The sequence below is a fragment of the Ambystoma mexicanum genome, chromosome 10 (genome assembly GCF_040938575.1).
Source record: "Ambystoma mexicanum isolate Mex_15411 chromosome 10, UKY_AmexF1_1, whole genome shotgun sequence".
NCBI lineage: Eukaryota > Metazoa > Chordata > Amphibia > Caudata > Ambystomatidae > Ambystoma > Ambystoma mexicanum.
Genome location: NC_090932.1, coordinates 212,931,504 through 213,075,682, shown reverse-complemented (window position 1 = coordinate 213,075,682; position 144,179 = coordinate 212,931,504).

Below are 144,179 nucleotides of genomic sequence, written 5' to 3'. Positions count from 1 at the left end.
TGAAACTTCCTGCGCACCCCTGAAATACACGTACCCAGGCCAATTGCGTGTAAAACTTCCCGCGCACCCCTGAAATACACGTACCCTGCTGAAATCATGTGTAAAAACTTCCTGTGCACCCCTGAAATACATGTACCCTGCTGAAATCGCGTGTGAAACTTCCCGCGCACCCCTGAAATACACGTACCCAGGCCAATCGCATGTAAAACTTCCCGCACACCCCTGAAATACACGTGCCCTGCTGAAATCATGTGTGAAACTTCCCGCGCACCCCAGAAATACACGTACCCTGCTGAAATTGCGTGTGAAACTTCCCACGCACCCCTGAAATACACGTACCCAGGCCAATCGCGTGTAAAACTTCCCGCGCACCCCTGAAATACACGTACCCTGCTGAAATCACATGTGAAACTTCCCGCGCACCCCTGAAATACACGTACCCTGCTGAAATCGCATGTGAAACTTCCCACGCGCCCCTGAAATACACGTACCCATGCCAATCGCGTGTAAAACTTCCCGCACACCCCTGAAATACACATACCCTGCTGAAATCGCGAGTGAAACTTCCCGCGCACCCCTGAAATATACGTAACCAGGCCAATCGTGTGTGAAACTTCCCGCGCACCCCTGAAATACACCTACCCTACTGAAATCACGTGTGAAACTTCCCGCGCACCCCTGAAATACATGTACCCCACTCGCACAGGGCCTATCGCATGTGAAACCTCCCGCGCACCCCCGAAATACACGTACCCTGCTGAAATAGCATGTGAAACTTCATGCGAACCCCAGTAATACACGTACCCCACTCGCACAGGGCCAATCACGTGTGAAACTTCCTGCAAACCCCAGTAATACACATACCCCACTTGCCGTGCTGGTACAGGGTTAGCGCAGCCCTTTGCGCTGGATTGGGGATTTTGATGGCTTTTACCTGCGTGAGGGGCGTACTTGGGGGCATAACTGGCACTGCTGCAGGGTCGCTGCGCCACTGTGCGCCACGGCTGGTTTTGGTAGCTGAAATCCATGAATACGCTGTGCACGGAAATGGATTTTAGTGCACGCGGCTGGCGCGGAGATTCGCACGCACACACTGTGTGCCAGCTGCATGCGCCACTTGTGCGCTAAATTCTATGAATTACCCCCTTACTGTTCTTAATAAATGCCCCAGAATTACCATTTTGGGCCTGGACAACAGATGTATACCCTCCTTTATTTTTGGAATTGGGGACCTGGGAAGCTGTAGTGAAGCAGATGGACATTCTATCACAAACTCCAAAACTGCACTTTTCACAATTGAGAAAAAAAATCAAGGGATAGTAAAAGGTTAACCAATGTCTCTGTGAATGTGCCTAAAGAGCCCCAGTGTCATTTGCCATGTCTAGAATATCATGTGTGTAAACCACAAGCCTGATTCCTTTTTCCCTTGAAACCCCTATCACTGGCTGACAGAGTCAGCACGATAAGACTGAAGAAAGGCTTAAGGCCAATGACAGGACTGAAGAAATCTGGCATTGCCACAGACAAGTCAAGAAGTGGCTCTGTTCCTGATTGATCGGGATAGGTGTCTATAAGGTCCACTCAAATGATCCAATTGTCTGGCCTGAACATGTCTCACAGCAATGCAATGCAATTGTCTCTCTTTTGACATTTTATGTATTTTACATGATGGTTGAATTACTTCAGATTTAAAAGCGAGTTGCTTTCATGTATGATAATTTTCTCAATTATTGATGTATTAGAGTGATAATGGTGCCGGTGAATTTGTGAAACTCTGCGGGCAGGTTGCTTTTCCACCCGCCATGTCAAACCCGCCAGCAGAGTCGTACTGTGCCGGTCCAGTAACAACCGTTACTATCGGACCGGCATGGTTGTAATGAGGCCCAATGTCATAAATTCTGTTTGGAATGCTTGCACTGTGTCCAGGACCCACGTGTCTCTTTAAACCTGCAACTAATTTTGAGCGAAGAGTTTCAAAGGGGTGAGAGGTTTTTGGTGTCGGGACAGCCGGTCCTCTGCGCACTTCCTCTTTAATGGTTATCTGTTAGCCTGCCGCCTGGTAAATGGTTTGTCTGGGTACCAACTCCTGGGTCCCCAGTTGATTTGATATTTGGTGGGGTGACAAACCTTTGTAAGTTGTAGGCGTTGGCTGGATTTTATAGTCCAATTGTCGCGAGATCCGACAGTAAAGTAATAGTCCAGTCCTGGGGTCATGTGTGTGGTAGTTTATTGGTGTTACAACAACATCATAGATAATAACCTTTGGTGGCAATTTAGTGGAACAAAAAGCTGATGCGTGTTTCAAACGAAGTCTTTATCAAGGCAAAAATTAGGTGGCAGTAGACTCGTGGTAGAGCTGGTGGCCCAGGTAGGGTGCCAGGTAGAGGCTGGTCAGCCTATCTGTCGCCGTAGTGGCACTGCGTGTCTTCCGTGTACGGTCCGCCAGAATCTGCGACTAATTTTGAGAGAATTCACGTTTGAAAACTGCTGCTTAAATTGACTTAGTGGGAACAATCATGTACTTACCTTCAAATTGAGGTGTTGTATTCCCACTTCTAGGGCCCTCGCCCCTTTGTGATTGACCCCTCTTTGGGAAGAAGAAATACTTGGCCCTGGGGAGGAGTACTGTGTTTGTAGTTAATTGCTTTAGGGACCTTCATTACTGGTATTAGTATTGATGGGCTCAGCTATTCAGACACCCCTGGAGAGTTCTTTCCAGAGTTTGGAAAGCCTAATTTAAGAAAGATCGAGTGTTATCCAACACTAATAATGTAGCTACAAACTTGTTTATTTCCTTGATCATGATGTCACCAAATATTGATTTACTCAAAATATCATTGCAGTGAGTGTCAGATGAGCTGATTGATTCAGGGTTGATGTTAATCACCAGGTTAATTTATTGTCCTTTCCTGATTTAGTGTCAGTGCTTTAAATGGCAAAAAAGAAGTGCAGTTTGTTTGTTTGTTTGTTTGTTTGTTTGTTTGTTTGTAATGCGCGCCAGACCCAAGGGTAACCGGGCGCAGCAGAAAGAATATGCAAAACTTACAAAGTTACAGGGAGTTACTGTGTTACATAAATTACAATGATAGGAGTTAAAGGATGGTACATACTTAACAATAATGCAGATCGTTTATGGCACTAGTATCAGATGAATTATATACAGTGTTAACATGGTTATTTACATGTATAGTATAAATCTAATGATACATGTACACAATCCAGATATACTAGCATACCTGAGGTATCTAACGGTGCCTTACGCATTGTTGCCATTGATGTGTTTAATAAGATTCTTTCTGAAGTATGAAAAGGGTTGGTCTGACCTCAGGTTATGTGGCAAGGCATTCCACCATTTAGCCGCTAGCACTGGGAAACTAGTACCGCCAATTTTGGCAAGTTTAAATCTGGGTACTAACAGGCAGTTGGAGTTGAAGGTTCTTGTCGGTCTACTAGAGGTTTTTCTTTTTATTTTATCCATCAAGTAGCTGGGAGCAGCATTATTGAGAGCTTTATGTGTCAGGGAGATCATTTTTAAGTGGATTTTATTGTCAGTAGAGAGCCATTTATATTGATGTCTAATGGCGGAGATATGTTCCCTTTTATTTATGCCAAGAGCAGCTCTTAGGGCATTATTTTGTAAGATTTGTATCCTTTTGGTGATAGCTATGTTGGCAGTACTGTAGAGGGCGTTGCAGTAGTCCAGTCGGGATAATATTAGGGCTCTTGCCAGGATCATACAGCTATCATTGGATAGGAAGGGCTTGCCTGCTCTTATTAATTTACAGGTGTATGCCGTGGTGGAAGCTAGAGAGTTAACCTGTTTGGTGAAAGACATGGTAGAATCAAGATAAAAACCTAGTGTTTTTACTTCCCTGGAGCCCTTAAAACTATTACCGTCTATGTTGAACATGGAATAGTTTGTGCCTAACTTGTTGATATGGCCTGCGAACCCAGCATAATCAACTCTGTCTTATCATCATTCAGGCAGAGGCCATGGGATGCCATCCATGCCTGAATAATGAGATACACCCTATTCACCAACTCCCTGTCCTCGCTGTGATCCCCAGAAAGTGGGAGGAGAATCTGTGTATCATCTGCATAATTAGTGTAGGTGATACCTAGAAGGTCCAGATCATCGAAGAGTGGTTTGGTGAATATGTTGTACAAAGTTGGTGAGACGCAAGAGCCTTGAGGGACTCCACATGTAATTGGAGTGGGGTCCGCTGCTGCTGAAGGGGAGAAAACTCTCATTGTTCTCTCACTCAAGAATGATTCAATCCATTTGATGGCATGGGTGGAAAAGTGGGCTGCAGAGTCCAAGTGTCTACAGAGGACCTTGTGGTCCGGGAGATCGAAGGCAGCTGAGAGATCAAGTAGAAGGAGGAGTGCTGTCTTACCTTGATCTCTCAATTCGTCTATTTGGGTCTTAAGATCAATGAGGGCAGTTTCAGTTCCATGAAGTGGGCGGAAGCCGGATTGTTTAGCTCCCAGTAGTTTGTGTAATTCAAGGTGTCTTTGAATTTGTGTATAAGCAACTTTGTCTAGTATCTTCAGTAAGAAAGGTACCGTAGTAATGGGCCGGTAGTTGGTGGGGATGAGGGGGTCTAAGGTCTGCTTATTGAGAAGTGGGAGCACCCATGATTGTTTTAGATTGGCCGGGATGTTACCTGTAGCGAAGGAGGCATTAATAAGTTTGGAGATGAAGGGTGATAAGTCTCTGGCTGCGTCTTTGATTATTTGAGCTGGGCAGATATCACCTTTGCAATTAGAAGGTTTGAGAGAGAGGATAATTTTCTCTACCTCTATAGTAGTGGTTTTTGTGAAGCAGAATTTATTGGTGGGTTAGTTGGTGGTGTCATTAGGCAGCTGCTTGTTTGGGAGGTTTAAAGATTCTTTTCTTAGTTGGATTTTGTTTTGCAGCGTGGTTATTTTATTTGCTAAGGCATTTTGGATATCTGCGCACCAGGTCTGATCCTTATTACAGGTATCTGGTTTGGCAATGGGGGACTCAAGTTCTTTCAGGTTAGTGAAGAGTTCCTTCATATTTGAGTTAGAGTTGGCGATACTATCATTGTAGGAATTACGCTTTGCCAGGCAGATTTCGTTTTTACAGTTCCGAGAAATATTGGTTAGATTAGCCTTGTTCTCCTCAGTTGGACATAATTTCCAATCCAATTCACATTTTCTTTTTGTTAGGCGTAAGGCTTTGAGTTCTGGCGTGAACCATTTGTTTAAATGTGCCTTGGGTTTACTTGTTCGCATTTTGAGTGGAGCGACTTTGTCCATAGTGGCACGCATGATACTGTTGTATTCATGAACTAGTGCACTAGGGTCAAGGTTGTCTGGCAGTGCATTTAAGGTTGGAAGGATGGCAGAAATGATATTATCCACTGTCATATTCTTTTTATTTCTGGTTGGGCAGGATGGAGCCGTATGTAGGGCTGGCGCGAATGGTCTGGTGGTTAGTAAGTTAAAGGACACCAGTGAATGGTGAGTCCAAGATAGAGGCGTAATAGAGGAGCTTGTGACTGTGCAGTTAGAGTCAGCAATCCAGTCAAGTATTCTACCTTCACATGGGTAGGGGTACTTTTTGGGATAGTCCTAAAGTGTTAAGGGTGTTGGCAATAGTTGATGCATGAGCATCTGCTTGGTCATTGAAGCCAAGATTAAAGTCCCCTAGTACCAGCAGTTGTGATGTGGTTTTGACATTGTTGGTCAGTAGGTTGTGCAGATCCTCCTCAAAGGTTCCAAGTGAACCCGGAGGTCTGTAGATTAGGTGAATGGTTAAAGATTGGGTATTGTTTATGGGGATTTTCGAAAGTGAGGGCTTCACAGGATTGCATATTTGTGGCGGGGCTAGTCTTAGCGATAGGTTAGTTTTGGATATAATGGCGATCCCTCCTCCACGGGCGCCTTCTCAGTCTTGCCTAGATATGGTATAACCGTCGGGTATGGCCAACATAAGTGATGGTCCTGCCGCATTGTGTAACCAAGTCTCGGTTATGGCAATTAAATCTAAATTAGCTTCTGTGATTAAGTCAGCTAGATCGGTGGCTTGTGCCACTAAATATCTTACATTAAGGAGTGCTCCCTTAAAGGAATGTCCTTCAGAATCCGTTTTAATTTGGACGGTGTTTGATGATGTGTTGACAATTGTCTTAGAGTTACAACTTTGGGAGTTTATAATGATTGGTAGGACATGAGGGGGATTGGGCACCTTACATATCCTGGTATGATGGCCTTTCGTTGTGCGCTTTATAGCGGGAAGGAGTCTTCTAGGCGGCTCGTATAGTTTATTGAGTCTGGCTCGTAGTTTAAGGTTTCTGTTGTGAGTTGTGTTAGGCCGAGAGGTGTAGGCTGGTGGGTCAGGTATGAGCATAGGGCTAATGTGTCCAGAGTAGTCAAGTACCATTGGTGAGATGGGTGTGAGAAGGGGAGCAAGAGCTAGTTTGCATGGGGGCAATTCAAAGTGGCAATTCTGAGTACTGGAGACATAGATTGTGGACATCACTATTGTAAAATAGATACTAAGTAGTCTTGACATAGTGCAAGGCTAGCACTAGCGATTAATACTAGCAACTAACAGTACCACTTAGGGATGTGATAGGCTGAGATTTCAGGCAATCTAGATGCAGTTTACTAGTAATAGTCCCAATGTGGTGAGGGCTTAGTCAATCTAGATGTGGTTGTGGTGTAGAAGTGGTAAAAGTGGTTAGGAAACTAGATGCAGTATGCTAGATAGCTAGAGTAGTCCTGGTAGACAGATTGTTTAGTCATTCATTCAAAATACGAATTGGCTGATACTGCAGAGATAGTTAGGTTCACCACAATTGAAATGCAATTTGCCTACATAGTCTAGCAAGTTTGGTCAGGTACGTAGCAGTCTGAGAACACTGTACTACCTTGGTCCATGTGCTCTAAGTGTAAGATAGCTATGTGGCAAAAGCGAGCATGTTAAACAAGCATGAAAAATAGTCTACGTACATTTTAGCAAGTGTGTTGTATGCTAATCAGTCCAGATACTGTTTACTCAGCAAAGACAAGTGTATACGAGTAAACTAAGAACATTTACCAAGTGTGTCATATACTGTTCAGTCTAGGTATCATTTACTAGAGTGACCGCAATCTAAAAAATGCAGAAGCAAGCATGTTAAACAAGCATGTAAAGTAATCTGAGTGCATTTTGGCAAGTGTGTCATATGCTAATCAATCCAGATACCATTTACTCAGAAAAGACACGTGTATTTCAAATAAACTAAGAACATTTTACCAAAAGTGTCATATGCTATTCAGTCAAGGTATCATTTGCTAATAGTGACCGACATCTAAATGGCAAAAACAAGCAAGTTAGACAAGCAAGTAATATAGTCTAGGTACATTTAGCAGGTGTGACATATACTAATGAGTCTAGATATCATTTGTTAGTGTAACCGAATTGAAGGCAATGATTTACAGTCATTGTGCATGCGCAGAGACTACTATACATTAGAAGTATAGTGGGGACATGTGCCATCTAATGTTGCCTTTAGTATTGTCACGCATGGCTGAACACGTGAGCAGACGGTGTTCGGTATGATAAGCTTTGAGCAAAGCAGGAGCAAACAATAGGTCAGTGTGAACGCTATACGTCCAACTCCATACAGTACAATGGATGATTGACGGGGAGTCACGTACAGAGGCAAGGATCAACTTCCTAGCCAGAGGATAATCAGAGGGCTATATCACATGACACACTTGCCAAATAGCTTACTCACCAAGCTACAAAGCTGGACATTCTGGCATAGTGCTGCCGTTTTGACGCAGCACCTTGGGCACAGGTTCCTTTTATGCACACCCTGTTTGCAGGCAATTTCCAGAGAGATTAAATTATGAACCAAGGGGCACACACTTTGGTAAGACAGTGGGGGTCATTACGAGCTAGGAGATAACCATGCCGCTATTTGCGGCATGGCTACCCCCTTACCAGGTACCGGGTCCGGGTTCCTTGAATGAGGAATTACCAGGCCATTCCGACCTTGGAGGCACTGGTAATTCCTCATTCAAGGAACCCAGACCCTGAACATCCCCATTCACATTCAAGCCTCTATAGGGCTCAATGGGAATGGGGAGCATGCTAACAACGGGCCGTTGTTAGCATGCTGGGCTGCTCGTAATGGTGCAGTAAGGGGTTGACAGCTCTGGCATCTTTACCGGCAAAGTTAACCCCTTACCACCAGGGTCAGAATGACCCCCAGTGTATCTGGCACCCTTTCACACAAACAACCAGTTGGTTGTTATGCATTGTGCTAAGAAAGCCTGAATATCAATATTAAATGAGTCTTTCTCTTTTGTGTATCAAACTAGCAGCTACCATAGCTGTAAGCTAAGCTTTAGAAGATTAATTGTATTATTGCTCGCTTTCATTGCTTAATAGCAAATTTGGTAGGTAACTGGAGCTGTGTGCGAGTTTTCTGTTGAAAACATTCCATCAAAAGTCCAATTACTTAAACAATTACATATTAGAATAGGCAATGCTAAGAACAAAGAACCATCTTTAAAAAGTAATTTCCAAGGCTTTCCAAATAAATCCCTGCACAATCAAAGGACACAAATGTTAACAGGTGAATACCACTTAGTGAAACAGTGTTTTGCGCCTGCTGTGCAGAGAGCACAGTAGATGCAGGGTTGTCCCGCCCTTTGTTCTGCAGGGTGGGCCCTGAAGGAGAAATTATTTGCGCTGCGGGGGCGGTGAGAGGAGGAGGGAGAGGGCACTGCTTTCCCCAGAAAAGGCTACAGAAGCTTAGTCCATTAGGTTGCAATAAAGTGAAATGAAAAGCTTGCATTTTCACCTCACAACATGCTCGAGTACGGTACTCTCTTTCAGGTGTTGAGAAGTGCAGTAACTCAAATGCTCACAAACAAGAAGTGCAGGTACTGAGGGCTGGGTAGGATCAGCCCATTTAAATCACTGTGTAGTGTAGCGGATGAAGTATAACGCCCTTTGTGTTCAACCACTAACGATATTGGGATCTGGAGGCTACCTCATTGGTCCTGGCTTTTTCTGCCAAATCAAGTCTCATCAGGAGTGGCCCAATTGTATATACATGGTATGCAGGCGTGACCCTGCTGATTTATTTATTTATTTAGAACATTTGAGAACAACCAGACTCAGGGCTATCACGGCGCATAGTTCAGAGATCAGGTGAAACTTCAGTACAGGAATGTAGTGGTAACAGTAGTTATTCATTCTTTTCCCAATAACCTGACTATGAAGTAGACTGAATCACTCCAATGACTTGCAGCACACTAGATTAATGTGGTTAAGCATTGGCTCCCCATGTAATAAACCCTACCAGATGTGCTGGGCATGGCATAAATAATATCAGCTGATCACTTTCCAACAATTATGAGAGGAGTGGTGCAAATTATCCCCTGGCAATGTGATCAAGTCCTTATCTTATTTTATCTAATCTTAATGAAATTTGTACAGCGCAACATAAGCCTGGAAGCATCTTGGGGCTAACTAGAGGGAGACTGTACAATCCACAGGGATTTAAAACAAAAAAGTCTTTCATGCTCGACGAAACAGTAAATGAGACTAAGTGCTGCGCACAGGGAGAGGGATTTGGTTCCAGGCTATTGCTGCAGCCACTGAGAAGGCATGGCCACCATTGTGCGCAACCCTGACCCTCGGCTGCTGTAAGGTCCTCAGATCCTGTGAATGCAGAGGCCTGGATGCAATATACAAACCAAATTTGTTCTGAAGAAATTCTGCACCCAGTCCATAAACGGCTTTGTGCACAATGCACAGTGCTTTGAACCTAACACGTTGCTCAACAGGGAGCCAATGGGGATGCCATTACAACAGGGTCATGTGGACACCTCAGTGAGGGCTAAGAGCAGCCCTGGCTGCCACATTTTGCAGCAGCTGAAGACGCCACAAAAGATGTTTAGGGAGGGCCAAATAAAGAGCATTACAATATTCAATGTTTCTAATGACTAATGAGGAAACAACAGGGGCATGAAACTTAGCCGGAATACAAGGTAAAACGTTCCAGAGAGTCTGTAATTTGAAACACACTTTTTGGCATGCAGGATAGACCTTGTTGGCCATGGAAAGAGAGGCCAAGATTTTAACACCAAGGTCTCTCAGCGACGAGACCAGCTGAGGGAAAAGACCAAGACTCTCTGCCAAAACTCTGGGGTCCAAAACAAAGAGGAAGTAGCAGAACCCACCACCAATACCTCTGTTTTTTTTTACCATTGAGCTTAAGCCAGTTTCGCAACATCTATTCACCAATGGCTAGCAGGCAGTTTTTCAGTTGGCTAGCCGATTCAGATTTAGTAAGATCCAGCCGCACAATAATTTAGGTATCATTGGCATAGGAATAGCATAGCAGGCCAACAGCATGAATTATAGCCAAGAGAGGTTGAATATATAGATTAAATAGAGTAGGAGACAGGGAAGAACCCTGAGGAACACCACATAGAAGAGGGATCACCCAAGAACAGAATGGTGGGAGTGAGACCGACTAGGTACATCCTGACAAAAAAGAGGAAAACCAGGCCAGTACTTGCCGGAGAGACTGGTGGTGTAGATCCGGGAGATCAGGGTAGGGTGGTTGATGGTATCAAAAGCTGCTGATAGATGAGGCAGAATCAGAGCACCCACCCCACCCTGATCAACCTGGCATGTCAGGTCATTCACAACAGAAACCAAGACCGACTCAGTGTCACTGCCGGGACAAAACCCAGATTGAAATGGATCAAAGAAGTTGGACAATTCCAGAAAACTGCTAAGAAGCAGAGACACCAATGATTCTAAATGATTCATCAAACCAGGAAGTAAAGAAATAGGATGAAAATTGGACAGCACCGCCGAATCAAGACCAGGCTTCTTCAGCAGTGCAAGGACAAAGGCATGATTTAGATTGTCTGGAATGATCCCAGAAGTAAAGGAATAATTTCCAGCCTCAGTAAGTTGTGTCACAATATCCCAAGAGATAATTTTAAGTAGAGATAATGGGACAGAGTCCTGAGGAGATGCAGAATTAAGGCCATTAAGCACAGCCAGCACTTCCTCCTCTGTAAACACTGGAAATGAAGACCACTGCGAACCCGATTTGGCAGCAGCCATAGAGCCCAAGGTAAAAAGGGGATTTTGCAAATCAGAGGGGTGGGATACCACAATGCTTTCTCGAATGCTAACTATCGTCTCTTCAAAACAAAAGAGAGAGTGAGTTGCACATTCCTGAGATGCAGGAATACCAGGCTGGGACTTTGCCAGCACAGCATGAGACTGAACAACGGCAAAGGTTAATAGCTTGTTCAATTCTGCTACTAAAGTAGAGTTGTTTTGCCACCCTAAAAGCTTTTTAATATTCAAGGGTGGCAAGACGAAAAAGAAGGCAAGGCTCAGACAAATATGCATATCTCCATGTCCTTTCAGCCTGTCTCCGCAAAGTTTGAGAATTATTAACTCAGCAGTGAACCACGTCTCAGATCGACAAGTTCTTATAGGGCAGCACTTGCATGGAGCCAGGCTATCAGCAGCAGAAGTGAGAGTCTGCAAGATGGTTGCCAAAGTGCAATTAGTGACCTTAGTAAGATCTTCAAGAATTATGGATGTGAAATTTAAGAGAGACATTTTATGCCAGCCTCGCTTAAAAGCAAACTGTTGTGGGCCAGGCATAAGGCGAGATATTGTTGGCAAAGAAAAAGGGACCACAAAATGATCGGACCCAATAACAGGCAATGCCAGGGCAGCCAACAGAATTTCGGGCAAAGCAAAAATAAAATCAAGAGTGTTCCTCAGCCGATGCATAGGAGAGTTGATCAGCTGGGGAAAACAAAAATCAACCATATAAAACAGGAATTGCTTTGCCAACAAACAACAAGTTTCATTTATTGGAATGTTAAAATGTTAAGTCCTGCTGTACCCTAGCCCTTATGACTGGGTAATGTGCTCTTTTCCTTTGTCACGGGAGATCGGTGGTGAACCTGAGCCACCTGCTAAGCATGTGCCCAATAATATAGCAGCTTTGTGACATCTGGACTTGTTATTCCTGGTCATGCCATTTAGGTTGTCAATTAAATGTCTTTTTTCAGTGTAGACTTTGTACATTTTGTGTACATTGTACATTGATGGAGTCATCCCACATCCTGAGTCATCTACATTCTGAGCTCTTGGTTAAATCATTGGTTGGTGCCTCAGAGACTGAATTTTCTAATCTCACAGAAAGAATTGTCATGATTTAAGCGGTGGCATTCTGAACCGCGGGTCCCATTGTAGAGGTTACAGCCTGAGGTACAGTTTTCCTAATAAATGTGGATACCTTATGCTCCCATGGCACACACCCCCCTTTGCATTCCCATCATTTATCTGCATTGCTGGGTGAAATACTCCACTTGATCCTGGTCTGTTCCACTGCAGGAGCACAAATCGTCCAAGTAATACAATGAATTCTCTGCAGCTTCATGGTCTCCTGCCAGCATGTGGAGGGACCTTGCCTTGGAGGCCATGCAGACCAGAAACTATCTTGATGTATTATCCCAGAAAATGTGATACGTGCCAACTTGTATTGCATGTATTCAGGTCCAGCTGAAGATATGTTGGGGGCCCATTTCCACATGAGGGTGTGGGACCCTTTGCTTAGAATAAAAACAGTCTGAGGCACCTGTGGGGTGCATACACATGTTGGCAAAGATAAGGTTAATAGCTGCAAAATATCATGAGGCGGCCAGCCATCAGGGATCGTAAACACTAAATGCCAACTAAAGATCTATAAACCCTTCAACAAGTGACTGATGTGGAGGAACCAGTGTTAGAAGGCAATGAAATGAAAACACTTCTGTATATCCTATGGGAAGTGATGGTCAGAAGGGCTTCAGGAAACACAGCTTGTAATGTGAGTGCTGCAAAGAAAACAGAGAAAGGAATATATTGCTGTGTTACAAGACTGCTGACTGGCAGCATGGGGACAGTTGCTGCGGGTCCTCCTGAGGCTCGATACCCCTTTCATCAGACAAAGTTGAAAGTTCCTGAAGCCGTCTCTTTATGTATTTTAATATTTACATTATTAAAACGTGGTCCACTATAATGAGTGTGGGCAGAACTTCACCTTCACCTTGATCACTAGTTTTTGGCAGTATGCAAATGCTCTTTTACCTTTGTTGGGATAGAAATGAGTCCATCCCACGCTCATATGCGCTTTAAGGTGGGGGCGAATCTCATATGAAGATGTGTACTGTACAAGGGGGGAGAGGACAACGCTACGAAACTCGGCATGGATATAATATAGCACAAATGATAGATGCATAGATATGGTGTACGCATATAAAGAAACACCATTTTGTACTTATGGAGTATGCATAGTCTGGCAGGGCCACGCGACACAACTTTAGCTCCATGGAAGGACTTAAATAGGCCAATATCAATAAGACAGGATGAGTCCCCACAGCCAATTCTCATGGAAGATTCCCCCTTGTCCCTCCATTGTTGCAATTACTCAGTATCACTGGGAGGAATGCACCCTGCAGGGCCGTGAGAGAACACCGGGCTCCTTGCATTACCCATTCATCACAGCTGAACTGCCAGCAGAACTCTAACCCCCACCCAGCATAGCTAGAGCCATGGCCCAAACCACATTCCCGATCCCTACGCACCTGAATTCTATGATAGTGAATGACCCCAGCCCAAATCGTAAAAACCAACTGGCCATGACATATCTAAGCATGTGTGACTGCTTCACCTCTTCACATAAATACATACTTTGTAACATGAGGTATGTGGAGGGATAAATTATAGATCAAATCAGGATGGAAGCCTGGGTGCGAGAGGTGCGGTACCAAAACAAAGCACAGAATGTGTGGGTCAGCATGACTTTATTGCTTCCTCCCTTCCCCCTTGCATCAGTCCCCGAGCCTCCCAGGTGCTTGCCATACTGATGTAGTAGTAGGCTTAGTGTATCATAGCAGTTTTTGATAGTGTAACTTATGAAAGACCTGACCTTCACTCCACAGAGAGATGAGTCCAGCTGACCGACGTGTGGACTGACACACATTGGAGAAGCGAACCAATTGTAGCCTGGCATATCCCCTATGGAGCAGGCCTATGTATATGGTCTTACTAATCAGTGATGCCAGTTTTTACGCTATACAAATTATGTTTTCACTCCTTTTAAACCACATCTTGTACTAAGTGAGGCTAGAACGTTCTCGAGCAGCAGAGTACTTTGCTGATACCTTATTATTCTGTACAGTTAAACTTTGTTATCCTTGCAAGCTATCTCTTGGCCTCTTTCCCTAGAGGGTTGTATTCATTCTGGCATGAGTGTAAACAGGGACTTGCCTTCACCTTGTAAGTGCTGCACATGCTTTGGGGGGAAAAGCTTGGTATCAGACCCTGCTGCCAGAAGGGGCTCACCATGCCCCTGCTTTCTCTGAAGAATTATCACAAAAAACGAGGTTCAGCCAAAATGTATTCAAGGTGTGGGCTCTCTAGGAATCAAGAAGTAGCACAAAAAACGAGTCCCAGACAGCACCAATCACATAAGTAAAAACATCAAACATGTAAACAAATTTATCACAGAAATATATAGCAGTCATGGGCAAACAACAACTTAATATCAGGAAAAAAGGTTTAATAATGCTACTACCAAACTAGAAAAACAGAGAACAATGGTTCTTCACACCACAAACACCTAACCCACTAACACGCAACCAAATCCACAGGCATACATTTGCAATCAAATCCCAAATGAATCAACCACATTCACAGTCTGTCCTCACGCAAAAAGATAGTAAAATGACTTAAATATATGAACAGGAACGGCAGGATATCGGGTATTTGGGATATAATACTCACCATAATCATATTTCTGATGATAGTACCTGCTTTGATTCACATGCTGTGCATAGGCCGACATCTAGTGGAAGCTGCGGAGTATTAAAGTTGTTTTCAAAATTTGAAAAAGGGACATTGACAGGGCGTGCCAGTAATACTATCCCTATTGTGACGTCCACTGTACCCATGGTCCTTCACGCGTTGAGGTCCCTCGGATTGTTATTTTTCTGACATGAGGTACCATGAAGTGTAGCGTGAGTACAGTTGTATCCAAACAGATATGTATCAGACAAGCTCATAAGCATCCATGCGCCTTCTCTCCGAGGGGAGGAAGGGTGAGAACATGTGAATATAAGCAGATACAAACATCTAAAATACTATTACGGTGAGTAATGTATCCCTTCTGCGGCTTGTGGAATCTGCTTAGATCACATGCTGTGCATAGATTAGCGAGCAGCGTTAGGAGAAGGTGGTGGGATGTGAAAAGGTACATATGTCTTAGAAGTGCTTGTTCCACCTGTGTATCTGTCTTGGAATGAGTGTTAATGCAGTAATGCTGAGTGAAAGTGTGTATTGAGCTCCATGTAGCTGCTTTGCAAATGCTCTCTAGGGGGACATTTGCATTGAAAGCCAGAGTGGCTCCGATGCTCCTTGTGGGGTGACCTATAGGAGTGAAAGGCAGCGTACTGCTTGATAATGAATAGCACAATTGTATATATATGTCTACCATCCTGAGATGGCATTCTAGGAAATGCGGTCACCTTCTCTGACTGCTGCTATGGAGACAAACAGTTGGTCTGTTTTTCTTAGCAATCTGGTCTTGTTTACATAGTAAAGGACTGCCATCCTCACATCTAGCGTGTGGAGTTTTACCTCAAAGGAGCTGGTGGGGTTCTGAAAGGGGCCGGTAGCTCAAAAGACTAGTTTTACGTGAAATTTAGAGTTAACTTAGGTGAGAACCTAGGGTGAGTACTTACAACCAGCTTGTCTTTATGTACGATAAAGAAAGGATCCTGCTCTGACAAAGCCTATATTTCACTAACTCTTCTTATGGAAACCACTAAGAAGGCAATCTTGCAAGTCAGGTGTTTGAGACTTTACTTGTGCATAGGCTCAAAAGGGGGCCCCATGTGCTTAGCGAGTACAACATTGAGATCCCAACCTGGTGATGGTTTGAAATGGGAGGGTGGAGTCTTTTTACTCCCTCCATAAAAGTCTTGATGATAGGCACCTTCCACCATGAGACCTTATTGTGGGAGGTGGTGTATGCGACAAGGCTGCCAGGTGGACCTTTAAAGAGTTGAATACTAACCCCAAGTCTAGCAAGTGGAGAAAATAATTTAGAATGTGAGATGAAGAACATTCTATGAGGTTAATTTGTTTAGACTAGCACCAAATTACAAATCTTCTCCACTTGTCGAAATAACAGTGTCTAGTGTTTGTGCGCTTCTTTCAGGATATACATACACCTATGTGGCAGGTTAAGATGTCCGAACTCTATGAGTTCAGGAGCCATGCTGCCAAGTTCAGTGAGTGAGGTTGCGGGTGCACTGTTAATCCCCTGTGCTGTGTGAGCAGGTTGGTCAGGCACGGCAGCTTGATGGGATCACACTTTGCCAGTTTGCGCAAATGTGAATACCAAAGTTGTCTTGCCCAAATAGGAGCAATTAGGATGAGCATCACTTGTTCCTTGAGAATCTTGTACACCACTTTCTTCATGACAGCCATCGCGGGAAAAGCGTAAGCAAATGTCCCTGACCAGTTCATCCATAGGGCGTTCCCCTTGGAGCTTGGCTGGAGGAACCTGGATGCAAAGTCTGGGCATTGACTGTTTTTGCTTGCAGCAAACAAGTCTATCATGGGGAAACCCCACTGAGAGAAGAGGTGCTCTACGACCCCTGCATGTAGTACCCATTTGTGTTCTTCTGGTAGAGGATCTCTGCTCAGTGAATCTGCCAGAGAGTTGAGTTCCCCTGGACCGTGCTGTGATGATAGGAATATTATCCATTTGAGTGCGCATTTCAAATTTGTTGCGAAAGCCTGGACAGATTTGGAGAATGTGTGCCCCCCTGTTTGTTGATGTAAAACATTGTCGTAGTGCTGTCTGTGAGGACTTGCACTGATTGGTTCGCTAGGTGGAACTCGAATGCCTGCAGGGCGTTGAAGACCGCTAATAGTTCCAGCAGATTGATGTGGTTCTGTGCTGCTGCATGAGACCACAGACCCTGAGCTGTGTGATGAAGGTAATGATCCCCCAGCCGGCGAGTGAGGCATCTGTCGTGACGATCACTTGTACTTCTGGATCGTGGAAGGATTTCCCCTTCAACAGATTTTCTCTTGTCCACCACAAAGACTCTTTTCTAATGTTGGCGAAACGACCACTAGATCGTCCCACTGACCACTTACCTGAGACCACTGTTTCACAACCACTCCTGCATGGGTCACATGCGCAGTTGCACGTGAGGTACCAAGAAAATGCAAGATGCCATCATGCCTAGCAAACACTTGCATTCTCTTATCTGGCGTCTGGCTTGAGATTGCAGGATTTCCAGTAACTTGTTTTGGACTCTTTCCTCTGATGGAAAGACCAATCCCTCTTCTGCGTTTAAAACAGCTTCTAGGAACTGTTTGGTTGTGCTTGGCACTATGCTTGATTTTTTCTTGTTGATGGAGAAGCCCTATTCAAAGAGAAGGTTGATAGTTCTTTGAATGTTTTGCCTGAAAATTAGGGGAGACTCCCCTGTAATCAGCCAGTCGTCCAGGTAAGGGTACACTGGGATTGCCTCCCTGTTCAGGTGTGCTACCACCACCACCAGCACCTTCATGAATACACTTGGAGCAGAAGCTATTCCGAAGGGCAGCACCTTCAATTGGTAGTGCTGGTTCGCTATCTTGAAATGCAAAAATCTTCTATGTGCTGGGAACATTGAAATATGAAAATAGGCCTCTTTCATATCCAGTGTTGCCATGTAATCCCCTTTTTTAGTAGAGGGATTACCTCTTGTAGTGTAGTCATGCAGAAATTTTGTGGCTTGACATATTTGATTGCAGGGCGTAAATCCAATACTTGGCGCATTGTTAGATCTTTCTTTGGCACAAGGAAGTAAGTTGAATAAATATCCCTGTTTACCTAGTTGCCGGGATGATTTCTATGGTGTCCTTTTGGAGCAGCATGGTGATTTCCTCGAGGAGGATTCGCTGGTCTTCTTTGGAGTGGGTTTTCTGGCATGGGGGGTGATTCCGGGGTCACTCGAGGAGCTCTATCTAATATCCTCCCCTTATGATGGACAGCATGCATCTGTCTTAGGTGATTCCCTCCCATGCTTGGGTGAAGTTGGAAATTCACCCTCTTACTGGAGAGGCATGGGAGGGCACCTGAAGCGGGGATGTCACTACTTCTGAGGAGGGATACCACCTCTGGAGGAGGGACCCCTTCCCCGACTGTGTGATCTGCACGGTCCTCTCTGATAATTCTGAGAGGCCTGGCCTTGATTGTTCCCCCAGGCTTTTCCCTGATTTTCATTATGGCTGGAACCTCTTTGGGAAAATTGTCCACGTGTGCAATGAAAATTGCCACTTCCCCTCTGGCTAGGAGGTTTATTGGTCAACTGCCCCAATATTTTAAGTGTATCATATTCTCCCTTTGCTGTCATCAAGGCATCCTCGACGGCCATGTCAAAGAGTACATTGTTAATGAGAGTGTCCTGCGTCTCTTGTTTGAAACCGGATTGGTGTAACCAAGCGTGATGCATAATAATGGTTCCCTAAGCTTGATTCTGCTGGCATTGTCTGTGGCGAAAAGATTGGTCTTTAGCAAGCAGCTTGAAACTGCCCTTCCTTCTGCAGCCAACCATGCTAATTGAGCCTTCAGGGGTTCTGAGGCTGATGAGAGTGAGGTTGAGACCTCATCCCGTTTATGACAGTTGTAACTAACTAATAAAGTAGCACTATTAGCTATCCTGGTCTGGAATGCACCAGAAAAGGCCACCTTCATGCCCATTGTGTACTGCCTCTTACTTTCTTTGTCTGGAGGAGCCTCACTGGAGGCTAGGGGAGTACCTGCTATTTTCCTTTTTGTAGTAACACCGAGCGATTCAGGCTTTAGCTGCCCTCTAATGTACATCGGGTCTGATGGTGCAGTTCTGAAAAGTTTCTTTATGCGGGGGTTCACCGCCCGCGTCTGATTGGGTGTTTCTAGCGAAGGTTGTACCTTTCACTGGACAGACTTTAATAGAGGAATACACTGAGTTACAACCTTTTTATCTCCCAATATTTCGTCAACAAAATCCTTATCCTGTGGATCCTCTTGGGTAGATATTTGGAAATTCTCAGCCACTTTGATAAGTACCTGATTCAGAAGAGGTTGATTATCTATGGGTGAGTCTACAACAGGGTTTCCTTATCAAGTGGAGAGTCGATGTTGTACATGCCTGTATCTGGATCACCCTCATCATCCTCATTATCCCCATAATAAGGATCTGTGACTTCTTGATCATAGAGATCTTCATGATCAGTGTCTTGGTCATATAGGTCGATGATAGTGGGATCTTGCACTAGCTCCCTGGGACAAGACCTTTAAGCAAGGGGTTGAACATGGTTCTGAGACCCAGAGGCCGCTGTTGTGGGAGGGGTGGAGTGAACACTTATGAAGTAGTCAGGGTCTTTGTCATAAAAGTTTGCCATGAAGGCATTCTTTTCATGACCTTATCTATATCTTCATCTGACCATTGAGCAGAACTAGGAATGACCACTGGTTGAGGTGGGAGAGCTAAGTCCTCTGCAGTGGGTGGGACTACAGTTGAATGTGTAGCCTTTTTCTTCAATGCTAAAGACAGGGAATCATGTACCTGAGGTTCCTTATTCTTATGAGGGGTCTTCTGTGATTTATCTATATGAGGGGTTCTTAGAAGTGCTCTTCTTAGACTCCTTTGAATTTTCTGGGACGTACTGTTTAACTAAATGGGCTATTCCCGCCTGTATGGGATTTTTTACCGGTATCGACGCAGAACATCGAACCTCGGCTACGGTCAGATCCGAAGTCTCACCAGCCAACTCATGATCTTCTGCAACGTTTCTATCCACGGCATCTGTTCTGTATTTCAACATCCAGGGCCTGTCAAGTGGTGATCTCAATCTGGAGTGCCCAGAGGACAGCAATTCAACAGACCTCTCACTGGAAGTCATGCGTTGCCGTTTGCTCGACACGTGTGTTAAGTCTCGACTGTGGGTTGTGTGTTTGGTGGAGGGGTAGTGAAAGTGCTTCCACGGCCGGGTGTCGTCCCTGTAACAAGGCCGCTGGCCTGTCTGGTGGGGTTGGAGCCTGCACTTGGGAAACCGGAGTAACACTGTCACCTTTGCTGTTGGATAACGCAGTGTTGCTGCCGTCACTGAAGGTCTCCTCAACTTCCATGGCCACGTGCTGCTTGGCATGTTGGGCCCAGCGTTTAGTTAAGCAGTCCTTCAATGTCTTGGGTTTGAAGAGTCTACACGCTCAACAGGTACCCTCGATGTGGTCCCGAGGGAGACAAAGATTACACACAAGGTGTTTGTCAACCCACAGAAACGTTTTATTGCACTTAGGGCACAATTTAAAGGGGTTCCTACCCATAACGGAAAGACACGGCAGCTAGGCAAGTGTAGTGTACTCAAAGAGATATATAAATTCTAATATGTCCCCCCTCCCCTCTCTCCCTACTGTGTGGGCGAAGTCTGAAGCAGCCTTGCAAGGCTGGAACGGATCAGTCAAGGGGAGTCTTCAACCGATAGTAAGAAAAATGATCCATAATTGGTAATAATAAATGGCGATGAGCCTAAAGGAGAACTCAGAGAAATAGCGTCCATCTACGATGGCAGAAAAAAACAATCTGAGGGACCTCGACACATGGGTACAATGGACGTCACACTAGGGATAGTATTACTGGCACGCCCTGTCAACATCCCTTTTCGAATTTCGAAAACAACAATTGTAATACTCTGAGGTTCCACTAGATGTTGGCCTATACACAGCATGTGATCTAAGCAGATTCCAAAAGCCTCAGAAATTTATATACATTTTCTGTAACAATCTTTGTGCAATACAGAGATAACTCGCGGTTTCCTACAGAGGCCATATTTTTTTTTCACATTGAGGTTTAACGTAGGAGGTTAGCACAGCAAGGATGCACCGGTAAGGACTACGTATCATCATCAGGTCATCACTTTATTACGTGATGACATCACGATGTACATAGCGGGCATTTCTTTTACATCGACTTACCGCCGAGCAGAAAGAAGAGACACAGCGACACAGATCAGCTGGGTAAAACAGTGTTAGAAAACATTCTGGACAACTTGGGCACCCACTATGGGGGGGTTATAATACTTATCCACATGGGAGAGCCTAGAGCATACCATAACTTGTTTTTTTTTTGTTGTTTAAACTTGAGAAGGAGAGTGATTTGCAGAGACTACCACAATTGCATATCATTAACTAAAATCAAAAAAGGAATCAAAAGTTGATTGGATTACAATACAAAAAGGTATACAAGGGGACGGGAGTTTTCCACAAGTTTGTAGACACCTGCTGTCTTTTTAATTTGTACCATAACCTAGTGTCAGGGTTGTTTTTCTCCCCTACACCCTACTACTTTTTCCCTTAAGTAAATCTAATGTATGATACACACTAGGGTGTGCTCCCAGACAATAGTAATTTGCAGTTTGGACCACTGCAACAAGTATGTGAGTGTTTGGCTGTTAATGTAGATTACCCCTGCTATCTGCGCAGGGAGTATTAATTCTATTAAAGACTAGGAGGCGAGCATTATGCTTCATCTTCTTTTATTACTACTCCTCAGCAGTTCAACAACATATATATAAAACCATGGAAAATACCCAACAAACTTTTCCATTTTTTTTTTTTTTTTTTTTCTTTTTAACTACAACCCCCATGAGTCTCTGTAGTCCGTGCTCATTCCACCAGTCCTGATCTCCTTCCTGTACTTAGGCTCCTCCTCTGCTTTTACTCGCTCTGATATTCACTCCTGTCCATTAACTGATCCTCGTCAACGGTGCGAAGAATCTTCAGAACTCTAACTCAACTGCCGGTGCGCTCCCGGCCTCCTGATGGTCTTCTCTTCTTCAGTTATTCTTCTGCTCTTCCCCTATGAAGACACAATCATAAATCTTAGGGTGGTGCGCATGTACTGTACTCTCACATATAAATTTCTCAACATTTTATACAGTACATCCAATCGGGCGGGAATTTAATGCTCGCCTCCTAGTCTTTAATAGAATTAATACTCCCTGCGCAGATAGCAGGGGTAATCTACATTCTATGACAAGACAGGAGGCGAGCATTATGCTTGTTTAAAGCTTCCCCAAGACTGTACTAGCCAAACCCTCTGCTGGCTTAAAGTAAAATTCCTTAAATGTACGATCGCTCGCCCAATCTGCTGCTCTCATTATTTCATTCAAAGGCACTCCTGCTCTCGCGGCTGATGAAGCCATCGCCCCTCTCACTGAATGAGCTCCATATGTGTCCACATTCACTCCTGCTGCGCACATAATCTCTTTGACCCATCTGGCTATGGTGGCGGATGCCACAGCGTGATAAGGCTTCCTACGCGCTATTAACAACTGAGTAGTGCTAGCTGCTCTGTTCTCTGCTGTCCTGCTCTCGTATTCTTTAATGCATCGAGCTACGCACCATTTCGAGTTGTCCGGAAAATAAGGGTAATGGACTGCGAAGGTGCCTGTCTTAGTCCTCCTCACTATGGAGAACGTAACCCCCTCCGGTCCGAAGATTCGTCTATTAATCTCTAGCGCCTTGACGTCTGACACTCGTTTACATGAGATCAGACACAATAGCATAGCTAATTTACCCGATAGTTGTTTGAGAGAAAGGTATCTATCTGCTGGCCAGTCTGATAGTAATCGTAGCACTGTCGCCACGTCCCATGTAGTACTATACTTAGGCCCTGGAGGCGCTCTAAATCTCGCTCCTCTGATGAGTCTCACTACCGCTGGATGTTCCCCTGCCGGTACTCCCTCAATTGACATATGTCCCGCTGATATAGCCGACCTGTACACTCCTATCGTACGGAAAGCTTTCCCATTCTGCAATAGATGCGCTAGGAAATTTAGGATCTCCACTACAGGTGCTGAAACGGGATGAACACTTCTGTTCTTGCACCAACTCGTCCATTTTGCCCAAGCTGCGTCGTAGCTCCTCCTAGTGGAAGGAGCCCAGGATTCAGCGATAAGCTGCGCAGCCTGCTCCGAAATTCCTGGCAGAGCCCAGCGTCTCCTGATATCCTGCACGCGACTAATGGGAGTGTCCCTCTCACTCTCAGAGGATGACACGACCCAGCTGGGTCCGTGAGCAGTCGCTCTCCTTCGGGAAGGACTCTGGGAACGTCTGCTGCTAGCTCCATTAACGTTGGGAACCACACTTGAGACTTCCACAAGGGTGCTACTAATACTAGTTCTGCCTTCTCCCTCCGACACTTCGCTAGAACTCTGCTCAGCATCGCGAAGGGGGGAAAAGCGTAATGCGGACCTCCTGTCCACTCTTGCAGAAACGCATCCGTCCCTAGAGCTCCCGGATCCAGCCTCCAGCTGTAATATAAGCTCGTCTGAGCGTTGAGCCGGGAGGCGAAAAGGTCCGTATGCAATGGACCCCACTTCCTGTCTAGTCTCTGAAACACTACTGGATCCAGTCTCCAATCGCTGGAATCTGTCAGGTAACGGGAGTTCCAATCCGCTACTACATTCAGTGAACCCGGCAGGTACTCTGCAGTCACTGACGTTTCTGACTGAAGGCAAAAGTGCCATAAGTCCTTCGCTAACTCCGCCAGCATCTTGGACCTCGTGCCACCTAAGTGGTTTATGTACCTCACTGCCGAGATGTTGTCCATCTTCAGCAGCACACAAGACTTCACTCTCTCTCTCGTGAAGGCCTTGATCGCGAACGATCCCGCTAGGAGTTCCAGACAGTTTATGTGAAGCAGGAGCTCCTCTTCGCTCCACTTGCCTCCGGTCTGTAAACTCCCGCATCTGGCTCCCCAGCCCTGCCGGCTGGCGTCTGACTCTATGATCAGATCTGGCTTGTCTCCGAATATGGCACGTCCATTCCAGGCGTCCATATTCTTTAACCACCACTCCAGCTCTGTAATGGAGTCTTGATCTAGAGGTACTTGTTGGTGATATTTCAGACCCTGTTGAAGATGTTTTATCTTCAGCCTCTGCAGTGCTCGGTAGTGTAGAGGCCCAGGGAATATGGCCTGAATGGATGCTGCTAATAGTCCGACTATCCTCGCCAATGTCCTGAGGGATATAAGCCTTCTCTCTAGGCATACTCTGATCTCTCTCTTTATATCTCTCATCTTCCGCGCTGGTAGTTCCAGGGTCGCTTTCTTTGTGTCTAGCACAAACCCTAGGAAGTCTAATCTCTGTTCTGGAATGATATCCGATTTCTCTATGTTCACTAGGAACCCTAGCGATATCAGAAGGTCTTGTACCCATCTCGTTTGGTATAGCAGCACCTCTCGATTTTCCGCTAGCAGCAAAAGGTCGTCTAGATAGATGATCAACCTGACGCCTTTCTCTCTGATTGCTGCTGCTACGGGTTTCATTAGCTTTGTAAATGCCCAAGGAGCCGACGCCAACCCGAACGGCATCGTCTTGAATTGCCAGAACTGTCTGTGCCAGCGGAAAGCTAGGTAAGGTCTGTACTCCTCGAGTACCGGAACCGTGAGATAGGCATCCTTCAGATCTAAACGCGTCAGCCAGTCTCCTTCCCTTAGGGAGTCTCTGAGCTGATGTATGCCCTCCATCTTGAAGTGGCGGTATACGATCCATCCGTTCAGCTCCTTGAGATTTATAACTGGACGCACCTTCTCTTTCCTGTGCACTAGGAACATATTGCTTACGAATTTGGGCTCCCTCGCGCATCTCTCTATCGCCTGTTTGTGCTCTAGCTGCGCGATCTCGCTGTCTAGCCATGCTTGCTCCGCTTGCGCTAGTCTCTGGCCCCGTGGCCTGTGCTGCTGAATTGGGGTTTCTATAAAATCTAGCTGCAGTCCTCTGACGGTCTGCAATATCCAGGAATCGCTTGAAATCATGCGCCAATTTTCTAAAAACATGCGCGTCCTCCCACCAACTGGAGGATACTGAATCGCTCTCACCTGGCGTAAATCCTTGGCCTCGGCCTGATCCCCTGGATCTGCGACCTCTCGGGAATCTTCCTCTGGACGGGAAGAATGTATCCTGGCCCTTGTTCTCCCAGTATTGTGCTCTGGGATTATGGGGTCTTCTTCCTCCGTGACTGCGACCGGCTGCGCGACCCCGACCGCGGCCGGTCCCTCCAAAAACTCTACTCGGAAAGATTTTGCGGATCGATGCTTGGGCTTTCTCCAGGGATGCGTATGTTCCGACGAATCGGCCCATCTCCTTCCCAAAAGTCTCTCCGAATAGAAGGCCTTGCGCCCCTTCTCCCGCTTCATACGATGATAGATCGCTGAGCTTCGAATCAATCTTGAGTAGAAGCCCCTTTCTCCTCTCTGAGGCTATGGCGCAATTCGCATTCCCGAGCAGACAGACCGCTCTCTGCGCCCATCCGGCGAGAGCCTCCGGGTCCACTGCTTCACCAGTGTCCTTGGACCTCTCTGCGAGGTCCATTATCTTTGCCAGTGGTCCTGACAGGTCTAGGATCTTCTCCTGACAACTTTTCCAGGACCTATCGATACCTTTGCGGGGGTCCTTATTTGTCTTTGACACGAAGGTCAGCATTTTCGGGTCGAGCTCGGGGGCCTCTGCTACTTTGCCCGGGAGATCCGGTCGCGGACACTCTGCGCGCAGCCGTTGTCTCACTTCCTTGTCTAATGGCTTGCGCAGCCTAGCCGCCATGTACTGAGCTACTCGGGGGGATGGCTGCCACTCGGTGGACCTTGGATTCCTGATGCTGTCCGGGTCGAACATATCATCTTGGCCCCCAGTCAAGTGTTTCTCTTTCCGAGCTCTCTTGCCCCCACTGGGCTGGACCCAGTCTACCTCGCTCTCCTCGTCTCCTTGTGAGGTCTGATCCTCCCCTTGCTCCTCCTCCGAGCCTGGGTCATCTCCAGTATTGTCCTCCCCTGGAGAGGGGGTCATGAGGTCTGGCACTGCCTGTCGTCGTAGATAAGCTTCCTTCAGCTTTGCGAACGCATCAGGCACCTCTGGGGCCTCATCTTCTGCCCCGTCCCAAGAGCCCCGGGGGTCGACAGAGGCTTTCCTCTTAAGGGCTAACTTACTCCCCTTGTGTCCCTGTATCACGGGATCTGTGGGCGTGCGCTTGCGGTCTGTGGTGCTGTCCTCAGGCTGCGAAAGCATAGCTTCCAGCGTCTCTAGCCTTTCTTGAAGGGGCCTAACGCCCTCCGCCACTGCATCAATGAGGGAGCTCCCTAGCACTTTCTTGAAGCTGGCAGCGAGGTCATGTGATTGTTCCTCCTCGCTCCACTCAAATTCTGACATTTTTTATTTTTTTTTTTATTTTTTAAACAGTGCTGTGTGCCAAATTACCTGGATCAGGTGTCTTAGCACGCCCACTGCTCCCTCCTGATGGTCTAGAGATAGTAGGGTCCCCTACTTGTATTCTCTTATGTTTTTATTCTATTTTATTCCAGTGGCTGCACCTTGCTTGTCCACAGCTCAGTGGCTCTTGAGAGGTATTCTCTCTCCTCAGTAGCGCCGGTTATCTGCTAGGAGCAGTAGCGTTTTTTTTTTTTTTTTTTTTTATATACCCGTAAGCTGCCGTGTGATGTCTTTCTTAGGCACGGAGCTCCCGAGCGATCCGATCGCTACGGCCTGGCGCTTCCCTTGTATCAGGGGAAACTTGTCCGAACTAGCGGCGTTTAAAACTGAGCCGAAGTTCGAAGCCGACGCAGAATGTACTGCGCGGCACGTCTTTGATAGGCTCCTCCCACCCGCGGGTGGGGGCTGCTCTGAGAGCGTCGCTCTTCGCGCTCCTCACGCGGTAGCTCCGCCCACCCGCGGGTGGGGGCTACCTCTGTGAGAGCCGTCTGGCGGCTTCGTATGATTCGCGAGCGCCGGCTTCCCCTACCCGAGGGCGGGGGCCGGCTCGCGAGTGTCCCGCGGCCTCAGCCGCGTAGTTCGCGAGGCCTGACTGAGCCCCTGCGGTGCCGGGTATGCGACACGGGACCGTCCGCCTCGCGAACCGGCTTGTCTAAGGTGAATCCCTGAATCGGCTGCCCGCGTACGCGAGCTCCCTTCGAAGCAAACTCGCCTAAGCGTGCTATCAACAAACTACTATTTTATACTAAAACATTTTTTTTTTTTTTTTTTTTTCCATAAACTACTATCTCCTACACACTGTCTCAACTTATTTGTATAATCACCCACTCTCACACAGACATTTTACCCCAGTCGTACAGAGAGTGGAGAAAAGGTACTTATCTGCTTGAAGAGCAGTAAAAGAAGAGGAGGAGCCTAAGTACAGGAAGGAGATCAGGACTGGTGGAATGAGCACGGACTACAGAGACTCATGGGGGTTGTAGTTAAAAAGAAAAAAAAAAAAAAAAAAATGGAAAAGTTTGTTGGGTATTTTCCATGGTTTTATATATATGTTGTTGAACTGCTGAGGAGTAGTAATAAAAGAAGATGAAGCATAATGCTCGCCTCCTGTCTTGTCATAGAATGTATTCAGTATCCCATGCTGAATCTACTACACGTGTCTGCTTGTTGAAACGTGAGCTGCTAGCGCATGTGATATCGCAGCTTCAGGACAGATCATGCAAATTATTTTCTAGTTCTGATGCCGAGTTTTCACATGCACATGAAACCTGCGTATCAACAAGCAGACCGCTTCCAGTCTCCTGCTCGTGGAATAGCGGGTTGCCTGCACGTCGGTGTGATAATGAGGCTTCAGAGCACATTCGTGAGTGTTGTGGGTACGAGCCTGGGTCTAGGGACAGGGCAGCGCTCAGGCAAGACATGTCTTGCTGGATCGCCCTCTGTCTTTTTCCAGCCCATTCCTGCACTCGTTATGGTAGCAGCAAAAAAAGAGAATGGGGGCCTGATTCTGAGCATGTGCTAACTATAACAAGGAAAGCTGACATTCTCCCCTCCAGGTTCCAGTACCATCATTCTGAGATGGGTGGAAATATTGCAGGGGAAATGCGCTTTCCAGCAGCAAAAGCTGCTAAAATCTATCGCTGTGAGCATTTCTCAAAAGAATGCCACTTTTCGAATGTAAGCATATTTTATTAAAATTTCATTAAACTAGAACCGTGTTGCTGCAGTCTGAGAAATGCTATGTTGATAATTGAAAAAAGTGTTCTGTGGAGTTTAACGGCACTTCCCAGGGTACCATTAATGTATGCCTCTTTTGGCTGGTGCAGAAAGGGTGATCCCCACTCTGAATAAGGTCCTTGCCAGCCCCTTGAATGTGAGGCAGTTGGCAAGGCTGTTGCCATGCCTAAATCACGGCTTTGCAGGAGTGGCAAACTGTGTTTATTGCCGCCCCTCCCGTATTCCATCAGAATATATGGCTTCATGGATTAGTGTCTTTCCACTGAGACACAGCACTTTTCCATTATAACACGCACCTCAGAAACAGGCTCTGCATGTTTTAGAGCAGAGGTCTTCAAACTGTGGGGAATGCGCCAACAGGGGACGTGACTGCATCCCAGGGGGCGGATGGGGGGGCGCAAGAGCCCAGCATGAAATGTAAAAAAGAAAAAGAAATGTTATTTATTTTTTTTAGATTGGAGGAAATGGGTGGAGGCGGTTCACATGGTCGGACTGGGGCATGAAACTGTCTCAGGCACCAATGAAAAAGTGGACTGCAGTTACAAACGGATATTCATGCTTTTAGTCACTGTTTGAATAGTACCCAATGGGGTGTTTTTTTGTTAAAATGTAAGCAAATCGTGATATTTAAATAATATTTATTCAGCAAAAATTGTCAAAATTACTAGCTGCATAGTGAAGTAACTCAACAAACTGGCACACACTGACCAAAAAAGTGGCCCATTTTGACTGGCCCACACTAGCATTTTAGATTTTTGGTACGGGCATTGCCCTAAAGGCCATTCCGAGCCTGGAAGCTCATCCATAATGGGTGAGGGGGCATCCACCCAGTGCCCCCCTTACCCATTATGGTGGAGCCGAGGTGCTAGCCCAGTGAAACACTGAGCACTCGCTCAGCTACTTTTTCCAGCTGAGAGAGTGCGCATGGGCTGTCTGACCTGTCAAAGGGAAACACTGCTTCCTTTGACAGTTCAGGTCAGTTCCCCAGCCACACATGCTCACTGAGCCATGCAAGGCTGGGGGTGTTTTGCTACGCCAGCCTTGCATTGCTCATTGGAAATGCTGGCTGGGGCACTGCATCTCTGTATCTGCGAGGGGGAGCTCCTGCGGCTCCTCAGGCATACGGACAGAGCAGTTTGGAGCGGGGCGTTTCAGCACCTATGCGCAGGCCCCTGAAGAAGGTACCTTTGTGCTAATTCATTTTTTATTGAAATATATGTATGGATCCATGTATGCTTGTGTTATGAGTGAGTGTATGGTGATGGGTGCTTGTGTGAATGATAGAGTGATTGCTGTGAATGTGTGTGTGTTTGTTTTGGTCTCTTGAGCTGATTTTAGCAATTGGGTCAGAGGGTGAAAGGAGGGTTGTACAACAAAGGCATTTTAAAAATGCCTTTTGTTACACAATCCCTTTACCCATCTGACAAAATCAGCTCTCCTTTTGAGGTGCTGTGGAGCCCAGGGGACAGGGATGGTGTTTTCTTTACTGGATATATCATAAATGTCCAGTCAAAAACACCATGCTTTGCAACTTGGCATCCAGCGCCTTGTATACACACAATCATATTGATTGTGTTAGGCCCTCATGGCCCGGGGGACAGGGATGGTATCTTTTTACTGGACATCTATCATAGATGTCCAGTAAAGAAATGTCATGCTTTCCCCCTGTGCCCTCCAGCACCAATTATAAACTGTTTGACTTGTTACCCTTTTTTTACTTTTTAAGTATGCTCTACAATGCAACATTTTAACCCATTCATTTAAAACAATTCACAGGTGGGAAACCCTCAGACCCCTCTTAATTGGTTCAGGATCCCTCGCTGCGCTCAGTAAATGCCATTATTGGGTCAAATATTTATGCCCCTGCACTTAAAAAATTAACCATCCGCCACTGGTCCTCGGACTGAGTTGGGAATGGGCTGGGGGCAGCACAGGGACTGTGGTGGGAGCAGGATTTGCTGGAGCCATGGGATAGTGATGGGAGCAGGGTGGAGAGAGCCGAGGATCGGTGATGGGCTGGGGAGAGCCCAGGGACTGGGTTGGAGTGGGATGAGTGAGCCCAGCGACTGTGATGGGAGCAGGTGGGGGAGCCCAGGGACTATACTGGGAGTAAGGTGTGATGACGGCGCGCAATAGTTCATAGACATTTGTACATACTGTCCATTTGGCATTTTTCGGTGGGCGGCCTGCCAACATTTTGCTGAGGGGGGGCCAAGGCCAAAAATGTTTGAAGACGACTGTTTTAGAGGGAGAATACATTTGGGCAGACATTCAGGAAGCAGGGGTGGATTGGGAACCAAAAGAGGCCCTGGGAATAATGTTCAAAGGAGCCCCATATTACCCATGTTCAACAAGCTCAACCCTTTTCCTATGTGAAAATGTGGAAATTAAATTGGTTACCACATAAAAGAGGCCCAGGGTGCAGAGGTCTACCTGGAAATCTCCAGAGTTCCCTATAGGCCAGTCCAGCCTTGTCAGGAAGGGGGCAGAGTCAACAAAAAAGTGTTAAGGCTGTTGTAGATGTGTTCTTCCTTCTGCTGTATTAATATACAGGAGAGTAGAGAGGCTGATAGTCGTCTCTACGCCAAGCCGTAGTTTCCCGAGCATGTTTTTTTTTTCTTCATAACGGGGAACATTCTTCAGTACGGAACAACATCTTCCACACACGGGTAATTTTCGATTCTGCAGCACAGAACAAACCCATCAGCATATTGTCAGCGCAGCCGTATATAAGTCCCGTGTAAACTGCGTCACATGCACGTTCATCAGTAGTGCTTTTATGATTCACTCGATGTGACTTTATACAGTAAAGGCCAAATTAATGAGCACTTAAGCATACACCTGGTGGGTCTCTAAAATGTCCGGCTTTCGAAAACACAGGGGGCGAACGTGGCAATCGCGTTTCCGCTCTGAGATGCAAATGCGATTGCACAACACATGGCGAACGAGGCAGCCTCGTGCCTTCGTGTTCTCAGCTAGAGCCTTTTTTCTAGAGTATGTGCATATTGAAACAGAAAAAAATATTGAACTATTTCCCTGAATTCTCTTCCTCAATGACGTCACAGAAGTATTATAAGTTAAGTATTGTGCAACACTACCACTGTAAACATTACACATGGAAGACTTCGAATAACCAACACCGTGTGTGTTTAGTTTTCAAAAGCAAAGGCATCAGAAATGTTAAAGTTAAACGAGACTCCAATCACGCAAACCAGAAAAATGCTGAGACATTAGAACCCCTCTACACGAGAGAGAACCACCCGGAGGGGAAGGCATTATCCGCAAATTAAGACAGCCAGAGCAGGAGGCGACCACAAGCGCGGCCGGGCCGGAGGACGGCCATGGAATCCACTCCACAAGCAGGGTTTAGGACTCCCTGCAAACCGTTACCCCTGAGAAGTTAGAGGGCATGGAGCAAAGGCACAACGCCAGAGCAACCATAGGGCCCAGTGCCCTCCTCAGGGACAAAGTTGGGGGGGGGGGGGAGGTGGGAGAGGGAGAAAATAATAGGGAAAGTTCAAAGGGGAAGGGACCCCAAAACCGGTATCAACGAACGCAGTCGAGTCCCACGAGGTGGAAATATTACGAAACAACAAACCAACCAAAAAGAATGGGGCTAAAGTTATATCAGCTGCACGTTACAATGCATCTTTCTGCTGTTCTGGCTCTACACCTTTCAAGTTACATTCCATGTGTGATGATGTACTTTATCGACACGTGTCTGCATATGACAGTAATGAGTGCCAAGAAGATTGTGGGTGAAATGTGAAGAGTGTTATGTTATGTATCACATTATCTTGGCCAGCAAACTGTTGTCTTGAGCTCATCACCTGCGGACAGATGGCAAGATGCACCTGACTGCTGCCAGCCTCGGTCTGCACGCCTAGCGTGGGGAGGAGTGGGGCGGTGCAAGGGAGAGTCATCCCTTGGTGCCGGAGGGGAGGAGGACTGAGTGAGAGTCCTGACCCCCTGCTCTCAATGGACAATCCTTCCTCCCCTGGGGGAATCACATTATTCTTTACAAAAAATGCTTCTCTTTCCTACGTTTTTTCATATTTTTAGAGTTCATTAAGTGGTTCCATGTAATAATGTCCCCTCAAAAATATCGCCATGCAAAAATGTCTCCGGAAAATGGCCGTTTTTTGTGGGGAGATTATTGCATGGAAAAATGTTTTTTGCTGCCCCTGTCCTCAGATATATGGTCACCCAAATAATATCGCCACAACCTTTTCCCGGCAATATTATATACAGCGACCATATATATGGGGATAATATTACCTGATACCCATTAAGTGTGTCCTTGGTTGTTATTTTCTTTCCTAAACACCTTCTGCTGCCCTGGTGTCTCATAAGGGAAATTCCTAGCAGAAATTCTGACCATGGTGTGAGCAATGATTACAACATGTTTTTTGTTTTTGTTTTTGTGTTTAATTGTATTGTGGGCTTGGTGCTTCCACCAAAACCGTGTACGCTGTGTTATACAAATGATTGGACAGGCCTAATAATACATGCCTTAAAAAAAGATTTTTGCAGATATAAGTAGTTGGACCATAACCTGTTATTGATAGAGGATGCATGCCTATATGATATGATAGGTTATTTATAATGTGCTTAATACACTGGGGTATCTAAGTGCGGACCCGGTGATCGAACCTGTGTTGATCCACGTCGTCTTGCTTCCAAGGCGAGCACGCGGCCCCTGAGCTATCCTCCCAAGACATGGCCCGTTCCATTCAGGGTATGGTAATGTAATCTTGTTTTTGACTTTGCATTTTGAGATTTCTAGTCCTGGCTTTATATTGGAGAAATCTCTGACTCCCATAATGCCATGGTTAAACCAGGTCTACGACAACATGTCCTCGATGGAATGAGGTATGTTGCCATGCATGATAGAGGGGTAAACGGAAAATTGAGCATGGACGATAACATGTACAGGGATATAGTCAAACATCGTGGATGGAATGTTTACAAGTAACAATTAGGCGGCAGAAAGTAAGGCTGCATTCCAGTGGAGGGGGGTGGGCCTGTAATGTTTATAGAGAGGAATGGTTATCTTTCACAGAGATGGGGTGGAGCTAGAGGGCCGACTGGAATTATCAAATATTCCTAGTGTTTAATTGGGGAAAGGTTATTTGGGGAAAGGAGTACCAGTGGGGATGAACAGTGAGAGAGGAGTTGATGAGAGGGGTAAACAAAGCAAGCGAGGGATAGGCAGATTGAGAAAGCTGCTAAATGAAGGGTGTGAAATGCAAAGTAGTGGGAGATGGAGGCAAGAAGGAGAATGGGGGGGCATTGCTATGAATGGATTTTAAGACAAGAAGAAGGAACTTGTAAATAGGACTAGTTGTCAGCATGCTGGTTTACTTATTTATTTATTCAAATGCGTAGAGCGGAGGCATCGTGGCACTTATTACAGACAGAGCGCTTAGTTACAGGCAAAGGAACAGTGGACAAACAGAAAAGTTACATACATACAGTTTTGCATACAAACTTTTACAAGGGTAAAAAACGTGTAGAGTGTTAGATGAAAGGGGAAGTTTTTTATTTTTTCCGGCAGGCAGAGAGACAGTGTTCTGCTCTGATTCCTGGGGGTAGAGCGTTCCATAGCTTGGCGGCTATGTAGGGGAAGCCCAGCCCTCCAGATTTGGCTCTGTTGATGCGTGGAATGTATACTTGGTTAGCGTAGTAAGTCCTAGTGGGTCGTGTTGAGTTGAATTTGGTTATAGTCTCTGCAAGGTATGATGGTGCTGTGAGGTTGAGACATTTGTGGGTTAGAGTGAGGATTTTAAACGTAATACACTCTTGAACTGGGAGCCAGTGAGCTTCCTGTCTGGCACGGGAAATGTGTTCCCTTTTTGGAAGGCTCAATGCAGCTCTTAGGGCATTGTTTTGCGTGACTTGGAGTCGGTTAAGGTTTTTTGTGGATGTACCTGCTAGGAGGGCGTTGCAATAGTCTAGTTTGGCGCCAATGGTGGCTCTAGCTATTGAAAGCCAGTTTGGTTGGACAGGTATGGTTTAATTGCATTGATGAGTTTAGTGATGTGGGCTGAGGCAGAGGTGATGGCGCTGACCTGTCTAGTCATAAATAGTGTGGAATCTATGTAGACACCTAGAGTCTTTACAGATGAGGAGACAGGGATGGTCATATTGACAATGGTGAAGTTGGAGTACATTTTATCTAGTTTGGCTAGTGCAGTTTTTTGACCTAATATGATGATTTCGGTCTTCTCCCTATTGAGGCAGAGGTCATTGGTTGCCATTCATGCTTGAATGGAGGTGTATACAGTGAGGAGATTGGGTGTCCCTGTTGTAGGAGCTGGTGAGAGGTATGAGTACCTGAGAATCATCAGCGTAATTTTATACGTGATAACTAGGTCATCAAGCTTGTCGAAGAGGGGCTTCGTAAACAGATTGTATAATGTGGGCGCTGTGGATAGTGGTGGGGGCAGCGTTGACTATGTTGGAAAATACTTTCATTGCCCTGCTTTCCAGGAAGGAGGTGATTCAGAGAGCTGCGTCATTGGAGAAGTCGGCTGATTGGTTGAGGTGAGAGGTGAGTGTTTTATGATCAACCAAATCAAAAGCTGCTGAGAAGTCAAGGAGAAGTAGGTGGGCTGGCTTCTCTTTGTCCATGATTTGGGTGATCTGGTTTTTGAGGTCCACCAGGGCTGTTTCCGTGCCATGACCTTTGCGGATCCCTGATTGCCTAGTCCCGAGAATGGAGTGTGATTCTAGGAATTGTTGGATTTGGCACTGGGCTGCTTTATCTAAGATCTTGAGGAGGAACGGCACAGTGGTTATGGGACAATAGTTGTTGGGCTGTGAATGGTAAAGTGTGGGCTTTTTCAGAAGGGGGCGTAACCATGCTTCTTTCAGGCTAGCAGGAATGTTGCCTGTTCTGAAAGAAGCATTAATAAAGGCTGTCAGAAACGGGACAAGGAGGTCTGTGCAGTCCTTTATTAACTTGGGGGGACAGATATCCCCTTTGCACATGGAGGGTTCAAGGTTTTTGAGGAGGCTAATTACTTTGGGTTCAGTGATGTCTCTAAAAGAGAAGAGAGGTTTAGTATTGTTTGGTGAAGAGCAGGTGGGGTCAGATAGTGTAGGCCCAGCATGGTGAGGTAGGGCTTTGTAGTGGTCCTTGATTTTTTTTTGAAGGAGTTAAATTTTATTGAGCATGGCAGATTAAATACTAGCACACCATGCTTCATCTTTTTGACCTAATATGATGATTTCGGTCTTCTCCCCATTGAGGCAGAGGCCATTGGCTGCCATCCATGCTTGAATGGTGGTGAATATAGAGTGAAGAGCTTGGGTGTCCCTGTTGTAGGAGCCGGTGAGAGGTATGAGTACCTGAGTATCGTTGGTGTGATTGGTATACCTGATACCTAGGGCATCAAGCTTGTCGAAGAGGGGCTCCGTAAAGGTTGAGGTGAGAGGTGGGATGGTAGCAGGAAAGATTGTACCGGTTGAATGTGGATGGAGAAGTTTAGGATTTTGTTAAAGGGAGCAAATGAGTGGTGAGGGAGGTATAGGAGGAGGCCTTCCCAAAAGTCAAGGAGACTAAGGACTAGGGTGAAGAAGAGAGATTTAGTAGAATGGTAGAAGAGGAACTGGCAGATTTACTGGGTTTTAAGCAGATTGATTCATGTGTCAGTGGCTGTTGCAGTGTTGAAAAATAATTGAAGCTTGAGGTGGATGATGAAGAGAACCTTGAAGTGTAGTGTGTGAGAAGGTCACTGATAAAGGAAATTGGGGACAGAAGCAATTGATGGTGATTGAAGGCTGAGGGTAGGGGGGAGATGATCCACGATAAGAGGAGTTAAGTATAAGACCATAAGCAAAGTACCATCTAATGATGGGTGGCAGAGAGGCATTTGGAGATCCTGTGGGGGAGGTCAGGGATGAAGGAGGGGAAGAAGATGATTTGGGCATCATTCTCAAAAAGGAAGTAGTAGAGCCTAAAGGAGGAGATACTTTACAGAGAGAGAACCATTGGGGGAAGGAGTGAAGGTATGGTGGGGTAGTTCATAGTAGAAGGGGAAAGATTAAGGATGGGATGGATCTTAAATAATTTAGGAGAGTTTTCTGGGTAAGAGAGAAGATAAGATGAGAGAAGAAGTTGGATTTGGCAGTATCCAAACTGGAAGCGAGTCCACACAGGACCCTCATTCATACAGCAAGTAGCAGAGGGCTGTAGGATTTGCACCATCAGTGAAATGAATCTCCAAAGTAATCCTGAGCTGACAAACCTTGGGTGATCCAGGGTCTTGGGTGTGGATTATGGGTGTGCTGGGCAGGGGGACAAGAGTACAAGTGTCTCCAGGCTGCTAGGGCAGGTCACGATAGGGCTAGTGATCCTAAATGTGAATTTGTGGCAGTTTGTGGTACGAATATGTATTATGTTAATATCATGCAGGACAAGGGCATCACACTGGGACTAACAAACTGAAACAAGTAATTGAATCAGTAACAGTTTGGTACATGTTTAGACAATGGGCAGATTTGTGTATGCAGTGGAGCATGTGTACACTCTATAGGAGCACGCAGGCTGCCTTTGCTTGGTTCAGGGCCGAACCTACAATTACACTGTTACTGTTACACTGTTACTGTGTGGTTTAGCAGAAACAGAAGTGGAGATAGGTGTTTCAGTCTCACATCTTCAGTTCTGCTTGATTTGTCATGTTTAGGGGATTTGCTATGTCATGATCAGGAAACATGAGTTCCCTTCAAAGGCGCTTTATTTCTTCTTTATTCTCCTCCAATGGGTGGAGCAGTTTGTTCAAGCATAATATCACACAACAAAGCATTCCAAGGGTCTCTCTGTAGGGCATTATTTGTTAATTCACTGCTTCCTAGTTGTCTAATAATCAACAGCACAAGTAATGGCATGTTTATAGTGCATACATGCCAACACCCCTTCCCTGTCTCTGGAGGTAGTTATTCCTCACCTCTCTGGAGGCTCCATCTATGGACATTCTTAACTCTGCCACTGCTTGGCCTCCCTTGGATCTGGGCAGCATCTCTTTCGGTCTCTGGACACATCCATTCTCCTCTCTGAAGATAATGTCATTCCTATTTTTGGGCAGTCACTTGTACCAGGATGCTATCACATTGGCTTTTAGGTGCTTTCTCCACTGTCCCTCTCCTCCTATCTCTTAAGGTTCTAATCCCCCTGTCTCTGGATACACTCTCACAACCCTATGTGCATGTTCCCAGTCACTAGATACTTGTATCACTGGCTTGGTGGTGATGGTGCCATTCTTTCTCTGTGGTCCATGCACAAACCCAACCCTGAATATGCCAGTCCCTCTTCCCTACTCTGCACACTATTGTTCCCCTTTCTGTTGATGTTATCAGCCATTAACAAATACTCTCTTGTCCCTGGACCCTTTCCTCTGTCTCTGTAAGCTCCAACCTTGTTTATGGACAGTCTCTCCTTCAGTTTTGGGGAGGGATTCATTTTTTCCACTCTAGACACTCCATGACTCTGTCTATGAAGGTACTCATTTCTGCCCTATACCTTGTCTCAGGGCATTATCTTCACATATCTCTGGATGCATTTTCCAATGACTCTCCATCTGGAGTCTGATTGAGCTTTATCTTGTGCTTTATTCTTGTTTAACACCAATTGTATTCTTTCTCTACGCTCCAGGTACCAAAAAGTGTGCTATCAAACACATGAAGTTCTTGGGTAAGTCCCGATCCAAATGCAACAATTATTTCCAAAAAAAAACAAAAATTAATGCACGAGATATAAGAACACAATTAAACTGACTATGCAGGGAAACATGTAAAAAGAAATTCGATCAAATTCTGGAATAATTGATGTTTTTATAGTGTGTTACAGGAAGGAAAAGACAACAAATGTTACAAGTCACTTACATTTTCCAGGCTTCTGAATTGCCTGCATGATTTGCAGTACAAAGATTTCCATACATTTCCTAACGTTATTGGCTTAATCTAATGATGTATCCAACTTGGATTAGTAATAAGGTTCATTTATGTGCATTGAGGTCATCATCATTTGCATGATTTTTCATTGGATGTCTCACTTTTAAACAAGTATCAGCTAAACACTACTTGCAAATAGTTGCTTCATAAAATGTCTGAGGGAAGTGAATGATTACATACGTGTCGACCAATCCCTATGTGATGTGTTTACAGTGTGGCATTGAGACAGTAACATGACATCCTCTCCTGTTGACCTAAGCTGTTTAGCACCATCTTACCATTCTCATCATTGTGGAGCATTTATCCCTGGTACAGTTTGCAACTCATTGTTGGAAACATTACTGGCCAAGCTTCCGACTCTCATGATTTCAACTACCCTGTCTTTGGCCTTTCACGCTGTGGCTTCACTGCTTGGACGCCTCATTCTCTTACATTGACAAGGATATCTGTATATATTTACATGCTTATATGTGTGTGTATGCAAAAATGTGTGACTTCATGAAGGTGTCATTATTTGTATTGTGTACATGTGATAAGGGTTATATGTGTGCGTCTGGACCACAGATCAATTATTTCTGATCAACCTTATTTATGTGTAATGGCATTTTGCATGACTTCTACCTTAACAAATCGATCCTTATTGGTGTGTTTTATCCTGCAGAGGGCAGTGTTGGGCCTTATTTATTCTATCTTACCAGACATATCTTCCACTTATTATTGCTCTGCTCTTACAGGCTGATGGCCTTCATTATATTTCATTTTACCATGTTGTTCAGGAACACAATGTGTTATATGCTTGCCTGGAAACTCACCTAGACCCATATATTTTGCCCAATCAGTTTGCAGTGTTCTGTACTTCTAGCACTGGGGTTTGACATTTCTTTGATGATCTTCTTATGTCCTCACTGCAGCATCTCAAGCTTGAGAACTGGCTTGTCTCCGTAGTCTTAGCCCAACACTTTGCAGCATTTAACTATCTGCTTTTGGTAGTCAATAGTTCAGATGTATGAATGCTTCCTTGCAAATGTTTGGTTAAAATTTTCTGCTATGGGGGTGAGGATTTTCATTCTTGTGTGGTGGCTAACTAGAGTTCTCAGTTTAGTGTAAAAGGGCTAGTGTCACTCATTATTATTGTTAATACATTTATATTCCCCTAATTGGTGTTAACTGCAGCTGTGTTCACTACGGAATGGGGTTATGTTTGGCTATACAACAAATATACTATGGTTCACTAAAGCATGGCTGCTCATGCTTTGTTTGAGCCTGCATAAGGGAATCTCTTTTGGGCATGTGTGTGTGTGGTTGCAGACTTCCATGCTGTTTGCTCATCTGTATAGGGACTTTCACAGCTTGGATTTCCGTGCATGCTAAGGGCCTGAACTATCCAATGCTGTTGTAATCCCCCACATTCTCATACTCCCCAACATTCCCCCCCTTTCATCAATTGAGGAATGAGTCTTTCACTAAACTATCTCTCATAGTCTTCTTAATCATAGACACTCCTGGGTATACATATTTTATGCATATCTCTCAAATCCCCACCGCAAATTGCATAATCCCATGTGCCACATTTCAGGTGGCTGGTTGGCCAGTCTGATTTGGTATTTATATAACATTCAAGGTAATTGGTTGGATCAAGGGGTTGTGAGCAAAGGGCATCTTCTCAGCAACAGTGTCTATTTATTGGGTACTTATTTGTTTCTCCTTCCTGTGGTTGCTAATCTGTTTGGCAGCTTTCATCTTTCCAACGAGGAGTAGCATTGGCTGTCATAATAGTAAGAAGCTTATTTGTATTACTTCGGGACACACAACAAGTTACTATTATCTGATAAGTGCAATGCAATATTTTTAGAAGAACAAAGATAGGAAACAGTGCTCAGCAAAAATTAACTAGCCACTGAAACATCAATGATGATAGAAATGTTAACCAGTCATCATACTTGGACATTCCTCCTGCTTTCTCCATGTCCATTGTCAATTTGGTCATCTGTTTGATGGCAAGTGCTAGGAATCCATTATCAACATCATTGGGAGGCACCTAGGTATATTATGTGCTCACTATTTTGTGGCAAACTCCACCCTCAATTGCTATGAGCAGGTCGAGCGCCATCCTGTTCTGGAGTGCCATGAGCCAGAGTGCACAGAGTTCTTCACATATTGTGTTGAGTCCATTTTCAGTAACCCCATCAGATTTAAACAGGTTATCTGAAGCCTTTTGGAATTGGTAGCAGTCGGAATACCTGGTGCCAGTAATGAAGTGAAGAATACCCCAGCCTTTGAAAATTGACAATATTGAGTGGGCACCTTCTTCAATCCTTTGTTGGCTTGCTCTGAGGTTAAGGTCTGCTGGCTCTGCCTGCAGTGATGGAGATTCATTTTTCATAGTTGCTCTCACTCACTCACTCACTCACTCATCTGCCACCTCCAGGATTACAGTGACCCCTCAGCCAAGCCCTCATCTCCTGCCTATGGAGCCAGCTCTTCTTTCTCCCCAACCTGCAGACTCAAAGCTCAGCAAGCTGGCCAGCAACTGATCTGACCTCCTTAATTTTCATTGTTCACCTCTTTCTTCTCTCTCTATTTGTGCTCTTTGTGTGCCGAATCCCTTTCTCTCTCCTCCCCCACCTTTTAAGCTCTCCTGCATTCACCTCCCCTCTACCTACATTTTCATATGGATTCTTTATTGTTTCTCCACCCATTCTCAGATACCATCATGATGTCATGAATGATGCCTCTGGTCAATTGCCACCCCCTTTTAGCCAACAATCCCGGTAAATTTCGATCCTTTTCTGGTCTTTACTACAATGACCTTTACACAACAATCTTGCCCAATACACCACCAAAATGTGAAACAAAGTGTTCTTTCTGTTTCCTTGCTTGAACCAGCCTGAACAATGAAATTGTTATTTCCAGCACACACTCTACTGTCTGACTGTGCTCTGAATTGTAAGTGATTTTACTCCGGCACACATACAAGTCAACACCTAGCGTGTAATGCACAACTGAAATCCCCTTTCAACACAAGAGAAAACGGAGTTGACTGTAAAGCTGTCAGAATGGCTTTTAAATTTATCTTAGAATGGACTGGGTAAAACACTAAATATGGTCAAAATTGCTGGAATTGTTATATACTGTTATGGGACCTGCTTTGTATAGTTGCACACCAACACAAGCAATGATTTAATACCAAGAAACAATTTGAAATCTTAAGATTCAAGGCGGAAGCAATCAAAAGCAGTTTTAAACGTGTCAGAATTTCCCAAAAACGAAATTCGTGGCAAAGTTTTCACTGCGTGATAATCGCGATAACGGAAAAACCATATGGATTAGGAATGTGATTTGAAGCTGTGTATGTTAGCTACAGGCAGAAGTTGAGATTTTGTTTTTAGCACAAGAACTGAGGAAGTTATGGACGTTTTAGTGGAGGTTGTTTTTTCGAGATAGGCGCAAGAATGGGAAACAGGAATGCACTTTTAAAATGACAAATGGATGTCTTACACTAGAGGATGACTATGAATAAAACAAATACCCCACGGGAACACAGCCACTTGATCAGAATGACTGCCTGCAGAGGAAACTCGCCTTCTTCAGATGAGAAAAGATCAGCGCAAAGATAGTTTTAGCAACACTAGTACAGGAGGATAATAGGATGGTTTGGATCGAGAGTTCAGACAATTCACAAATACTCCTAACAATATGGGTTCTGAATACAAGATAGGATGGGTTTAAGATAGGGATTGACTATGCAAAGTACATATGCTAGTGACACAGTTCTTTCTATAGATACTCACTAGATATGTTTTTAAACGGAACTGTCGGGATACTGGTCCGTCAAGATTCTGGTCAGGGAATTGGATCTGGTTCTAGGACAGACAGCTGGGCACATCGGATTGGATCTGCAATCAGCAAGGCGCCTCTGGTCACAGCACAGCACAGGACTGGACTGGATCTGCAAGGCACTCTGATCAAAGCACGGCACAGGATTGGATTTGATCTGCCCTTTTTGGTTCTGATGATAATTATTGTCAGCAGGCAAGCAGTACAGCACAGCCCGGCTGTATTTTGATGCTTCCCCTTAGGTTTGTGGGGTTCTGGTTCTGAAATTTGAGGCCTAGCTGAAAATGGTTCAGCTATGCAATGGGTTTCTGCTTTGCCAAGTTTCTGAAGTCTGGAGCAAGGAAGATGTAGAGTTCAGCAGCAGGGTGCTCCGCCAGTATCAGGATAGTGAGTGAATCTGTCTGGTTTTTTTGAGTGGTGAGCTGTCTCTATCTGTGCTATGATAAAGGGGGGGTGTGGGCTGGTTTATCCTAAGCTCGCCCCTTTGGCAGGTGATTGAATCAGAGTCTCCTCTCTGCCTTGATAGGAGGAGAGAAACAGTGTGTCACCTTTATGGTATGATTTTATGAGGCAGATAATCCACCCCTAGCCCCTTGAACACAAAATCTACTTTTGGCACAATACATATTTACACATGTGCAACCACTATAACAATCCCATAGACAGATTACATATTTTATAAAGCAGCTATACCTCAAAAACTCATAGATGTGGGATCTTGTCTCGGCTTTTCACAGAATTTTGGCCTTTTCATCAGGAACACAATGGGCCTCATTACACGGATGGCGGAGAACCATGGCGCTATTAACGCCATGGTTCATGCCGGTAAAATACCGGCACCGCCTTGGCGGAAAGGGGAATTACCGCCCCATTCCAAGGGTGGCGGGGCGGTAATTCCCCCTTCCACCATTGCCCTTCCCCATTCCCATTTTTGCCCCATAGGGCATAATGGGAATGGGGAAGGCGTTAATTACGGTACCGCAAATTGCGGTACCGTAAATAGCTCCCTGGGTCCCTTTGCGGGTTGGTTTTTAACGCCTGCAAAAAGCAGCCGTTAAATTCCCCAACCCGCAAAGGGACCTCGTAGTAAGGCGGTAAGGATTTACCGGTACCGGTAAAATACCGGTACCGGTAAACCCTTACCGCCTACCGTGTAATGAGGCCCAATGTCCAATTTTTTAAGCAAATTTCTACAAGTGTGCACGTTTAACATGGGCATAAGTGTATAAAGTTTCATACTTCTAGCAGAAATACATTTTGTGTAAAATCACATTTTCTGCCATTTCTTTACAGAACATGTCATACGATTTTGTCGCCTCTTGAAACGTGCAGCCAACATTTAGATTCACATATCTGTTATTTTCATATTTTTCACAATTTTAAACAGTAAGTTATCCATCTTTTTAAAATGTGTTCTTTGTCCTTGTTAAGCAACAAATGGTTGTTTTAGCTCAACCCCTTCGTCTCTCTCTGGAAGCCCAGGAGCCATCCCCCATGTTTGCTCCTTGCAGAGGCCATTTATGACTGTCCTCACACCTCACATTTCCTTAGCAGCAGCTGTTCATTGTTCCCTTTTGCCTCTGTAGACCAGGTTCTTTCCAAACCCTATAATTACTGCTTTGGTGTGATTTCCTTCTGCAGGGAAAGGACTTCCTTCTGTGAGGAAACGTGATATTCCAGTTTGGTAGCTTTAGCCAGGCTTCATTTAATTGTTAATTCTGTTGCATTTTTCCTTAGCTTAAAACAAACTAATGATTTCAAAATAGCAGTGAGAATACTTATTCAACATTTTAAACCATGGGATCAAAACAATTACAAAATGGGTTACTATCAGCAACAGGCCTCTTAGTTTGCAAACATTTTGTTTCAGTTTATACATATTTAAAGTTTAATCAGGCAGGCTCTTGACAGCTGTCATCCCTGCAGACCTCTGCTGCACAGAGATTATTTACTTCCACAGACAGGCCACTTTTGCTGTGGAAATCCCTTTATGCTTTCAGCTTTTTAGGACCTTGCAAGTTCACAATGATTTCTTAGACTAAGTGAATTGTAGCACCCAGCAAGAATTTTGGATGTTTGAGGGTTTTTTGTACAGGCATTCTGCAGTTTCAGCAACAAAGAAAAAGGGATTTAAAGCAAGATTGTGGGGTTTAATTAGCACAACACTGCCTTTTCCTTCTGTGCTCCATTTTCACTTGTTGTGGAGCCCAGTGGCATATTCCAGGAGTGAGATCTCTGTTCCACCACTGACAACATGTATGGCAGATTGGGCATCCATCTTTTTGGGGGTTGCAAGCACGATTTTCAGAGGTTTTGGCACGCACAAGGGTTTTGCGGCCCTTTTTGATGTTTCTGGCACCATCATAACACCGTGCTGCAACATAGCAGAGCAGAAGTGGGTTAAAACATCCCACAGAGCCCCCCTAATGACTTGAGTTTGACCGCCCGTCAAGGGGAAGTCGGGAGATTGGGATGTTCTTTCCTTCTTTTGGTCGAGGTGGAGAAAGTAGTCTGCTTCTCCCATCAATGCTGGATAGACATGCTCTCCTCGCCGGTTCTGGATGGGAGTATGGAGCGATACTCCGGGTTCCATGGGTCTTTCCTCCCAGTCCCTGAGTGGTCCTCCTTGGTAATTAGAAATTCTTGGTTCCAATGCTATGAGACAGAACAGAACATGGTTATGGAAATTTCCCCACTACTACTCATGTAGTGGGCCAGAGGCATACATTGAAATACAATTTACAATATTCCCCACCTGTATTTAATAATGGATTTAATAGGTGGATTCTTCTAGGTTGCCGGATTGTCCCCCTCTGGGTTTCTGGTTGGCTCCTCTATTTGCCACAAAGTATGCCTGGGATTGTAACTCTTCAGCTGGTTTATGTGGACCCACTTATCTTCCCCTTCTGCCAAACTGCCCTTGGGGATGCGGATTTTGTAGGTGACTGGTGAGATTCTGTCCACAATTTCAAAAGGACCCCGCCAAGTTGGGAGGAATTTGCGCTGTTTGGCTTCATTCCATTGGAAGCTGTACAAGTAGACCCGGTCTCCTACTTGGTATTCTCTTTTATTTGTCTTAAGGTCATAGTGGGTCTTCATACTGTCTGCAGATCTTTCTAGATTCTGCTGATCATAGGCACAAGCATGTTGAAGGTGTTTTCTCAGATTCTCAACATACTCATGAGTTGTAGAGGCATTTATCAAGGTCTGCTATTGGGTTCTGTAGAGCAGATGCTGGGGTAGCACCATCCTTCGTCCAGTCATCAGCTCAAATGGAGACATTTTTGATACAGAAGAAGAGGTAGATCTGATGGCCATCAGGATAAGAGGTAATTGAATGTCCCAACTTGGCCCAGAATCTGTCACAAACTTTTTTAATATGCTCACAATAGTCTTGTTGTATCTCTCAACTCCACCACTAAAGGATACAGGTAGGCAATGTGTAGTTTCCTTTTTACCCCAAGTATCTCCCACACCTTTGTCATCACTTTGCTATTGAAGTGACTACCTCGGTCTGACTCAATCCTTTGGGGTATTCCAAAATGTGAGAAGATGTGATTGATCAACAGGGCAGCTGCTGTTTCTGCCTTGCAATTTGGGGCCGGGAGACATTCCACCCATTTAGTGAACAAGCATGTTATGGTCAACATGTACTTGTTCCCCCTAGAGGAGCGAATCACGGGCCCGATAAAATCGAATTGTAAATCTGACCAAGGCAGTGTCATCCCCCTCTTCCGGAGGGGAGCAAGGTGTGTGAGTGATTTTGGCTGAAATTGTGCAGACACAAGACTCCCCTTCAAGTATTGGTTGAGGGCCTGCCCCATGTGTGGCCAGTATGCAACCTCTCGTAAGATTTCTAATGTCGTATGAAACCCCCGATGACTGGCTGTGGCCACATCATGGGCGTGACTTAGCATCGGGCTTTGGAATGAGGTAGGGACCACCCACTGGATCTCCTTACCAGCAATCCCTCTTGGATTAGGAACATTTTTGGACATTTCAGTAACATTCTGAGGTCCTCTTTCCCTATGTAATCAGTACCCATCAGGGGAAAGTTCTCAGGGTCCTCAATGTGTTGATTACACTTACCAATATTTGGGTCCCCTTTTTGAGCCGTAATCAAATCAGCATCTCGGGTCTCCTTACTCCATTGTGCAGTTGAGAGTTCATTGTGAGCATTTGTCTGGGACCTAGTAATAGCAGTGACCTTGATTTCCCCCAACAGGGACTCGATCTCAAGTAGATCCCCTTTGATAGCTCCAGTTTTGACCAGCTGATCAGCTAGATCAATTCCAGTTTTTTCTGGTCCCTCTACTTTAGGATGACCCTTGATTTTTTTCCAGTAGATGGTCATCCCATTCAAGGTGACCAGATCATCAATATTTTGTATTCATTTTCCATGTTTTAATGGTTTATTATTAGCACATAGCATGCCTCTGGTTTTCCAAATAACCAGGTGCTCCACAAACCCGTTCCGTACATAATCTGAATCAGTGATTATGACCAGTTCGTGGAGTTGGTGTTGGACAGCAATGAGGATGACTAGATGCACAGCCATCTACTCTGACACTGGACTGCTTCAGGGACCAATTTTGTACCCAGCAGAGGGTTCTAGAGCATCATTCACCTATGATTTCCCCACACCGGCCACAAGTTCATTTTCCCCATTGTTGTCAACATAGTAGGAGCACTCATCCACATAGACAGTGGGCATTCCCTCACACTGGTCTTCTTCATAGACTTTGTGTGGGGAATTAAGGTAGGCCTCCATGTTGTCCTTGATTTTGAGACTTTCGTCCTCGAGACAGTTTTCTCTGGCACAATCATGCAAGTCAGCCAGACCATGCGCGAGGGGACTCTTCTTGTTTTGGCCATATCTGACCTCCAAAGGAAAGCCTTGCATTGACAGGATCCAGGAAGTAACTCGGGCATTACTCACATTTCTGGCCGGATTCTGTCACACTTTGAAGAAATTGCAAAGGTTGGTGTGGAGTCTCCACTATGATGTGTTCCCCTTGGATAAACGAGCGGTAAACCTTCAATGCCCACACCGTTGCCAGGAGTGCCTTCTCACAATCGTTGAGTTTTTCCTCCACAGAGGATACATTTTTACTTGCATAGGAGATGACTTTGTTGACCTTGTCATGCTTTTGATATAATACTGCAGTCAAGCATGTATTTGAGACCCCTGTCTCCAAGAAGAACTCCCTGTTTTTGACAGGGTAAGCTAGGCAAGCGCTTGTGAGAGGCTTCTTTTGAGTTGTCTTACTGCCTCGGCTTGTTCTGGACCCCACTCCCACTCCCACTTGACCCCCCTCAAAAGATGGATCAGGGGTCTTGTGATCTCTGCGTAATCCTCAAAGAAATTTCTGCTGTAATTAGTTAGTCCAAGGATGCTCCTTAGTTCCCACAGAGTTGTGGGGTCTTTTATTTTCTGGAGTGCTTCTACTTTCTTTTCCTGGGGACAGAGAACCCAAGACATTTACACAAGTTCTGCACCACTGTGCCTTTTGAAAGGAGAGTTTTGCTCCGCCAGCCCTCAACTGTTTCAGGACATAATGGATCTCCGCTATGTGTTCCTCCACAGTTGAGCTTTTAACTAGATCATCATATGCATAGGCCAGGTTCCCCTTTCACCCAAGTCAGGCATGGCCTTATTTAGAAAGATGTTAAATTCATTGCCGGAGTTGATGTATCTGAATTGAGTCCGGGTCCAAGTGTAATGATGCCCCCCGAAGGTAAAAGCCAGCTTGTATTGGTCCTCCCTACTGACAGGTACAGTCAGTACCCATTGGTCAGGTCAATGGCAGTGAATACCTTTGACCCCTGGATCTGGGCCAGCCCTTGGTCAATGTAGGGAAGAGGCCATCGGGAAGTATGAACCCGTTTGTTGAGCTCCCGTAGGTCAGTACAGAGTCTCCACTGGCCGTTTGGTTTCAAAATGACTGTGGTCGCACAGACATCCTCACAACAGCAAGTCCAACGCACCCTGGCATGACTACAGTGTTTGTGAAGCAATATCGCTTGCCTCTCGCATCAATAGAGTCCCTTACTGAAATAATTAAATTGAATTAAATAAAATCCCCAGCACCGGATTATTGAAGGTGCTGTGGACTGGACGAATTATCCCACGGGACTCAAGGTTCTTAATTATTTCAGTAAGGGACTCCATTGATGCGAGAGGCAAGCGATATTGCTTCACAAACACTGTAGTCATGCCAGGGTGCGTTGGAATTGTTGTTGTGTTGATGTCGGTGCGACCACAGTCATATGAGTCCACCACAAAGAGATCTTGAAAATCTAAGAAAACTTGTTTCAATTTTTGCTTTTGCTCCAGAGTCTCACAGGCATCAGCTAGGTTGACTCTCTCTTCAACCATCTGCCTGAATCCTGGAAAGACTTCTGGTTTGGCTATTTCAGTGGCCTCCTCCAGCTGGGTGGAGAGGTCCCTGGAAAAAGTGCTGGTTTGGACTGATGGCTTCAGGTGGGGAAGGCAGTCCTTGTGGACTTGAAAGATCACCTCATCCCTCCTGAAGTCACAGGTCACATCATCCTTACCATAAGGGCAGGAAGAGTACACCAGGAAATTCCCCCCATGCCGGTTGAAGATCCTGTCTGGTGTTGTGTCATTGTCGCTATCACTGTCAAAACATTCCTTTGGGATTGGTCCTAAAAGTTTGTTACCTGAATCTATGGAAAAATGTCGGTCATCAACCCCCATTCCAATAATGGTGCCTGCACCCAGAGTGATACTCTTTAGGTTGATGTTATCCACCTCTATTGGAATGGTATCATGTTTTATGTTGGCTAGTGGTGTTGGGTTTACCCCCAACCCTTGCTGTTGGAAATTAGCATTAAGATGGACATAGGAGTCAGGATTTTTCAGTTTCTGTCCTCTTTTCATTTTTACTTCCAGTGAGAATTGTCGGGTCCATTCTGGGATGGTGACTTCCTCTCTAATCTGAATTTCAACTGCATATGGCAGCAGTTGAGCTGACCAAAATACTTTCTCTGGGTCATCAAAGTCCATGGGATTACCCGCTAATCAGGACCAAGCTTTGAAGTTTATTAGGTCCAAACTAATGGTAAAGCGATTGATAATGTCACCGCCTAAATAAAATGCAGTAGGGACATCTCGCACGATCCAACAATTATGGACTATGCTCTTGTTGCCTATGGACATTTTTATCATACACCTGCTAGGCAGGAGATGTTCGGAATTGGGTGTTTCCAGGTCCATTTCGCATTTGTCTAACAGTTTAGAGGTGGGAAAGGCTGGATATTTTGGTAGTTTGCGGAACATGGCCTTGCAGATGAAGCTCTTACCGTTGTTCACACACACCCGGGCGAGAACATAGTCCTTCCCCTTATCTAACTGAATAGGGATGAACAACTGCCCTCCAATGTTCTGAATATCAGCCAAGCTTTGAGCTGATTTCTCATCTTTTTGGACTATAGGAATGGGATTTTCTGATTGTGAATTTGTATAGAATTTCAGAGTGTTTCCTTCCAGTGTGGAATGCCAACTTAGACTGGAAGGAAGGTTGATTTTGAGAAATAGAGAGGGCTCCCCATCACCAGTTTGTTGTCCTACTGCAATTACTGTCACGTCTGGGATTTCATTATTCTGGAAGTGGAACTCAATTTGGTCAGGTTTTTGTTCAACCATGTGGCATGTGCCATTTAAACTAACATGGTTGACACTCTATTTCAATTTCATTGGTCGGTTAGTCTGGGTCCAGAGGACCTTGTTTACACAATCTATGGGGGGAGACAATCTACGCAGGATGTCATTTCCTAGTAAACAAGGTGTGCCCTCTGGAGTCACAACTATGACCGGGTGCTTCACCTTGTGTCACCCAATTTTAATGTCTAAATCCGGAGTCCCCTCAACAGGAATTTCCTTCCCATCAAAGTTCTGAAGTTGTCCAGGAAGAGGGGTGAACAGAATTTGGTATTTCTCTTCCCTTCTCGAATTCAGCTGATCAAAGGCCCTTTTTGACAGAAGGATAGCTTGGGTACCAGTGTCCACCAGTGCCAAAATTGTACATTGCCCCTTTATTTGGACCTGGGCATACAATCTTCCCTCCTTTTCCTCAAGGGGGCAAAGATAATGCACATTTTTGGCCAACTGGTGGTTTCATTTCCTTGCTTTGGATACCGACAGAGATGTGATTTGGGCAGGATTCTGTTTGGGATCATGGGAACTTTTGAACTCTCCTGGTTCTGATTCTGGGTTGCCCCCCACCCCCATTTTTGGAGGCAGTCACCAGAATGGTTTTGAACAAGGGGATGTTTGTGCTGGTCATTCTGTTGTTTGATGATGGGCGGTTTTAACTCGGTCTCCACATCTACCCAGTCTGGATTTGGATCCTTTGGGACCCATTTTTCTTTGGGAGGAGTTCCCCCATCCCTGAAGGAGAAGATCCTTTTCCCAGGATCCTCTGAGGACCCCCCTCCTTCAAACTGGAAGATTTGCACCTCCTCCACAAATTGGGCCATTTTAGGCTCTTTATTTATCCTCCCCTCCCTATGCTCCTTGGATTGCAGACTTTCAGGGACAGGAGATTTTGGTTCCAGTTCCTGGGTTTCCAGGGGCTTTTCACAAGTGGGGAAGGGAGCTTCATCTAATGCCTTACACCCCCCTTCCCCCTGTGCCTCCTCCCTAGGAACCAGTGGGTTGTCTGGGTTCTTCCACGTCATTGTTCTGGAGCACCAGACCCTAGATTTGAGGAAATCTGAGCCGCCATGCTCATCTGAGGGTTCTGTTGAGCCCTCAGCATGCGACCCAGATCCTGTGCCATGTTCTGGACCTGGCGCTCTAGTTGGGACACCAGCTCTGGCTGGTACGGGGTCCTCAGGTCTCCCCTGGGTTCATCCCGGGAAGGGTAACTATCCCTTCTTGCATAATACCCCGGGTTAGGAAAGTTTGGGTACCCCTCCACCATTGGCGTCCCCACTCCTGGATGGGCTGTCTGGGCTCAGGAAAGTGGGGAAAGAAAGAAGGGTTGTTTTGGGGGTTGACGTTTGGCAGGTACCGGGAAAAGACATTTGGTCTGGCATTTGGGGGATTACTGCCCAACTGGGGAAAGTGAGGAGAGACGTTTCCTGGGTTTCCAAATGTCTGGTTGGATCCCCCCCTTGGGCAAGAGGAGTCCACATATAGCCCAGGATGGGTCCGTTGCCCTTGTAGCGTGGGCTAATGTCGCCAGGGGTGTTAGGGGTCCCATTTGTGGGGTTACCTCCCTGGCTCCCCATTTGGGATTGGGCCGGGAGCCTTCTGGGTTTGGGGTTGGTTGGATTCTGCGTGGGAGGGTTTTTAGGGCCCTTCATCTCCAGATCTAAAATGGGGGCAACCTTCACCTCCACCACCTTAGAAGCAGCAGGGGAGTTGGTTGGTTTGGGGCCATTGCTAATTTTTTATCTTTCCATCAGCTTCTGTACTTCATAGATGTGCGTTGCTTGTTCAATGGCCCAGTCTAGTGATCTTTTCTCATGAAAGCCCCTCACTAGCTGGGTCATAATGTACTTAGGGAGAGCATGAAAGAAGGTGATCACAAATTCCTTACTGTCAGTGCGCACCCTTCTAGTGGTCTGCGCAAAGGCGCGTTTCAATTCCTGAACAAATTCTTGTGGGGCCTGGTCTTCCCCACATTGGAAGTTGTAGGCTGCCTTGCGAGCCTCTTAAGGGACGTTTTAGTGGAGGTCGTTTTTTTGAGATAGGCGCAAGAATGGGAAACAGGAATGCACTTTTAAAATGACAAATTGATTTCTTACACTAGAGGATGACTATGAGCAAAACAAATACCCTGCAGGAACACAGCCACTTGATCAGAATGACTGCCTGCAGAGGAAACTCGCCTTCTTCAGATGAGAAGAGATCATCGCAAAGATAGTTTTAGCAATACTAGTACAGGAGGAAGATAGGATGGTTTGGATTGAGAGTTCAGACAATTCACAAATACTCCTAACAATACAGGCTCTGAATACAAGATAGGATGGGTTTAAAATAGGGATTGACTATGCAAGTTACATATGCTAGTGACACAGTTCTTTCTATAGATACTCACTAGATATGTTTTTAAACAGACCCGTCAGGATTCTGGTCCATCAAGATTCTGGTCAGGTTATTGGATCTGGTTCTAGGACAGACAGCTGGGCACATCGGATTGGATCTGCAATCAGCAAGGCGCTTTGGTCACAGCACGGCACAGGACTGGACTGGATCTGCAATGCACTCTGGTCACAGCACGGCACAGGACTGGATTGGATCTGCTCTTTTTGGTTCTGATAATAATTATTTTCAGCAGGCAAGCAGTACAGCGCAGCCCGGCTGTGTTTTGATGCTTCCCGTTAGGTTTGTGGGGTTCTGGTTCTGGAATTTGAGGCCTAGCTGAAAATGGTTCAGCTATGCAATGGGTTTCTGCTTTGCCAAGTTTCTGGAGTCTGGAGCAAGGAAGATGTAGAGTTCAGCAGCAGGGTGCTCCGCCAGTATCAGGATAGTGAGTGAACATGTCTGTTTTTTTGAGTGGTCAGCTGTCTCTATTTATGCTATGATAAGGGGGGGTGTGGTCTGGTTTATCCTAAGCTCGGCCCTTTGACAGTTGATTGGGTCAGATTCTCCTCTCTGCCTTGATAGGAGGAGAGAAACAGTGTGTCACCTTTATGGTGTGATTTTATGAGGCAGAGAATCCACCCCTAGCCCCTTGAACACAAAATCTACTTTTGGCACAAAACATATTTACACATGTGTAACCTCTATAACAATCCCATACACAGATTACATATGTTATATAGCAGCTATCCCTCAAAATCCTGTAGCTGTGGGATCTTGTCTCTGCGTTTCACAGAATTTTGCCCTTTTCATCAGGAACACAATGTCCAATTTTTATGAAAATGTCTACAAGTGTGCGCGTTTAACATGGGCATAAGTGTATAAAGTTTCATATTTCTAGCAGAAATACATTTTGTGTAAAATCACATTTTCTGCCATTTCTTTCCAGAACATGTCACACGATTTTGCCGGCTCTTGAAACGTGCAGCCAAAATTTAGATTCACAAATCTGTTATTTTCATATTTTTCACAATTTTAAACAGTAAGTTATCCATCTTTTTAAAATGTGTTCTTTGTCCTTGTTAAGCAACAAATTGTTGTTTTAGCTCCACCCCTTGGTCTCTCCCTGCAAGCACAGGAGCCATCCCCCATGTTTGCTCCTTGCAGAGGCCATTTACAACTGTCCTCACACCTCATATTTCCTTAGCAGCAGCTGTTCATTGTTCCCTTTTGCCTCTGTAGACCAGGTTCTTTCCAAACCCTATAATTACCGCTTTGGTGTGATTTTCTGCTGGAGGGAAAGGTCTTCATTCTGTGAGGAAACCTGATATTCCAGTTTGGTAGATTTAGCCAGGCTTGATTTAATTGTTAATTCTGTTGCATTTTTCCTTAGCTTAAAACAAATTTGTGATTTCAAAATAGCAGCTAGAATACTTATCAAATATTTTAAACCATGGGATCAAAACAATTATAAGATGGGTTACTATCGGCAACAGGCCTCTTAGTTTGCAAACATTTGGTTTCAGTTTATACATGTTTAAAGTTTAATCTGGCAGGCTCTTGACAGCTGTCATCCCTGCCGTCCTCTGCTGCACAGAGATTTTTGGCACAGAGATTTTTGACATCCACAGACAGGCCACTTTTGCTGTGGAAATCCTTTTATGATTTCAGCTTTTCAGGACCTTGCAAGTTCACAATGATATCTTAGACTAAGTGAATTGTAGCACCCAGCAAGAATTTTGGATGTTTGAGGGTGTTTTGTACCGGCATTCTGCAGTTTCAGCAACAAAGAAAAAGGTTTTTTTAGCAAGATTTTGGGGTTTCATTAGCACAACACTGCATTTTGCTTCTGTACTCAATTTTCACTTGTTATGGAAAACAGTGACATATTCCAGGAGTGAGATCTCTGTTCCACCACTGACAACATGAGTGGCAGATTGGGCAGCCATCTTTTTTGGCGTTGCAAAGCACAATTTTCAGAGGTTTTGGCTCACACAAAGGTTTTGCGGCCCTATTGATGTTTCTGGCACCATCATAACACAGTGCTGCAACATAGCAGAGCAGAAGTGGGTTAAAACATACCACAGAGTCCAGCATCATCCAAATGCACTTCTGTTCAACTTTTCCATTATGCATTTAAACTAACATTGCAGTGTGAATGATAATGCACCTACAGCCTGCAACACGTGCTATGGCCTAAGCAAACTCACTCTAATTGCTAATATCAGTAATATTACAATTAGTATTGTTAGCAGTGTTAGAAGTTAGTCATATTACGGTTGTTAACAACCAAATATATGCTACATAGCACTATGCTGTACATCTGATAGGTTTATCTGCTAGGTCTCTGTACGTAATCCTACAATGCCACGCATAGGACCAAGGTCAAGCTGGAGAAAAATAGATTATCCTGTGTATATATGTTCATCACTATCTTTATCCAAGGTTTACTGGAGTATTACCAAAAGATTTTACAAACACCACAAATAAATACTCAGTCAGTAATAGAGAAAGATAAACAATACTAGCAAGACACCCAGGAGATCTTTAGCCTTCTGCTAGCATCACTTGACTTTTAAAACGTGTTTTTCTACAACTTTTTTCAATGCACTACAGTTTCCTTCACCTCTTGCTGCATCCCATATCTAAACATTGACACCCTTGATCTTCATGAACTTTATCCGCCAAGCATGTTGCACTGTGGAAACGTGCTGGTTGTGGAGGCAGGACCATGCAGAGCAACAGAGGTTTGAATCCCAGATACACACTTAGAAATCAAACTCAGGTACTTATTAGGCTTGTTATAAAAAACAAATAAAAATAAACACATAACTATTGCAGGTTTACTGTCCTACACTGTGTGGCTCTTGTGGAAATGTGCTTCCTTCCTCTGTTTATGTAGTTAATCTCTGATTATAGTCCCCTTGCTTACTCCCAAATCTAGACAGTACTCTTCCTCCTGCTCTTGGATATAAATGCCAATGCCCTGCAGGCCATCCTTTTTTAATCATCTGCATATGGTCCATGTCCCATGATTTGCAGGATCCAAACCAAACCTAAGACCCAAGCAGACACCTTACTCTTTGTCATGAGTCCTGTGAGTCATAACTGTAATGGCCATTCTCTAACAGTGTGTCTTATTGACCCCATTCACATTGAACCTCGAACCAGGTTTTAGCTCAAGATCCAGGCATGTGCCTTCTGCCTCGCTTTAAAATCTCTCAGCTATTCCCTCCTAGTAATTCGAAACAATCCCAAGTAATGCCTCTAGTTCTATAAACAGCCAAGAATAGCAGGTGAACAGGAACACAGATGTTTGTGGAAGCATCTTGGAACCACTCTTAACCAATCGGAGGTGCTGAAAGAAAGTGAAACCCCTCATGGAAGAGTAATCTGAAATGTCTGATAACCCAGTTGATGTTAGACTCCATCTGAATCTGTGTTTTGTGTTCAACTCAAATGAGGATTCCTAGTCTTGTGACACTGCTTTACTTTGGTCAGCTAATACAGCAAACTAAACACAAGGCAGGTTATAGTCTTGACCATTACATTTCAATAATTGCCAAAATCATTATCACAGACGATCTACCTCTTTCCCCCAACCCACTTCTAGATCCACTTTGAGATGCTTGGAATCTTACAGCGCTCTTCTTTTCACAAGGATTCAGCAGTGTGACATGCAAGCCCTTACCAGTACCTTCCCTATCATTGCAATACATGTCAGATGCCTTACAACCATGATCATAAATGGACTGCAAAGCAGAGTCACTCTGACACAGGACACTCCATACCCCCTGCCCTCATCTGCCAAAAACCCCAAAACATTGCCAACGTTGCCAAGATGCGGCTAATAAGTGGTCCAGCTGTATCATTTGCATCATTAAATACAGTAGTAGAGCACTAGAGGGTCACAAGACAACATCAACATATCCTTGAAGGCTGTATCCTGAAGGTGAGAAAAGCAAACTATCAAAGTAAATTGCAAATAGCACAAACTCAATGACAAAACTGTCATAAAGGTTTTCTGAGGGGTGACATTTCCTCTCACTGTGCCTCTTTCCCCTTGTCTTTAGAACAGTGGTATGGCTATCTAAAGCCTTTTTCCACAAAATGTGTGAGTCCTTCAGACCTAACACTGAAGAAATATCATCTGGTCGATCCAGTTGCCAAAGAAACAGAGGTTGCTCCTTTCTCCTTTGACAAAGTATTTTTAGTGGCTTCATAAAGATCCTAAAAGCTTTAAAGACTCATCACCTCCCTACAATGTCTGTAGTGCCAGTATCATCAAATATGAATGCACCATAATCCTTTCTTCGATAGCTATTCCCATCAAGCCCTTCATCATGAAGAGCATGATTCAATCTTCTTGTCATAGAAGAAACTTTCTCTAGACCAGGACATTCATGTGGTTTGCAGACCCTTCTTCATGTGCCCTTGTTCTACTAAATACCTTGGATTTATCATGTGCTTGCATCTCTTGCCTTACACTGCATATATCTCACTACCAGGCTGGTTGCCTGTCTGTAACGCTCACCTGATTCCCGTAGAGGCGCCGGTCTTGACTGGGCGTATACCGTATCTTCAAAGGTGATGTGTAACACACGGCTGGCTCTTTGGGCTGGACCTCTGTGCACTGTATGTCTGACTCGAAGGGTAAGATGTCTGCAGATAGAAAATATGGGATTAATGAACTGGGTTATTAAATGTCTCTCTCTTCTTCCCTTTCTCTTCTCCTGTAGAACCCCGAAGGTTAACGCTCTCACCTTAGGTAAGTGAACGGCATGCTCTCCATCTGCCTCGGGGCAGGGTGCTGTAACCAGTTTCTTCACTGGATAAGGGGAGCAGGCCTCTTGACTTCAGAGGACAGCTGTCCGTCGTTTACTGCACGAACTGTAAGTTTCGAGTACTTCTAATGTCTTTAAAGTCTTTAGTAATGATGTCTCTTGTTTTGCAGGGTTCCGGCGATGGTGGATGACGGGCTGAAGTGAGCTGAAGATGGAGCCCGTGTGATGAATAGAAGCGCCTGGAAGCACGTAAGTAAGCGCTTGTTGCCTGCTTCACGATGCGCTCTAACTGTCTTTTTATTTTGCAGGTACAAGTTCGGAGCGGCTGCAGGGTGCCGGAATACCCACTGGGTTAGATGTGGAAAGGAGTAATGGCACGTGAGTATTAAAGTTCCCCAATGTCTTTAAACGCACCTTGTTTTGTCTTTCAGATGCGGGATGCAGCGCCGAAGGCCTCCGGAGCGTGCAAAGAGTTGGTAAGCTTTTGTCTTTCAGATGCCGGAATGCAGTGTGAAGACCTCCGGAGCGCACGAAGAGTAGGTAAGCCTTTGTCTTTCAGATGTCGGAATGCAGCGCGAGGCGTTGGTGACAGCCGATGGACCAGGTTAGTGAAGAGCTGTCACTGAAGACCGTAATGCTAACCTGTTCTTTCTTGTCTTTATAGGTGTTGCTGAAGACTGGATTCAGGATGGTAAGCCTTTTTCCTTAGGCCCAGGATCAGATGCAGAAGACACGATGAGCGTTCTGCTGCAGAGGATGCAGAATAACGCAAAGCAAGATTCATCCATCGGGTGTGGTTTAAATAGCCTCCTGTAGTGCTTAGGTGTCTCCTTCCACAGCCACGCCTAGGTAAGAAAAGAGTTCCTGCTTTCCAGAAGAGTTCCAGTGTTCTGAACCTAGGGAGTGGCTCCTGCCCCACCCAACAGGAAAAGTAGTTCCAAACAGAAGAGGATCAGAGGCTCAACTGGTAGGCAAGTAAGCAGCATGGTCTGCTGCAGGTAAGTCCACCCAAGCATTATGAGCCCGGCGCTTCCAGCGCTGGGACTGGGCATATGTATGAGCCTGGTGCCACTGGCGCCAGGACTGGGTCCAAAAGGTCCCAATTGGGACTGGTTGGCACTCGGAACCTGGGTTATGGATCTGCTTCCAAGGGAGTTGGGAAAACCCTGACCTTTTGGAAGCAGAGATCATGACACTGTCACATTGTGGAACCAATACTACACTCTTGGGCATCAGGGTGGAGCTGCTCAACGCTCATGTTTAGGAGAAGACTGGTTCCCTGGTTAACTATGATCTCTATTCTGAGTTTTATATTGTTGATCAGAATGTCAGGCTATGTGGGAAGAAGAAATGTCTCTCACAATCAAAGGTACTGCTTGCATTTACAGCCTCCCTTACTAATAGGACCGAGAATCTGAAAATTGTATCTTTACTCTTTCAACAATATTACAATCTCATGTGGTGTTCACTGTTGTCTCCGATCTCCTTCCGTGGATACATAGCACAACAAATCCACATCCCAAATTACAGTAATAACGGTTACCATTAGAATGAGGATGGTACACCTCACTCATAATGGGAGCTCTGACCGATTGTCAATGATAGATGTTGGTCGACTGCCTCTGCCTACACACATCCAAGAGTTTCTGCTTATGGATCCAGTGGTGGCCAAGCCCTCTGCCATTCTCCTGGTCCTAAAATATGTGTCCCCCTTCTGAACACAAATCCCCGGTCAGTAATTTAGGGTTGACTTTTGACAATGAACTGTCCTTTGTTCTGTACGTGAATGCCCTTTTGAAGGTTGATTTCATCCACCTTCGTCTTATTTGAGGGAATATGGCCCCTTTTAGGGTTGGCAGAAACATCACTCTTTTTCATCACAGTTGTCCGTTTGCATCTGGATGACTGTAATGGGTTGTTTGGGGGTCTCCTAATGAAATCCCTCCATACATTGCAGAGGATTCAGTCCTTTACTGCCCATCTCATCTTTAGTCTGATGAGTTTTGATCACATGTGCCCAGCAGTGAAATCCCTACACTGTCTGGAGGTGAGTCATCAATGAGTTCTAAATATTATGCTGAGCCCACAGTCAGCCTCCCAAAATGTACTTGACAGCGACCAATTCAGTTTCAAACATGTATGACCCAAGAATTATGAGGCTTATCCCATGGGAACATTCTAACACTAGTATCTCCAGCTGGCTCAAGATCACTGGAGTTCCACAAAGCCCTTCAGAATTACATGTTCGGGGTCACCAATAGCATTTAAAGGGATGTTTCGCCCAAAAAATTTTATTTCAAAAATAGATAGGCAATATTAAAAAAAATCGATTGCCATTTTTTTTTCCATGTCCCTATGTAAAATTTTGAGCAAATCAAGCTCAAAGAAAGCACATGGGGGCATCCATTTTGTGAAATGGATGCACGCCGCTGTGCTCGCTTTGGCTATTGCGGCACTAATGAAGGAAAAGCCAGCCAGCTGTAGTAAACAAAAGCTACCACTGGGTGGCTTTTCCTTCATTGGTGCTGTACGCGGAAGACGGGGACCGGAGACTACAGGCAGAAAAGCTGCAGCTGCATCTCGGTAAGTGCTATTTTTTTTATAAAAAGAAACACTAGCTGCGTTTTTTTTTGTAAGTTTTCTGGGCTGGAGGAGCCTGGAAAACTTAGAAATAAAACCACAGCTTTAAATACATTGTATTTATGTTTGTGGTAGCTTTTGAAGCGACCGCACACATAAATACAACTTTATTGTGTTTGCAAACGCTGCGGTTTTTCTTTCTAAGTTTCTCAGGCTCCTCCGGCTCGGAGGAGCCTGAGAAACTCAGAAAGAAAAACTGCATCATTTTCAAACACAACCGCGTTGTGTTTCTGCCTGCCGTGGCTATCACTAGCACCGGAGACCCAAAGTGAAAGCCAAGGCAGGCAGAAACACAACACGGTTGTGTTTACATGCCGCGGTGTTTCTGCCTACAGCTGATTTCCCATTTGGGGCTCTCGGGCTCCCCACGGGGTGCCGAGAGGCCCAAATGGGAAATGCTAAATGCTGCAGTGTTTCTGCATAAATCTGCTTTCCCATTTGGGGCTCTAGGGCTCCCCTTGGGGATCCCTAGAGCCCCAAATGGGAAAACAGATTTAGGCAGAAACACAACGCGGTTGTGTTTGAAAACGCTGCATTTTTTCTTTCTAAGTTTCTTAGGCTCCGAGGAGCCTGAGAAACTTAGAAAGAAAAACCGCAGCGTTTTCAAACACAATAACGTTGTATTTATGTTTGTGGTCGCTTCAAAAGTTACCGCAAACATAAATACAACGTTTTTAAAGCTGCGGTTTTATTTCTAAGTTTTCCGGGCTCCTCCAGCCCGGAAAACGTAGAAAAAAAAAACCAAGCTAGTGCTTATTTTTAAAAAATAAATAAATAGCACTTACCGAGATGCAGCTGCAGCTTTTCTGTCTGTAGTCTCCGGTCCGCGTCCTCCGAGTCCCGGCACCAATGAAGGAAAAGCCACCCAGTGGTAGCTTTTGTTTACTACAGCTGGCTGGCTTTTCCTTCATTAGTGCCGCAAAAGCAAAAGCCAGCACAGGCGGGCATCCATTTCACAAAATGGATGCGCCCATGTGCTTGCTTTTGCAAATTTTGAGCTTGAATTGCTCAAAATTTTACATAGGGACTTGGAAAGAAAAATGGCAATCGTTTTTTTTTTAAATATTGCCTATCTATTTTTGAAATACAATTTTTGGGGTGAACCATCCCTTTAAGGCTGTTATCATCATCTGTGTCCTTGATCCTTGGCCCTCAAATTGTACTCCAATGCTGCAAAGCAGAATTGGTTGCAGTCATTCCAAGTGCATTACACAGCATACTTATGTATTGAGACATTCTGTGATTCTCCAGCCAGGTGCGCACCTACCGGGGAGAGCGCTTATTTACGGTCCCCTGACTAGGGTGACCAGACGTCCGGGTTTTCCTGGGACAGTTCGGGGAAGTCACCCTCCGTCCCAGGGTACTAGGAGTTTTTTCATTTTCCAGACCCCGTCCGGGGATTGGAAAGCTGCTGGCTACGGTCCCGGTTTTTGCCGGCCCCGATTTCGAAATCCGGAAATCGGGTCCCGGTGCGACTCTTCCTATATGTAAATGGGGGCGTGAATGCTTTTCACACCCCCATTTCCTCCATCTTCCCCTCCATGCCGCCCCCCCTTTTAGCATTGCTCCACATTTTCCCAGTAACTCCTCCCTGTTTTCCATGTCACACAATGGAGCCTCAACCATGTTAAATTGATTGTATATGACCTTTTCCACCTGCCATTGTACAGCTCCTTTAGCCAGTGTTTCTTAACCATTTACCATAAATCATAGCACGAAAACCAATGGCATAAACTATTGAAAATATCACAGCATGCTTCCTTCATCCTCCTTTCCTCTTTCCCATTATCAGTCTCTCATGCCCACAATTCTCCTCTTGCTGTCCCCGCACACAAAAACGGAGCCAGTCGTTATACAATTCTAGCTGAACTATGTTATTATTATTATTATGAAACAAGCAGGTGCGAGTTTTGATTGGTCCAGTCGAACGATATGATGAACCAATGGGCACACGCTGAAATGAGGGGCGGGATATCGGACAGTGATGGATGCGTTTTGAAGCAGTGGGTGAAAGCCACGTGCTGCCCACACTCTTCCGATAAAAGCTCATTTGACCTTTGCACCTTTGCTGTAAGCGCTACCTCGAGGGATCTTCTGATGTCATTTAAATCAAAGCCTGTTGATTGACCCGGCCGTGCTGCCTGGGTGGGATGAGGAGGCGGTGGTGGTCCATCCCTTCTGCAGTCCAATTGCATGTCCATGGAAGCTAATATTTCCCACAAGACTAAGCAGAGCAATTGAAAGCAAACTGCCAAACGCTACGAGAACTGCGCGTTTCCCCCAGTGAGATGAGATATTCTCTTTGCCTCCAAAATTGATGAGGCTAATTAAATATAAAAGTTTGTATCATCGTGCGAGCTGCTATTTCCCGCTTTTCTTTTGAGCCTCCGCCCCACGGCTTCCCCCTCTTTTCTTCCCTCACAAGCTGGTGTTGTCAAGGTGTCAGGAGCACCGGGAGAATAAAAGGCCGCGAGATAAAGCCGAATTGGTATGCGCCTCGCGCAGACTCCGGACACCGGAGATTTATTTTAATCCAGTCCATTAATCAATTTCTCCGTTGAAATTGAATTAAATGTCTTTCATCAACATCACATCCTGGGACTTGAAAACAGAGCCTGCCACCCAGGAATATGAATGAAGCTCCCTCTTCCTGCACTCTCTGCCACCCCCACCCCCACCCCCACCCCCTCCATGTTATGGCCGCTTCCCTCTTTGGCGCTCTCGTTTTATCCTGTGTTCTGTTCTGTGTACCTGCTCCGTTCTCTCTCGTCTCCTCTTTAAATCATTCTCTTCATGCCCATATCCAAGGCTCTCTTTTCTTACCATTACAGCTTCCAGCATCTGGGCCTTCACAACCCTTGCATTTCTTTTCCACACAGTTTCCTCTGAATCTTCTCTTCCTCTTTTCTGTCCGTGGCTTGCCTCTCATTCATCTATCCCTGTCTCTTTCTGCCTTGCTTCACTTTTCTCTTTCCTCCTCCTTTCATCCTTTGAGGCTTCTTTTTCATCCCCATTATATCCTATCCTTTTCCCCCGGTTTATCTACTATTCCCCTCCCGCATAATGTCCTCCCTCTCTTCGGGGTCTTTTCCTCCCTTATTTCCCAATATCTTCTCATTGCACACATGTAGCTCCAAGAGACCCAATGACATAAAATTTAGAGTGGACTTGGCCTGAGGGTCAGTAAAACACTTTACATAAGGTAAAGTGACATCCCAGGAGATGCAGGGTTAAAGACAGGGGCGGTGCCAGGCATAGGCTTGGGAGGGCTAAAGCCCCCTCCGCCCCCACACTTTGACTCAACAGACATCACTCTGCTGTTAGAACCAGCCTGGGGCTCAGACCCTAGAGCCTGCCACATTTCTCACCTCAGAGAACAGTGTATTTACTTAAGCAAATACACTGCTCTCCAAAGTGAGATAGGCACTGAAGTATCGAGTACTCCCCCATGTTGCAGCTAAAGGCTTAACTGCTTGCTCAGCTTTTGCATGGCCCATGCATCAATAATTACCATGAACTAAAAAAAAATGTGTATTTGTGTGCATGCAGAGATTGCATATATGAATGTATGCATGCATGCAAGGGAGTGTGTATGTGGCTGTATTCTTGTATGCTACAAGGTGTCTGCAAGTGCACAACTATGAATGAATGCAGTGTGAGTGGTGTACACTGTGCATTTTGATGAGTGCACAGCCCCTGATCCCGAGTTGGGTGGTATCCCAACTGGGATACTGCCTAACTTTATTAGCATTAGCGCTCACCCGTCCGGAGGTATTACCGCCGGATCAGGGGTTGGGCACTAACTGTTAGTCCCTATTCCCCATTGGGTCAACTGGACCCAATGGGGAATTGTCTGCACAAATAATGTATTTACGCTGAAAGTTGGCATTTTTCTGGCGTGTTTATCCCCAGCTGTGAGCTGGGGGTAAACACGCCAGACTCCATATTGGGCTACCGCGCAACTCGTGATCAGTTGTGTATCTGTGTGTATGCACGCTGGGACCTGGGGAAGGACATTGGAGCTTTTACATTTTTTGACAAGAGCATGGCATGTCTTACTGCTGTTTTTGGGCACAGGAAAGCCAGCTTGAGTGTTTTTATGTGATGGTGGGGCTGGAGGGGGGCGGGGGGGATTGGAGGAAATACTACAGTGGGGTTCACCTGTCTGGGTCTTACTTGGGCATGGAATGTACTCTCATTAAGGGCAAAGTCAACATGAGTGTTCCTACATGGGGACGGCATAGTTCCTTATTTTGACTTGGCTTTTTATTTTACTGGTGTTAAGGTCAAAGGCAACATAAATATTCTTACATGGGGGGAATATAACATGATGAGTGCAACATAAGTGTTCTTATGTGGGGGTTTTGTGCAATGATAATATGTTATTTATATAGCGCGTTCGCCAAAGCGCTGTACAGAGAACATATTTACATAAAATGTATAACTCAAGCGAAGTTTGCACTCATTTAATTAGCTTTATTTATGTATTTATTTATTGGATTTATTGACAGCACCCAAACCCGTAAATATCACAGCGCTGGTACAACTTGGTGAGCAGGGAAAACACAGTACAGTACAGCGTAAGAGAGAAACAACAAGGTACAAAAGCAACATAATCGTAGAAGGTCCTTAGAGGAGGTCACTTTGAAGTATGAAAGGCTAAATTGGTCATGTCAGGATTTTAACTTGCAAATAGCACTCAGATTACAACAGCATGTGCTCAGCTCGCTGAGCTATCTTACCGGCTAGCCAGCAAGAGCATGTTTTCTTACTGTGGCATTGCAGATTATTACTGGTGTTAAGGCAAAATGCAACATGAGTATTCTTATATTGGGGTGGGAGCATTCATGCAGCATGCAAGACAATGTTTTTACAATGTTTTTTTAACTGTGGCACACCTTTATTTTACTGCAGTTAGGGACAAAATACAACATGATGAGAGTTCTTTTATGGAGAGTGGGGGATTTGTGTAGCCAGCCACAATATGTGTTCATGCTGTGGCATGGCCTTTTTTCACTGGCATTAAGGCAAAGCCAACAGGAGTATGTTCTTACATGGGGATGCTGGCATGCATGGACAGAGCCAGCATAAACATGCTTTGTTATAGTATCCTTACAGGCATTTTGGCCAAAGCAAACATGAGTACTTCCCTATGTGGGAATAGTGGCATATGTTGGGGCACCAGAATGGACATGTGTGAGCACCATCAATATGAAAATGTGTTTTCACACTTGCAGAGTACTGGCATAAAGTGGGCAAAGGCATTATGAAAATGTGTTTGAAAATGCTCCCATGCAGTGTTGGTGGCTTGGCATCTAACAGATTATCTGCAAAACTGATTGTGAACTGTGTGGTTTGTTACCTAATTTATCACAGAAAGTGTACTGAAAAATTCACTATGTTAGCCCATTATATAAACACTTTTCTCAAAGGGAGAACCGCCCCCCCTTGATTGGTTTGCCCTCCCTCTCTACTCTCTGTCACTCCTGTGCATTGGCTGGCGGCAGAACAAGTGCCTTCCTTCTGCTGGCTCTTCTTAGTGTGGGCCCTACTACATTAGCTCCAGGCCCCACTTCTTACAGAATCATGGCTATGCCTCTGGTGAGTTGGAGTGAAAGATGGATCTAATGGGCCAAAGGAAAGCGTAATATCTACTCAGCCTCCTGGGCTTGGGGAAGGGTAGTAGGACAGGGGTTGGGGGTAAGGGGGCTATCAGTATCTCAATAGGTTTAATGTTTTGTCTCACTAACAGTGTTCATAACTGCCATCCAGCCCTGGTTAAAGATACACAGGGAGGCCTTCATAATGCTCAGTGAAAAGTCTAAGTTATAGTCCTGATGTTGTTTGTCAAAGGATGAAACATTCATGGGGTTAATTGGGAGATAGGGGTCATTGGGCAAAGAGAGGCTTTAAGGTTTATCCTACAAATCTGTTGTACATTTGGGGGATATCAGACATGATATTATAAAGGTTAAACATATCACATATCTCTGTGCTGCAATGCCAACAGCAAAGCTTCAACCTTTTGTCAATTAGGTTGAAGTCTTGCCGTTGGCCTTGAAGTGCATGGACCATACATCTGTGCCAATGCAACTATTTTCTTGAAGACTTGATGATGTGGTGGGTCTTAAAAAGATGGACAGAGACGTTCATAAAGTGGAGGCTTAAGTCAGGAATAGCTGTGCCCTAGCATACTCCTTGGAGGTGTTTAGAGTCTCCAGTAACATTGGGTTGGTGGATGTGCTTTTGATGAGGCCAAATCTTTCTTTAAGGTACTTAGTTTTGTCTGATGAGAAGTGGGCTTTGTTTTCAATGTACAAAATCCTGGACTGACGTGTGCCTGAATAGGTAAATTGTGGAATTCCTGTAGCGTAAGGGTGATATGCCCCTGACCAGATGTGTTGTGGCATGAACGTTGTCCTAAAACGGGGGGTGGGGTGGGGGCAAAGGTGGAGTTGAGTTCTGGCAGCCTGTATGAATGGCATTGCTTTCAGTTGTTGCTCGAGGAAAGATGAATAATGTTTAGCAGAGGTGTCTGGTGATGTGGAACATTGTAATCCACTAAAGTAAACTCTGTTGGTATCAGACCACCTGGGATACCATGTCTATATTTCTTTGTTAAATGGAGAACTTTGGGCATATGTAAAAGCCCAGCAAAAGAAGAGAAAGAAGGGGTGCATGCCTATGCAGTGAATGCTAGATAGCCAATCAACTATTAGGGGTGTCACTTTGTCTCAGTTTCTGAAGATAGATTTACTCTTTTTGGGGATTGGTTTGTGGCAAACTGCACAATCATAGACTTGGATTGGGCTCAGCCATATTCTGAGGATGTCTATGTCAGAGGCAGAACCAAAGTAAAAAGAGATCCTGGAACCTGGCCCTCCAGGGCAAGATATTGTGACAATCTGGCCATCAAGTTTGGGTTCCAGTCCTCAATCAGTTTCTGTGGAAAAACTTTTCTTTGTTCTTTTGAATAAGGACCTCTCTGTAGAACATCAGGTTCACCCAGTTACTAAGACATGTTTAATTCTGTTTCACCAAATGTGCTAGTTGTTCCCCTAGCCATATCACTCTTCTATAGTGATAGTGGTGTTTGCCCTTGTGCTGTCTTGGCTAGACTATGCAAATAGTACTTACTTGTGCTTGGCTAGACTATGCAAATGGTACTTATATGTGGGCAATCTCCCTGTTTTAGCTAAAAACTACAGAGGTTGCAAAATGGTGTTGCTCGTCTACTCATAAATGCTAGGCAGTCAATCCACATCTCAACATTATTGAACACCTTTCATTGCCTGACATTGGACAAATCGATCAACTTGGAGACTCTCTATATTGGCCAGAAGTCCATGCATAATTCGCCAGAGAAAGGATCCTTCCTTATTCTCCAATCAGAACGTTTCACTCTAAGCTGAACAAAGTGTCAGCTATCCACCAATGCAAATATGTCTCATGTGGAGGCCTGTCAATCCCCTAACAGTCTCTTCTGCTTTGGAACTACCTTCCAGAGTACCTCAGGAACGTGCATTGGCACTTCCTATTCCAAAAACCCTTCAACACCCATATTACTGTTCTCTCTACATTTCTTGATTCAATTCACAGCTTGTGACACGAGGCCACATTGATTTAATACAATCTACAAACGTTTTCAGCACAACATAGGACAACATAACGTAAAATAAAATGTAGATGACAGATTAAGTTAAAGTTTTGTGTTGTCACCTTCCGTTCTACTTGTGATCACCCTTTATTCCTTCTGCTCTCTGTTATCATATTTTGTGTTAGGAATTGCCAGAACCAGTACAGAGACAGATGAAAAAACAAGTAGGGATGGAAGCAAAGCCATGGGCTGAGATACAGTTGACTATTGTGCACCATTGTTGGTTATTACAAGAGAAGAACAAAAAGAAAGATGAGAACAGAAAGATTGAGGAAGCTATGTTAGTTCAGAAGAAATTGACAAAGTTTGCTATAGAAGGGGCAGTATTGACAAATGGACGAGGAGTAGGAACACAAGAAATAATGAGTATGTCACAGGTGAATAATGCTCACCCAATAGACCAAAGTGGGTATGGGTTTTGACCACAGGGCAGAGGTGTAGGCTTCGGAGGAAGAGGAGGGGGGTTCTAGAACGCCCATGGATGATTTCACAATGCTCAAGGTGGATTTCAAAATGCCCAGGGTGGAAGTCAGAATACTCAGGGAGGATATTATGGAGGATTGGTCAGAGGGCCACCCCCATTATGTTGGAATTGTGGGATGACATGGCATATTGTGTATGCATGTAGAAGCTGAGGAAACACACAACAAAATGGACAACTTTAAGAGGGGGGGCAGGTTATGCACCACAATATTGTACACAAACATGAGAGGGTTTTGCCCAGGATCACACATCTTATCAGACACAGGCACTAGAAACACAACAGGCACAACTGCAGGGGTTGGTGCAAATACACCCACCACAACAGCAATCGCAAGAAGCACCAATGCAAACACAACAGAATGTTATTACAGGGCAAATATTAACACCTAGGATAAGGGGTGTCACTGTGGTATGAGGAAACCTTTTCACAGGAACAGGGATGAGTTTGTACCCTCAATAGGACAGCTCAAAAGGTGACTTGATGTGTTCAGTACTATCAGTAACACTAGACCCCCAAAAGGAACCAAGGGTCGATGTGATGACAGGAGGCAAATCCTTTTCTTTTCTTGTAGACACTGGGGCAACTCACTATTGTATAAAGGAGGGAAAATATCCAATGTCAGGTATTGCCATGTAGGCCCAAGGGTTCTCTGGAGCTACAAATGTAGTTCCTTTTCCCAAATCATGGGCCAAGTACTCTAAACTGCTGACATGGGTGGAAGATGAAGCAGGCCCAGTAGCTGTAGTCCCTTTGGTTAATGCAACAGAATAGTTTTGGAGTAAGGGAAAAAAATCGCGTTGGATATAATAAAGGGTTTAAGAACATAATTGACGTTCCAGGAAAAAGGAGAGGGATGGCTGTTTTAATGGATCGATATTGGGCCTGTGGATCTAGAGCATATATGAAGCTGCCCAGGAATTGGAGAGGAGTGTGTTCTTTGGTACATATCCATGTTCCAGCATTGGTGATTCCAAAGAGTGATCAGAAGATTGATACATTTCCAAAAGTGGATGATCACCTGAGAAAAAGGAGGTCACTCAAACTTCGGCAGATGTAGAGAGGAAATCATTTCTCACAAAAATCACTAATGGCTTATGAAGACATTCCCGTTGAGCACAAACTGTTCAGCAGGACTGTAGTGATTTTCACATCTATTTTCATGCTTGGAATCCAAACAGAGGCGAATGCCAAATGGCTACAGATCACCAGGTGGGAGATACTGCTAACAATCAATGCCACTATAAAAGGATTTAAAGCCACACAAGAAGAGCTGAGGGCCATAAGGTTGATGACCCTCCATAATAGATATGGCCTCAACATTATTACAGCAATGGAAGGAGGTGTTTGCACCAATATCGGGCCATCATGTTGTACATTTAATGCAGCTCATGACAGCTAGAATGGGACTTTGACAGAGACCATATTGATGTTAACAGATCTACACGTAAAAATGGTGGATAAGACAGAGGTATTGGAGTTGACATTTGGTTTTCGCTCCTGTTTTCAAGAATTCCTTATTGGATGGCAAACCTATTCAAGTTCCTTGGAGCAATATTGGTGCTAATAATATTTGGATTCTGTATGATAAGGATAATAATTGGACAATGTAAGAAAATAGCAAAGAAGGCAATGGGAATGAAGGTAATGATTAAGGCAAAGGATGAACCATAAGTAAAAGTGCTGGCTGATAATTCAATCAGATAATACACACTATCAAGTATTGTGGAAGAAGGAACACAATTCTCTTATCCAAAGGATCATAAGAATTACATGGGAATTTGGGTCTTCTGTACCCCGAATGGACAATGCAATTACATGATGTGGAGTGTCGATGAACCCATTAAAACACTGGACACCCTCAGGGGGGTGACGAAGATATGGACACCCAAGAAACACTTCTTCAAGAGAAAATACAAACGAGAATAAAAACTCAAGGCTCAAGGAGGTGGTTGAGCACTCGACCAGAGGGCGTAATGTAGAGGAGCAGATGTTAACATCTGCAGGAGATCCGGCTCCCCTGTATTGGAGACATGAGTCCGTGGCTTACCTGAAACAAGCTATCATGCCAATTCCGCAGCAAGTATTTGGAAGCAGATACCCATTGAGAAAACCCTAGCGAATGTACCCTCGAAGTGATGACAACCTCCAGGAGGAACTCCCTGAAGGAATATGAGGAAGAGCAAAGAAAATGAACTAATGACGTGATTAGAAGGTGTGCACACATCCCGAGATACTGATTGAAGACAATGTGTGGATCATAGAGGACAAATAATGAAGTAAAGAATCATGTATACTATCAGCGTGGAAAAGGAGAAGATTACATGTTAACAAAGTGCTGCATAAAACAGATGTTCAATAAATGTACAGACACTGAAACACAAGGTAGATTAAGTCATTGTATAGGCTATCTATGACTAGTGAATAGAATGCAGGCGAAGCTGCCATTGTTCAGAAACTGGACATTGGTATCATTAATTAAATAAGGCAGAAACCATGAAGGGGGAATGGAAAGCTGTGTACTCTGAAGAAGAATGAATGTGCAGAGGATGAATCTTCTCACGTTAAGGTGAAAGAAAGAACACAAATAATGCCAAGTTTTAATTCATTTAAAGCATTTACAAGCTGCAGAATGGATCAAATCTTGGTCTCATGTCATGTGAGCCAAAGATGGAAATAGAGCTTGTACTTGGAGTTCCAGACACAATAGTGGGTGCCCTCACTCCTGTGCATCCCCAAGATGAGAATACTCTGCAAGGCTAAGTTCAAAGACAATTTCATGGCAGAAGGCATGGGTGAATTGAGATGCTGGGCTAATTGGGTGGTGAGGTAGCTTCATGTCCTATCTCTCTGCACCTGGTTTTGGCTTTTGTGCTGCTAAATGAACTGAATGTTACAGACATCGCAGAAGCGTGCCAACCAATTGTATTAGTCCGTATAACGGAGGAATTTATAGCTTAGGAGATCAAAGAGATACAATTTAACAAGTGCTTGTGAAATAGCATGTTTGACGAGGTAGGTATAAGTTGTCCACCTGATAAAGCACAACCAATACCAGCCCAAGCTCCTGTTTGAATGTACATCTAGATGTTTCCCTTAAGCTATCCCGACCCTTGATAGGTTTCTCACTATTGCCATGTAGTATGATGTCCCTCTGATGTTTATTTGAGTTTAAGAATTGTATTTTTTGTGGAGATAAGGGAGAGACTGAGCGTATGTCCGTTGATGTTCATTGTAACCTTCCTGTTTTAGATAATTGCTAATAAAACAGTAACTTGCCATCTTCTTCAGTTTTTCTGGTTATTTGCACTCAGAATTATTCTGGTGTAATCCCATCCATTACATATGCACGAGCCAAAGGACTGAAAGCTCATTGGCAGTAACAATTTGCATTAGATATCTTGCAAAATAACCAATAGGAAACATACAAAATACACAGAGATAGCTTAGTTTGGCACAGTACTTCTTTCGCCCATCAAACCCCACCTTGAGACATGAAATAGATATGTGCCCTCTGATCGGAAGGCAAGGTACAGTGGGAATACAGAAGCAGCATCATTTTTTAATTTTTTTTATTTGAGCAAATGCAGGAAAATAACTCAATGGGAACACTTTTTTGGGCTTTTAGTCGCATGCAAAGAAGGGCTTTGGGGAAATCGTTTTGGGATGCAAGTCATTAAATGGGAAATTTTGTTTTGCACCCTCTACATTCACTTGAATAGCAGAGCAGAGTTTTAGGGTTACGTATTTTGGAATTATGGAAACCCCCCTTCGGTATAGAAGACAGGGGTTTCAGAATGGTAGAGTCACTCAAGTACCTTATTGTCTATTCTGGCTCATACACACTGGGCATGAAGTCTGATAGTTTCAAACTCTAACAACACTCATCCCATGATTTCTATATGGGAATTAATTGATTTAACTTCAATTCAAAGCGCTAAGGACCTACACAGCTTCCCCCATCCCCACAATTTAATGGCAAGTATCAAGATAGGCAGTTCCCAACTTAATTATATTTAAATGGATAGGGTGACTTTTTATAACGGAATACATTTTAATTGGATTTAATAAAATGTGCCAAGGGTCTCCCCAGTACCACCCCCTACCCAATATGCGAGATGGAGATTAAAGCTGACAGATTCCCCGCCACACTTTTGTTGGCATTCCGATTAATCTACTTATTTGGGAGACCTTGATTATGGGACATGCAGGGAAACAGCAGGGCTCCTTTGTGGACAGCACAGATCTGGTCAAAAGTCAATGGTCAAGGCTAGTCCTCAGCACCCAGACTTCCTCTTGCTCCTCAAATTGCAGGCCATCTTACTTCTATATTTCCCAGTTTCTGTGTCCCATGCAATTTTTAAGCCTTTAGTAATTCTTCCTGCCCTTCTGCCAGTTCTTTGCAAAAGTCAAGAAGCAGAGCATCTCCAGCAATGGAGAGGGAAATTCAAGGGAAAAATCAAAAGTCCAAAGAAAGGTCCCAACAGTCGAAAAGGTCAAAGAAAGATCAGCAAATCAATCAGTCCCTCTCAGATAGAAAACTGATCTCTTATAGGGCTAAGGATTGGTCAGCGCTCCCCCCTGCAACACCTCTAATAAGCTCCCTGCCTGCTAATAGGACAAAAAGTTAGGGGGCGTGAGTGATGGAGACTGAGGGAGTTGATTCATCATCCCAAAATGACAAGTGGGTTTAACTTCTTCAGTGTCCTCAAAATCTAACAACATTACATCCAGCACAATTTCTCTGATAATTGCCGGCACATATATACATTTTCTATATTTTCTGCGAAAGGTATACATTTTATTTCGGCACCCCCCTTCCTGGGCGGAGCTACCATTTTTTTTGCGATTTGCTCCTGAGCCGAAATAATCACAAATCTGCCCCATCCTGATTCAAACCTTACTTCCATAACCTATCATCACAACAACTTTCTATTCCATCAGAATTAAAAGAAGGTTGGAATCATAATCTTTCTCATAACTCAAGTTATATCCATCACACAAAATATGTTTATACATGGTCTTTTAAAGCTTTTTATACCCTTAAATATGAGCCTGGGATGAGCGCAGTAGGACACACATTTCACTTTTTATTCCAGAACATGTATTCAGTGTTAGTCAATGGCAATGCACCACAAGTCCTGCAGTTTCACATGCCCCCCACCAATATTTAGGGTGCATTTCTCTTCTATTACCTGATCAGGACATCTGACTAGCCCATGTGACCAAGTCATCCCCTCCTGGGCTTCAAAGGATTTTGTTCAAAGCCAATGGAAAATTATTTGGGAGACCTGACCTTAAAGGTCATTTCTGCTGGCTGTGTTATCTGTAAATCCCATTATTTTGATCTACTTCTGTGAATATCTTAGCAGTTATACTGAAAACCAGATCTTATTCTCCTAGAGGTCCTCAGCCAAAGGTCTTGAGGTCAAGTTTTCAAAGGCACAGACTTTTCAGTTCAGTGGGGAAACACCATCTGCATCCATACTTCAGAAAAAAAACAGCTTTAAATTGACAAGATGTGCTTACATGTGACATTTTAGCATTATATCTAGGCCTGCTTTTCATAAATACAACCTTTCTTTTCTACTATATTAGAAAAGCAGAAGGTCAATTATTAATCTAATGCACACAGATAGGCCACATTTAAAATAGGAAACCAGTGTTCACTTTTACAAAAACAAAATTGGCCTTTCTATTTACAGGATGTCATTTTATTTTATGTAAATTAAGTCTCTTCATTCCTGGTAAACACAATCAGTCACTTGACTTTATTTCTTAAATGTCAGGCATAATTCATCCTTTTTATCTTCTTAATATGCAGTGCTTCAAATGTGTTTTCTTTCCACGTGCACTGCTGCAGTTTTACATAATGTCTTTCTATTTCACTATGCCTTATGTCGAAATCACCGTTTTGTACTGGTTTTTATATTTCAATGGAACTTGACATTAGCCAGCTTCACTCTCACAATAGGGGCCTAGCATGGCCGCTCCATCTCTGTCACTCTGGGGCTGTCTTTTGACCCTACAAGTCCCCCCCTTGGGTCTTTGACTCAGTTGACCTATAGAAAACAGCAAGGGAGAGGTGGGTTTTTATTTTATCTTTGTGCTTTGGCTCCTTCTATGAATTTACTCATTGGAGCACGTCTGCACTTTTCCTGTCCCGTGGGAGTGGCACTCTGGTCTGCACTCCACTCTTTTCAGATTCTGGGGTTTGGTCCTGAAACCCTGCCCTTTTTGGAACCTCCTTCCACCAGGCTGCGAATGTAAGGAGTTATTGAATATGCAGAGAGTAAAAAGAGAGGTTAAGTATATTGCACAGTACTTCTTTCCCCGGTAAATAGGCATGCAATTTGAAAAACAAAACAACATCACATAACACATTGACATTTATTTCCCTTACATGAGTATTTCTATACATATTACTTATATATATTTTTTATTTGTATACATTATTTGTAAGTATAAATTCCTTTGCTCCCTGTTAATGTGTGATATTCTCCATCCGGGTTTCCATCCTTTCCTTTCATTTTTCACATGGTTACTGAGCTCTATCCTCACTGGGCTCTTCAATCAGTCAGATCCCCTGTCTGGGGTGACGGCTCTTCTTCTGATTGATATGGACCCATTTCTTTGCCGTATGTTATCGTTTAGGGATGCAGATCTTATGGGCGACAGGTTAGATTTTATCAACATTTTCAAAGGCACTGTGCCAAGCGGGAGGAACTTCCAATCCTTGGTCTGGTTCCTTTGGAAATTGCACATATAGACTCTGTCTCCTACTTCCTATTCCTTCTTAGTTGTTTATAAGTCATATTAGACTTTCATTCCTTCTGCCAACTTTTCTAAATTTCACTGAGAGTATGCAAAAGCGTGCTGAACGTGTTTCTGTAAATTCTCAGTTTACTCATGGGTAGTGGACAAGTTGATCAGGGCCTGCTCTTGAGTTCTGTAGAGCAGATGCTGACGTACCACCATTTTTCATCCAATCATGAGCTCAAATTGAAACACATTGTTTTCAGGAGATGGCGTGGACGAATGGGCCATTATTACAAGCATTAATTGGATGTCCCAACTTGGTCCAGAGTCCGCAACAAACCTCTTCAAAATGCACACAATTGTTTTATTGTATCTCTCATCTCCCCCGCTCGAAGCTCGGTGGCAGGCAATGTGGATTTTTATCTTTATCCGTAGTATCTCCCACATCTAGGTCATCACCTTGCTTGTAAAATTACTTCCTCGGTCTGACTCAATCTTTTGAGGAAGGCCGAAACGAGAGAAGATGTGATTGATCATTAGTGCGGCAGTTGTCTCTGCCATACAATTCGGGGCCGGAAGACATTCTACCCGTTTGGTAAACAAGCATGTCATGGTCAACATGTACTTGTTTCCTCTAGAGGAGCGAATCACTGACTCAATGAAATTGACTTGAAAATCCAACCAAGGCAGTGTCATTCCCCTTTTCTGTAGAGGAGCTCTGTGTGTGAGAGAACTTGGCTGAAACTGAGCACACACAAGATACACCCCTTTAAGTATATGTTGAGGTCTTGGCACATGTGTGGCCAATATGCGACCTTGCACAAGATTTCTAATGTTGTATGAAATCCCCTATGACTGGCGCTGGCCGCGTCATGGGTGTGACTTAACATCAGACTTCGGAATGAGGTAGGTACTACCCACTGGCCACATCCAGATATGGATCTACTTACCAACAAACCATCTTGGATTCAGAACATTTTGGAAAACTTCATCAACACCAGGAGATCCTCCCTCCTGATATAATCAGATTCTGTCAGAGGAAAATTCACGGGGTCTTCAATATGTTGATAAAATGACCCAAAAATTGGGTCATCTTTTTGTGCAGTAATGTGATCTGCATCTGGTCTTTCTCTACTCAATAGGGCAGTTGAGAGGTAATTATTAGCATTGGTTTGAGACCTGGTGACAGCAGTGACCTGGATTTCCCCCAACCGGAATTCGGTTTCTATAAGATTCCTGTTAATTGGTCCAGTTTCGGCCAACTGGTCAGCCAAGTCTTTTCCAGTTTTGTCTATTCCCTCTCTTTTGGAGTGATCTTTGATCTTTTCCAATATATGGTCATCTCATTAGCTGTTACCAGATCATCATTTGATTGAATTAACTTCCCGTGCTTTAGACGTTTTTGGTTTGCACACAACATGCTTCAATCTTTCCATTTAATCAGGTGTTCCACAAACCAACTCCTGACATAATCAGAGTCAGTTATACTGATCAGTTCTTGGATATTGGTGGTGTGCTGCAGTGAGGATGGCTTGATGTACCGCCATCGATTGTGCAACCTGACTACTTCAGGAACCTATTTTGTGCACCGCAGAGGGTTCCGGGGCATCATTCACACAGGCATTCCCAATGCCAGCCACAAGTACTTTTTTCCAGTGATTGTCAACATGGTAGGAGTGCCAATCCACATAAACTGAGGGTATCCCCTGACACGTGTCTTGTACATAGACTTTGCATGAAATAAGGAGCGCCTCCATATTGTCATTGGCACTTAGACTTTCGTCCTCAAGACAGTTTTCTTGAGCACATCCATGCTAGTCAGACAATCCTTGCGCTAGAGGAGTCTTCTTGTGTTGGCTATAGCTGACCTCCACAGGAAAGCCTTACATGGACAGAATCCAGGAAGTAATTCTGGAATTACTCACATTCCCTGTTTAGATTCGGAAATGTTGGAGATATTGCAAGGGTTGGTGCAGAGTCTCGACAATGATGTGCCCCCTCTGGATGAACGGATAGTAATTCTTCAACGCCCACACCATTGTCACAAGTGCCTTTTGGCAATCGTTGAATTTTTTTCCTCCACAGAGGACAAAGTCTTGCTTGCGTACTAGATTACTTTGTACACCTTTTCATGCTTTTAGTATATTACTGCAGTTAAGCAAGTATCTGAGAACCCTGTCTCAAAGAAGAACTTGTTCTTTATGGGGTAAGACATACAAGGAGCTTTGAAAAGGCTTCTCTTTAGTTGTTATATTGCCTCTGATTGTTCCGGACCCAACTCCCACTTGATCCCGGCCTTTCATAAATGTACCAAGTGTCGAATGATCTCTCCGTGGTCTTCAATTAACTTTCTGCTAAAATTAGTGAGTCCAAGAATGCTTCTCAGTTCTCCCATAGTAGTAGGGTCTTTCAATTTCAATAATGCTTCCACTTTTTCACCTGGGGACTGGGAACCTCTGGTGTGATTTTGTGCCCTAAACTGTTCAAGCAGGTCTTACACCACTGTGCCTTCTGAAAGGACAGTTTTGGTCCAGCGTTCTGCAGCTTGGTCAGAATATAGCATATTTCTGCAATATGTTCCTCCACAGTTGAGCTCTTGATTAAGATATCATCTACATAGGCCCGGTTTCTCCTTTTGCCCAAACCGGGCATGGCCTTATGTAGGAAGACATTTAACTCATTGCTGGAGCTTATGTATCCAAAGAGGGTTCGGGTCCACGTGTATTGCTGCTCCCCGAAGCTAAAGTCGAGCTTCTACTGGTCTTTCCTACTCACAGGTACTGTCCAGTAACCGTTGGTCAGGTCAATGGTGTTTTACGCCTTTCACCCTTGGATGTGGGCCTGTCCCTGATTTATGTACGGAAAAGGCCTTCAAGACATGTGGACCTGTTTATTTATATTCCTTAGGTCTGCGCAAAGTCTCCATTGGCCATTGGGTTTGAGTATCCCCAGTGCCGGGTTGTTAAAGGTATTGTGGATTGGATAATTATTGCACGGGATTCTACATTTTTAATAATCTCTGTGAGTGACTGTATTGATGCGAGAGGTAACCGGTATTGCTGCACAGATACTGGAGCCATCTCGGGGACCGTGGGTATGGCGGTTGAATGTATCTCTGTGAGTCCGCAATAATATGAATCCAATGCAAAGGCATCCTGAAAATTCAGAAACGCCTGTTTCAGCTTCTGTTTTTGCTGCTCGGTCTCACAGGCATCAGCAAGATATATTTGTTCTTCGACCATCTGCTTAAAGCCTGGAAAGACGTCAGGCTTGGCAATTTTGGCGGTATCCTCTAGTTGGGTGGAGAGATCTCTTGTGATGGTGTTCACCTGGATGGTAAGTTCCATGGATGGGAGGTAGTCACAGTTTACTCGGAATACCACCTCATCCTTCGTGATGTCACAGGTCATCTCTTACACACCATTAGGGCAGGAAGAGTACACCAAGAAAGTACCCCCTTTCTTGGTGAAAATATTTTCTGGAGGGATGCAGTCATCTATATGTGGGCAGTCATTTGGAATTGGTCCAATGATCTCATTACTAAATCAATAGAATAATGTTGGGTATCAACTGCCATTTCAATAAATGTGTCTGCGCCAAAAGTGATACATCAAGGGTAGATAATATCCACCAGTATTCGAATGGTGTCATGTTCTAGCTCAACTAGTGGTGTTGGATGTAAATACAAACCGTGCTGTTGGAGTTGATAATTCAATTTTATATAGGCGTCCTGGATTTTGAGGTTCTGTTCTCACTTAATTTTTAGGGGAATTTTAAATTGTTGCACCTGTCCTGGGATGGTAACCTTCTCTCTCACTTGAACATCAACTGCATATGCCTGCAATTGTGCTGACCGGAATGCTTTCTCAGTGTTGTTAAAGCCCATGGGGTTAGCCATGAGTCGAGACCAGGCTTTGTAATGAATTAAGTCCAAATTAATTGTGAATCGATTGAGAATGTCACTGCCTAAATAAAAGGTGGATGGGACATCTCTCACAACTCAACAACTGTGTTCGATGCTTTTATCACCAAATGGAAATTTTAAGGATACAATTGCTAGGCGGGAGATGTTTGGAATTTGGAGTTCCAGGCCTATTTCCCACTTATCAATCAATTTTAATGTGGAAATGGTCTGATCTTTTGGGAGTTTCCTGAATAATGCTTAGCTGATTAAGCTTTTTCCATTATTCAGGCATACTCTGGCGAGAATAGGCTTGTCCCCGTCATTTATCTGAATGGTGATCAGACTTTGAGCTGGTTTTTCTTCTTTTGTCATGGGATTTGGGCTTCCCTCTGATTGTGGATTGGTATACAACTTCAGAGAATTTCCCTCCAGTGCGTAATGTCATTTTAAACTGATTTTCAAGAATAGAGAAGGGTTCCCATCACCAGTTTGTTCTGCTACAGAGATGTCTGTGATCTCTGGGACTTGATTGTTCCTAAAAATAGAATTCTATTTTGTCAGACCGTTGTTCAATCATGTGGCATGTGCCATTCAAACTCACTTAATTAGTACTTTTTACTTAATTTGATTGGCCTGCTAGTCTGGGTCCAGAGGAACTTGTCCATGCAGTCAATCAGGGGTGAACCCCTCCGAAGGAGGTCATTCCCCAAGAGACAAGGTGTGCCCTCTGAAGTCACGACTATCAGCAGGTGTTTCACTCTATGTCGTCCAATTCTTATTTCCAGGTCTGCAGTCCATTCGACGGAAATATCATTCCCATCAAAGTTTTGGAGTTGTCCTGGAAGAGTTTTGAGGGGAATATGGTGACTCTACCCCGTTCCCGAATTTAATTGATCGAAGGTCTTTTTGGAGAGGAGGGTGGCTTGGGAGCCAGTATCCCCCAATGCTGAAAATGCACAGTGACCCTGTATCTAAACGGAAGCATACAATCTTCCTTCTCTCTCCGCAAGGGGGCAAAGAAAATGTGCATTCTGTGCCAGCTTGGCAGTTAAATATTTTATATCAACTCTGACACTTTGTGATCTTGGGCATTTTGTTTTGTTGGAGTCAGGGAATTTCTAAAGAAGATCTTTTCACCCAAAACAGATGGGGTGGGGAAATACCCCTTTTCCCCCTGATTCTTTGCTGTCCCCCTTTTCCTGGAGACAGTTGCCCAAGCCTGTTTGGGGGGAGGATAGCTCTGTGATTTCTGGGTCCTCTGGGTGACATTGTTTGGGTTGAAGAGCTTTTTGCTCTAGATCGGTTTCCTTACTTACCCCATCAAAATCAGGGTTTCTTGGGACCCATATTTCCTTGGGATGGATCCCTCCATCTCTGAAAGAGAATGTTTTCTTCCCTGAATCCTCCAGGGATTCTTCTCCTTCAAAATGTATGATGCGGATTTCTTCCACAAAATTGGCTGTCTTTGGCATTTTGATTTCTCCTACTCACCCTCTGATTTTCAGGTTCCAGCTGTTCTGGGGTAAAAGATGTATGTTCAGGCTCAGAGGTTTTCAGCGGTTTTGTTCTGGTGGGAAAGGAAGCTTCCTCTAGGGCTTTGCATCTCCCTTCCACCTGGCCCCCCTTGATATTGGCAGTTTCCCTGATAACCTTTCATCCTAGGTCTCCCTTCTTCCAGATTTGGGTTCTATTGTCCTGAAAGCAGGGAGAAAGAGTAGGTTTGTTCTGGAAATTGGGGTTTGAAGGGTATTTGGGAAAGAAACTTAGGTTGGGTGGTGGAGTATTTCTTGCCTCCAGAGGCAAGTTTGTAGGGAAGTTTTGAGGGAAGTTTCCCAGGCCTGTTCCTACCTTGCCGGGCCCCCCTTTCTGCATAGGGGGAGTGTGGATGTACTCCCGGATGGGTCTGTTACCCTTGTATCTTTGAGTGATGTAGGTGGTAGGGTCAGGTGAAGTGCTCGTCTGGTATCATGCTGGCTATCACCTGATTGGTTTGGATCCAAGTGTCTCCTCTGTCTCTCATTCTGCTGATTGGTGCAATGAGTATTTTTAGGCAGCCCCCATCTCCAAGTCCAATGGGGGATCATTTTTCACCTCTGCTACCTTGGTAGCGGCAGGCGTGTTTGATGGTTTGGGGTTTTAGGGTTGTTTTTGTTTTTAGTGGGCTTTTGGACCTCATAAATTCGGATGGCCTGTTCTATCACCCAATCCAGGGTCCTACGTTCATGGAAATCCCTTACTAGTTTGATCATTATGTATTTAGGGAACTCATGAAAATATGTGTTCATGAACGTCTGGTATTGGTGTTTACACGCCTAGAAGTCTTTGCAAATGCTTGTTTCAGTTCCTGCACAAACTCTCTAAGCGCTTGGTCTTCCCCACACTGCGGGTTGTATGCCGCATTGTGGGCCTACTAAGGATATCTATGAATGGAGAAGTGTTTTAGAATGGCCGCCTTGTAAGTGGGCCATTTTTGGTGATCTTGGTCCTCCAGCCCTGCAAAGAAGCTGGAGTATTCAGGGGAGAATGTCCATTTTGAAAACTCCATGGAATTTCTATCATTCTTAATACCAAATGATGTCATCATTTGGTCATAAAGCTTGCGATGCTCCCATTCCGAATATTTGGCGTTCTTATGATAGGTAGTCATTAAGCTCTTTATGGCCTTTATCTGCCGATTGGGTCTTTCACAAAACCTCTCTTCTGTTTGGCAGACTTTTGTTTCTGATACGCACCTGAGACCACTGACCCTCTGACTCAGAACTACTGCTATTGCTATTGGTAGTCCATTCCCTGTCATCTAGGTGCTCCCTACCTCTATGAGACTGAGAATACTTTCCAAAATTCCAGGGTCTGGATTCTTCTCTCCTGTGGTACTGAGGGCTCTCAGGGTAATTTCCCTCGTTCAACCCTTTTCGGACCGGAGAGTACTCATACTCCTCATCCCTCCTTCAAGGGATGGTAGAGAAATCCTCCCACCTCCCTGAATGTGTGGAGGTTTTTATAATACTCGTTTGAGGCCAAAACCCAGGTCCTTCTCTTTCTGCAAAGCAGACAAGGTGGTCCCTTTGTAACTTCATTTTCTGCCAGTCCAACTCCCTGATCTTTTATCATAGGAGCCCTCCTTGTCAGAAGTACACATCAGGGTATGTTTTAATTCCCAGAGCCCACTGGTCCAGTCACTTTCCCTTCTACTTGGTAACACTGAACTCTCATCAATGTCAGACAAGGACTGTGCTTCTGGATCAGTTGGACTAGGCCTGGTTGACTCTAGTTGCCTCATGATTCCCAGTTCTTGAGAATTGGTATGCATGAAGTTGGCTGCACTCGGTACATATGAGGTGGTGAGTTGGCTTGAGGTCCCTGGTAAGGAGGTCATCACTCCATTATCAGAGGGTGCTTTCCATACCCTGACTGGTCAGCGGGCCTCAAAGCATGTTTATATTTGTCTATTTCACTTTCCAACTTCTCACATTTGTTTTTCTCAGTCCATATCTCTTGGTGGTTTGCCGAGACCTGAGTTTGTAATTCTGACACCACTGCTTGAGTGGCTTCTAGCACTTCTTTGAGGCTTGCATCATTTGCATATTCAGAGTGTTTCATTTTCAAGAGACTAATCTCCTCCCCTTGTGCAATTTTGGCCTGTGTTGCCTGCTCTAGGTCAATCCCGGCTTGCCTCACGTGTCCCATTAATTGTATTTGTATTTTATTTGTATTTTATAGAGCACCTTAAGCAGGTCCAGATAACGAACAATCAGGGATCCTGAAGTAGGTATGCTTTTAGAGAATCACGAAAAAGAGAATAGACAGTAATAGAGCAAAGAGAAAGTGAAAGACCGTTCCAGTTGGGAGAAGCAAGAAGCTCAATGGATCAGAAACAAGACTGGGTACATGGGGGAGGAGGAACCACAAGTCTAACGAGGGAGGAAGACTCGATAGAAGGAAAGGGAACTTAGAAAGATAAGAGTACAGCAAGTTAGTTAGGGGCAAGACAGTAGAGAGATTTGAAAACGAGACAAAGGAAATGCAATTTGATTTGAGAGTGGAAAGGCAGACAGCCAAGTGTAGTGAGAGAAGAGGAAATAGATTTTTGATAGGGAAGATGAATGGAATAGTTAAAGAGTGATCTTAAGGTATCAAGGCGGAAGCTTGGAAGACCCAACAGAGTAGTAGAAAAATAAAAGAGTTGGGAAAAGATCAGTGAGGAAATTAAATGTTTAGATGCTTGGAAGGTAAGAAAGGGACAAGCTTTGCGGATATTATTAAGATGGAAATGACTGGAGCGAGAGGTAAGAGAAATATGATGCGAAAAAGAAAGAGTTGAGTCATAGTGGAGACCAAGATTACAAGCTGTTGTTGAGATTGGGAGGTTAGAGGGTGGGAAGGATATGAACGGGGGTGGAAGATGAGGAGGAAGAGTATTTGCAGGGAATCGCAGGACATCCGTCTTCCCTGCATTAAGGGCAAGAAAATTAGAAGACATGCAGGATTTGATAGCTATGAGACAAGCAGTGAGAGTGTGGGGAATATCCGAAAGAAAGATGATTTAATTGTGCATTTTGTAACCTACTGTCAGTCAGTTCCTGAGAACGGGACTCACTTTTCTCAACATCTATCCTTAACTGACACACTTCCTGAAAGAGGACACTATTCCTTGGCCTAATTTTCTACTTTCTTCCCTCAACTGCTCTCTTTGCTTTTTCACCGTGTTCAGATCTTGGTGCATCTGATCAAACTCACTCTTAGAATCAGCCCCCTTAATAATTAACTGGCTGTTTTAAGCTTTCAGTTGGTTTACTCATTATTTAAATGAGAAACTGTCCTCTAAGCAGGCACTATTATGAACAACCGGCTCACATAACTTGTATTGACTTGTATTCAGATTTTCAACAAATTCTTTACACTGCCCTTGAAGTGCACACAATTGAGCCACTCGCACTCCATTTTCATGATGCTGTGCTTTCGACACATCTTTTAACTGTTCAATTATATTTTCAAAGTTTTGGATCTGTTGCGCTTTCACCTCTAATTGTTTCAAGTCTTTCTCGGCTTGATCCAAAAGCTCAGCCTGGTTTTGCACATATGCCACACTATTCTGATGTCTTTCTTCCATGATCAGCATATGGAAATACTTTCATGCTGTGTGCTGAGCCATTTTATTTATGCTCAACTTTGCAGGTCTGTGTCATGCACAAGTTTGTCAGGGCCTGATGTAACAGCCCATTATCCTATCACATGTTAACATTTGCAAAGGTAGCCTCCTGCATCATTCTAGCCTGCCACATTTCATGTTTTTGTTCTACCCATTCACCTTCAATAAATAATTTGGAAAGGAGGTGCGTCCTGGCCATATTGATTTCTATGGTGCTCATTCTGAAATGTGTTCTGCACCTTATATACTCTCTATGCAAGGGCAAACCATTTCAACTCTGTTCATGCTTAGTTTCCACTCACAGTGACAACTCAACATCACCACTGTTTTATCTATATACCAACCTGGAACCCAGGGTACAGGTCTGACTGGCACCTCCACAATGCAACACAACATTCCATCCACTGCAATTCAATTACACCCAAATTAATAGTCTGCTACTACTGTACATTCACAAGTGAAGACTCTCAACCAAACCATGGCCACGAGCCCCACGATTTGTTACGGTTAATTAGGTGGTCACTCTCAACTCAGGGAGTTCCTTTCCTCCCCAAGCAAGGTGGCATGCACCCAAAGCATGTATACAGATTCAACGTTAGTGAGGCCTCCAACCCGTCTCGCACCACCCCAACAAATGCCCTCTGTACCAGCAATGAGCTAGGAACCAGGCCGGTGTATAGTAAGAGTATATATTTATTTAAGGTTTGACCAAGAAGAATAGCAACCAAAATATCAACCACCAAAGCAGAGGCAATACACATCACAAATTCTAATTTGTTGCACCAATTGACTAACACAGGTTTAAAGGACTTTCAGTCGCGATATAACATAGGTACAATTTTGGAGTTGGCATTCACAATTTGCATACGATATCTTGCAAACTAACCAATAGGAAACATACAAAACACACAGGCCCTCATTAGGACCCTGGCGGAAAGGGGTTTACGCCAGCGTAAACCATGGCATACCTTTCCGCCAGACTACGAGTTCCCGTAGCGCCATGGTGATTTTCACGCCTGCTTTTTGCAGGCGGAAAAATCCATGGCGCTACGGGACTTGTCGTTAATTACGCCACCGTAATTTACGGTGGCGTAATTAACGCCTTCCCCATTCCCATTATACCCTATGGGGCAAAAATGGGAATGGGGAAGGGTAAATGGGGATTGGGGACTTACCGCCCCACCAAGGTCGGAATGGGGCGGTAAGTCCGCCAACCCCCATGGCGGAGTTGGCAGCTTTGCGCCATGGACCATGGTGCAAATTGCACCATGGTCCTCCGCCAGGGTCGTAATGAGGGCCACAGTGATTGCTTAGTTTGGCACAATAGTCCTTTCTGCCTGCAACCCCCACCCTCCAGGAATCAATTAGATATGGGCCCTCTGATCTGAAGGCAAAGTTCAGGGAGTGGGACTACAGAAGTAAAATATATATATATATATATATATATATATATATATATATATATATATATATATATGTATATATATATATATATATATATATATTCAGTGATGTCATCTTTGATGTCCTGGGTGTTAGTGTCAGCAGTGCACGGTGGCGCGAGTTATGGTTGCTTATCGTACCATAACTGCCGAATTTCAGGGGTTTTTCGGTTTTACTTTGAACCATAACGTCCCTTTAACAAAGATTTTTCACTGAATTTCATAGGTTTTTAGTAGCGCAACTTAACCATAACGTCCCTTTTACAAAGTTTTTTTACTGAATTTCATAGGTTTTTAGTAGCGAAACTTAACCATAACGTCCCTTTAACAAAGATTTTTCACTGAATTTCATAGGTTTTTAGTAGCGCAACTTAACCATAACGTCCCTTTTACAAAGTTTTTTTACTGAATTTCATAGGTTTTTAGTAGCACAACTTAACCATAATATCCCTGACTTTAAATACATGTAACATAGAACATACTGAACCCGTAGCTAGTGATTTCGATGTCCGCGGACTACCGCCATGTCCGCGAACATATCGGAAATCTGAGCGTGGTGAATGTAAATTTAAATAGTGTGCCCCATTTCCCCTTTGAGGTTGGCTCTGAAAAGAGACGTTTTTTTGGGTTTTTTTGCAGATGCTTGACATGCACCTGTTATTTTTTTCTTTTTTTTTTCTTACTATACTCCTAAAATCTTCACATAACCTTCTCCAAGGCAACCCTTACGTTCCAAAACAGCATGGCATTTCCCATAAAAGATAAGGAAATGCCATCTTCTTTAAAACAAACAGCATTACTGGAATCAATATTCTCATTATTACAGAAGAACATGCCAGCTCTAAGCATGAAGGCACACATGCCTCGGTTGATTACACACCTAGCATTGTTTTGCTGAGGACAAAAAACTGAACTATTGTCCCATATTGCCCTAGGTAGTAATCCAGAAAAAAATACTTTGGCATTTGGAAGGATGTTCATTACTGCTTGAACCAAGTGTTCCAAATCTGCCAACAAAGTAGCGGCACTGACATAGCCCAAATGGAAAGCACCATAGTGCAAAACTACCACATGCGGACTGTTCATCCTGCCCATATCTTCACAAACTTGTACAATTCCCTGTACATTGCAATCAGGCACAGTGCTCCACACCACCTCCACTCCTTTAACATCAAAACTTTTTGCAACATGCCTGCATTGAGCATACTGTTGTAAACCATGCACAAACATATCTCCAAGCACCAACACCCTGACTTTCTCCACTTCTGCCATCTTCACTACACACAGTCTCTTTCAACACAAATCCACAACCTCAACATGTGATTGGCTGATCCCTACAGTCTTTTTTCCATGCTGGATTTGCTGGAAAACCCCGGATGTAGCACGCCCTGTCCACAGACAGCCGCGGTGTCCGCGGACCGTGTAACTCTTGGACAGCCCTTCTACCATTTCCACTTCACTCTCTGTGCCATTCCCTCATTGCACACAATACAGAGAACGTCCTCAGAACACCCCCATTTTGTTTATTTTTGAACATTTCAGGACACCGCGAGTGTTCTTATAACACATGCAACTTGCCAGCGAACAATAGGGACAACGTCCTCAGAACACCCCCATTTTCTTTATGTACGAACATTTCAGGACACCGCGAGTGTTCTTCTGGCTCACTCTTTTTTCTTTTGCTGACATATCTAGGCCACATGGTTTTCTTCAGTAACAGTCAGTAACTAAAAATTGTATTTTATTTGTAGACGTATCCTACAAGTAGGTTCTTATAGTAATTCCCTTAGAGTCCAGTCACATCATATGAAACATATACATAGGGGAAGACACAAGCTTTAAAGACAGCATTATTTTCATGCAAATAAATGATGATTTCTCTGTTTCAAAGCTGCTATTTACCCTATTTATATGTATATTGGTATGTGTTCTTGTCTCTTTGTGTTTTCTCTATAGTAATGCAATTATGTAATACATGGGTTTTATTAGCTACTTATTACATATTTCACAGTACACAAAAATCTATTAAGAAAACAATTATCCTTTCATTATTCAACATATTAACATTACGAATATTATACCTTCATCTTGTACGCTGCACACAATGCTATGTTTCTGCATTAGTAGCTTAGTATACTAGATAGAACCCCATAATAGAATGCTATTTATATCAATGCATCGTTCAAAGCACTATTTAGGGTATGATATTTATTGCAATGATCATTGACACTTTTTCGCAACATTATAATAAGAATCCCTTGTACACATATTTCATGAAAAGTACATACACATGTGATGTCATCAGTGATGTCATCTTTGAGGTCATGAGTGTTAGTCTTAGCAGTGCACGGTGGTGGCACGAGTTATGGTTGCTTAGCTTACCATAACTGGCGAATTTCAGGGGTTTTTCGGTTTTACTTGGAACCATAACGTCCCTTTAACAAAGTTTTTTTCACTGAATTTCATAAGTTTTTAGCAGCGTAACTTAACCATAACGTCCCATTAACAAAGTTTTTTTATTAGCACGCAAACAATATACAAAGGTGGAGTGTAAAAAGCAATTTCCCAGAGATGGCTGTACACAGAATGTTGCAAACTAAGAATTTATGGTCGTTTACAGTGAAGGTAAGCTGCTTCCATTTTTTGCTTGTGTGCCGGAGAGGCCCACGACTCGCACTATAAGGTTCTATTGTTTTTTGACCTTGATAGACAGGGATCGTGCTAAAAGACTTCTTTTGAAGGAGTGTTGCAAAAACGTAAGACACGATAAGGATGACATTTCTGAAACAAAACCACTTTTATATATTATATCACTATGAGAAAGATCGTTGGCACAGACGGAGTCGTATTTTGGGACTGCACTACGCGTAGACAATGGAAAATTCCAATATAATGTAAGTAACACTTTAGATTATTTTATACCGGAATATAATAACAATAGCGTGGCATTAAAGCCCGGTTAAGTTGTACTTGTTTGTTCAATGTGGCATAGTGTTTTCTACCGCGCACTATCACCGCCTAATTGGTCCCCTGTCGCTTAGAGGGCTCTGAAAAAGGCAGAGGACAGAGGGTGGGTTAGTGGGAATAAGTTAACATACTCTGTTGCACTATCCTCGCTAGCAAATAGTTTCACGCCCTAATAAATAAAATGAATATTTTTAATGAAGATTAGCTGGTGAGACTAATTTATGTTTTTTAAAACAGGTACGTCCTTCCCTATTGTCAATGCCACGATTTTCAGACCCCGGCCGACGGATTTTTTAACTGCCAGGTGCAGCTACTTCTAAACAACTTCATGACCCTCACCATTTTATGGGACAATCGCCAAGGACAAATATGCCCTTACGCGGTACTAGCGGCTAGAAACAACATACCAACCATTATGGTGGTCTAATGCCTCGTTGTTGGAACAGCCTTCCGATTATCAGTGCGACCATAGTGCTTCTTTTATCATAAACCAACACCCTGTGTACCTCAAAGGAAGAGCGCGTGACTCAAAATGAACTTTTGCAGATCGACAGCAAAGACAAATGCAAATCGCTGAATATTCTCTAAACATTTGATGTCAAATAAAAGTACTTTACGAAATGTACAATCTTGCGGTTTGCTTTTAAATCACAGTTTCATATTCCGAATTGTGGCATGCTGTGTTGTGAGATGATCTGTGTTGTTTTCCGGGTTCTGTGTAAAGTCGTGTAGGACTGGAGACGACTGGGCCTTACGCGGTACTATCGGCTAGAAGCAACATACCAACCATTATGGTGGTCTAATGCCTCGTTGTTGGAACAGCCTTCCGATTATCAGTGCGACCATAGTGCTTCTTTTATCATAAACCAACACCCTGTGTACCCCAAAGGAACATCGCGTGACTCAAGATGAACTTTTGCGGATCGACAGCAAAGACAAATGCAAATCGCTGAATATTCTCTAAACATTTGATGTCAAATAAAAGTACTTTACGAAATGTACAATCTTGCTGTTTGCTTTTAAATCACAGTTTCATATTCCGAATTGTTGCGTGCTGTGTTGTGAGATGATCTGTGTTGTTTTCCGGGTTCTGTGTAAAGTCGGGTAGGACTGGAGACGACGGGGCGCGTTTGGCTACGCACCCTGTACCGTCATGGAGAGAGACGGGGAATATGAATGCTTTGATAAAGTCAGGTTTAGGGGCGGGAGATATGATTTAGTGTCGCAAAAGCAGGTCAGCTAGGTCGATGGGGCAAGTGATATGATTATCACATAATGTCGGCGCACAGCAGCCTGATTTATCGTTTTTTTACTGGACAAAAAGTCGGGTAAGGCCCATAGGAAATTGTAATGTCAACGGACATAAGGAGGGTTCTTAGAACACTTTCAACCTGACAACGAACAATACGAACAGCGTTCTCAGAACAGCCCCATTTTGTTTAATTGCAAACATTACCTCCACGTCCACTCTTCCTCGTCCCAGTACTTACTTCATGAGGCCCCTGCCTCTGACACAGGACCTTCTTCTATTTCTTTAAATTCCTATAACTCCTTCCCCACATCCACATCACTCAGTTTCATATTACGAACCCGGAGCATGGGACCTTCCCCACAGGGGGTTGTCAGTACTGTGACGAGGAAGAGTAGGACTAGGAGTAATGGAGATTACCGGTAAGTAATCAGAGCATTTCAGGACACCGCAAGTCTTCTTAGAACACATTCAACTTGCCAGAGTACAATACGGACAGCGTCCTCAGGACACCCCCATTTTGTTTATGTACGAACATTTAAGGACACAGCAAGTGTTCTTAGCTCAATTTTAGCTTGCTTGCGAACAAAACGGACACATACTCCGTCCTCAGAACACCCCACCATTTAGTTTATATAGAACATTTCAGAACAGCCGTGTTGTCCGCAGACAAATCGAACGCAACAAAAGTGTCTAGCATATAAATAAAACAGAACATTGAACCTATCTCATACTCCCCCACCCTCCCCAAACACTCTTACACATCAACACACTCCACTAAATACAATTTTTAATCCAAGTTTCACCGCGCTGTCCACGGTCGTCGGCGAATGCAAGATGGCGGGCACCACAGAAAATCTGACGCGCTTCACGCACCACGCCGTCTAATCAGCGAACACGTCGCATGTCTGCGGACATTACGCAAGCTGCTCGGCCAATCAGGGCACTGTCCGCGGAGTGAACCGGGAAGTCCGTCCGCGGAGCGAACGGAGATATCACACATTTTTTTGCCTTACATTTTGGTCATTTTAAAAAAAACTACTGGACGGATTTACACCAAATTTGCAAAAGCACGCTTTCGGGACTAAGCCCCCGCTCCTGCAGCAAATTTGGTGTAAATCCGTCCAGCGGTTTGGGCTGTAGGTGTGCGCAAAGTTTTTTCCCATTATGTCTATGGGAAAAAACAAAAGTTTTGGGACCCCCTATAACTTTGCCCCCATGTACCAAACCTCTCCAAACTTTGCAGAGTGGGCCATATACTTTTTTTGCAAAGTTTGGTGAGGATTCATCCAGAGGGAGCAAAGTTATAAGCCACCCAAAAGATGCTCTTCCTATGCAAACACCAACTTAACCAACACATTCCTTAAAGCACTAATTAGCTCATGATATTTATTCCAATAATCTTTGACACTTTTTTTATTAACATTACACTAACAATCGCTTGTACAGACTTTTCATGAAAGGTAAATGCACATGTGATGTCATCAGTGATGTCATCCATGACATTTGTGATGTCATCTTTGATGTCCTGGGTGTTAGTGTTAGCAGTACACGGTGGCGACGCGAGTTATGGTTGCTTATCTTACCATAACTGCCGAATTTCAGGGGTTTTCCGGTTTTACTTTGAACCATAACGTCCCTTTAACAACGTTTTTTCACTGAATTTCATAGGTTTTTAGTAGCGCAACTTAACCATAATGTCCCTTTAACAAAGTTTTTTTACTGAATTTCACAGGTTTTTAGTAGAGCAACTTAACCATAACGTCCCTTTAACAAAGTTTGTTTTACTGAATTTCATAGTTTTTTAGTAGCACAACTTAACAATAATAACTTTGACTTTATGTACAAATAATATGGAACATACTGAACCCTTTCTACTGAATTTGACGGTCCGCAGACATGTTTGGACAACAGTACCACCACCTAAAAACTCTGGGGAGGTATGTGTAATAGTTATATCATAACATAGGAACATTTAACAAATTCACAAAGCAGCACACATACAAAGTATATGTAGTAATACTTAAAAAATGTTACCCATATATGTAACACACTAACCATTCATGTAAATACAATATGTTTTAAAGTGGAATATACCAAAAGAAGATAAAGTGGCTTCCACCATAATTACCTCACAGATGCTCCACAACCAACAGCAAGACCAGACGTATACACTACTGATTACATATCTCACCAGACATAGTAAGTGCACTTCTTTTTACTCATATATTTATAAACTTCCTATATTAGAAAAAAAAAACATATTACTTTTTTGTTTTCTCACAGCAATGTGTAGTACTCTCGACTGGCTAGAGGAGCATTTCCCATGAGAGGAAATGTTAGAAAATAGTCCACCTAATGGTACACACTTTACTATATAAACCAATTAATAAATATTATTTTGTATACATTTAACATAAACATTTTTTTTATTACAGACCATACAAAAATTAAAAGCATCTCACAACAACAATCAGAGGATATCACTCTACAGCAGATTAATCAAAAAATGGACGACCTTATGCAAAATTTTATGGATTTGAAAAACTTTGTGGAAAATTATGTGAAACCCCCAACAGCATACCATTGTCCAACCTGCACTTGTCCCCCCTCACAGAATCCCACGCAGTTAACCCCAAACCCTGTCTATGGACCAAAGCGTTTCGATGAGCTTTCCTTCCCTTCTTCACCTGATCCCAGTTATCTAGAAATCTCTAATTCTCCTGTTTTTGTTTCCGTTTCTGCCCCACCTTCCCAGTCATAATTGTATATATATATGAAATAAAGTTACTTTTCTTATATTGTGTTGTAATTACTTTGAGTTCCTTGTGATAAAACCAATTTAGGTGTCCACGGACACTGCGGTTGTTCGGAAATGTTCGTAAAGAAACGAAAATGTGACTGTCCTGAGGACACTACATCTGTCCGTAATGTTCTCATGCAAGTTGAAAATGTTCTAAGAACACTCATAGTGACCTGAAATGTTCGTAAATAAACGAAAATGGAGGTGTCCTTAAGAACACTATCCCTATTCGTAGTGTTCGATAGCAAGCAGAAACTGTTCTAAGAACACTCGTGGTGTCCTGAATTGTTTGTAAATAAACGAAAATGGAGGTGTGCTTGAAACGCTATGTCTGTCCGTACTGTTAGCAAATAAATTAAACTGTGCTAAGAACAAACGGCTGTCCGTAACTGTTCGTTTTACATGTGACGCACTTTTAATTAGTTCAGGACCCGAACACTGTCCGCAGAACATCAACACGCATGCGCAAAACAATGTCCGTACATTGGGTGTCCCGCGGACGACCGCTACCTTAGCGAACATGCTCACAAAACAATCATGTGACCGCGCCCACGCTCATCTCGTGCTCTAAATGCGGGCACTGTTCGTGTCCCCAACCAGTTTAAAAGTACATTTCCAAGTAATCCACAATATTTCTCATTAAAAAATCACCATACCACAAATCCCACATACTAATCCTAACTTTCCACATATTTTTTGTGACTTTTTGAACATTTTTTGATGTTCGATCTGTCTTGCGGACGGCGCGCATGTCCGCGACCCGCGCACAAGCACCCCGATATAAGACCACGTCCTAGAGCGTATTCTCATTGTGTTTCTGACTATTCCACAGAGCACACTGCATTTTGCTGCATACTTTGCAGATTTTGAGATTTCCATCTCCAAGCCTATAACATCCATGGCTCGACTATTACCACATTGTGCTACATCTTCCTCAGCACCACCCCCACCCCCTCCACCACCACCATTTCCCCAAGGGCCTGAAGAGGGGAACAGGAGTGAGGATACAGAGGAGGAAGAAGAGCATGATGAGAATGAGGTAGAGGAAATCCCTACTACCCGGCATCGGCGTGAATCTTGGGTGTGGCGGTTGTTTACCGTTCATGGAAACGGTCCTAAGTCTCATGCGACCGTGTCACCTGTAATGAGTGCAAAATGGTACTCAGTCGCGGGAAGCATGGTTCGTATAGCTTTGGGACCACTACCATGAAGCGACACCGGCGCTCATTCCACACTGGGGCCATTCGCAAGTTTGTACCTTGCGAGAAGCGTAGTAGGTTGATTGCCTCTACTTTATCCTCCGTTCCTGATCCTGTCACCACAAGGAACACCTCTGTGGGACAGCGTCTTCCTCAAGCTGCCTCACAGGCCATACAGAATTCTGATGACCCTTACCTTTCGAGGGTCACAGATGTATGTGTGTACTGTGACACAGTACTCTGCAGGGGGGGGCGACTTCGGAGTGCTTTTGAGACGATCGTCTCAGAGCACCAGAAGACCTGCTCACTACACAAATAAAACCCACTCTACATCTTCCTCTCTCAGCTCTCCCTTTCTTATCCCTTAGGTTGGTGTCCCCCTCCCTTTACCCTCCTTTCCCTCCTCTCCTAGTGTGTCGTGTATAAAAAAGAACAAAAAAAATACAAAATAACAAAAATCAAAAAAGAAAATAAGGCTCTTTTCAGAGCCGCCTTTCACAGTTAAAAAATAGAAGTGAAGATACAAAAAGCATAGCCATTTCCATTTCGTGAAAGTCCGCGGACGGTCTGCGAACAGAAAAACAATTGCATTGCTACCCTATTGAAACCAATGCATTTTTCTCTAACAGGAAGTGGTGGCTCTGAAAAGAGCCTTTGGGAGGTGTTTGAATGTAAAACATTTTAACTACATAAAACGTACTTCAAAACGAATGCTATATTTCTAAAAAAGGTCGCAATGCATTTTGTACATTTCTCAGAAAAATCTGATTGCCAGCATAAGTAAGATGGACTCCATCTTTGCGAAAAATGTATGTATTACGAAACAAAATATTTTCATTGTTAAAAGAGGACATGCCAAAATCTCTTAGGAAGGCACAAACAGCCTTATTAACATTACGCCTTGCTTTCTCCATTTGTGGACCACATGAGAAAGAACAAAGCCACACTTTTCTCTGCGCAATCCGTGAAAAAATTATTTTAGAGTTTGGAAACATGTCTATTATCTTCTGAAGTCCTTCTTTCATTGCAAATTGCAAAGAAATTCCAGACACATGTCCTAAACTGTTCCCTCCACAATGAATTACAATTATGTCTGGATGTTCCTCTATCTTCAAAGTTGCACAGAGAGGTAGTAAGTCCAACCACTTCATTCCACGCACTCCATGAAAGTGCACTTCCACATGTGGGAATCCAAGATCTATAGATACTCCACAGCTTTCTGCATGCACCTTCAACCAATGAATCCACAAGTCTCCCAAAATCCATACAATCTGTGTTTTGAAACACTCAGCCATAGCTATCTGTTCTTCTCTCTGCAAAAACAATATCTGAGAAAACCTCTCCTAGCACAACACACTCACTAAACTTTACTGACCAATCCCTTGCTTCATAAAATTTCATTTCCATACCTCCCCTCCCCAAATTCCCCGGATGTAATACGCGGTGTCCTAGAACTACCGCCATGTCCGCGAACGTATCGTAACATGTACAGCCCATCTACCATTTCGATTTCACTCTCTGTGCCATTCCCTCATTGGATGTAGCTAAGCAATCACATGACCATCCACCAATCAAATCCAATAACTCTACATGTAACTGCATCATCATAGAGAAGCACTACAAATGTACGGTGTATCTCTCGGAGTACAAGTCTCATACCATTGACAACCACGATCCACGAGAAATACTATACAAATCTCCAATATTTCTGTTTGCAGCTTGGTCCATATCCATATACATGAACAGAAAGTACAGGTATGCATATTTTCTACACAGTACATGAACACATTTTCTAACCGACTTTTACCTTTTATAATCTGAAAAATGAATGGACGATCATTGTTACATTGTCCTAAAATGACCTGTCACTTACAAACCTTTATATCGTTTAATTTCTTCATACACACACACCCATGCAAATACTATTTAACTAACATTTTTGAAATAAAATATATACACGACATATAATCACACAAAATAACATACACACTCTATGATCAAATCTCAAACAATAATATTTGTACAAACACATAATTGGTTTTAATTTTTTTCGTTTATATAAGTACTTACATACATTTATATAGGACAAGCAGACTATGACATTCACTCACTATTACATGCAAAAACAGGATATGACAATGACTCACTATTACGTGGAAAAGCCTAGTGACAAGAATAGTGGTATACGTTGGTAGATTATGAATTCCACAAACCATAGTAAAGATATTTCCTTTCCTACTCTTAGTCATAATATAGTTTTAATGGTTTCCAGGAAGACGCTGAGCATTTCAATTAAAAAAAATCTATGTCTAAAATGAAAACAGTGCTACATAGCAACTAAATTACTCATTTCTTTATTTTACAATTGCAGTGAAGCCCATTCTCCTGAATAGAAGCAGCCGATTTTGATTTACAAAGAACAACTAAGAAGCAAACTACTCATTTTTGAAAAAAAAGTAAGTAGATTGTTACCATAATATTTGATTTATAACTCACACGCACTGTACGGTGCATTCATGGTATTTCTGTATCTAAAAATAGAGATTCTGCACCATTCTGACCAAAAATCCCCCCGTCTTAAACAGTGATCTCCTGTCAGAATGGCCCTCAAATTCCTATTTTTCGGCACACAAATTACCCAACTCAGCCGCTAGAATGTAGATGTTGTAGAACAAACAACTGTTTTAATTGTATAGCTTTACCTATATTATTTATTCTTCTCCACACCACCGGATTACTTTTTTCTGCCATCTGAACCCCAGTTTAGTAACACATTAATTGAAGAATACCCATCCCTAGTAGTTCAACTTCCCAATTCACAATCACACACCATTACATACATCTTTATCATCTTACTCAAACAATCATGCACACAACACACATGCATTGCAGAAAACCCCAACCCAAACCTTCTGTATTTCTTTCAACAGACGCTAAAGAATGCCCACCAAAATGCAACTCTGTAGAAAGGGACGCAGAAGTAGAGCAAATTAAAAGAAAAGTCTCCAACATAAACACCCATCTATAGCAGAATTTGTAAAAAACGTTGAAACACAACAGCTAATACAGTCATGTTGTGAAACAGAAGAAGTTTCTAGTGCAAAAACTTTGCCTCCTGTATCACAAAGAAAAACGACCCAAAAAACTATTAACAGAAAATCAACTATCACTACAAATAAAACGTCTTCTATAAATCTTGATATAGTACAAAGTAAGCATACCAAGAAAAGTATATTAGCCAAAATGTTCCGTCACAAAGTCCTTCAAAATCTGATAAAAACAGGAGAGAAACCAGGTTCAACACTTCAAACCTATCGTAGGAAAGTAATCTTAGAAGCGTTGATAGACAGTGCAATTCTTCTCAAAAGGAACTTATTTATTGTTGTGTTAAACAGAATTAAACCACTAACAAAACTAATAACTAAATTTAAAAAAAGACTTCTCAATAAACAAAATGTGAACAGAAATAACTTCTTAAATATCTGTGGAGGTGAATGGAGTCACACTACAACCACAGAACCATATTTTAATGAAGAAGCGTACAAACAAAAGTAAACAAATACAATTGCCATACATAGCAGTGGTCGAGGTTATGAAAAAGTTAATAATACCATAATGGAACAAGAAGTACTCCTTACAAAAATATGCCCTCAAAACTTAGATTTACCCCTCCATTCGACTGAATCAGAACATCTAATTTACACATGCCATGCACGTCAATTTGTAACATTCCCAAAAAAAGTTCAAATCTTTACGCCTATTCCTCAATCAATATGTGAAAGCAAAGACAAAATCAAAATTAAAATACTGCAAAGTATGGATGCTTGTCCAGTACGCAAGCACACAGGACTGCAAGGACATTCGTTGGCCTGCATATCAGGACCTACATGCAAAACAACCTTCCATGATATGAAAAGGATATCAACACATCATACAAGTATAAGAAATCTAGTTTATAAACTGTATTATGCAAAAAGTCCTGCTTTAGCACTAGCCAATTTAAATAACATTCTTCTACATGGTACACCAAAAGACCTACTAGAAGAAATCGGGTATATACGGAAAAAATATTTTGGAAATGAAACCCACTTACAAGATGAATTAGCTGTCAACCAACTTCGTAACAAATCTGCACATGGCAACCTTTCACTACACACATACAAAAATGAAATACTAAAATTTCAAAGCACTTCAGCTGAAGTACCAAACCACGTGTGTGTATGTTGCTGCAGAACGTGTTATAAAAGTAACACAAAAACTATAGACCTTTCACACAAAATAGAAGACAATGAAGATTCTAAATGGTTTGAATTAGCTCTCTACCTTATAGCAGAAAACAAGTACGAAATAACTGACCCCATAATACTTTGCAGTTACTGCACTACCAAACTTGACAACAACCAAACTCCTTCACGTGCTATCTCAAATAACTTGGAATTACATCCACTACCAAAACTCCTTCAACAACTTAATTTATATGAGAGCATCATAATTCAAACAGTTAATCCATTTCAAGCAATAATACGCCTTCAACCGAAACCTGCAAAATTACCTCCCTCTGAATTAGTGAAAGGTATTCGTGGAAAAGTAGTGCATTTACCATTAGATCTAAAAGAAAATGTGCACACTCTAGGAGTGCAACGTCCAATGCAACAATCTTTAATTATCTTGGTAAATGGAGTACCTACAAAAGACAAAAAATGTTGGCAACAACTGTTAGATTTACATAAAGTTAGAGAAGCCCTGCAATATCTCAAAGAGAATAATGATTATTACAAAGAAATTAATATCGAAGAAAACTTGAAAGATACAACTGAAATAATTCAAGACACACAAGAAACTGGTCAATTTGAGCTCCTAGATCCTGCTACAATAGCAAACACTTTAGACCATTATACAATTCACCCATTGCACTCTAATGACACTATAGAAGATGCACTGGAAACGTACCAAATGCGTCAAACAAAAGGATCACCAATCAGCATATGGGAAAAAAGTATAGAAGCACCTGCTTATCCTCTACTCTTTCCTACTGGCAAAGGAGGAAGATACGATGATAGACCTGTTCAAATATCAGCATCAGAATTTCGCTCATTACGAATGTATTCTGAAGATCCCAGATTTCGACAAAATGTGGAATACATATTCCACCTACTCTTTGAAAGTGAACTAGCAACTTTATGTTACGGAGTTGCACACATATTAAAATCAGGATCACACTTTCAAAATATGACAGCCACACAATGATTACAAAAAGTTCAACAAAAAGATTAGGTTTTACAGGCAAATCTTACAAATCTATTAGCAAATATGCGAGGTACTAAAGAGTACTGGTTTCGACGCCATGGAGATGTACGTTGTATGATCAGAAACCTTGGCCCACCCACTTGGTGTGTTACATTAAGTTGCGCAGAATATGCATGGGAAGATTTACATGCTTTCCTACGCATATCAAACGAAAACAAAACAAACATAGATATACTAACACCTGGAGAACTTTGTTCTCAGGATCCTGTTAATGTTTCTAGATATTTTCACCATCGCTTCATTGCTATGCTACATTTTATTTGTAATAAAACTGTTCCTCCCCTTGGAGAAGTGCAACACTTCTTTTGGAGAAAAGAATACCAAGCCAGAGGAGCGCCACATGTCCACATGCTTTTATGGATTAAAGATGCTCCTAAATTTGGTCAAGACAGTGATGCCACTGTTTTACAGTTTATTGAAAAATATGTCACTTGTGAAATTCCGTCAGAATCCACAAATAGTGATCTTCATGCAAAAATGTTACACTTCCAAAGACACAAATGTGGCAAATATTGTCGTCGAAAATAAAAAAAACAAAGGGAAATACTACACCAAATGCCGATCTGGTTTCCCTAGACCAGTTACAAATACAGGTCAAGTGAACAACCTCATGTCTTCAGTTAGACATAGTGTTAAAGGTAAGTCACCTAAAAATACATATTGCATAAAAAGAAAAGAAGAAGAAAAATATATCAATGATTACAATGCAATCATTGCCCACTTGTGGAATGCAAACAGTACATTGCAGACAATTCTACTGCAGTTGCACGATATGTCACAGCATACTTAACCAAATCAGAAAAGACAGAGCTCCAAGACCTCTGGAATGACCTGTCATCAGATAAAACAGTGTCTCAGAAATTATACAGCTTGAGCATAAAAATGCTGTCCAATAGAGAATGTGGAACCTATGAAGCAGCTGATCGATTAACTGGTACTGCATTGTATGGTAAATCTGCAAATATAGTATGGCTAAATCTTGGTCCAGCTAAATCTAGAAAAAGAGCTCTTAAAATCATACGAAGATATAGAAACAATAGCCAAACATGATCCCAACAGCCAAGACATTTTAAAAAACAATTTATTGGACACATACTACCCAAACAGGAGTACCACTTTGGAAACCATCAGGGTAATTCATAGAAATTCGCACTAAAGTGTCCGCGTGCGATTGTCTGCGCCAGCCGCGTGCGCGAAAATCGATTTCCGCGCACAGCGCATTCATGGATTTTCGCATCCAAAACCAGCCATGGCGCAGCGTCGCGCAGCATGGCGCAGCGACCTGCAGCAGCGCCAGTTACGCCCCCAAGAACGCCCTCGCGCAAGGAAAAGCCTTCAAAATCGCCAAATAATCGCAAAGGGCTGCGCTAACCCTGGACCAGTTCACCGGGCTGGCAAACAGCAAACGCCAAGCGGGGAACGTGTATTTCAGTGTGTCGCGGGAAGTTCCACACGCGATTGTCCTGTGTACGTGTGCATCAGGGGTGCACGGGAAGTTCCACACCAAAATCAGCAGGGTACGTGTATTTCAGGGGTGGGCTGGAAGTTCCACACGCGATTGGGCCCGTGCGAGCAGGGTACGTGTATTGCAGGGGTGCGCAGGAAGTTCCACACGCGATTTCATCAGGGTACGTGTATTTCAGGGGTGCGCGGGAAGTTCCACACGCGATTGGCCCAGTGCGAGCAGGGTACGTGTATTTCAGGGGTGCGCGGGAAGTTCCACACGCGATTGGGCCAGTGCGAGCAGGGTACGTGTATTTCAGGGGTGCGCGGGAAGTTCCACACGCGATTGGCCCCGTGCGAGCAGGGTACGTGTATTCCAGGGGTGCGCGGGAAGTTCCACACGCGATTTCATCAGGGTTCGTGTATTTCAGGGGTGCGCGGGAAGTTCCAAACGCGATTGGGCCAGTGCGAGAAGGGTACGTGTATTTCAGGGGTGCGCGGGAAGTTCCACACGCGATTGGCCCCGTGCGAGCAGGGTAAGTGTATTCCAGGGGTGCGCGGGAAGTTCCACACGCGATTTCATCAGGGTACGTGTATTTCAGGGGTGCGCGGGAAGTTCCACACGCGATTGGCCCAGTGCGAGCAGGGTACGTGTATTCCAGGGATGCGCGGGAAGTTCCACACGCGATTGGCCCCGTGCGAGCAGGGTACGTGTATTCCAGGGATGCGCGGGAAGTTCCACACGCGATTTCAGCAGGGCATGTGAATTCTAGGGGTTCTGGGGAGTACTACACGTGAATTGGCCGTGTGGGTCCTCCCAGGTGTACGCTCAACAACCTCCACGGACCCTGCAGGCAGCCCACACCACGGGGGACTACCCTGCACCCCAGCTCATGTCCCGCAGGCAGCCCATCCACCATGGGCATGCCCCGCAGACAACCCACATGTCACCTTGCACTACTGATCAACAATGCATGTCTCCCACCACCCCCACCCCCCAGCAGTGCAGGGGCAGCCTCCACCAGGCCCCCACTCATGTCTCCCACCACCCCCACCCCCCAGCCACCATGGGCATCCCCCACCAGGCCCCCACTCATGTCTCCCACCACCCCCACGCCCCCAGCAGTGTGGGGCACCCTCCACCATGCCCCCACTCATGTCTCCCACCCCCCCCACCCCCCAGCAGTGCAGGGGCAGCCTCCACCAGGCCCCCACTCATGTCTCCCACCACCCCCACCCCCCAGCAGTGTGGAGCACCCTCCACCAGGCCCCCACTCATGTCTCCCACCACCCCCACCCCCCAGCAGTGCAGGGGCAGCCTCCACCAGGCCCCCACCCATGTCTCCCACCACCCCCACCCCCCAGCCACCATGGGCATCCCCCACCAGGCCCCCACTCATGTCTCCCAGCACCCCCACCCCCCAGCAGTGCAGGGGCAGCACCACCAGGCCCCCACTCATGTCCCCCTGCACCCCCACCCCACAGCATCCAGGGGCACCCTCCACCAGGCCCCCACTCATGTCTCCCACCACCCCCACCCCCCAGCAGTGCAGGGGCACCCTCCACCAGGCCCCCACTCATGTCCCCCTGCACCCCCACCCCCCAGCATCCAGGGGCACCCTCCACCAGGCCCCCACCCATGTCTCCCACCACCCCCACCCCCCAGCAGTGTGGGGCACCCTCCACCAGGCCCCCACTCATGGCCCCTATCACCCCCACCCCCCAGCATCCAGGGGCACCCCCCACCAGGCCCCCACTCATGTCTGCCACCACCCCCACCCCCCAGCAGTGCAGGGGCAGCACCACCAGGCCCCCACTCATATCCCCCTGCATCCCCACCCCCCAGCATCCAGGGGCACCCTCCACCAGGCCCCCACTCATGTCTCCCACCACCCCCACCCCCCAGCAGTGTGGAGCACCCTCCACCAGGCCCCCACTCATGTCTCCCACCACCCCCACCCCCCAGCAGTGCAGGGGCAGCCTCCACCAGGCCCCCACCCATGTCTCCCACCACCCCCACCCCCCAGCCACCATGGGCATCCCCCACCAGGCCCCCACTCATTTCTCCCAGCACCCCCACCCCCCAGCAGTGCAGGGGCAGCACCACCAGGCCCCCACTCATGTCTCCCAACCCACCCCCACCCCCCAGCCACAATGGGCACCCTCCACCAGGCCTCCACTCATGTCTCCCACCCACCCCCTCCCCCCAGCCACCATGGGCATCCCCCACAAGGCCCCCACTCATGTCTCCCACCCACCCCCACCCCCCAGCCACCATGGGCACCCTCCACCAGGCCCCACTCATGTCTCCCACCACCCCCACCCCCAGCAGTGTGGAGCACCCTCCACCAGGCCCCCACTCATGTCTCCCACCACCCCCACCCCCCAGCAGTGCAGGATCAGCGTCCACCAGGCCCCCACCCATGTCTCCCACCACCCCCCAGCAGTGCAGGGGCACCCTCCACCAGGCCCCCACCCATGTCTCCCACCACCCCCACCCCCCTGCCACCATGGGCATCCCCCACCAGGCCCCCACTCATGTCTCCCAGCACCCCCACCTCCCAGCAGTGCAGGGGCAGCACACCAGGCCCCCACTCATGTCTCCCACCCACCCCCACCCCCCAGCCACCATGGGCACCCTCCACCAGGCCTCCACTCATGTCTCCCACCCACCCCCACCCCCCAGCCACCATGGGCAGCCCCCACCAGGCCCCCACTCATGTCTCCCACCACCCCCACCCCCAGCAGTGTGGGGCACCCTCCACCAGGCCCCCACTCATGTCTCCCACCACCCCCACCCCCCAGCCACCATGGGCAGCCCCCACCAGGCCCCCACTCATGTCTCCCACCACCCCCACCCCCCAGCAGTGCAGGGGAACCCTCCACCAGGCCCCCACCCATGTCTCCCAGCACCACCACCCCCCAGCAGTGCAGGGGCACCCTCCACCAGGCCCCCACTCATGTCTCCCACCACCCCCACCCCCCAGCAGTGCAGGGGCAGCCCCCACCAGGCCCCCACTCATATCTCCCACCACCCCCCAGCAGTGCAGGGGCACCCTCCACCAGGCCCCCACCCATGTCTCCCACCACCCCCACCCCCCTGCCACCATGGGCAGCCTCCACCAGGTCCTCACAATCCCCAATCATGTGCGTTATTGTCAGCCTCCACAGCCAAAAAGCCCTACCAAGTAACCCATTCACCCACATGGAAATGGAAATTACATGTTACACCCCCAATGTTCATGGAGCTAATGAACCCATGTCCGTCACACACAATGGTTGCAATAGAATGGGAAAACACCCAACATGACATGCATGAAACCAATGAGATGATACCACACAGTGAAGTATGAAAACAAAATTGTATTTAAAAAAATAAAGAATGCTAAAGAAATGAAACAAACTACAATGGGAATGAAAAAAAATAAGCTGCATGTCCGTATTAAAAAAAAAATAACAAAATCCTAATCCAAAAAAATGTCGTCCAAAGTCAAATGTAAAAAAATATCTATCAAATTAAGAACTATGTAAAAAACTTCCAAGGGTCCATGAGCCCAACTGAACAAAGGAAACCTACAAAAAAACCTAACTAAAATGCAACTATATACAAAAAGTGGAGCAGTGTCCGTCGACTCCAAATCATAAGAACAAACAAAGGAAACCTAAAACTAAAGAACTATGTACAAAGGCGGCGGGCAAGTCCAGCGGCTCACTCCGTGGTGTTCCGGGCCAGGGCATCATCGAACTCCTGTTCGATGTCCCGGAGGCGGTCCAGTTCCATGGCCCCGAGGGTCCGCAGGGACGACGCCGTGTCCTCCTCCAACCCCCTGCGGATTGCCTCGAGGCACTCGGCCCGCCTCAGGGCCCTCCGCATGGAGTTCTCCGCCCTGACCATTGTGAGCCGCGCCTCTTCCGCCCGCCGCCGCTCCGCACCTATGGCGTGGCCCAACCGCTGCCACACGGAAGACACTCTCTGTCCTGGGTCCTCCTGCCCTCCGGCCGATGCCTGCCCCTCCGATGTCGAAGGCCCCGAACCTTCATGGCTCCCACCATGTTGCTGCTGCTGCTCTGCCTCTGCCCGTGCACTGCCTCCTGCTGCCTGCACATCCTCCGCCGGCTGGGATGCAGTTGTTGATGTGGCCACCCCTGCTGGATGTCCGACTCCCGACTGTGGCAGGGATGCCTCCTCCACCAGCCTGGCCGCACTGTCAGAGGCAGCTCCACAGGGCACCCAGGTGACTGATGGGTGGGAAGATGGCACAGAGGACGACTGGCGCGTAGGGGGTCCAGTTGAGGAGGGGGTCGGAGCAAGCCCCATCAGACGGAGGAATCCGGCCTGGGTGACCTGTCCCAGCAGGCTGACGTGGTCAACGAGCCATTCGAGATGACGTGCAGTCTCTCCATGAAAAGACTGCAGGTCACCTCGCATGGCCCGTTGACGCAACGCCACACCAGCCAGGACAGGCTCAACCCGGACCTGGATAGCCACGTCCGCAGGCAGAGGAAGGCCAGTTGACGTCAGCTCATCCCCTGCCTGAAAACGGGTCTGGACGTAGGCATCCCTGCTGGTGCAAGATGATGCAGGGACAGGATCGGGGACAGGATTACACACAGGCACCTCGGCGGTGGCCTTTGCTGCCTCCTGTCCCTGGTCCTGCACTGCACCACTAGCACCAGTGGGATCCCCACCTCCAGACCCTGTCTCTGGTGCTTGCACGGCCTCCTCCTCCACCAAACCCCCCACCAACCTGGATGACTCCGTGCCATCTTCCCCTGTTGGGCCCTGTGGGGTCCCAGCTGCCCCTTCTGCTGCCGAGGAGTCCAACTCCAACTTCCGCCTCTTGGACCTCCCCCCAGCAGCTGCGGCCTGGGACGCGGCACCGGACTCCTCACTCCCCGACGAGATGACAACACGGGAGGGGAGCCGGGCCTTGCGTCTCCGGCTGGCGGTGGGATCCCCGCCGCTGTGCTCCACAGCACCTTCTCCGCCCTCTTCATCAGTTGACGCTGCAGACAGGGAGAAACAAAACACAGGCATCAGGGCACTGTACAATGGACACATACACACATGACAGTTGCACATGAGTGGCATTGGCAAACCTCAGACATGTCATCACAATCCCCAACACACATGTCATTGCAACTCGCACACATGAGCCATACCACAGCCATATCGCAACTGCCACCACCATCCCTACACATACAACAGCATGAGCAGCCAAAGGTGAGCCAGACATCACATGCAACACAGGAAGTGCACCACACATGTACACACACCACCACACTTGCATGCATGTGTACACCTCTGACAAGTGTCGCACTGTTCAGACGGGCATCCATGTCACATCTGCCAATCAGGCTTCCACATACCGCTGTCACATGCATCCATGTTGCATCACTGTTGCACCCTTGTCAAATACACACACATGCACATGTACACAGTGCTCATACATGCAGCCGAAAACAACATACATGCGTGACATCACGGACATGTCTACTTACATACACATTCATCCAAACATGTGTGCCCACACAACTGCATTTGGCATGCAAGCCTACACACACAAGCACCATCCATGTCTCACACTTTACAGCCCTCGCATGTGTCAGCCCCACAGCCCTGTACACCCCCACCCATACTCGACCCCATACAAACAGATGTGCAACCTGCACACTACCGAATAATCACCACACGCACTGCTCACAATCAGGATGCATGTACACTCACCGCTCGACTCCAGACGGGTCTGCTTCTCTAGGACCTGGACGTGGAGCGCTGGGGATATGCATTCCAGGACCCTCATCTGTTCTTCCGACAAGTGGCCCCGGCGCACCTTGCCATCCGCTGCCTTCAAGAGGCGCCGGGCCTTGTTCAGGGTCCTGGACCTGAAGTCCTCCCAGCGCTTCCTGACATGTTGTAAGTCGCGGACTGCCACCCCCTCCGCGTTGATGGAAGTCACGATGTCAGTCCAGATCCGAGTCCGTCCTTCCTTGTCGGCGCAGGAACTTCCGAAGAGGGCATCATACTGCCCCAGGACTTGCTCCACCAGGACACCAACTTCGGTGGCACTGAAGCTGGTGCCCCTCTGCCTCTCTGGCCAGGGGTTGTCAGTGGTCACAGATGGTGTTTGCCCCGACATGACAACCCCAGAGGCAGGAGTGGGTGGGCAACTGGGTCCTGGGGCTGGGCTGTGGAGCGATGGAATCCCAGTCGGGAGTCTTCGGTTCCAGCAGGGGTGGTCACAGCAACAGCACCCCTGGCTGATGTGCAGGCAGCAAATGGCAGTGCACGTGGGCAGCAGGCAGTCAGGCAGCAGCAGATGGCAGGTGGGAGCGTGCTCGGGGCTCTGGGGGGCAGTAGTTCGGCCTTCTGGGCAGGAGCGTGGTCTTCCGTGTGCTTACGCGTGGCCAGCTTGATACGGAGTGATTTGGCACATGAAAAATCCAACACGTCTGCGTGTAATTCGAGGAAAGGCCCTTAGCGCGTAAACGCGTCACCAGCGTATGCGCGTCTATGAAGTCACGTGCACGTTGAATTGGGCACACAAATGAAAATGTTGCGTGTGAAAAAAATGAAAGACACGTCCGAGTGTCAAAGCGTGTAATTGGTGGAAAAGCCCTACACGCAGAAGTGACAAAACGTGTAATTGGTGGAAATGGCCCTACACGCAGAAGTGACAAAGCGTGTAATTGGTGGAAATGGCCCTACACGCAGAAGTGACAAAGCGTGTAATTGGTGGAAATGGCCCTAGCGCGTACACGCCGCGTAAGTGACGCTGGACGTGTGGGCCTGTATAAAAGGTACGTGTAGAACACCATTTCCTTTTCGTGGAGAGCGAGTGGGTGAATTCTGTACTTCTTGTCGTTTCATGCGCGATTTACTTCACAGCGTTTCAAGTTCATATTCCCTGTTACCTCTGACAGCTTTTTCTCTTTTTTCTCTTTTACTGGTTTACCTGGGCCTGTTCCCTCAAACAGTGTTCCCTTCTACTGTTGTCCTGTCTCCTCAGACAGCGTACAAATCTTCTTTTGGCGGGGGTGTTGCCAACCAAACGCGCTCCTTTTTCACGCTCTTTTACCTGGCAAACGGTGAGTCACGCACGTATCTAACATCTGTGCTTGCCCCGTGTGTAGCCTACCCCTTCAGAGGTCATTCTAGGCTGCGTGTGACACGCATACGTTCATTCTTTTGTTACTGGGTGCCACAGCGTAGTGCAGGTTTTTCTTTCTGCACACGTGGTCTAGGAGGGGTTGCGTGCACGTCATCTCCCTTTTTTGGGGCTCCTGTGCGTAGCGTGACCCGTCATCTTTCCCCAGGGGTTACATTCAGCCTTGCAAGAGCACTAGGGTACAATTACCATCTGGTACCCAACCCCTTTGACCCCCAATTGCCCAGGACAATAGTTTACAGCCACTCCCATACGCACATTTACATCAGTGCCATGGCTGGGAGGCGAGGATTCCGTAAGGGTGGCAAAGGTGGAAGAGCCACAAGTGGTGGCCGTGGTGGATCCGGTAGGGGACGTGGTCGTTACTTGCAGGGTGAGCCTGTCCCCCCATGTGTGGAGGACCAGTCAAGGGCACCCATAATCCACCCCCTCCCTCCCGTTGAGGCTGATGTGGCTGACACCATCCATGCCCAGCCCTTGTTGGACCAGCCCATTGTGGCACCAGACCTGGCTGACTCCATGGCTGACTTCCAGGTCAGCAGGCCTATGACACGTGCGCTGGTGCACGTTGATGTCACCATGCCACATGCATCTGGGGCAGCAAGGTCATCTGCTGCCCCAAGTAGGCAGGGCGGAGAGGCTGCAGGGGCAGCTGCGGCTCCATCCACCCCAGCCCTCACACACCCAGCCAGGACAGTGTCGGTCCTAGTCCATCCTGCTGACATTCCCCCTGACACCATCACACTTGAGCCAATGCCTGCACCAACTCCCATGCTGAGTGTGCTATCCCACACTCCTGATACAGAGTCCACCAGGGCTCCTGCCCCTAGTGTCCAGAGCGGTGCAGGACACTCAGGATCACCACCACCTTCCAAGCGGAAGAGGAAGAGTGCTCGTCCGGCACAGGCTGATGCCCCAGACACGGCTACACAGTCCGGCCCGTCGAGGAAGCCCAGCTTCACGGATGACGAACTGAATGCACTTGTCGAGTATGTGTCCGCACATGACAACGAGATGGTCATTGTTGCAGGATCCAAGACCACACCTGCACAACGCCAGGCACACTGGCAGACCTTTGCGGACATCGTAAGTGCCCTTGGAATCGTGAGGCGCACAGCCAATGATTGCTATAAGCGCTGGAATGACCTAAAGCGCAGGGCAAAGAGTAAGCTGGCCTCAAGTCATGCCGCAACTCTAGTGACTGGAGGTGGGTCTCCAGTAGTAGACATGCAACTCACTCCACATGAGTCAGTCGCTGGGACATACGTCAAGGAGGAACAGATCCAAGGCGTGGGAGATCTGCCTGATTACGAGGCATTGTCCGGTGAGTGCACATGCATGTGTGTGTCATCCATGTGCATGGTGTGTGTGAGGGCTTCTGTTTGTGTGCCAGGTGAGAGTGTGTGCGCCTGAGTCGTATGGGTCAGCCATGTGCTTCATGCAATACATCCTGCGCAGCTGCATTTGGCCATAGCAGTATCCCTTCTGCCAACAGTAGACATCTAGCCCAACTACACGCCAGTTGCCCTTGAAGTGTCACCTTGCCACAACATTGTTGCTCATTTTTCACTGTTCTTTCAGTCATATTGTTTGCATTCCACCACTTTTACTAGGCATTTCGCAGTCCTCTAGTCACATGTCTGACATGGCTATGGTAAAGTGGAGTGACTTTGTTACCTGGATATCATTTGTTCACACATGTCCCTGTGCAATTGGACCATTTTGGACTGGCAGCTCCAGGTGAAAAATCTGACCTGTTTGAATTAGAAAAGCTATTACATGCGGGAACTGGACTGAATGAATAGGTGCTGCCCTCCTCTCCATCTTCACTCAATAGCAATGGTACATGCCATCTGTGTGATGGCATGTGTGTTTCACCTGGCAATCACAGGCCAATGTGTGATGCCACTGCCAGGCAGTATGCAGAAAATGTGTTCATCTTCCATCTTGGTGTCATCAGTGTGTGCCATTTGCCTGCCCTTCATATGCAGTGAGGGTGCATGCATGGGAGGGTTTTAGTCATGTGGGACATGTGTCAATCAAGTACTGGTTCTGTTGCTTCACAGCCCTCATTGTGTGCCATGGTGCTAATGGCTGTTTCCATTTCTTTGTTTTTATGTCTTTGCAGGGGAAGACGCACCTAATACTGCTGGGGTTGTGGAGATGGTGCAGACCCAGGAGGGGTCCGAGGGCCGACCATCCACCAGTGAGGGACGTGGTGTGGTGGTGGGTGAGAACCCACAAGTGCTGCAGGTCGTGCTCTCAAGGGGTGTCTCTGGCTGCACCTCCCCCGAGCTGTACTCAGGTGTTGATTCGGATGATGAGACCTACGTGCCGTCGCAGGTGAGTGTTCCAGGGAGGGATACTGTTCTGTCCCACCCACCTGCACCAGGGTCAGAACCCTCAATGGGGATGTCAGTGTTGCCAGCTACGCCTTTGGTGGTTACGGATGCAGGGTCACACTCCGCGACATCTGATCCTGTTCCTGGGCCAGCAGATCAGAGGGGGAATGCAGTCCTGCAGCCTCAGGCAGTGCCGGCACAGCAAGGCGCAGTTCGCCTTGCCCCAGACAGGTGTGGTGCCCGCCGACGTGGTGGCCGTACGCCACCTGGCAATACCGCATGGGAGCAATCCATTTACGGTATGGCAACCCAACAGGCAGCATCATCCGAGATGATGGCTCAGGCCATGGATAGGGTGGCCACTTCCATTGTCCCCCCTGAAAGGCTGATGGAGCGACTACAGCAGGCAACCGACTCCATCTGCCAGTCACACAGGGAGGACATGTTGGCGTCCAACAGGGACAGGCGGGCGGCACTGGCGACTCTGCAGGAGGCCATCTCCATAGAGTCCCAGGGCCACAGGGAAGCCCTGAGGCAGGAGCTCCTTCACCTCAGGACGACTCTTGTTGAGCTTGAGGCTTCAACACACCAAAGGACAGAACAGCAGCTGGAGCGTCTCACCCGTACGCTCTCAGCTGAGATGCAGGCAACGAGGGCGGAGGTCCGGGCATCCCGTGAGTTGTTGCATGGGGACCTCCGCACACTCATCCTCCAGAACCAGACCTACCACACCCGCATGCTTGCAGCCATGGAGGAGCAGACTAGGGCCTTGCGTGGGCTGCCTCCCATAGTGCAACCACCTCCGGATGCAGCTGCACAGGGTGATAATAGCGACAGCTGTGATACTCCCACAATAGGGTAGCCGTGTGGGCCATGAGCCCATGGAGGTGTTTTTTTTTCCCAGGATCCACACAGGTGGGTTTTGGTGTGCACCCTGTCCTCGGACCTCCTGGGTGGCCTCCCAAACCCCCCCGGGCCCATCAATGGCCGGTCAAGTGGCACAGCGAGTAGAGCGCTCGCTTTGACATCGGTGCAGAGCTTGCTAATGCAGGTTCGAATCCCGGCAGGGCCAAACTCAGCCTTTCATCCTTCCGAGGTCGATAAATGAGCACCACACACCGTGGGTAATAATAAGCAGCGCTCAGATACCTGAGGGTTCGTAGCGCTATATAAATGCCAAATTATTATTATTATTATTATTATTATTATTATTATTATTATTATTAATTTTTTTTTTTTTTTTTTATATTTTTTATTTTTATTTTTATTTTTATTTTTACTTTTCCCAATTTTTTTAGGACAATTTGTTGCCTTCCGTGGTTCCTGTGGGCATACGCTGCATTGTGGCTGGGCACATGCAGGCTTGTCATGTATTTGGTTCAGATGCTTGGGTTTGAGTCACACACACCCCTCCTGCTTCCCGTTTCCATGGGCTTGCAAAGGGTGTGCCCAAGTGACATTGACGTACATGGTGACATTGGACTCCCACTACATGTGTGGGTAGTCTAGTCAATACTGTGTATACATTCCTAGTGCATATTGCTGTTGTGTTGTACACTGCATGTTGCATTGATGTGTAACTCATCATCTGTGTCTATATCCCAATTTGCAGGTCCCTTCCTCATGTCTACACAAGGCCCTCTAGTTTGGAGATGGGGTCCATGTTGGCAGCAGTGCACCTACAACTCTACATGGCGCCAACACTGCACAGTTGGTAGTGGTGGGAGTGCAGGCATTTCCAGGTGGTGAGACTACTAATTCATAACATTTGTGATGTCATGTTAATGGTAGTACCTGCTCAAGTTTGTTGTTGGTCCTGCATTACTGTGAGCATTTCAGGTGTTGCAAGTTTCAATTAGGGACACTGTACATTGTGACACTAGTGTCATGTTGTGGGGATTAGTTTGTTTACCTGCAAATAGCATGACATGGCACGGTGTGTCCTGTGGCGGTGCTGGGGATGGGTTGGCTGACATGGCACTGTCCTCTTGTTGCATTTTGCAAGTGGGTATTCATTTTAGCTGCTTGAATGTGTTTCTTCACAAAACTGCCTTGGTGGTGTCTGTGTGGGTAGGGATGCACACATTGTAAAACTTCCAGGTGAACAATCTCAGGCTGATATGGTTTTCACGGTTGATTCTCCAGACATTCAGGATCAGTGTCAGGTTGAGTCATCATTGATTGTCAGATGGAATGTGCCAGGGCAGTGTGCACTCCACAGGGGTGTGATTTCTATGTGAAGTAATTAGCCACTAGCTGTGTACGGGCTGCCTCCCCCCGTGCCCTTTCCCCTCCCATGCGCAGTGGCTGTGCATGTGGTTGGGGATGTGGGGCCACCACCATGTCCACGGCCAGGCCCCGGCGTGTTGCAACGTTGTGCAGGACACATGCTGCCACTATGATCCTGCACACTACTGGGGGAGCGTACAACAGCTGCCCGCCAGAACGGTCAAGGGAGCGAAAGCGTGACTTTAGCACTCCGAATGTGCGCTCCACTATGCCCCGGGTTGCAATGTGGGCTGTGTTATATCTTACCTGGGGTGGCGTGGTGGGGTTCCGAATTGGTGTCATCATGTGGGGGCTGAGAGGGTAGGCACTGTCCCCTGTGGAGGTGGTGATTGGTATCATTGGTGGGGTTGTGACCTTGCTCAGTATCTGACATGCATGCATGTGCAGTGGCATTCATACTCACCAAGCAGCCATGTATCGCCATGCCGCCCAGCTTCTAGGTCCCGGCTTAGGGTGGACATTCGGTAAATTAAGCTGTCGTGGGTGGACCCGGGATAGTTGGCATATACTGAGGTGATGATTCCCTTGGCATTACATACTACCTGCACGTTGATGGAATGCCAGTGCTTGCGGTTCCTATAGATGTGCTCTGATGCCCTGGGGGGACGTAGAGCCACATGGGTGCAGTCGATGGCACCTAGCACTTTGGGGAATCATGCCACACCGTAAAAATCCAGGGCGGCAGCATGCCTTTCTGCAGGTGTTCTGGGCAGGTATATGTGCCTGCGGACTGATGGGCGTGCAGTGATGATGTTCAAGACCTGGTGTAGGCAGCGTGACTGGGTGGCCTGTGATACCCCACCCACAATGGCACTTGTCCGCTGAAATGATCCAGTGGCTAAGAAGTGCAGTACATTGAGGACCTTCTCCAGGGGGCTGAGTGCTTGGGAGCACAGGGTGGATGATGTGAGGTCATCCTCCCACTCACTCACCAGGTCCAGTATAATGTGTGGTGGAAACCTGTACCTCCCATGCACCTGGTCATCAGGCATCCCGAAAAGGCTGGTTCTGGGTGTGAATATTCTGGCCCTGACTATCCTCCTCCTCCTCCTTTGGTAGCCCACGCCCACTGCTGCTAGGAACGGTATGTTCATCCTGGGTCTGAGCTTGTTATTTTGTTAGCGCGCAAATTTATGCGTTGCGCGTGTTGTAGGCGAGCGTGTGACCCGCGCACCCCTGAAATCCAGTACCCAGTCCAATAGCGTGTGGAAATTCCCGCGCACCCCGGGATACAGGTGCGCTGACGTACTTGCGTGTGTAAGTGCCCGCGCACCCCTGATATACACGTACATAGGCCAATCGCGTGTACGCGCACTTTTGTCCAATTACACGCGATGACACTCTGACGTGCTGTCCAATGACACGCGATGACACTCTGACGTGCAGTCTTTCCACGTGTGCTCTGTCATCACGTGCTGTGTGGGAAACACCCGTGCGGGTCACGTCACAGACGTGCTCATGCGCTGAGGGCCTTTGGTCCAATGAAATCGCATATGCGTGCTGACGTGCATACGCGCTAAGGGCCTTTCCTCGATTTACACGCAGACATGCAGGATTTTCACGTGCCAATTCACTCCGTATCAAGCTGGCCACGCGTAAGAACACGAAGACCACGCTCCTGCCCAGAAGGCCGAACTACTGCCCCCCAGAGCCCCGAGCACGCTCCCACCTGCCATCTGCTGCTGCCTGACTGCCTGCTGCCCACGTGCACTGCCATTTGCTGCCTGCACATCAGCCAGGGGTGCTGTTGCTGTGACCACCCCTGCTGGAACCGAAGACTCCCGACTGGGATTCCATCGCTCGACAGCCCAGCCCCAGGACCCAGTTGCCCACCCACTCCTGCCTCTGGGGTTGTCATGTCGGGGCAAACACCATCTGTGACCACTGACAACCCCCGGCCAGAGAGGCAGAGGGGCACCAGCTTCATTGCCACCGAAGTTGGTGTCCTGGTGGAGCAAGTCCTGGGGTAGTATGATGCCCTCTTCGGAAGTTCCCGCGACGACAAGGAAGGACGGACTCGGATCTGGACTGACATCGTGACTGCCATCAACGCGGAGGGGGTGGCAGTCCGCGACTTACAACATGTCAGGAAGCGCTGGGAGGACTTCAGGTCCAGGACCCTGAACAAAGCACGGCACCTCTTGAAGGCAGCGGATGCCAAGGGGCGCTGGGGCCACTTGTCGGAAGAACAGATGAGGGTCCTGGAACGCATATCCCCAGCGCTCCACGTCCAGGTCCTAGAGAAGCAGACCCGTCTGGAGTCGAGCGGTGAGTGTACATGCATCCTCATTGTGAGCAGTGCGTGTGGTGATTATTCGGTAGTGTGCAGGTTGCACATCTGTTTGTATGGGGTCGAGTATGGGTGGGTGTGTACAGGGCCGTGGGGCTGACACATGCGAGGGCTGTAATGTGTGAGACATGGATGGTGCTTGTGTGTGTAGGCTTGCATGCCAAATGCAGTTGTGTGGGCACACATGTTTGGATGAATGTGTATGTAAGTAGACATGTCCGTGATGTCACACATGTATGTTGTTTTCGGCTGGATGTATGAGCACTGTGTACATGTGCATGTGTGTGTATTTGACAAGGGTGCAACAGTGATGCAACATGGATGCATGTGACAGCGGTATGTGGAAGCCTGATTGGCAGATGTGACATGGATGCCCGTCTGAACAGTGCGACACTTGTCAGAGGTGTACACATTCATGCAAGTGTGGTGGTGTGTGTACATGTGTGGTGCACTTCCTGTGTTGCATGTGATGTCTGGCTCACCTTTGGCTGCTCATGCTGTTGTATGTGTAGGGATGGTGGTGGCAGTTGCGATATGGCTGTGGTATGGCTCATGTGTGCGAGTTGCAATGACATGTGTGTTGGGGATTGTGATGACATGTCTGAGGTTTGCCAATGCCACTCATGTGCAACTGTCATGTGTGTATGTGTCCATTGTACAGTGCCCTGATGCCTGTGTTTTGTTTCTCCCTGTCTGCAGCGTCAACTGATGAAGAGGGCGGAGAGGGTGCTGTGGAGCACAGCGGCGGGGATCCCACCGCCAGCCGGAGACGCAAGGCCCGGCTCCCCTCCTGTGTTGTCATCTCGTCGGGGAGTGAGGAGTCCGGTGCCGCGTCCCAGGCCGCAGCTGCCGGGGGGAGGTCCAAGAGGCGGAGGTTGGAGTTGGACTCCTCGGCAGCAGAAGGGGCAGCTGGGACCCCACAGGGCCCAACAGGGGAAGATGGCACGGAGTCATCCAGGTTGGTGGGGGGTTTGGTGGAGGAGGAGGCCGTGCAAGCACCAGAGATGGGGTCTGGAGGTGGGGATCCCACTGGTGCTAGTGGTGCAGTGCAGGACCAGGGACAGGAGGCAGCACAGGCCGCCGCGGAGGTGCCTGTGTGTAATCCTGTCCCCGATCCTGTCCCTGCATCATCTTGCACCAGCAGGGATGCCTACGTCCAGACCCGTTTTCAGGCAAGGGATGAGCTGACGTCAACTGGCCTTCCTCTGCCTGCGGACGTGGCTATCCAGGTCCGGGTTGAGCCTGTCCTGGCTGGTGTGGCGTTGCGTCAACGGGCCATGCGAGGTGACCTGCAGTCTTTTCATGGAGAGACTGCACGTCATCTCGAATGGCTCGTTGACCACGTCAGCCTGCTGGGACAGGTCACCCAGGCCGGATTCCTCCGTCTGATGGGGCTTGCTCCGACCCCCTCCTCAACTGGACCCCCTACGCGCCAGTCGTCCTCTGTGCCATCTTCCCACCCATCAGTCACCTGGGTGCCCTGTGGAGCTGCCTCTGACAGTGCGGCCAGGCTGGTGGAGGAGGCATCCCTGCCACAGTCGGGAGTCGGACGTCCAGCAGGGGTGGCCACATCAACAACTGCACCCCAGCCGGCGGAGGATGTGCAGGCAGCAGGAGGCAGTGCACGGGCAGAGGCAGAGCAGCAGCAGCAACATGGTGGGAGCCATGAAGGCTCGGGGCCTTCGACATCGGAGGGGCAGGCATCGGCCGGAGGGCAGGAGGACCCAGGACAGAGAGTGTCTTCCGTGTGGCAGCGGTTGGGCCACGCCATAGGTGCGGAGCGGCGGCGGGCGGAAGAGGCGCGGCTCACAATGGTCAGGGCGGAGAACTCCATGCGGAGGGCCCTGAGGCGGGCCGAGTGCCTCGAGGCAATCCGCAGGGGGTTGGAGGAGGACACGGCGTCGTCCCTGCGGACCCTCGGGGCCATGGAACTGGACCGCCTCCGGGACATCGAACAGGAGTTCGATGATGCCCTGGCCCGGAACACCACGGAGTGAGCCGCTGGACTTGCCCGCCGCCTTTGTATATAGTTCTTTAGTTTTAGGTTTCCTTTGTTTGTTCTTATGATTTTGTATATAGTTGCATTTTAGTTAGGTTTTTTTGTAGGTTTCCTTTGTTCAGTTGGGCTCATGGACCCTTGGAAGTTTTTTACACAGTTCTTAATTTGATAGATATTTTTTTACATTTGACTTTGGACGACATTTTTTTGGATTAGGATTTTGTGTAATTTATTTCTTTAATACGGACATGCAGCTTATTTTTTTTCATTCCCATTGTAGTTTGTTTCATTTCTTTAGCATTCTTTATTTTTTTTAATACAATTTTGTTTTCATACTTCACTGTGTGGTATCATCTCATTGGTTTCATGCATGTCATGTTGGGTGTTTTCCCATTCTATTGCAACCATTGTGTGTGACGGACATGGGTTCATTAGCTTCATGAACATTGGGGGTGTAACATGTAATTTCCATTTCCATGTGGGTGAATGGGTTACTTGGTAGGGCTTTTTGGCTGTGGAGGCTGACCATAACGCACATGATTGGGGATTGTGAGGACCTGGTGGAGGCTGCCCATGGTGGCAGGGGGGTGGGGGTGGTGGGAGACATGGGTGGGGGCCTGGTGGAGGGTGCCCCTGCACTGCTGGGGGGTGGCGGTGGTGGGAGACATGAGTGGGGGCCTGGTGGGGCAGCCCCTGCACTGCTGGGGGGTGGGGGTGGTGGGAGACATGAGTGGGGGCCTGGTGGAGGGTGCCACTGCACTGCTGGGGGGTGGGGGTGGTGGGAGACATGAGTGGGGGCCTGGTGGAGGGTGCTCCACACTGCTAAGGGGGGTGGGGGTGCAGGGGGACATGAGTGGGGGCCTGGTGGTGCTGCCCCTGCACTGCTGGGGGGTGGGGGTGCTGGGAGACATGGGTGGGGGCCTGGTGGAGGGTGCCCCTGGATGCTGGGGGGTGGGGGTGATAGGGGCCATGAGTGGGGGCCTGGTGGAGGGTGCCCCACACTGCTGGGGGGTGGGGGTGGTGGGAGACATGAGTGGGGGCCTGGTGGAGGGTGCCCCTGCACTGCTGGGGGGTGGGGGTGGTGGGAGACATGAGTGGGGCCCTGGTGGTGCTGCCCCTGCACTACTGGGGGGTGGTGGTGCTGGGAGACATGGGTGGGGGCCTGGTGGAGGGTGCCCCTGCACTGCTGGGGGGTGGGGTTGGTGGGAGACATGAGTGGGGGCCTGGTGGGGGCTGCCCATGGTGGCTGGGGGGTGGGGGTGGTGGGAGACATGAGTGGGGGCCTGGTGGAGGGTGCCCCACACTGCTGGGGGGTGGGGATGGTGGGAGACATGAGTGGGGGCCTGGTGGAGGGTGCCCCTGCACTGCTGGGGGGTGGGGGGGGGTGGGAGACATGAGTGGGGGCCTGGTGGGGGCTGCCCATGGTGGCTGGGGGGTGGGGTGGTGGGAGACATGAGTGGGGGCCTGGTGGAGGGTGCCCCACACTGCTGGGGGGTGGGGGTGGTGGGAGACATGAGTGGGGGCCTGGTGGAGGGTGCCCCTGGATGCTGGGGGGTGGGGGTGGTGGGAGACATGTGTGGGGGCCTGGCGGTGCTGGCACTGCACTGCTGGGGGATGGTGGTGCTGGGAGACATGGGTGGGGGACTGGTGGAGGGTGCCCCTGCACTGCTGGAGGGTGGGGGTGGTGGGAGACATGAGTGGGGGCCTGGTGGGGGCTGCCCATGGTGGCTGGGGGGTGGGGGTGGTGGGAGACATGGGTGGGGGCCTGGTGGAGGGTGCCCCTGGATGCTGGGGGGTGGGGGTGCAGGGGGACATGAGTGGGGGCCTGGTGGTGCTGCCCCTGCACTGCTGGGGGGTGGGGGTGCTGGGAGACATGGGTGGGGGCCTGGTGGAGGGTGCCCCTGGATGCTGGGGGGTGGGGGTGATAGGGGGACATGAGTGGGGGCCTGGTGGAGGGTGCCCCTGGATGCTGGGGGGTGGGGGTGCAGGGGGACATGAGTGGGGGCCTGGTGGTGCTGCCCCTGCACTGCTGGGTGGTGGGGGTGGTGGGAGACATGAGTGGGGGCCTGGTGGGGGCTGCCCATGGTGGCTGGGGGGTGGGGGTGGTGGGAGACATGAGTGGGGGCCTGGTGGAGGGTGCCCCACACTGCTGGGGGGTGGGGATGGTGGGAGACATGAGTGGGGGCCTGGTGGAGGGTGCACCTGGATGCTGGGGGGTGGGGGTGCAGAGGGACATGAGTGGGGGCCTGGTGGTGCTGCCCCTGCACTGCTGGGGGTGGTGGGAGACATGAGTGGGGGCCTGGTGGAGGGTGCCCCACACTGCTGGGGGGTGGGGGTGGTGGGAGACATGAGTGGGGGCCTGGTGGAGGGTGCCCCTGCACTGCTGGGGGGTGGGGGTGGTGGGAGACATGAGTGGGGGACTGGTGGGGGCTGCCCATGGTGGCTGGGGGGTGGGGGTGGTGGGAGACATGAGTGGGGGCCTGGTGGAGGGTGCCCCACACTGCTGGGGGGTGGGGGTGGTGGGAGACATGAGTGGGGGCCTGGTGGAGGGTGCCCCTGCACTGCTGGGGGGTGGGGGTGGTGGGAGACATGAGTGGGGGCCTGGTGGGGGCTGCCCATGGTGGCTGGGGGTGGTGGGAGACATGAGTGGGGGCCTGGTGGAGGGTGCCCCACACTGCTGGGGGGTGGGGGTGGTGGGAGACATGAGTGGGGGCCTGGTGGAGGGTGCCCCTGGATGCTGGGGGGTGGGGGTGGTGGGAGACATGAGTGGGGGACTGGTGGTGCTGCCCCTGCACTGCTGGGGGGTGGTGGTGCTGGGAGACATGGGTGGGGGCCTGGTGGAGGGTGCCCCTGCACTGCTGGGGGGTGGGGGTGGTGGGAGACATGAGTGGGGGCCTGGTGGGGGCTGCCCATGGTGGCTGGGGGGTGGGGGTGGTGGGAGACATGGGTGGGGGCCTGGTGGAGGGTGCCCCTGGATGCTGGGGGTGGGGGTGCAGGGGGACATGAGTGGGGGCCTGGTGGTGCTGCCCCTGCACTGCTGGGGGGTGGGGGTGCTGGGAGACATGGGTGGGGGCCTGCTGGAGGGTGCCCCTGGATGCTGGGGGGTGGGGGTGATAGGGGCCATGAGTGGGGGCCTGGTGGTGCTGGCCCTGCACTGCTGGGGGATGGTGGTGCTGGGAGACATGGGTGGGGGACTGGTGGAGGGTGCCCCTGCACTGCTGGGGGGTGGGGGTGGTGGGAGACATGAGTGGGGGCCTGGTGGGGGCTGCCCATGGTGGCTGGGGGGTGGGGGTGGTGGGAGACATGGGTGGGGGCCTGGTGGAGGGTGCCCCTGGATGCTGGGGGGTGGGGGTGCAGGGGGACATGAGTGGGGGCCTGGTGGTGCTGCCCCTGCACTGCTGGGGGGTGGGGGTGCTGGGAGACATGGGTGGGGGCCTGGTGGAGGGTGCCCCTGGATGCTGGGGGGTGGGGGTGATAGGGGGACATGAGTGGGGGCCTGGTGGAGGGTGCCCCTGGATGCTGGGGGGTGGGGGTGCAGGGGGACATGAGTGGGGGCCTGGTGGTGCTGCCACTGCACTGCTGGGTGGTGGGGGTGGTGGGAGACATGAGTGGGGGCCTGGTGGGGGCTGCCCATGGTGGCTGGGGGGTGGGGGTGGTGGGAGACATGAGTGGGGGCCTGGTGGAGGGTGCCCCACACTGCTGGGGGGTGGGGATGGTGGGAGACATGAGTGGGGGCCTGTTGGAGGGTGCACCTGGATGCTGGGGGGTGGGGGTGCAGAGGGACATGAGTGGGGGCCTGGTGGTGCTGCCCCTGCACTGCTGGGGGGTGGGGGTGGTGGGAGACATGAGTGGGGGCCTGTTGGAGGGTGCCCCACACTGCTGGGGGGTGGGGGTGGTGGGAGACATGAGTGGGGGCCTGGTGGAGGGTGCCCCTGCACTGCTGGGGGGTGGGGGTGGTGGGAGACATGAGTGGGGGCCTGGTGGGGGCTGCCCATGGTGGCTGGGGGGTGGGGGTGGTGGGAGACATGAGTGGGGGCCTGGTGGAGGGTGCCCCACACTGCTGGGGGGTGGGGGTGGTGGGAGACATGAGTGGGGGCCTGGTGGAGGGTGCCCCTGCACTGCTGGGGGGTGGGGGTGGTGGGAGACATGAGTGGGGGCCTGGTGGGGGCTGCCCATGGTGGCTGGGGGTGGTGGGAGACATGAGTGGGGGCCTGGTGGAGGGTGCCCCACACTGCTGGGGGGTGGGGGTGGTGGGAGACATGAGTGGGGGCCTGGTGGAGGGTGCCCCTGGATGCTGGGGGGTGGGGGTGGTGGGAGACATGAGTGGGGGCCTGGTGGTGCTGCCCCTGCAATGCTGGGGGGTGGTGGTGCTGGGAGACATGGGTGGGGGCCTGGTGGAGGGTGCCCCTGCACTGCTGGGGGGTGGGGGTGGTGGGAGACATGAGTGGGGGCCTGGTGGGGGCTGCCCATGGTGGCTGGGGGGTGGGGGTGGTGGGAGACATGGGTGGGGGCCTGGTGGAGGGTGCCCCTGGATGCTGGGGGTGGGGGTGCAGGGGGACATGAGTGGGGGCCTGGTGGTGCTGCCCCTGCACTGCTGGGGGGTGGGGGTGCTGGGAGACATGGGTGGGGGCCTGCTGGAGGGTGCCCCTGGTTGCTGGGGGGTGGGGGTGATAGGGGCCATGAGTGGGGGCCTGGTGGAGGGTGCCCCACACTGCTGGGGGGTGGGGGTGGTGGGAGACATGAGTGGGGGCCTGGTGGAGGGTGCCCCTGGATGCTGGGGGGTGGGGGTGCAGGGGGACATGAGTGGGGGCCTGGTGGTGCTGCCCCTGCACTGCTGGGGGGTGGAGGTGGTGGGAGACATGAGTGGGGGCCTGGTGGGGGCTGCCCATGGTGGCTGGGGGGTGGGGGTGGTGGGAGACATGAGTGGGGGCCTGGTGGAGGGTGCCCCACACTGCTGGGGGGTGGGGGTGGTGGGAGACATGAGTGGGGGCCTGGTGGAGGGTGCACCTGGATGCTGGGGGGTGGGGGTGCAGGGGGACATGAGTGGGGGCCTGGTGGTGCTGCCCCTGCACTGCTGGGGGGGTGGTGCTGGGAGACATGGGTGGGGGCCTGGTGGAGGGTGCCCCTGCACTGCTGGGGGGTGGGGGTGGTGGGAGACATGAGTGGGGGCCTGTTGGGGGCTGCCCATGGTGGCTGGGGGTGGGGGTGCAGGGGGACATGAGTGGGGGCCTGGTGGAGGGTGCCCCACACTGCTGGTGGGTGGGGGTGGTGGGAGACATGAGTGGGGGCCTGGTGGGGGCTGCCCATGGTGTCTGGGGGTGGTGGGAGACATGAGTGGGGGCCTGGTGGAGGGTGCCCCACACTGCTCGGGGGTGGGGGTGGTGGGAGACATGAGTGGGGGCCTAGTGGAGGGTGCCCCTGCACTGCTGGGGGGTGGGGGTGGTGGGAGACATGAGTGGGGGCCTGGTGGGGGCTGCCCATGGTGGCTGGGGGGTGGGGGTGGTGGGAGACATGAGTGGGGGCCTGGTGGAGGGTGCCCCACACTGCTGGGGGGTGGGGGTGGTGGGAGACATGAGTGGGGCCTGGTGGAGGGTGCCCCTGGATGCTGGGGGGTGGGGGTGCAGGGGGACATGAGTGGGGGCCTGGTGGTGCTGCCCCTGCACTGCTGGGGGGTGGTGGGAGACATGGGTGGGGGCCTGGTGGAGGGTGCCCCTGGATACTGGGGGGTGGGGGTGCAGGGGGACATGAGTGGGGGCCTGGTGGTGCTGCCCCTGCACTGCTGGGGGGTGGGGGTGCTAGGAGACATGGGTGGGGGCCTGGTGGAGGGTGCCCCTGGATGCTGGGGGGTGGGGGTGATAGGGGCCATGAGTGGGGGCCTGGTGGAGGGTGCCCCACACTGCTGGGGGGTGGGGGTGGTGGGAGACATGAGTGGGGGCCTGGTGGAGGGTGCCCCTGGATGCTGGGGGGTGGGGGTGCAGGGGGACATGAGTGGGGGCCTGGTGGAGGGTGCCCCTGGATGCTGGGGAGTGGGGGTGCAGGGGGACATGAGTGGGGGCCTGGTGGTGCTGGCCCTATACTGCTGGGGGGTGGGGGTGGTGGGAGACATGAGTGGGGGCCTGGTGGGGGCTGCCCATGGTGGCTGGGGGGTGGGGGTGGTAGGAGACATGAGTGGGGCCTGGTGGAGGGTGCCCCACACTGCTGGGGGGTGGGGGTGGTGGGAGACATGAGTGGGGGCCTGGTGGAGGGTGTACCTGGATGCTGGGGGGTGGGGGTGCAGGGGGACATGAGTGGGGGCCTGGTGGTGCTGCCCCTGCACTGCTGGGGGGGGGGTGGTGCTGGGAGACATGGGTGGGGGCCTGGTGGAGGGTGCCCCTGCACTGCTGGGGGGTGGGGGTGGTTGGAGACATGAGTGGGGGCCTGGTGGGGGCTGCCCATGGTGGCTGGGGGGTGGGGGTGCAGGGGGACATGAGTGGGGGCCTGGTGGAGGGTGCCCCACACTGCTGGGGGTGGGGGTGGTGGGAGACATGAGTGGGGGCCTGGTGGAGGGTGCCCCACACTGCTGGGGGGTGGGGGTGGTGGGAGACATGAGTGGGGGCCTGGTGGAGGGTGCCCCTGGATGCTGGGGGGTGGGGGTGCAGGGGGACATGAGTGGGGGCCTGGTGGTGCTGCCCCTGCACTGCTGGGGGGTGGGGGTGGTGGGAGACATAAGTGGGGGCCTGGTGGGGGCTGCCCATGGTGGCTGGGGGGTGGGGGTGGTGGGAGACATGAGTGGGGGCCTGGTGGAGGGTGCCCCACACTGCTGGGGGGTGGGGGTGGTGGGAGACATGAGTGGGGGCCTGGTGGAGGGTGCACCTGGATGCTGGGGGGTGGGGGTGCAGGGGGACATGAGTGGGGGCCGTGTGGTGCTGCCCCTGCACTGCTGGGGGGTGTTGGTGCTGGGAGACATGGGTGGAGGCCTGGTGGAGGGTGCCCCTGCACTGCTGGGGGGTGGGGGTGGTGGGAGACATGAGTGGGGGCCTGGTGGGGGCTGCCCATGGTGGCTGGGGGGTGGGGGTGGTGGGAGACATGAGTGGGGGCCTGGTGGAGGGTGCCCCACACTGCTGGGGGGTGGGGGTGGTGGGAGACATGAGTGGGGGCCTGGTGGAGGGTGCCCCTGGATGCTGGGGGGTGGGGGTGAAGGGGGACATGAGTGGGGGCCTGGTGGTGCTCCCCCTGCACTGCTGGGGGGTGGGGGTGCTGGGAGACATGGGTGGGGGCCTGGTGGAGGGTGCCCCTGGATGCTGGGGGGTGGGGGTGCAGGGGGACATGAGTAGGGGCCTGGTGGTGCTGCCCCTGCACTGCTTGGGGGTGGGGGTGCTGGGAGACATGGGTGGGGGCCTGGTGGAGGGTGCCCCTGGATGCTGGGGGGTGGGGGTGATAGGGGCCATGAGTGGGGGCCTGGTGGAGGGTGCTTCACACTGCTGGGGGGTGGGGGTGGTGGGAGACATGAGTGGGGGCCTGGTGGAGGGTGCCCCTGGATGCTGGGGGGTGGGGGTGCAGGGGGACATGAGTGGGGGCCTGGTGGAGGGTGCCCCTGGATGCTGGGGGGTGGGGTGCAGGGGGACATGAGTGGGGGCCTGGTGGTGCTGCCCCTGCACTGCTGGGGGTTGGGGGTGGTGGGAGACATGAGTGGGGGCCTGGTGGGGGCTGCCCATGGTGGCTGGGGGGTGGGGGTGGTGGGAGACATGAGTGGGGGCCTGGTGGAGGGTGCCCCACACTGCTGGGGGGTGGGGGTGGTGGGAGACATGAGTGGGGGCCTGGTGGAGGGTGCACCTGGATGCTGGGGGGTGCGGGTGCAGGGGGACATGAGTGGGGGCCTGGTGGTGCTGCCCCTGCACTGCTGGGGGGGTGGTGCTGGGAGACATGGGTGGGGGCCTGGTGGGGGCTGCCCATGGTGGCTGGGGGGTGGGGGTGGTGGGAGACATGGGTGGGGGCCTGGTGGAGGGTGCCCCACACTGCTGGGGGGTGGGGGTCCTGGGTGACATGAGCAGGTGTGCAGGGTAGTCCCCTGTGGTTTCGGCTGCCTGCAGGGGCCGTGGAGGGTGTACAGGAAATACCTGGGAGCACACAGCCAAATCGCGTGTAGAATTTCCCACGTACCCCTGAAATACACGTACCCAGCCAAATCGCGTGTGGAAAATCCCGCGCACGTACCCGGCCAAATCGCGTGTGGGACTTCCCGCACACCCCTGAGATCCACGTACCCAGCCAAGTCGCGTGTGCAAATTCCCACGCACGTACCCAGCCAAATCGCGTGTGGAACTTCCCGCGCACCCCTGAAATCCACGTACCCTTCCAAATCGTGTGTGAGACTTCCCGCGCACCCCTGAGATCCACGTACCCAGCCAAATCGCGTGTGGAAATTCCCGCGCACCCCTGAAATCCACGTACCCTTCCAAATCGCGTGTGAGACTTCCCGCGCACCCCTGAGATCCACGTACCCAGCCAAATCGCGTGTGGAAATTCCCGCGCACCCCTGAAATCCACGTACCCTTCCAAATCGCGTGTGAGACTTCCCGCGCACCCCTGAGATCCACGTACCCAGCCAAATCGCGTGTGGAAATTCCCGCGCACCCCTGAAATCCACGTACCCTTCCAAATCGCGTGTGAGACTTCCCGCGCACCCCTGAGATCCACGTACCCAGCCAAATCGCGTGTGGAAATTCCCGCGCACCCCTGAAATCCACGTACCCTTCCAAATCGCGTGTGAGACTTCCCGCTCACCCCTGAGATCCACGTACCCAGCCAAATCGCGTGTGGTAATTCCAGCGCACGTACCCTGCCAAATCGCGTGTGCAACTTCCCGCGCAGCCCTGAAATCCACATACCCGGCCAAATCGCGTGTGAGACTTCCCGCGCACCCCGGTATACACGCACACGTATTTTTTGTCAGCGGGTGTCCGTGTTTGTGGGTACCCCTTTGCACGTCATTTGTCCTGGAGGGCCACAGTATAGGACATTCATCATGGCTGTATATAGGTGCTATTTGTTGGCGCACCTTTTGGCGCACATTTGTTCCAGGCTCAGAGACGCTACCGCCTGCTTTCTTGTGGCGGTCGTGTTTGTGCCTGTGCGCTGGTTTGAGCGTGCGATTTTTTGCCCTATTCTATTCCATGAATACGTGTTGTAGGCGAGCGTGTGGGGGTTCCGCGCACTTGTACCCTGTACTTCCCCCGTGACGCCCACATTTTGTCAAGTTGTTCCCCATTCCGAGTGTTGCGCCCCGTGTTCCACCTACTTTTGTTGCGTGCGCCGCGCTATGTGCGATTTTCGCTGTGGCCTGTGCGATTTTCGCTGTGACCTGGCGCACGCAGTTAGATGGCCTGTGCGCCAACGTGCGCCGCGCACTTTTTTATCGCACATCCGATGGTTTTCTCGCGCACGGCCTTCCATGAATCGATGTGCGCTGCTTTTCGTGCGATTTTCGCACTTGCACTGCGATTTTCGCTATTCCACTGCGATTCGCACGTTTTTGCCCACTTGCGCCGCGCTAATTATTCCATGAATCAGCCTGCATGTGTCTATACCACATAGCCCAAAACTACGCATACGAAAATAATATAAAACCTGATGAGCAAAACCGTAAATACAAAGTGACAAACTGTGATGGCAGCTTAGTAAAACTCACCAAACCAAATTTAATTAATCATATCAAATTGTCATTAAAGACTCCTCAACATAAAGAAATATATTACATGTCCCTGCTACAACTCTTCAAACCATGGAGAAAAGAAGAAGAAATACTAGATACCTATGACTCATATGAAGACGCTTTCAAAGCCAATGAAAGCAGTATAACTGGTGTAAACTTTGCACAGTACAAAACAATGTTGCACAATGAACAGCAACACGAAGAGGAACTCCAGGCCCAACTAGATAAGGACACTCCTGACAGTAGTCAACCTTCTGTCACAGGAAGCCAAGAACCACTGGGAGAACCACTAATAACAAATGAGGCAGAATTAGCTATGATAGAAGTAGAAAACACCATGTGTCACTATGAAGATAAAGAAGACTTAACTACACTACAATCAAAACTAAACAAAGAGCAACGTAGCATTTTTCAAGAAATAACAAAAGAAATTGCACATGGTGTGCAACATGAAAACAAAGAATGCACCTGCCAAAATTACAAACCTATACTATTGTATGTCAGTGGTGAAGCTGGTTCTGGCAAAACATTCCTAATCAAAATCATCAGTAAGTTCCTTCAACAATTGACAAAGAACAAACTGTCAGCTGTTGTCACTGCCCCCACAGGTTTAGCTGCCTACAACATAGGTGGTGTCACTTTACACCGATTACTACTCCTGCCAGTAGAACACCAAAACAAGTTAGATTATTACAAACTTTCTGCAGAAGCTGCAATGGAACTACGCAGAGTATTGAAACAAATGAAAATGCTACTAATAGATGAAGTGAGCATGGTGTCTAACCTAATGTTCGCTTTGATTCACCTCAGATTACAAGAAGTACTCAAAACAAACTATGAAGAGCTCTTTGCAGGAAAACACATCATTGTTTTCAGAGATCTTCTTCAATTGACACCTGTAAAAGGTGAGCCTATTTTTAAAACATTAGGACACAAACTCTGCCGTAAAACTATTGGCAGCATTGGAAATGTCAAGCTTTGGCAACATTTCCAATACAGAGAATTAACAGAAAACATGCGCCAATCTGCAGATCTCACTTATGGCAACATCTTAAAAAGTATCAGAGTTGGTATACTTTCTAGAGAAGCAGAAGCAATATTGAAAACCCGGCACATTCATGCACTTTATGGTGATATTGCATGTGCTACAGATGTTATGGAACAATTAGCCCACAAAAATGTCAATTGTATGGCCTTAATGCCAACTCTTGCAAGCTGTTTCAAATTCAATGAAATAATGTTAAGCAAAGAAATGCAACCAATTATGGAAATTAGCACCACAGACAAACTAGATGTACATGGAATGACACTACCCATGTGTGACCAATCCACAACAAGACTAAATAGTTTAGAAAAATCAATCTCAAACACAGCAGGCTTGGAAAAGATATTAAAATTATCCTTAAATTGCAGAGTAATGCTTAAACGTTACCTTGACGTGGACCAAGGACTAGTTAATGGAGCACTGGGTACAGTTGTTGGCTTTCAAACATACCCACGTGACAACAAAATTCAGTTTGTCAATATTCTCTTTGACAAACTTTCAGAAGTAAAAAGAATAGGACGCTCAACCGCTCGATTCCTTCTTTTCAAAGACATGTATGTACACAGAGAACAATTTTCTCTAACTCTTGCATACGCAGTCACCATTCATAAATCACAAGGTCTTACACTAGACAAAGCAATGATAGACATTGGTAAACAGTCTTTAAAGAAGGCATGAGCTATGTAGCACTGTCACGCCTACGTACAATTGACGATCTATTTCTAATAAACTTTGATGCAAGTAAAGTAAACGGTGATATTCCTTGCATTTTAGAATACAATAGACTTTGTTCACTATACACCCCCCATCTACAAACATATCCTGTTCCACAAAAAGAAAAATGTTCTAAAAGAAAACTAAATCAAACAGAAATGCAACAGGATGTCACTGCAAATCCTCCAAAGAGACTAAAAGAAACTAAAACTTCATCAAGTACCACAAGCAAAAAAGAATCAATTAGGGAAAGTAAACCAGGTACTTCTTTAAAGAAGGGAGACAAACTCCAAAAAAAGCAGTTAGATACAGAACTACCTGGACCATTTAAATTCTCAAATATAGTTGGTGTAAGTTGCTATGCAAATGTAGCAATTAATATTCTATTTCAATTACCACCAATTGTTGACAACATTTACTTACACAGTACAGACCCATTGTGTTTGCAAATGTTAATACTTGACAGAAATGCAGCAAACAATCCTGACAACACATATTGGCCCTCATTACGACCCTGGCGGAAATCGAAAAACGATGGCGGAAATGCAATACCGCCATCGAATAGCGCTCGGTGCGATTATGACCCGTCACCGTAAAGTACGATGCCATTAGCGACACCGTAGTGAACGCCAACGCTAACTGCACCAAGTACGCGCACGCGCGCCATGCCAAACCGTAATTACCACCATGGCGCAACGGTACGCGAATTCCGACCCTAGCGAACATGTACCTAACGCCATCAAGCATGGCGGAAAGTACCATTCCGCCATGGTGAGAAGTACGGCATCGCGAATCAACCGTAAACGGCCCTACTGAGTGCCTGTACACCACTCCCTGGCCACATTGCACAACTCCTCGTAGGTGCAATGAAGTCACACAATGCAACCAGTGAAATGTACAAGTCACCCATGCATGCCAACTAACAAATGAATCCAGGGGCTCCAAGTGCCTTGTGAGTGGGCATCCATATCTGCCATGGCACCATTGCCGCATTGATGCAGCACAGGCATGTGAAGGTCCAAGTACAGCAACATGAGCAGAAAAATGAGACAAACAAAAACAGAATAGAAATTTACTGCACCACAAAACCACCAAGGGCCATACAGCCATTAGGTCATGACTCCAAAATACATTCCAGTATTGTGGGCTGCATCCGCAATAAATGACCAGCTTCTGCTTGTGTGACGCCCTGTTCCATCATGGTACACAGGGGCTACATTCACGTCCAAAAAGGCAACACGGAAGCGCCTAGAACCGCAGGGCCGTCCCATTAGGTAGGCACTAGTCCAGCAGAAAGGACGATATGTTGCTCCTAGCCACTAGCACTGCGTAAGGGCATGTGGCCCATTGGCGATCGTCCCATAAGATCGTAATGGTGCTCCACTGATTGACACGAAGCAGCAGGTGTCGGGAGTAAAAGCCATCTGCAGGAGTGGCGTACAGATGGCAGCGGCAAAAGGGGAGGAGATACCTGTCACCCAAATGAAATGAAAAAGAATAGTATGGCCATCAGAACTACATTTGTATAACTCACTTCAATGATCACACTAAATCTACAGCCATATGCATGCTAGCCCACTCAAAAGGATTATACCCACCCAAAAATCACTTGCGAATCACAACCATAAAAATCGAGGTGAAAACACCATTACAAACGAGTGTTTGTGTGCATGCGTCTGTGAAGACAGAATCCATTAGATGGGATTAGTAACGTGCATAGACACAAGTGCCTGAAGGGGCGTCGAGACAGGGAGGGTTCAACAAGGGCAGAAAGACGATGGTCCCACTATGGCAGCTCTGCATGACATAGCGCAGGGGAGGTGGATAGATTCCAAAAAGCCCTGTACATGGCAAACTCTCCATCAAATCATCTGTCCATGCATCCATGCATCCATACATCATTCCCTCATCCCGGTATGAAAAAGCCTGATTATTTACTCACATCACATTTGAAACTTCCATGGAGTCTGTGCGTAATGCAGTCTGCAAAATCCACTGTTCTCCAGCCCGGAATTCTAGTGTTGTGAAGTAACATGTATTTGGGAACGTCCTGCCTTTTTGTCCACTACGCTATTGCGCATCCCATACTATTCATATCAATCATAGCATTCTCGCCATGGCCCCTGTCCCAAGGACATTAAACAATAGAACGTTATATTTGCAGTCAGACCTGTGGGCGTCTCCTCGCCGCTAGCAGAAAACCGAAAGCGCTGTCCTTCGAATTCCACATTTGCAACATCACGTCGAAAAGGCATCTGTGACCGCTTGAAATCACAAAATCATCCATGTAGTGCGGCAGTGTGTGAAAATGGCAACTGGCTTCACTCACAAATGGGACGCCCCGCCCGTCGGTGAACCTCGGTACGGTGCTCGCCCAAAGGGGATTGCAGCTGGCACAGGTGGAATGAATCACCACAGGTGGAGGCTATACAGCCTGAAAACACATAAATTGCACACCCAACCCCCTCCCACAACCACACCCACTCCAAAATGCTACCGGCAGGACTAGCGATGTTGGCCCTGGGGGACCTGATAGCACTGCAAGTACTCCAACTTCAAGAAGAAGACGAACACCAACTACTACAACAACCGGCCGCACAGAGGAGACGCAGGAGGAGGAGGAGGGCAAGGCAGGGCCAGCAAGGCCCACCAGCAGAGCCACTACCACCACGCAGGCAGCCCGCAATCCCACGCCTCCGAGCTCATCCGTCCAACCTCACTGATGAGCAGATCCACACCCTCTACCGTTTGGACCGGGACACCATAACCGCCATTGTGGACATGACACAGGCTGACCTTGTCAGCATGATAGATAGCCCAACCGCCATCCCACCCCTACTGAAGGTGGTGTCTGTACTCCACTTCCTGGCCACAGGCACCTACCAGCACACAGTCGGACAGTTGCATGGCATTTCACAGCCACTGTTCTCACGGACACTATTGCAAGTGCTCGATGCCCTCCTGAAGCACGCAGACGACTACATCTCTCTACCACGCTCGGAGCAGGAAATTACGAACACAAAAGTGGGATTCCATGCACTTGGCGGCATACCGGGTTGCATTGGTGCCATCGACTGCACCCATGTGGAATTGGTCGTCCCACATGCCATGGAGGCCCAGTACCGCAACCGAAAACAATTTCATTCTCTTAATGTACAAATGGTGTGTGACTCCAACAGGATCATTACACATTGTTGTGCCAGATTTCCTGGATCAACCCATGATTCTATGGTCTTGAGGAACTCTACAATACCACGCTACATGGAGCGACACGCAGGGAACAGATCCTGGCTACTCGGTGAGTCTCATTTCATGCATGATAATGTGGGGTATGTGATGCGGCAATGACCTGGCAGGAAGGGGGGGGGTTGCGTACGTAGCAATGTCATTCCACAAACATCCTTTATTGTCCACATACAGGTGATGCCGGGTATCCACTGAAGAGATGGCTCCTTACACCACTCCGGAACCCACAGAACCAGCATGAGGAGGACTACAACCATGCCCACTCACGTACCCGTGTAGTCATAGAACAGGCATTCGGCCTACTGAAGACTCGTTTCCACTGCCTCAGCAGGTCTGGCGGGGCACTCCTGTACCGCCATGAGAAGGTTGCAAAGATGGTCATGGCATGTGTCATGCTACACAACATGTGCGTACGTAGAAATGTGCCCATGCCCCCTGACGCAGAACTGCAAGCACCTGAAGATGGTCATGATGAGGGTGGGGATGTGGCAGCACCTCAAGGAGTCTGCGAGGCACAGGAGGGCCGTGACATTCTTCAGATTCTCATAGATTCATGCTTCTAGCACTCACGCCTGGTGGCTGATACATGGACACGGGACTTGTGGCACTGTGTGTGTCTGGAACATGCACAATATGGACTGTACGCCTATAAAGGCCTCGTACACAAAGATCAATGTCCACACATCTCATTGGATGATTGTGGAATGTTTATAGCATATGTGAAATTATGTTACACACCCCATCGACCCGCCACCCAAGTAAGCCCAACACACCCCCTCCACCCTCCTACCTCCCCCCCGAACACCAGTGTCCAAAGATGCTCATTGTCAGTGGGCAGACGCTATTGCAAGCCCCCTCTCCGGGTATCAGGGGCACCCCTGCCTGTGGAGCGCAGGTTCCTCCCATATCTACGTTGGGGGCTGCCCTGGACGGAACTTGCAACGGATGATGTCTCTGCCTGCTCACGTCCATGCATGTCCCTAAGGGTTTGTGAGAGCTCAGTGAGCACACGGCGCACAGCGGCAAGTTCAGCACATACGTCTTTGGACGTCACATGCAGTTCCCCCCTCAGGCTCTCGGTGCTTCTCTCCATTTGTACTCTCAGGCTCTCGGTGCTTCTCTCCATTTCTGCCCTAAGCGTCTCAGTTGCTGTTTCTATGGCTGCCTTAGTACCCCCACATTCATCAGCATGGTCCTTGAGGAGCGTGGCCAGTTGCTGCTGTTGCACGATCACCTGGTCGAGGGACTGTTGCCTCTGCTGTGCCATGGCCATTTGCGGTGGTGTCACAGAGGGGCTGGTCACCTCATGTTGCCTTGCCACAGGGCTTGTGGGGGATGGCCAGTCGTCGTCTTGTGGGTGCCCCTGCGTGGTATCCTCATGGTGTACGGGATGAAACAAACAGGGGGATTGAGACAGGTCATGGATGGATCTTACTTCGACATCCCTGTCTTCTGTGTCGGAGCATGCTGCCATTAATGGAGTGTCACCTATGGTGCTGCTGCCACCAGAGGCAGTGCCTTCTGTGGCATCCATTGGGGGGACCTGTGGTGGTGCTGTTGTGGGCATGCTGGCTGCTGGGGTGCCTATTGATGTTCCCTCCTGTGTGCTGCCACTTGATTTGTGCTGCTGCCGTGTCTTGATGCATGCAGCTGAGGTGGAGGGTCTTTGGCCGTTGGTCTTGGCCCTCTTTGCAGGTGTGCTGGTAGGGGTGTCCTGGAGCTCGTCGTTTGAATCAGACCCTGTGGTGGAGTAAAGGAGGGCGAGCGTTATTCATGGGTCTGTTGAAATTGGAATGGCAATGTATCACATGCATTGGGGTGGTACCTGAGGGTGATTTGGGTCGGGGCCTTGGAGGTGGTTTCATTTTTGTGTGGATTGAGGATGCAGTTGTTTTGCAGCCTGCAGTTAGGGTGTGCCTGCTGCACGTGTAGAGGGTGTTTTTAGGGTTTTTAATTATTTATGTATTTAATGTGAGTTTTAAAGTGCGCTGTCAGGCCAATGTATGTGGACGTTCTCCTGGACATGTGTTACTGTTGCACTATGTGGACACATGGTACTTCACATGATTGGACATTGTGGATTTGGCATTGTATTAGTTGGCCCACCTACCGGATTCTTCGGATGTCTGCACTCCTTTCTCCATCCCTCCGACTCCCTCTATACTCTCCATTCCAATGGTGGAGGCACAGATTTCTTCCCAGGGGGTCAACTTGATGGGTGATTCCGATCCTCCCCCGGTAGCTGTGGCAATGTTGCGATTGGCGGATAGTATGCTCCGTACGCGTATCCGCAGGTCGTCCCATCGCTTTTTGCATTGCTGTGGGTTGCGGGGTGCGGTCCCCACCGCACTTACCCGCTGTGCCACCAGGGCCTATATGGCCTTCTTGTTCGCAAGTGCCGTCCTGGTCATTTGCGTGGAGAAGACGACGGCAGCATTCTCCTGGAGGGTCTCTGTAAGCACGGTGAGTTCCTCACGGGAGAAGTGGACCTGCCGCTTGCGGTCGCACGCTTTTTTCGCTACTTTTCCCATTTCTATTGCTTTCACTGGGGTGGATGACGGGTTGGGATGTGTCTCAGGGTAGTATTTTTAATGGTTGTGTGGGAATTCTGATTTTATAGGTGTACGGCGTGCTGTTTCCCGTTCCGGGCCCATGTTTTTACTTCCGTTTCCGTATGTTTACGGTCACCGTACTTTCCGGTTGCCGCTCATTACGGTGACCGCTAAGATGGGTGGCGGAATTGCACCTAGGGCGCCGTACGACAGCGGTGAGGCGCGTTTTGGGGACATTTCCGCCATCGCGGACTTTGCACTTCCGCCATGGCATAGTGCTCGTGCCCGATGGGTCGGAATTGGCCGCACTTTGCTCCGTCGTGCGATGGCGGAAACGCTATTTACGCTATGGCGGTCAGGTCAGTCACTTTCCGCCAGGGTCGTAATGAGGGCCATAGTGTTTTTGGAATAAGACAACAATTGGACTACTGTGCTGGAATGGTGAAACTCACTATAAACTCACAGGAAGATCCACAAGAATTTCTAATGTACTTACTATTAGTACTGGAAAACAAAAGCATACCTATAAATGAAATCTTCCAGATTTCATACATGTGGAAACATACATGCACTCTCTGCAACAATGTGACACAAGAACATATCCCCAATGAGCGCTTTGTCTATATATCAATACCTAATTGTGAATCTGTTCCATTTCAGCAACTTGTACAAAATGCAAACCACTGTAGATTATGTTCTACCTGCAATTCGGATAATCGCTCCACATTACTAATACAAACACATAGTAAATACGTAATACTAATGCTTCTACATTACAATGCAGATGGTACGAAAAACAACTGCAAGCTGACTGGATTCACACATGGTCAAATATCACTTGGTATGAAAACCTTCACAACAATAGGTATAATCTACCACGCAGGAGCCACAACCAACTCAGGGCACTACACTGCATATATAAAAAAAAATGTGGATGGTTTGACTGTAATGATAGTACCGTTACTCTAAAGCAGAGATTACCAGCTAATCTTACAAACGTGTTTTTAATGTTCTTAAAACCAAAATTTGATAACTGAACTGTACTTAAACCTTAAGTACACTTGTAGTAAAAAAATATAAACTGTCACAATATTTCAAAACCTATCTAACTGCCCAAAGATTCTACAACAACTAATCAGATAAATTAATACCACTCAAATAGAGCAAAAAATAGACAGTTAGAATACGCCAATTGGGATCTAACTGTCCCAAAATTTACAAATATGCAAACAGATAAATCAATACCACGAAATTATATCAAAACATAAACAGTTAGAATACGCCTACTGGTATCTAACTGGGCCAAAAGTTTACAATATCCAAACAAATACCTAATATCTTACTGCTCACAAAAACTGAAACAATCCAATGCATAAAGCATTAGGCAGGAAGAACAAGTAAACGCGGAAAACAAACGAATAAATAAACTGTAGCATAACAGAAAAAGGGGTTTTTTTTTAATCCAACATGGATTTTTTTTCTCCCACAGACCCAATGATTTTAGCAACAAACACAGAAACTTTGCACATTGCACAGTACTCTGGTTTGTAATCTACTAAATATGAGGGTCAATAAAAAGAAGAAAATGTTGATTGTACAATGTAATAAGTCATTATAAAATACTAATACTAACATGCTATTTTCTTTTATTACAGAAATGAACAAGAAAAACTTGGACTCCCGTTACTAAACCAAATAGTACGTATAACAAGATAGATACAACCATCGCAGCATATCACACCCATACAAGCTTATAACATTGTTCCTTATAAATTAGTTTTTGACCCAAAGTTAAAAGCCACTATGGGTGTGATATGCTGCGGTGGTTGTGGCCAGGGCATACACTCTTGGGTGCATGGCCAAATGGCCATGCACCCAACATTCTATGCCCTGGGCACAACCACTGCAGCATATCACACCCATAGATGCAAGCATTGCAACCATTTTTATGTCCGCGGACAGGGGGAAGGTCCTAGGACACATTCAACTTGCCAGAGGACAATACAAACAGCGTCCTCAGGACATCCCCATTTTCTTTATGTACAAACATTTCTGGACACCGCGATTGTTCTTAAAACATTTTCACCTTGCCAACAAACAATACAGACAACGTCTCCAGGACACCTCCTGCAAACATTCCAAGACCCCACGAGTGTTCTTAGAACACTTTCAAGTTGACACCGAATCCATTCTGTTTATTTACGAACATTCCAGAACAGCCGTGTTGTCCGCAGACAAATCGAACACAACAAAAGCATCTAGCACATAAATAAAATACAACTTTGAACCTATCTCATACTCCCCCATCCTCCCCAAAGACTTCTACATACCAACACACTCTACTAAATACACATTTTGAACAAACTTTCACCGCGCTGTCCGCGGACGTCCGCAAATGCAAGATGGCGGGCGTGACAGAAAATCTGATGTGCATCACGCACCGCGCCACCCAATCAGCGAACACGTCGCATGTCCGCGGACATGACGCAAGCCGCTGGGCCAATCGGGGTGCTGTCCGCGGAGCGAACAGGGAAGTCCGTCCGCGAAGCGAACACAGATATCACTAATTTGTTTGCCTTACATTTTGGTCATTTTGAAAAAAACGACTGGACGGATTTACACCAAATTTGCAAAAGCACGCTTTCGGGACCAGCCCGCCGCTCCTGCCGCAAATTTGGTGTAAATCCGTCCAGCGGTTCGGGCTGTAGCCATGCACAAAGTTTTTTCCCATTCAGTCTATGGGAAAAAAAAAGTTTTGGGACTCCTCCTATAACTTTTCCCCCCCTGGACGAATCCTCACCAAACTTTGCAAAAAAATTCAGAGTGCACCATATACTTTTTTGCAAAGTTTGGTGAGGATTCGTCCAGGGGGAGCGAAGTTATAAGCCGCCCAAAAAGTGCTCTTCCTATGGAAACACCAACTTAACCATAAATACATGTCCGCGGTAATATATATATATATATTTTTTTTTTTCTTATTTGAAAGGCAAGTCAGGAAAGGAACTCAATGGGAACATCGTTGTGGGCTTTTTATTTGCATGAAATGCAGGGCTTTCAGAAAATTGTTTTGGGTTGCAAGTAAATAAAGTTTTATAAGAGTAAGGTGTCCCCTATCCTGACTTTTGGAGAAGAAAGTAGGTTTGGGTTTTCATCAGAGATTTGTGCCTGATGTGAAAGTAAGTTCTGGAAACAAATCTTACAAATACCGTTGAGTTTCCCGACTGCCTGTGTGTTATACGAGGTGGGGCTTTCCTCACTAAACGCAAGGTTAATGTGGAACAAATCGTCCCTATATAGGAAGACCCTAGAAGAGGCTGAACTAGCTCCCTTCGAAGTCCTAATGGAGTCTAAAGAAATGCAAGACCAGAAGTCTGCTTTATCCTCATGGAGACAGCAATGTAAAGACATCCTAGCCCAATTGTCCTTTGATGAAAAAACACTATGGGGCAATCCAAAAGCAGTAAAGAAAAAACTCCTGCAATGGTATTGGATCGAGACGGTAGATAAAAGATCGAAGCACAAATGTATGACCAACTCGCCGGTGGAAGCTAAAGGAGTCAATACAATACCGAATTACATAACCATGTGGCCATGTATACGCTTGAGGAAGTTGTATTTAAAATTCAGACTGAATCTATTCGAAACAAAATAAATCTTGGTTCAAAGAAGAATGATTCATGCCGAAAAAATGAACTGTAGATTTTGCTATCACAATGAAGAAAATCTAAAACATCTAGTCCTCTTTTGCCCGCACCTAAGAAATATGCAAACTTTTTTCTCGGGGAAAGAAATGGAGAAATGTGCAACCTACAGTAGCGATGACTGGTGGCACCAAATGCACAACAGTGATTGTAAAAAACTAACTCTAGCACTCATGAGGTATTTGGGAAAGCTTCAAAATAAGTTGGATGCAGAGAAGTATCTTCTTGGAGATCAAGTCTAGTGTAGGAATATACAGTAGTTTCGCTTAATGTCCACTTTCTTTTTATTTTTTATTAATGTAAAAGTGAAGATTTTATGTAAGTATTAATTTTTGTAGTAAGCGATGCATTTATTTCAAAAGTTTCATTAAACTGTATGAAATATTTTTTTTAAAAAAGGGAAATTTCATGTTGCACCCTCTACATTCACTTGAATAGCAGCATTTTAGGGTTACCTATTTTGTGATTATGGACATCTCCCTTTGGTATAGAAGAAATGGTTTTCAGAAAGGTATAGGCAACATACTGGGCATGACCTTTGTTAGTTTGGAACTCTAACAACACTCATCCCATGATTTTCTATATGCAAATTAATTGATTTAACTTCAATTCAATGTGATAAGGATCTACACAGCTTACCCCATTCCCACAATTTAATGGAAAGGATTAAGGCAGGCAGTTCCCAACGCAATTCAATTTAAATGGATAGGGTGATTTTCTATAGTGGAAATAATTTTAAGTGGATTTAGTAAAATGTGCCAAGAGTCTCCCCAGTACACCCCCCACTCGCTATACAAGATGGAGATTAAAGCTGGCAGATTCCACCCCCCATGCTTTTGTTGGCATTCAGATTATTCTATTTAAATAGGAGGCCGTGATTATCGGGCATCGAGGGAAACAGCAGGGCTCCTCTGAGGACAGCACATATCTGATCAAAAGGCTTAGGTCAAGAATATTCTCCAGCACCCAGACCTCCTCTGGCTCCTCAAATGGCAGGCCCAGCTTTCTTCTAGATTTCCCGGTCTCTGCCTCCCATGCAATGTTTAAGGCCTTGGTAGCTCTTCCTGACCCTCTGCTAGATATTTGTAAAAGTCCAGAAGCAAACAACCTCCAGCAATAGAGTGGGAAAGTCAAGCGAAAAATCAAACATCCAAAGAAAGGTCTCAAGAGTCGAAAAGTCAGAGAAAGATCAGCAGGTCATTCAGTCCCTCTCAGATAATAAAAAAATGGCTACAGATTGGCCAGCTCTCTCCCTCTCCCTCCCCCAATATGTCCACTGCCTGCTAATAGGACAAGGACTTAGGAGGTGAGAATGAAGTAGGCTGAGGGAGGAGAAAGATTAATCATCCCAAAATGACAAGTGGGTTTAACTTCTTCAGTGGCCTTAAAATCTAACAACATTGCAACTACCCCAATTTCTCAAATAATTGTCAGCACATATATATTTTTGAGTTCTATATTTTGTGGCGAGTCCTAAAATACACATTTTATTTTGACATGCCCTTTCACGATTTGCTCCTGAGCTGAAATAGTCACAAATCTACCCCTTACTGATTCAAACCTTATTTACATAACCTATCATCACAACAACGTTCTATTCCCTGGGAATTACGAGAGAGCCAGAATCATAATTGTTCTCATAACTCAAGTTATATCCATCACACAAAATTTGTTTTATATGGTCCTGATGGTCTTTTTATCTCCTTGAATTTGAGACAGGGATGAGCTCACTGGGACTACAATGAACTTTTTATTCCAGAAATATATTCCCTGGTTTATGATAGCAGTCACTCTCTCCTGTCTACAAGGTTCTATTTCTAAAGAACTTACACAGGCCATTGTCATCCTGCCTTTAAAAAAAACCTCACTGGATGCCACCACTCTGGCCAACTATTGCCCTATATCACACCTCCCATTTCTTATGAAACTACTAGAATCACTGGTCTCTCCGCTGCTATCTTCATTTCTTGAGTCTTTCAGTCTGGTTTTTGACCAGGTCAGGGGGCAGAGAGTGTCCTCGTGTCTCTGGTTGATGATCTCACCATGCTGGTCGACCGGGGTGAAGTGGGAGCTCTGGTATTATTAGATTTCTCTGCAGCATTTGATACTCTCGACAACGCCACCATTCTGTCCCACATTAAGTCTGCCATCATCTCTGGCCCTGTACTGACCTGGTTTTCCTCTTTTCTCACAGACAGATCTCAATCTTTTTCGCTTCCACCATTTAACTCCTCTTCTCGTGCACTTTTCCGTGGTGTTCTTCAAGGATCCACCTTGTCCCCTATGTTGTTTAACATCTATATTTAGCCATTGATGGGTCTCATCCACTCCCACCACTTTTGATGCTATTCTCATGCCGACGACACCCAGACTCTGTTCTGTTTAGACCTGGACCACTCTGAGGTGTCAGGATGGGTGTCCCGTCAAAGTTTCGAAAACATAGCTTAAAAATACAAACATTTGGAAACAAAAGGATTGGAAAAAGAAATTAGAATGCATTTTTTTAATGTAAATGTTTTTTTTCCGATCCTTTTCTGATCCTTTTGTGTCAAAACCTTTTTATTTCGACACTATGACTGTCGAACAATTCACTATGAACCATCAGGATGGTTGTGTGACTGCCTGGTGGCCGTGTGGGAGTTGATGGGCAGAAACTGGCTGAAGTTCAACAGGGACAAGACGGAGGTCCTTGTGGTAGGATCCTCGACTGACACTGCACTTTGGTCATCATTTATATGGCCCACTACTTTGGGTGCTGTTCCTGCTCCTGTGTCTCTGATAAAAAAAACCTTGGAGTCTATCTGTCTGTTGTGCTGCCTATGTCTGCTCAAGTCACTGCTGTCTGTAAAATTGGCCATTTCCTTCTGTGGGTACTTCTAGGGATTTTGCCTTTTCTGTCTGCCCATTTGCGTCCGTTGGTGGTAGCTTCTGCTGTATTGACTATTGTAATGCCTTGTTTCTGGCGCAGCCTGTGGGGCTGATTCACTGGTTGCAGCTCCTCCAGAACCTCACATCTAGGGTAGCCACATCCACTCCCTACCGTGCTCATATTAGTCTGGTACTCCACTCCCTGCACTGGCTCCCTGTCACTAAGAGGATTGACTTTATACCCTTTGTCCCTTTGTTTGGTACACAGAGCATTCTATGGTCAAGAGGCTGATTAGCTTCCTGAAAAATGTCTATCCTATGTTCCGGGCTGCACGCTTCGCTCTAGAAATGCTCTCCTAGGGACCACTCCGAAGTTCCACTTCTCTAGGATTGGTCGGCATGCTTTTTCTGTTGTCACTGCCAAATTCTGGAATGAGCTGCCTCTTACTGTTAGATGTGTTCAGAAGCACCTCCAATTGTGATGCCTTCTGAAAAATCACCTCTTTTAGACTGCTGCTACTCATTAGTGCTTCTTTGTGTTGTCCTCGCGCCATGATGCCCTTGGGTGACAGTGCGCACTATAAATGTTGATAACATAACATTGCAGCAAAAGCCTGCCGCTGCATCCTTTACTTGCAATTGTACACATTTACCAAACAAAATAGAGTTTAAAAGTGAAGAGTAAACCTAGGTGAAATCACCTTATATCTTTGTTTTTACTCTCAGTTTTTAAGAAAGATATAAAGGCTGCCTGCAATTTCTGCTTAATGCTCTTGGTTTTATAGTATTTATTTCTCTGATATTTCTGTCTGTATTTATCCACATTTATTATTTGTCATATAAAGGAATAACTTGCAAACAGTATATTTCTGTGCTTATTCGGGTGAAAAAAATAATTTTATAACACACACACACACGCACACACACTCAGCCACGCAGGGCAAAAAAGGTACAAGGTTATTACACATCAATGTCAGCTCCATGTTTACCATAAGAACAAATGGTGGCTCATGTGATTGCTGCTGACCTAAGAAATATGTTGTTAATAATTTAAAGACCTTTACTACTATTTTTCATACAACCTTTACAGTCGCCATGCTGCCAGTCTGCATTGGGATTGGCCTGCAATGGCTGATTAAGAGCATAGAGAACCATGTAGTAAAGTGTTTTTTTCTGTTTTTTATGAATAAATATAAACAGAACGCAGATTGATTTATGACTGTATTTGCTGGAGAAAAAAAAACTGTAAAAACTGAAAGCTGAGAGGCACGGAGCTGGACGAAAGTTTTGAAAAAGTAGTTTGTCCCGTGCCCCTTCAAACTAGAGATTTGGTAAAAGGTGGAAAAGTTGTTAAGAAAACAATAATGAATGCTATCTTTGGCCTAGTCCCTTCATTTGCTCATAGACAAAAGCACTTTGATTGGGTTCAAAGCATCACAGATGTGCCTTTTGATGGTTTGGGATAAATCCGTACAGTAGTTTTTGAAATGTTCCACGGAGAAAAGGGTGCCATCTGCTCATAACATTTTTTTTTTTAAACTTTGATATATCACCTTTGGTGCTTTGCAGCAGAGAGGCTAAGAGACCTTTTAAAAATGGAAAGCTGAAATGTTTTCTCCACAATGCAAGCGATTCCTGAGATAAACCAAGGGAAGATGAAAATGAAAAGTGCTCAAAATTATGTTTGGAAGAGGAAAAGGAGTGCACTGCAGTGAGAATGTTTTGTGTGGGCTGGGGTGCCCCTTTGGCAGAGAACATTTTCAGTTTATTGGGGTAACACCTGTTGGAACATTATGAGATTACCAGAGTGGAGAGAGCGTCCCAGGAATGCCCACCATCCCCATGAACATGGCGGTCGAAGAATCAAATACGCATGAAGTCACTCATTATTCGGGCAACCCTCAAGCGCACCACTGACTGACACATATGCAGAGAGGTACTCTCTCAGACAGCCATTCCAACCTTATCCAGTGAATGTCTTTATGGATATAGGTGTTTCAACAGTGATTATGGATCCAAACACCATGATGGAAAGCTTTGACTAAGTACTGAGAAACCACTGTGCTGACGTCACTAGTGACACCACGGCGTAGCTGCATTAGTCATGAAGTATTCTCACAACCATACACAGCCTTGCACGAACACACACTCGTTTAGACAAAGAACATGCTTACACAGTTCTGTAGGATAGAGGACCGATACATATACATACTGTCAGAAGCATTTATTATTTTTGCATGAGCCAAATGCATAAACGGTGAAGGCAAGGCAACGAAGAAAGACAGAGCTAGCTTGCAGATGCTTATGGCAAATAACCCTATGGAACTACAGGAGCACATGAGGAACCTGCTAGGACCAAGTACGACCAACCAACAGGAAACATAGCACAATATAAGTGTGTAGAAATCCTATTATAAGTCTAATGAAAATCACAGAAGGCCTCGAGCCACAGGACAAGAGACGAAGGGGAGTAGAACCGGGCTGCACAGACCAGGACGGCCAGAGCTCACAGTCAAGGTTAGAGATAAACAGCACATTCCAAGCTTCATATGACAAGGGGCCAGCTGCATAGAAACAGAATAAATCCTCATAATTGCAGACAAGAAGAGTTCATTTTTGTGGTCCACAACTACATGATACAGCCAAACTAAACAATGAGTATTCATCCATGGTGAGAAGATGAACAGTTCTCAACAACCCAGGTGAACGTGGAATTCTTAACAGACACAATTGGTACACATAGTCATTTCACATCACCTTGAAAAGGTGTCCGGAGGGCTGAGAAACAAACTGGGTCCTAGGCCTGAGGAGACCAATCTCAGCCAATCAGGGGACAGAAATCCAGGGGTGGATGGTGAGGAATACGGGCCAATGTCAATCCTGTGACCCTGCAACAATGTAATATATAGTTTCACCAGGAAGGGGTACACTATCCACCTGATATAAGAGGGCCAATTAACTAAGGTGCCTATAGGTGATCTACACTGTATACCATTCCGAGCACCCAATGTGATAGGCCCAGGTGATGACACCACTCCGTATCGAAATCGGTGTGACATGGGAAGAAATGCTCGGAAAAGAAAATGCATCACACAAACCGAAGAGTGAAAGGGGGGAATGGTAGAGGGTCAGAGAGAGAAAACACAAGTGAGAGGAGCGGTAGGAGCAGGGAATAAGCAAATGTTACTTTACTGCGGGAATCAGCAAACATGTTACTTCAGGAATGATAACTGGGACTGACGTCTGCAGGAATAGAGGATGGCAGTAAAGGAGTTAGCAAGAGAAAATATGGCATACAGTAAAAATCCTCTGGACCAGTGGTACTCGCTGATAGTCTTTTAAACCTACACAGGGGTAGCAACATATCTGCTAAGCTGGGGGATTTGGGTGTCTTGGAATAATTGTGCAACCTGTACAGTGAACATGGCAAAAGGATGTGCCACTGGCTATGGCTGAAGGCCATGGCTTGTGGTTCACTGTCAAAGGCTGAATGGCATTGCTTGTGGTTCACTGGGAAAAGGCTGAAGGTCATGAATTTAGGTTATGGCTAGTGGTGTCTGGTTAGGTACTTGGCAGGTGGTATGGATCTTGGACGGTAGGTCCCGGCCACTGGCCAGTGGACTTGCCTCTTTATAAATCATTGGTGCAACATGAGCAGTGCACAAGCCAATGCATCCTTAGGCCACTGTCTAAGGCCATTGTGTTTTTTAAATATTTGGGGCGACATGGAGAGTAGGCACAGCCTGGAATCCATGGCAGGTGGGCCTTTGGAATTGGCAATAGGGCAGTTGACCCTGAGACCACTGGCAATGGACTTAGGCTATGGTTAGTGGTATGTGGTTTGGTACTAGGGATGGGGATTTGGGTCTGTGTTAGTAAGCTAAACCATTGGCCTTGCTTCTTTAAAAATCATTGTTGCAGCATGCACAGTGACAACAGTGAAGGCTGAACATCATGGTTCGTGGACACCAAAGAAACTATATTATAGCCAAACCCTTGAAATTAATGAAAAACTTTAGTTAAGAGATAGTTCACTCATTTATCACAACAAAATACTTGAAATCAGTGGATCTGGGAAATGAAGCTTATGGGCACATACATGATAATACAGAACGGATATCAAATAAGGCACAAAATTACATCCTGTGGGACATCAACGCATGATTTGCCAAGATACGATGCCCACCACCTCTCACGCCCACTGAATTTGAAACGTTTTGTTGCTATAAATCAGATCGCCTGAACCCTCACTTAAAGTGTTTTTTCACTGAATATACCTAGTTCACCGGATCCTCTTTGCACATGGTGTTTTGGTCTCTCAGGATTAGCACACGTTGAAAGAAATAGTGGCAAACTGTGTATTTGTGCGGGAATGGGTATGCCCAGCGCCTCCCTTATCAGGACACCAGGTTTTGCCCCACAGCCCCACCTCTTCTCAACTATGCTAAGCTCCTACTTTTTGGAGAGAGGAAACAGAATCTCAAAAACAATCATTGCGAAACAGTGACACATTTTGCAGCCATTCCAGATCAACAA